At 36.6% G+C, this 124,137-nt stretch overlaps 7 protein-coding genes across 10 annotated transcripts; 5 read left to right on the top strand and 2 right to left on the bottom strand.

Annotated features, from left to right (window-relative positions):
- Nucleotides 1-1,109: 1,109 nt before the first annotated feature.
- LOC127957092 (protein transport protein Sec24C) lies at nucleotides 1,110-12,371 on the bottom strand (the record flags this gene model as incomplete). Of its 3 annotated transcripts, XM_052555469.1 has the most annotated exon segments (20): nucleotides 1,110-1,307; nucleotides 2,146-2,325; nucleotides 2,811-2,932; nucleotides 3,614-3,752; nucleotides 3,909-4,057; nucleotides 4,328-4,424; nucleotides 6,095-6,262; nucleotides 6,360-6,464; nucleotides 6,560-6,650; nucleotides 6,747-6,938; nucleotides 7,032-7,144; nucleotides 8,000-8,103; nucleotides 8,200-8,335; nucleotides 8,549-8,676; nucleotides 9,815-9,926; nucleotides 10,035-10,103; nucleotides 10,929-11,002; nucleotides 11,093-11,348; nucleotides 12,059-12,099; nucleotides 12,173-12,371. In XM_052555469.1, coding segments are annotated over 18 exon segments (2,412 nt in total), but the record flags the coding sequence as incomplete, so codon positions are not given.
- Nucleotides 12,372-24,969: 12,598 nt separating this feature from the next.
- LOC127957161 (heparan sulfate glucosamine 3-O-sulfotransferase 1) lies at nucleotides 24,970-39,923 on the top strand. The gene is made up of 2 exons (XM_052555570.1): nucleotides 24,970-25,328; nucleotides 38,504-39,923. Exon 2 carries the CDS (start codon nucleotides 38,576-38,578, stop codon nucleotides 39,485-39,487), a length of 912 nt encoding a protein of 303 aa, XP_052411530.1. The 5' UTR covers nucleotides 24,970-25,328; nucleotides 38,504-38,575; the 3' UTR covers nucleotides 39,488-39,923.
- A 1,130-nt stretch (nucleotides 39,924-41,053) lies between these two features.
- LOC127957352 (phosphatidate cytidylyltransferase 2) lies at nucleotides 41,054-59,380 on the top strand. The gene is made up of 13 exons (XM_052555843.1): nucleotides 41,054-41,225; nucleotides 45,456-45,595; nucleotides 45,830-45,926; nucleotides 47,872-47,969; nucleotides 50,265-50,404; nucleotides 52,399-52,457; nucleotides 52,674-52,756; nucleotides 52,917-53,004; nucleotides 53,955-54,023; nucleotides 54,215-54,367; nucleotides 54,732-54,851; nucleotides 55,067-55,170; nucleotides 56,437-59,380. The coding sequence occupies exons 1-13, from the start codon at nucleotides 41,160-41,162 to the stop codon at nucleotides 56,567-56,569; spliced, it is 1,350 nt and encodes a 449-aa protein (XP_052411803.1). The 5' UTR covers nucleotides 41,054-41,159; the 3' UTR covers nucleotides 56,570-59,380.
- Nucleotides 59,381-59,685: 305 nt separating this feature from the next.
- LOC127957351 (rho GTPase-activating protein 25) lies at nucleotides 59,686-73,614 on the top strand. The gene is made up of 11 exons (XM_052555842.1): nucleotides 59,686-60,106; nucleotides 63,876-64,075; nucleotides 64,634-64,715; nucleotides 64,863-64,976; nucleotides 65,456-65,660; nucleotides 66,654-66,786; nucleotides 66,865-66,938; nucleotides 67,030-67,151; nucleotides 69,746-69,906; nucleotides 70,677-71,287; nucleotides 71,960-73,614. The coding sequence occupies exons 1-11, from the start codon at nucleotides 60,043-60,045 to the stop codon at nucleotides 72,159-72,161; spliced, it is 1,968 nt and encodes a 655-aa protein (XP_052411802.1). The 5' UTR covers nucleotides 59,686-60,042; the 3' UTR covers nucleotides 72,162-73,614.
- A 956-nt stretch (nucleotides 73,615-74,570) lies between these two features.
- On the top strand, nucleotides 74,571-81,324 carry LOC127957072 (bone morphogenetic protein 10). Its single transcript, XM_052555432.1, has 2 exons — nucleotides 74,571-76,711; nucleotides 77,495-81,324. Exons 1-2 carry the CDS (start codon nucleotides 76,312-76,314, stop codon nucleotides 78,574-78,576), a joined length of 1,482 nt encoding a protein of 493 aa, XP_052411392.1. The 5' UTR covers nucleotides 74,571-76,311; the 3' UTR covers nucleotides 78,577-81,324.
- Nucleotides 81,325-82,721: 1,397 nt separating this feature from the next.
- On the top strand, nucleotides 82,722-98,910 carry si:dkey-13n15.11 (NACHT, LRR and PYD domains-containing protein 12). Its single transcript, XM_052556989.1, has 15 exons — nucleotides 82,722-83,030; nucleotides 83,768-83,914; nucleotides 84,254-84,400; nucleotides 85,734-85,880; nucleotides 86,162-86,347; nucleotides 87,596-87,899; nucleotides 92,253-93,958; nucleotides 94,097-94,270; nucleotides 94,832-95,005; nucleotides 95,476-95,643; nucleotides 95,822-95,995; nucleotides 96,245-96,418; nucleotides 96,553-96,726; nucleotides 98,103-98,149; nucleotides 98,224-98,910. Exons 1-15 carry the CDS (start codon nucleotides 82,807-82,809, stop codon nucleotides 98,814-98,816), a joined length of 4,539 nt encoding a protein of 1,512 aa, XP_052412949.1. The 5' UTR covers nucleotides 82,722-82,806; the 3' UTR covers nucleotides 98,817-98,910.
- Nucleotides 98,911-100,608: 1,698 nt separating this feature from the next.
- LOC127957995 (uncharacterized) lies at nucleotides 100,609-121,242 on the bottom strand. 2 transcript variants are annotated; one of them, XM_052556768.1, is made up of 9 exons: nucleotides 121,098-121,242; nucleotides 112,910-113,018; nucleotides 112,725-112,752; nucleotides 110,681-111,010; nucleotides 109,842-110,119; nucleotides 103,341-103,401; nucleotides 103,050-103,082; nucleotides 102,845-102,912; nucleotides 100,609-102,270 (listed from the first exon to the last, which is right to left on the bottom strand). In XM_052556768.1, the coding sequence occupies exons 3-8, from the start codon at nucleotides 112,741-112,743 to the stop codon at nucleotides 102,881-102,883; spliced, it is 753 nt and encodes a 250-aa protein (XP_052412728.1). In that variant the 5' UTR covers nucleotides 112,744-112,752; nucleotides 112,910-113,018; nucleotides 121,098-121,242; the 3' UTR covers nucleotides 100,609-102,270; nucleotides 102,845-102,880. The 2 variants fall into 2 exon arrangements, with proteins under 2 accessions (XP_052412728.1, XP_052412729.1); XM_052556769.1 differs by having other exon boundaries at nucleotides 100,609-102,169.
- Nucleotides 121,243-124,137: the final 2,895 nt, after the last annotated feature.

Below are 124,137 nucleotides of genomic sequence, written 5' to 3'. Positions count from 1 at the left end.
GCTGTGCAGAACGATCATTGTATGACATTCATAAGAGCTATAGAGAGCAGAGCAAACGGCTCTTTATGCATTAAAATCACTCTCTTGGTACAGCGACGCTTCGAGTTGAATGAACCACCTAACATGTACGTGTATTTGCATTGCTTTGATCGTTCTCTGTAAATCTCGCCTTCTCACACGCCACGATTGGTTGATTATGTACCATACCTGCATGTTATTGGTCAAACTACTTTGGATGTTTTAGGCAATATAGAAATCCTGGCAAGGACGCGTCCTGGTGAAAATGGCTCATATGGTCACCCTAACTAAAGTGAAGTAAAAGCACTAAAATACAATAAGTGCAAAACACAAAATGCAGTAAATGCCTTGAATGGGTAATCTCTCACACACACACATTTCTAATATTACAAAAGATTACTATTTCAAATAAATGCTGTTTGTTTGAACTTTCTATTTACCAAAGGATCCTATATTTTAAAAAAGGTATACATTTCCACAAAAATATTAAGTAGCAACTGTTTTCAACATTGATAATAAAAGGGGATGTTTTTAAGCACTGAATAATCATATCAGAATGATTTCTGAAGGATCATGACACCAGTGGAGTAATGACTGGCATTTCCCTTTATAGAAACAACTTAACAATCAAACACTTATTTCAAACTGTAATATAATTTTACAAAATTACTATATTCTTTACCAAACATAATGCAGCCTTGTTGAGTTAAACTTCTTAAAAAAGAAGTGTAATTAATATAAAATACTAAAATAGTGTCTTGACTATGAAGATGGATGATTAAATAACCCATGACAGATTCATCAGATTCAATCCCAGGAAAAGAGATTGATCTGAAAGGTAAACTTATTCTCTGACTACGTATATCTAATCCCATATATAGTTCATGAACCCACTATTTGTCAGTGACCCATTATCTAGTAGTCTATTATGGTAGAAATTACATTTTTAAGTTTTCATTTAAGACATGCATACACCCCTCAGATTCTCTCTTAGACGAACTGCTTCTATGAAATGTTCTCATTTGTCAGTCACTTCGGATAAAGCGTGCTAAATGCTAATGTAAAAGCCAGCTCAGTGTGACCCGTCTCACCTCTCCAGATGTGAGGTAGGAGAAGGAGTTGGTGTTGAAAAGCTGTAGAAGAGTGTGAGGAGGCACACAGCTGCCCACCCAAAGGAGCAGTGCCAGTGGGCAGAAGATGAGATACAGACCCCCTGGATCCAGACTAGAGACAGTACAGCGCACGGCTTCCCCTAATGATGGCATGTTGGCATTATCAGCAGAGTCAGACTGCAGGGGTGAGAAGGGTAAACAGAGACAGTGGCGTCATCATCCAGTCAAGAGAGAAAGAATAAATATTTTAGGAAGTTTGCATTGGATTAAAATGTGACAATGTGCAGTTTGGTGGACTTCCATGTCTTTAATCTTCCATTCAAGTCACAAAAAGCTACTTTTAAATGTACTGTACTGTAGTACCTTAAAGGTACAGTCGCCTGTTTTTATTGGTTTTGACACTATTGGTTTGTAATTTTGTCTATTTAAGACATTTTTTGGATTTCTTTCTTTTTAAAATATTATATAATATATATATATATATATATATATATATATATATATACATATACATATACATATACATATACATATACATATACATATATATATATATATATATATATATATATATATATATATATATATATATATATTTATTTATTTTTGGTAATTGTTTTTTTTTTTAAATATGGTCTATTACCAAGAAATGGCTAAATAAATCAGGAATGCAACCATTTTAAAATAAAAAAAAATAGATCACATATTAAAAAAAATAAATTTCTAATTTCAGCCAACATTCAGTGTGGTACTAATATACTGTGCATTCCTAATTTGAACTTTCTTTGGTGCCAGAAATCTTGATTTACCAAGTAAAAAAATAAAATGCTATAAATAGAGAGTGAGAGTACAGTAGATGAATTTATTGCTAGAGTACTGAAGAATATGGCGTCTCTAAATTCTGCCATGTGCATAACAATCCAACTGAGAATTATGAACTCTTACAGACAAGGAAACAGTCTCGTTTCAGTGACTAATTTGGATGAACAGAATGTTCTAGATGTCTGTCTCTCACCAGAGGCAGAATAAGTGGGTAGAACTGAGAAGCAGTGCTCCGCGTGTCCATGGAGATGATGAGGCTACGCAGCTGTAGACGCTGATGTACAGAGCTCCGCAGCCCGGGCAGCAGCACATCACTTTTGCGCAGACTGTTAATGTAGACAGGTACAGCTTTCAGAAACTGAGGCAGCACCAGCTGAAACACAGAGAAAGAGACATAGAGGAGAATGACATTCAAGACTCTTTAATCCAAATGAAACAGGAATCTCTTAGAATGGCTTCTTAGGATTGTTATCTGTGCCTGGATCATTAATAGGCTAACGAATCGTAAAATTAATTCAGTGTATTAGACTGTCAGTCATCTCCTAAAAAGACTTCACGGGCCTAAAATATCTGATTAAGCTCTAATTACACAGGTTGCTAATAACTGTCTAGGGCCTTTTGCACAAAAAAAGGCAATGTGACAAAAAGGTGAAAAATTAAGGTAAGAAATATTAATTGGATGGAAAATGGTAGGACCTTACTTTTTAATTGGTATCACCAAATCATAGTTTAATATGTCTAAATTATAACTTCATCTGAAACTGTATGATAAATCTCTATAGTATCCGAATATTTAAAAGCGTGTGCTTGTCCAGTGTCTTATGAAGCTCATGAGAGAGAAATACATGAAGAACGCACCTGTCCTGGGGACACAGAGGTAGTGCAGCTTTGTTTCCTGAAGCAAGCCAACATCTCTGTGACCTCCGTCTGTAACTCCTCACGCAGGGACTGCAGAGGACTCTCCAGTGCTAATGAATACACTGACACACACACACACACACGGCAAAATAAAGTTAGAAATATTATAAAGTCAAAACAACCAAACTGAAGTAAAATAAGGAAGACTATGCTCAGTGCAATGAAAACAACCAATTATGCACTGCTATTTATGATAAGTGATTATATAAGCAAAGTCCTTTAAAAAATATTATTGTACACTGTTATATGTACACTACCATCTAAAAGTTGCGGGTTCACCAAGGCTATATCCATTTGATCAAACATTCAATAAAAACAGTAATAATGTGAAATATAACCACAATTTTCAAAAATGCATATTGCATATTAATATATTTTAAAATGCAGTTTATTACTATGATGTCAAAGCTGAATCTTCAGCATCATTACTCCAGTCTACAGTGGCACACGATCCCTTAGAAATCATTCTATTATGCTGATTTTGTGCTTTTGATAAAAAAAAAAAAAATCAATATCAGTATTGAATATAATTTTCTCTTGATGAATAGAAAGTAACAGCATTTATTCAAACAGAAGTCATTTGAAACAACACCTTTACTGTCACTTTTAAACAAGTCAGTTTATCCTTCCTGAATAAAAGTAATATTTCTCTAAAATATGACCCAGAACGTTTAAACAGTAGTGAATATATAAACAATTTGATTTCATTTTAGTATTTGATTCATATTCATCTTTTTGAATACATTTCTTGCAGTAGAATGTGAGGAGCGTCTCGGCCTGGCTGCTTCTAAAGGTGTCTAGAGGATGACAGGAAGCGGACAGAATAACGGTGTGGATCCGTGTCCTGTTCTCTCCGGAGGAGCTACTGTATGACAGCACAAACTACACAAGCAGATGAGAAGACAATCAAACCAGTGTATTAATTAAATAACTCATTAATTTACTAATCACATCCATTAATCTCAGATAACTGTCATTAATCAAAATCTGAGATTGACTAATAATTTATGATAATTTATATCATCACATCAATACTACCTGTATAGCTACACCCCTCGATTCATCCAAAGGCTTGTTGTGAGCGAACTCAAATGCCAGAGCTGTGCGCCAATCAAGCGCTGCCATGGCAACACAGCAGGAGTCAGGACCGGCGATGAAGGAGCCATAGCAACCAGATATGCGCATCTCTGCAGAAACACAGCGACTGAGCTGTTAATATACCCACAAGCTATTTACAAATAACATCTGGCACTCGTGCATCGCAGTCAAGTTACAAACAAGTGACTATCTATTAATAAATTGATACTTGATATAGACCATAACCTATATTAGCATACTCTGTGTCTAATTTGATTGCATTTAAAAAAATGAATTCAAAGCTAAAATACTGTCTTAACATTTAGATGGTAATAACCTTCTTAGAATCTGGCTTTCTAGATTCTTTAATACGCAATTACCTTTACTGATAAAAACTCTGAGCTGAACTTTGAAGGCCATCTGCATATTGACACATCTGCTCAAATCAGCTCGGAAGCGTTCCTGTTCCAGCTCCGACTGCAAAGAAAAGTACATGGAAAGCTTTAGTATGAAATGACACAGTTTGTTAACACTACATTAAATATGGTTGTCACTCTTCTTTTGACTGCTTAATCCGGTTCTCTCACACAGCAAGAAGCGGACAGAATAAAGTGTGTATCTGTGTCCAAGATTAGTTATTTATAGAAGTGACAGTCACATTCTGAAAACACCACTCTTGAAAAATTTACTCTGATTACAATAAATCCACATAGTGTACAGAACCAAGCTAAAAGACTAGTTGCTAATGCTGTAACGTCACTTTCTTTGTGACATTGATAGTTTGTTACTAGAAAGTCAATGAAAAACGTAAAAATGATGACTGGTTTTTCTTATGAGGAAAAAGAAAAACATAAAGAAAAGATAGAAATAAAAGAATATGTGACAATGGCATTACACAAAACAAGACATCTGACAGGTTGCTAGTAGTATTATATTGACCATGAGAGTATAATGCTTAGGGCCCTATGAAATCAGTTACATTTTTCACAAATTCCGCTTTATTATCTTCCAAATTCCATTTTTTTCTGTTTACATTTTTCTGTATTCCATTTTTTTCTTTTTCTAGACTCTGTTTAAATAATAATAATAAAAAATAATAAAAAAGAATGTATAATTAACTGAAAGCATGAAATACATAATTTAACAGTAATTTATTAAACATTCAAAAAATATATATTTTTAAGGCCCTATGAAATGTGTTTTTCTTTGTCACAAATTCAGTTTTATTTTTACCAAATTCTGAGTTCCATTAATTTTCTGGATTCTATTTTCATTAAATTTTAAAATAATAAACCCTAATTAATTCATTTTATTTTATTTGTTTATTTTCCAGAAATACTTGCTCTTGAATTTAAATACTGGTAATTTTCCTGCTAAATATTCCTTAAAAAATTATGTTTTAATAATCATTTTAATAGTAGTAGTAGCACTATGATTTAATAATATATTTCTGTTACAGTTTCTTCAAGTTAAACTGTACTTTTATTTTGACGGGTTACAGTGAAGACCTATTGTTTCTGTTAGTATATGATATGACTAGTTTTTTTTTCTCCAAATAAATATTAAAATGCTCATAATGTGACACTCAAAGCAGTTATGGTTATGTTTATGTGTTCATGTACTCATATCGAGGCGGTAGAAGCTGGAAAAACCTACTTCAGTATGTAGTACATGAAACCATCTTCGCCATTCTTTCATACAAACACACAGAGCAAGCAGGATTCATATGTAAATAGTCTATTGCAGTTTTATATTCACATACCTTAATCTAAATGTGATTCTACACATTTCCAGTAAATCTGAATCTGTTATCTGGTTGCATGGTTTCATGGTCATGTTATCATTTAACAGACATTTTTCATCCATCACTACAGTGCTCTAATTGCAGAGGACTATGATGATAGAGCAGGAAGGCACCCTTTGTAACATTTCCAGTTAATAGGATGTCTACAAAAGCCTTGTATTAGCAGCAGAGATTTTTAACAAGTACAAACCATTATGACATTCCAGGCTAATTCTCGAGGCTGCCATAGGGTTGTTTTTGTATAAGTAAGTATAAGTAATTGGGCTCTAAGGTTTTCTTCGTCTGATATAATAGGACATGAGGGTGTAACTGACGTCGACTGAGTGCAGAAGGCATTTATTACCTGTAGACTGTTATAGCAGATGACCCCACCCCCTGTGAGAAAAGGGATGTGTCCTGGCCAAGCCCCGCCCACTTCTTGATGGGAGAACACAAAAATGTGCACGCTGCAGCCTTGACTGACACATTCTTTAGCCAATGAGATCGAAGAATCTGGTCCTTGGAAGATGGACTAATATATAACCAAGAGGAAGCAGATAAATAAAACACTTTTAGCTCATTAACATTATGGGCAATATTGTGGAAAAACTGCATGTTCTTTAATTCACCTTCACTTTGCTAGAGCTGAAGAAACCTGGGGAGCTTTTCAGATTTGAGCCTTCAGAAACAGGTGAGGAATGGAATATCAATAATTTTCCTGGAGATGCTGCATCCTTTTAAAATGAGACGCAGGAGATTTATAAATCAACATTTGCAGCACGTACACTGAATTTTTCAGCATGTTTAAGACTCATATTAGGGCTCTTGCCTGGAGAATCTTCAGCCCTGCAGAAACAGAAAGCTCCTGTGAGCTAAATCTATCTGGCTCTGAGTTGAAAAGTAAAATTTCCTGTAGAACTCTGCCCAAGAAGAAAGCAATAGTTAACTATATTGTTGACTATTTTGCTCTTCTTTTAATGATAATTAAATTAGTAGAAGAAATGCCATTTCAAAACCTCTCAAGAATGTGTCTACAGTCTTTCAGGGGCACCAGAAGGCCCTCCACCACAGGAAGCTCCAGCTCCTCACAGTCAGTGATGACCATCATGTGAGGACGGGACAGAGCCGGACTCAGGTTATACAGATGGATCCGGCTGTCATAGGTCATCAAACCCACCCGAAGATCTGATAGCTCAGTTTCTTCAGGCCTAAAACAAAGAAACAACATTCACAAGCTAAGATTTCAAACATTAGGAATGGACATGATTGTGAAAATAATTGTAAACGTTACCATCCCTTACCCATTTAAAGCTTGCAGTTGAGAACAAATCTGCTTACAAATGTGTCCTAGCTGCCCCGTTCTCATCGCACTGGCAGACACATCTATCGCCAGCAGCAACACCGCAGCTTTACCCTGATAAGTAGATCATAGTCAGGGCTTGTCAACAATTTAGATAAAACGAGTATCAATATAAATGCTGACTACTGTATGTACATTACTATTCAAAGGTTTGGAGTCTGTAAGTCTCTTTAAATAAGTCTCCTATGCTCACACAGGCTGCACTTATTTTATTAAGAATTACAGTAAAACAGTAATATTGTAAAACGTTATTACAATTTCAAATAACTGCCTTCTGTTTTAATGTATGTTAAAATGAAATTATTCCTGTGATGCAACGCTGAATTTTTCAGCATCATTACTCGTCAGTCATCAGTGTCACACAATCCTTCAGAAATCGTTCTCATATGCTGATGTGATGCACATTTATAATGTTGAAAAGGGTTGTGCTGCTTAAGATTTTTGTGGAAACCTAGATACTTTCTTTTCTGGATTAACAAATACAAGGTTTCAAAACTACCACGTTTCAATTGAATGTGTCCTTGCCAAATGAATAAGTAAATAAATAAAACCTTACTGACCTCATCATTTTGAATAGTAGTGTATATATATAGTCCCTTATTTCCTGCTTATTAATGGTTTATAAGGTAGTTGTTAAGTTTAGGTTATTGGGTAGGCTTATGGATGTCATGCATTATATGTACTTTATAAGCACTAATAAACAGCCAATATGTTAATAATAGACATGCTAATAAGCAAGTAGTTATTAGTGTGAATTGGACCCTATACTAAAGTGTTACCATTTTTTTATATGCTTTGAACTAGCTGTTTCTATTAACCCTAAATTAAATTTTTATTAAATACTGATGTGTAATCTAATCAAATACAGTTACATATAGTATAAAACAAGAGAAAAATAAAGTTCAAAACCGTCTGTTTTTCCAGGATCTCATATGAGCCGAGACTGAGCTCAGGTTTTTTTTCGCAGTCGACGCGGCGGCCCTGATTAGTGGGCTGATAGGACTGCCATGGCACTATGAGAAAAATACATAGTTGAGTGAAGATGGAAGGACATGTGTGCACAGCTTTAACCGAACATTGAGAATGAGTGCAAGCCAAGCAAGACTTACCTTCATTGAGTTTGTGGCAAAAAGGGCAGTAGAATCTTTGCCCGCAGTCCTGCCAGCTCATAGCAGGACTCATGAAGGCCCCGCAGTGTGCACAGCCCTTAACACAATCTCCCGCCTCACAAACTGGCACATCACGCTGTGGAAAACATTCACATAGCATGTTTACAAGAGCAGGACTCAATAAAACACTGAAGAGTATGTGAAGGTGATTGGGATTTCTCAAGACGACAGAATGACTCACAAATAACATCCTAGCAAATAAGACAAATAAAAGTGATGTTTTTGAAAGGGATATCATAATCATTCTAAACCTCCCCACATACATGTTTACTGTTTTTTCCATACGTACTTCTCCTTTTTCCGGCCTGGCCAGTGGACACACGACTGCACCCAGCGGGAGACGACTCTTCTGAGCTGACTGAGGATCCACAGGAAAGCTGTAGGACGTGCAGCGGATAAAACGAGCTGTGGCATTACCTGGGAAGCACAGGGAACAATGACAAAAAAAAGTGATTATGCATTGTGTCGCACAATATTATATCTTGTTTTCACTTACAACAACCAAAGGTTTTGCTAGATTCTACACTTAATTACAACATCTCGTACAAAAAAGCAACCCGCTTACTTAAAAAGTAACTTTTTACTCTTTTTTGAGGAAAAAACGAAAGTAGTATTAGTATAAAGAAATTCATAAGGTCCAAACTGCACTAGAGGTAATTCACTGCTGACAAGACTGGCATTTAATAAAACTTGGCTGCAGAAATTATGCAGTAGAAATACAAATTTTGTTTTTATGGTAATGTGGTAATTTTATGATTAGAGAAAATAAAAAAAAATAAACTGTGGTGTTACCTATTTCCAAAAAGGTAGGGAAACTTCAACACCCATAATGCACTGGGTTCGATCTGACTATTTATGGTTAGAGAAACAAAAATGCAGTAGTAAGGTCTGTAGTTGTACATTTTGATGATATTTGATTATATTTGTACACATTTTTCTTTTTCAAATACCACTGACATTGGAACAATACAAAGCATTAAAATGTTAACCTTTAAATTATTATATTAAAAAAATAATAATACAAAAGATCAGAATACACAATTCATTTTTAATGCGCATCAGTAGATAGTGTTTTTGGTGCCAGGTCATGTTGTATTTGGCCAAACAGCATTTAAATCATAATTACTGCTTGTAGCAGTAATAATAGTATTTATTATATTATTATTATTAATAATAAAAAAGGATCATATTATTACTTTAAAAACAGCCTAATTAAAGAAAGAACACTGAAGCTGTTTTGGAAATGCAAAGCATACTGTGTGTTTGTCCTAGTGTCAGCAGGACTCTGCTGTATTTATGAGAGTGAAAAACAGCAGCTGTGTTTGAGATTATCATGATGTCTCGTTATAAGAACAACACCTGTTAATATTTCATTACCTTTGTGTGTCTGGCTCCATCACTGTCTGAAAGTCAGTTAAGGTCAAAATCATTTCAACAAAAGTACAACAAAAGCTGTTGTGACAAGAAAACCATGTGCATCACGTTTATTTTTCATGTGAATTTGGGAACGGTGTCAAAAGATAATGAGGGCTAAAGCGGGTCATAGTGACAGTACCTCTGTCCTCCAGGGTGCATTGTGTTGAGGAGAGAGGGGGAACTGAAGATTTGCATTCTGAAACAAACACTTTCCCCTCCCACTGGATCCTGTCCTCTTTAATCACCTGGACCTGAACATTTAAGAGACATTTAGACACCGAGACAAAATAACTCAGCCATACTGATACCTGAGCTGTCTTGATGGAAACATTACAGAATAAGAGTGGCGGTTCATTTACCACACTGGGTAGAAGCTGAGGATCCAGGCCGTACCGAGACTCTGTCTTAGAATTTGACACTGGACTCGTCTGACAAAAGAGAGGAAAAGAAAGTGATCCTTCAGTAAATTCAATACAGATCTTGCTTGTATAATACATGAGCCTGAGTCAATTCAAAAAGACTGCAAATGCAACACTAAATTTCTACCACATCCTAACTTTTCATCAATCACACCCAAGCCATACTGATGACACTTAAAGAGCTCTTACTCATTAAAGTTCACTCTGTCTGGGGAAAAGAATTGTGATTGTTTTGACTTTTTAATTTAGATATTTCTGAATTTCCAGAACTCTAATTGTTTTATTTAATGACCATTTTGTTATATTTATCAAATCACTAAATTAGTGCTAAAAGTTCACCATAATGACAGATGCTTACACTTTCACTAGTAGACTTATTTGTTTTAATTGATTTTATTGTATTTTACTTAAAAAAAAAAAAAATATATATATATATATATATTATCATGTTTCATAACAATGTAGTATTACAGTGAGAATTTTGGTTTCAATGCATATTAATCTGGGACAGCTAAATTATGTATGATTACAGGGTAAAATACAATGAGTTGCTGTGGCTCAGTGGTAGAGCATTGTGTTAGCTGCGCAAAAGGTTGTGGGTTCACTTCCCAGGGAACATACATACTGGTAAAAAATAAATGCATATTCTGAATGCACTGTAAGTCACTTAGGGCAAAAGCGTCTGCTAAATGCATATATGTTATAGAAATAACGAGAATAGGATTTTAATTAGTTTGAAAAAAAAGAGAAAATGTTCCCTGAAATATGACATAAAAAAAGAAAAAGAAAAGGTCCAATAACCCCCCGATCTCCAATACACTGTCATGCACTTACTGGTAATGATACGCTTCTCTGTGGCATTCCTTGATTTTTCATATTTGTAATCTCAGGAACAGGCTTTAACACTCCTGCAGTAAGACAGGATCAAAAGTGTTAGCATTTTCTTCCATGAGACAGCAATAGATTGTGATGTATAACTGAAGATGTATTATACTTACCCTGGTAGCTTTGCTGTGAGGAGTCCCAGTACAGCGACTGAGGCCGATGGCCTGCTGTGGTTTCTGTCATGTGGGTCATGGGGGTCACACTCTGCTGATCTGGGTTCAAGTTTGGATAGTGATATGAAGGAAATGGACAGCTGGGTGGAGGCATGGTTGGGGTCCTGGGACTCTGTCCGGCCCATGGCTGTGCTGGTGGATGTGTACAGCTGTGGTTTACTGCAGGAAACTCCATTCTATGACCAATTCAATTGACCTTTATAATCAAAGACAACATTACAGAGCAAAGTCATTCCTTTTTACTTGTGACTCTGGAGCATAAGTAGCACAGGGATATTTGTGGCAACAGCCAAAAACACACAGAATAGGTCAAAATTATAATTCTAAATTTTAAATAAAATTGGTATAGTAAAGATCATGTTCCATGAAGATATTTTGTACATTTCCTACCGTAAATAGATCAAAACTTAATTTTTGATGAGTATTATGCATTGCTAAGAACTTCATTTTGACAACTTTAAAGGCGATTTTCTCAGTATTATGCACCCTCAGATTACAGATTTTAAAAATGACTAGTTGTATCTCAGACACATATTATCCTATCTTAACAAACAATACACCAATGGAAAGCGTATTTACTCCGCGTTCAGATAATGTATAAATATCAATAAAAAAAAGGTTTTATTACTGGTTTTGTGGTCCGGGGACCAGGGTCATATTTCATAAAACTGAATGATAATCTCTTAAGACCAAAAAAACAGTATGCAAACTGTAACCTTTCTGGCATGCATGATGCAAAAATTTTATTAAAAAGCTTCTTTATTTACATAAGAACTCGGTCTATTTATATGTCAGTCATCCTGTCGAACAGTGATCAGCTGATCGTGCATCACGTCACTCCGGTATAAATGCGCGCATCCTTCTGAATGTATTTGATTCCACGGTACTGAGAAAATGAATTTTTACCATGCGATGCTTCATGCTAGGAGATTTCAGCAAGAGTCGACCTGAAATTGAGAGAGATAGCTGGTATTAGTACGGAAATACGGGTATTGATGCAGAAAGCCGTCGCATGGATACCGTCAGATCACATTTCTAATGTGTCAGTCTTCAGCTCCGTCACTGCTCAGATGGTAGAAACCTCAGTACGCATAGATATTAACATCATAAACATTGCATTTCAATATTTCCAAAAGCCCTCCGTCTTCCGTAATAAAAGCACACCGTTATCAAAGCCTGTACTGTGCGCACAGTGAATACGTCTCACCCAAATTGTAGTTGTAATATCATGATGATGACCTCAAGGTGGCAGAACTGCGTCACCAAACACTTCCGCCAGAGACAAACAAGGACTCATATACGTATGAATAGATGTATTTAATGTTACAAAATATTTTCTAAAATTAATATGACCAACATCAATAGAATCTACAAATGCAAAATGTTATACAAAAGTTTAGTTTTTTATTTATTTATTTCAAGTGCTCAGTTCAGTTACAGACATTCCAAACTAGGAGTCTGTAAATTAAAACTTCCATATTAATATAAATCCTCTAAATGCTACACCACACAATCACTGTGCTTAGATGATACCTTATTTATTTTGGATAAATACAGTTTTTAATACAGCATATTTTATGCACACATACTGCATTAACCCTTTAGTGAATCTTATACCACCCTTTATCTCAGCCACATTTTTTTGTGTTTTTGTTTTTTGGTCCTACCACTTCCATAGTCCATAATTTTTCTGTGATGAAGAAGAAATTCAGAAAATTGTATAAATAACATTGATCATGTCATGTTGTCAGTGTGCATGTAAACCAATGACTGGTGCAAAATAAGTGAACAATGTGCAATTTCCTATGTGCAGCATTCTTCTATGTAACCTTGTTTGTAATGCAAGAAGGGCAACAGTCATTTGTAAATTTAATGTGTCTGGCTTCCGGAGTCCAGTTATTCTAGCTGTACAAAACAGCTTGTTATGCTGCTTGAAATTGCAATTTTTATAATTATTATTGCCATGTTATTTTAATATGTCTTAATTATAAACACACTGGTTTGTAGCTCTAACAGTTTCACAGTTTTCTGTACTTTGATATTCTTCTAATTATTTCCCCTGTAGCAGCTAATGAATCAGAAGTCTCGCACATTTACAGAAAACAGTTTGCTTCTGCACTGAAAAATAAGTTGGATAGCTAAGTAGGCCTATGTGTTGTTGTGTTTTTAAATATACATGCTTTACTGAAGTAATGAATCCTGTTCTATAATTTATTGCAATATCTATGTGATACGTGACAAATAAAATACCAAAACATATTCAGTATTATTATTTTATTTACTTTACAAAGCCTGACATTTTTGCATATGGACAGTTTGTAATTCCAGTTCGGCATATATGAATAATTTGCAAAACAGGCATGCTTTTATTGGTTAATGTGCACATAGAGGCCAGCTATTTACACAGTGGTTCATCATAGTTAGAACAAACACTTGCCTAAAACAGGAATGGAGGTGGAAGTGGTAGTAAATATTTCATCTACTCTTCTGCATGCCCTCAGTCCACTGATGTAATATTCATGAGGTCAAGAGGGCTGATGACTACACCTCAGAATTTACCTGCTTAGAACATTCACATATGCACGCACACACACACATATGAAATCACACCATTAAGCATAAATATACACTTTTTACAGGGGCTGGCTTATACTTTAAACATTTGGCTAATAACAGCCTTGAGTTGTCTTTCTTGAGTTGTCTCCATGCTGAAGCCTGTCGGCACACAACAAGAGGGCCACAAGAAGAGTGACCGCCATGGTCCTTGTAGTTTTATTATAGCACTTAACCTCCCACCTGCTATTAGAGGACGCATGTCTCAGAGTGATGCTACTGACTCCATGCTGTCCTCTTCACACACACACTCTTCAGAGAGAAGAGGAGGACTCAGGCATAAATACCACATGATTTACTGCCGTTATAAAAATAAATGGTGTACAGTAATATCTTGGCCATTACTCCTGAATCTTTCCATAACGGTAAATCTTTGTAGTATACCAGGCCATTTCCTTAAAAGGAACGAGCAACTGACTTGCGTATACTCATAACTCTCTTTCTCTCTTCATCGTCTTACCATTTCTATTTTAACACTAAAATCTATATTAACAAAAAATAATAACAGAGGTGACACATTCACTCTCATGTTCACCTCAACAAAATCCAAAAGCTTTACTATGGTCTGCATAGGCAGCTATCTAAGTTAGCATCCTTATCATGCAAGGATTTCATCAGTGTCTAAAATAAATATTATATTAGATTTAAAAAAAATGTAACCTAAAAAATAAAAAAATGAAAGATGTTGCTTTGGAAATTAAGTGAAATATAATAAGTGCCAAAATTACTACAACTAAAATTGTAATAAAAATAAATGTCAGCTAAATAGCAATATTAAAAATGACAAGAACACGTAAAATAATAATAACAATACTAAAACACAAAAATTTAAATGGAAACCGACAACCTAAAAGTACATGTAGTCTGAAAACACTACTCATTTAGCCCAATGCAACTTTGACCAAAACAAGCTATCTTTACAGGCAGCATTATTACAGTATGTATAAATCCTTCTTTGCTCTATATGGAAAATCATACTGCAAATATGCAAAGCTATTCATACAATTCCTAGTATTCTTACAAAATAAAGAGTGAAAAAATGGATGGAGAACAATGAAAAGCCACTTCACATCAAACCATTATGGTAAATCTCTCAAATGAATAATTCATTAGTGTGCGTTTAGGTACAAAGGGAGTTCTAAACAAAGGCCACCACAGATTTCGTGCAGTAACAGCAGGCGATAATGCTGCTTTTGGGATGACAGTGTTCTCAAAGCACTTTTACAGCATTAGCCATGAACTGAAGTGATTAGGCTTTTATAAAATGATTAAAGTGCGCTAGTCTAGAAGACTAGGCTTCAAGTACACACTATGTGACTAAGAACCCACTTCACAATTAGTGTCAAGGGTGTCTTCGTTTTTTTTTAAAGCTGGAGGGGACAGTTCTGAGGGAGGTCATCAAATGTTAAACTACACTAGTGTTCAAACATTTGCAGTCATTAACTTTTTTATGTATTTATTTATTTAAAGCCTCTTATCCTCACCAAGACTCAGTTTGATCAAAAGTAAAACAGCATTGTGAAAAAAATCAATTTAAAATAACTGTTTTCTATTTAAATATGTTTTAATAAATTCCTGTGATGGCAAAGCTGAATTTCCAGCAGCCATTATTTCAGTCATCTGTGTCACCTGATCCTTCAGAAATCATTCTAATATGCGGATTTGGTGCTCCAGAAACATTTCTTATTATTGTCGATGTTGAAAAATGTCATGCTGCTTTATATATTTGTGGAAACCATGATACATTTTTCAGGAATCTAAAGAAAATTAAATAGAACAGCCCTTATTTGAAATAGAAATCTTTTGTAATATTTTCTCTCCACTCCCATTTTTGAGCTATTTTATGCATCATTGCTAATTAGACGTATTAATTAAAACATAAATCAAGCTTTTGAATTGCAACTGATATTTATATTGTATGTTGTGAAGAGAATTTATGTTTACAAGTCAAAACTGAAATGTAAACAATAATTACAAGATATGATATTATAATATAATACCCTTTCAAAAGCAAAGTGCATTTTTTGTAGCGATGCTACTTCTGTATCATTTACTGTATATATATATATATATATATATATATATATATATATATATATATATATATATATATATATCCTTGCAGCAAGTGGTTTCAGAAGTGGTGGAACAAAATCAGCCATGGGAAAAAGTGAGGACCGCCTGAAATATGATGTCAGATGAAATAATGGTCTTTAACTGTAGAGAGATAGAGTTTGTCACTCTGAAGCTGCACTGTTTGTTTGAAGGTAACAGAGAGCTCTCGTGTTGTGAGAGTTGTCTGGAGAGACATACAGAACGACAGATGCACCAAGCAAACAACAGCTTTTACCACGAGGGACCAGGCCACCATCCAGGACCTGACAATTAGATGAACCTGAAAACAGACACAAAGCACGACGACACACATAGTGATGTGCACTTTCAGTTACATCACATGTAAATGCACAGCAAATACAAGCAGAATATGGAAATGGAAATGTGAAGCACACAGAGGTGCACACAAGCATAATCAAACACAAACATGCAAACACATTGTCAAAAGGCTCATGCTCCACACATGTGCATGTGATGACAGAGACAGACTCCCTGCTGACTGGGGCGCCTGACAACGGCTCCAAGCTCAATCCCAGAAGACTTTAGTTTGTATGTAACCTGCTGCTCTCTGAACTCACTCTTTACTCTAACAGAGCAGGGGAGCCCACTGGTCTAATAGTTCAGCTGAGAGCCTCTTCCCTAAATAAGCCCTAAAAAGAGCTTTAAGAGAGTAACCTGCCCTCTATACTGGCTGCTAGTAGTCAGCAAAACATGTCAAAAACAATTCCAAATCATGGGGAAGTTATTGATTTAATTAATTTAATTAGTAAATGTTCAACAAAGTAGATGACAAATATTGGCAGTTCCTTTCAGGAGCCCCATAAACAATGATTCACTACAGGATAATGGTATAGGAGTGAGTGAGGTAAACCACTTTCATGGCTGAATATTAAAGGACACATATTTTGAATCTTTTTACAAAATGTAATATAAGTGTCATGTGTCCTCAGAATGTGTCTGTCAAATTTCAACTCTAAATACTCCACAGATCATTTATAAAATTGTTTTGACAATGCCTATTTTGAGTGGAAGCAACAAAAAAACAACAACACTGTTTTCATGCATGTATCTTTAAATGCAAATGAGCTGCCTCTCCCTGCCCCTTTTCAAGTATAAAGCTATGTGTCTTTACAGCTCTTACCTCAGATACTCTGTCAAAAAACACATTAGTCTAAATTACTGGTTTGTTCTTTTTCACATTTTCTGAGTTGGTAGATGCACCAGGGACCTGATTATACCACTTAGAAAACATGGAAAATTACAGGTCTTAAAATATATTTAATTCATGCTCAATTTCCAATAAATGACATGACAAAAATGTCTAAAATTGGTTTGTTAAATGAAGAATTTTATTTAAATGCTTACAAATGAATAGAAAATGTCTTAAAATGGTTTCATTAATTTGAATACATTCATACATTCTGAATATTGTTATCTTTAACTGGCTAATTCATGAAAATCCAAATAATAGACTGCAAAGAAACACTTTGGAATGAAATGGAAAAATTGTCTGGATGAGTTTTTTAAATGATTTCCTCATCCAAGTAGATACTGTAGGTATTGCTTCTTGGAGGTGTTGAAAATATGGCCACCGACTGAACTGACTTTCCTTGAAAGGGACAAATAAACACTTTGACTTAGCTTGACTGCCCTAAATCACTAGACTGTGACATGTGAGAGTTTTATATTAAATGGATGTATGGTTTCACCTGTGGGGAGATTTGAGTAATGGCACATCTAGGCCAAGGACAAATCTATTGTTCTAAAAGTGAGCACTTCAGCAGTACATTTGTTCTCTCTCTTTCTCTCCTCCAGAGAACATAGGCACCTGTACTGGTTTACACAATGCAGTTCTTGGTTAGTTCATGCAGGAGTCCATACGAACCACTCAAGGTCAAGAATTGCAGTTTTCAAGCAACACTTAGACTTGAACTCAATCCTGAGTGTTTGCCAGAAGACTAATATATGGTTGCAAACATTCTGAGACATTGTTAACATATAGATATGCATTCATTAGCATAGCTGGTTGCTACTGTAGGTGACTGTGTACCAGAACAAACCCCAACGTCTCTATTGTAAGCTTGTTAGTGTAGCTTAGATTGCTTAAGCTGTATAATTCAAGCTATTATACATGTCCACAGCACAAGCAATGCAATAGAAGTTATATGTCATAGTTTAGTACTTCTGGTTAAAAGCCTGCATTAGTTAGCATCACTAAAATGCAATTGTCTGGTTTAGACCCCATTCACCCCCGAAACACAAAAAGACTTTTGGAACGTTTCAAGCTACAGCGCTTCATTAAGAACATACTGTTAAGTGTCATTGATGAAGGGATTCTTAGGTCAGTCGTAGCGTCTGTCTCATTCTGAATCTGGGACTCTCTCTTTCTTTTATTCCCTGTAAAGTCACATGATGAAAAAACGATTGCATGGTTTACCCCCTACCCTCCCCGAGCTAATCTTCAAGGGAAGGCTGGTGTATGTGACACATGCCTATGTTCTCTTATCAAAAGCAGACTCTCTCTCATTCTCTCTCTCTCTCTCTTCATATGTCAGTCTGTCTTTATTATACACATGCATAACCACACACATCCACACAAGCTGTGGGTTGTTTATGTGTTTGCTAGGGATTTCTGAAAACCTTTGATGGTTGGGAGAGAGAATTTATGATTTGGTGACTTGGGGATTGCATTAGCATTTTGTGCTACCACAGCAGTTGTTTTGAGTAGCTGTGTAGTGTCTTCTCAGAAAAAAAAAGATCCAATACTACATAAAAATAAACATTAAGTGTGCTTGACTGAAACGTCTCATAAATACACATGCACAAATATATACAAACTGAAAACCTGTGTATGTGTATGAAAACCCTTCTAACCGGTTTGTAATATGATGGATCTAATACCGCCCTTTCGATTACACACACACACACACACATTCACACATTTCCCCAGTAGACCTGTTCCAGTGTGGGGCCGTGTCCTTGTAGGGGCTCCAAAATGACGTCCATGAGAGGTCTAGGGGCTTCAGTGTGAAGGAACCAGAGAAACAGAGGAGGACTGAGATGACTGATTTTAACACAAACACTCACAGTCTCCTTATCAAATCTCCTAAATGAAGCAATAAATGAGATGATTGATGAAAACTCATTAGATTTCTGTAAGGGGAATGGTGCCCGTTAGCATTACACACTGATGCTCTTGACAATTCTCTCGCTTTCATTATTCCTCTCGTACGCTTTCTTTTTACACATGCACAACAACTCCCACTTTCTTTCGCTTTCTTTCTTACAAAAGCAGTGTGACATTATAGTTTGTTGTCATCAGTGTTGTTACTGTTAACTAGAACTAAAATGTTTTTCTTTAACTTAAATAAATCTGAAATAAGACAAATATAAGATGACATGTGTATGTATCTGGCAGAAAGGATGTCACTGATAGGACGTTGCATGTATCACCTTTTATTCCACCATCCCAGAAATAGAGCCACAGGAAAGCGTGCCGCTCCAGGCCACTTCTGATTGAGGTGATGCCGTGTGACTTGTGGTAATTGTCCAGTGCCCCTCGCACCGGCCCCAGTGACAGAGCAGCGGAACAGGCGCTTCTCATCGTCCAAATGGCTTTTTTTCTCCTGAGAAAGAAACCACAGACTCTCACACATACAAGGTAATTAGTCACATCTGCACACAGGTGTGCAAGTCTACCCCCTTCCCTCAGCACAACCTGTTCATTTCTTAACATAAAGGTCCGCCGCTTGATAGCAGCATGTGTCTGGTACAGAGGGGAAAAACTAGACTGCAACAAAACTTCGATAACATTTTCACTACTTTTATTACAGTAAATGAAACACTTGTTATCTGATGTCTTCTGGCAGAAACTATTAGCCTAGCACTATAAGCTTCCTATTAGCTTATTGTCCATTGATTGCCCTGGGGCTTGTTCATCTGAGGACCAGCCCTGTGCACTTGCCTCCAACTTTATGCAATAACAAGCTCAGCATGTCGTTCTCCAGAGAAGAGATGATTTTAGGTTTACAAACACCACCACAGTCTTCCTCGTCATATTGCTAATGAAAACTCACTCAACTGGCATGAAACAATTATTCTTGGATGCTAAAACATGTAAACTGGAATGGAATGAAGATTAAAATAATCAACATGGCTATTGACATCGAGATTAAATTTATCAATCCCTCAGGGGAAATTGTGCAAAAATACATTGTGCATGAAAGAACACATTACTGCAGTTGAAAAATCATTGCTGAAGACCATTTGTGGTCAGTTCCCTGTCACGCAGGTCATATACAAGTGCTTGTTTGTTCAGGATGCAGTAGACGATCCTGATCTGTACTGTACAGCATCACTGCACATCTGCAGCTCAGACACCTGAATCAGCTCTTTGATACACCAAACGTCCGCTTGTGTGCCTGGTTATGAAACTCTTCCACCTTTTGAGGAATTACTGCTGCTACGATCAATAGAAAGCATACACAGACACCTCTTTGAAATGAAATTAGGTTTACCTCCTGCTTTCCATAGCCAGTATTAGTGAATGGTTAATTGTGTCAGGTAAATAGTGCAATAGTGCTGACATTTTATATAGAAAAAATACATATTTAAACAAACACAGGTTTTTGCTTCACAAGACATGACGTAACTGACAGACTGCAGTGTAGATTCTCATTCTGATGGCACCCATTCACTGTAGAGGATCCTCTGGTGAGCAAGTGATGTAATGCTAAAATCTGTTCCGATGAAGACTTGGATCTTGGATGCCCTACAGCAGGGATCCTCAAATCTGGACCTCGAGATCCACTTTCCTGCAGAGTTTAGCTCTTACCCTAATCAAACCTGAGCATGCTAATCAGTGTCAATCAATGTCTTTGGGATCATTCGAAAATCGCAGACAGGTGACTTTGATCAGGGTTGGAGCGAACCTCTGCAGTGCATTGGACCTCCATGGCAAGATTTGAGGAAGGGGGCCCTACAGTAAAAAATGTGTGCATTTTTAAATGTAAAATGCTGTAAAAACATTATTGAAAAAAAGCTGTTACAGGTTCACAATAAGTTCTGGTTTTGCGGAAATGGAAAAAAACAGACATTTCATGTAATTTTACAGTAAAAGTCTGTTAATTGTACAGTTCTGAAAAAGAACAAATCTACAACTGTAAACAGATATTCCCATATTTTCAGTGAATTAAAATTTTTGGGTGAACTGTTCCTTTAACAGAACCGAACGTGAACTGCAAAACCTAATTAAACCAGATTTAAAGTGTTGAATCCAGCTTATATCAAAAGAACAGTATTTTATTTTGTATATAATCACAATAAAAAAACTACATGCGTTAATGTTTGCCATTGAAACCCTCTGAATGAGTTAGTCAAATGCTGGGGGACTATTTGAGGTACAACGTAGCATTAGCTAGCTTTTACATTATAGAACATTTTTAGCAAATCCTTTTAGAAAGTTTCATAACACCACATTGTAAGTTAATGTGTGCGTATGCTATGCTACTATTACATTATGGCATGCACTGGTCCCTTGGGAACAATCAGTGCACTAGCATGAGCAGAAATGATCCTTACTGAGTCAGCGATGCAGACATTATTGTCCCATTTCTGATGCTTCCTTTGAAAAAGAAATTTAAGCATAAGTTTATTCAGTCATGTTATTTATGAGGCCCATTGTCTCAAAGGAAAGTAAACCGTACCGCATTTACAATTTTTTTTTTCTTTATTGTTGCCCTGCACATTTGGTCGGCAGTGCAATGCAAGCAGAGATTTTACGACTGTCCTGCTAATGCACATACAGCAGGCTGTAAAAGAGCAGCACATCCTTTTAAAAACAAGCAGATACCAGAAGTCTCTGCTATGTATAATGTATGGTAATCATTACAATGCAAGAGTGAAGAGATACCGTTTTACTGTTCCCTTTTGCAGTTCTCCTGCTTTTATTTTCATATGCCATAAATTGATGTTGACACTGAAAGGAACCATACATCTCAAAGAGTTACTCAACAACACATTAACCATTAATCATACCATCAATCACGTGTAAAATGTGATTTTCTTTTATAACTTTTTCTTGCATGTCACCTTTATATCTAGATAATTCATTTATATCATAAACACTCATAATGCCTTTAAGAAAAAAACAAAAGCACCCATATAACTCTTACATTTTTAGTTATAACGTAAATATGTGCTTTTACATCCGTTCTTAAAAGCTTCAAAGCTACAAGCTGAATGCAAACACATTTCCATTTCACTTCCATTATGTATTTAAAAAATGGTCATTATAAGATGCTCTTATCAAAAAGAAAAGAAAAAATTCAGGATCTAATTATTTGATAGTCCATGTCTTAAAGCATTGAATGGGAACACATGAACTTGTGAAGTTTTATCTGTGTTTGAATGGTGAACTTGTAGTACCTTGGTACCTTGGTATCTTGGTTATGTGGGTGATGAAGAAGACATGTTGTCTAAAGGTTGTATCCCGACTTGCATTATTAATTGTTTATTTTCACAGGCAACCTGATGTTCACATTCCTACACCGTCTGGGACCCTGAAATAACATTCATGCCTATTTAAATATGAAACGTCAAGAGGTATCATACCAGCTCTGACATCATTTCTTTACAAAAAAAACAAAACAGAGATTCTCATGTTTTCATAATGTGCCGCAATAGCCACAAACAACAACTTTAGTCTTGAAATTTACATTTAAACTTGAAATACAGTATAGTGGCATGTGTCATAGGGCTACTGCTTCGACAGCCTTTGGTCACCATTCACTTACACTGACAGAGCAAAATAACATCTACTGTGCTCGATGGAAGAAAGAAAATCATATGGTTTTGGACATAATGATGGTGAATAAATGAATTTAAGAATTTTTATTTTTGGGTGAGCAGTCCATCATTTCACGGCAAGCTTTTATTTGCAAAATAAGAGCCCTTAATTATATTTCTGAGAATTTTCTGCAGGAAAGTGAGCTCAATAGCATCAACAACTTACACTCTGCTATCATTGTATTGACCAAATAAAAGACATTCTGACATTCATATATATATTGTATGAATTAAGAGAACTGAATGAAAAGAATAAAACAGACAAATAGAGTGAAAACCTGACTGACAGCCATGCAATGCTATTTTTAGAACTCAAGCCTGCCTTTTAATCTTTAGCCAGCCAGGCCAAGACGAATGTACAAAAGATTCATAAGAGGAACATTGTGGAACTCCACAAATAAGGCCGAACCTGAAGAACGGCCACCCTCTGTGAGTCTGTGGTCTGACCCCCCTCTGATTCCTCTAAACCCAGCCTACAGAGGAGAAACTTTAATGAAGGAAGAGAAATTCAGAATTCATGGAAGATACGCATCTCACTGAAAGGGAGAAATGGCAAGGATGAAGATCATGATGTCAGAGAGGGAGACAGAATTCAACACAGTGTTCTCTGTATAGCGAGAAAGAGAGATAAAAAAGTAAAAGAAATATGAAGGAAGACTGTGATCACAGCTGACGCAAGGCTCTGTACAGTTGCAAGAAAGTGCAAGAAAAATGTGTGAGACACACAGTGAAAGGGCCATATCAGACACGCTTGCTAACAAGGCTGGGGGTTTGTGGAGCTCTGGATGTCTCAAAAGAGAAAGAGGAAAGCGGGAGACAAACTCAACCCCCTCATGGTGCGACATCACATAGTACTGCCCCCCCCCCAGGTCTGCAAGCAGAGATGCAGGAACCCAAATATGGGGATTGAGGGAGGAGGGGGTGTGCGTTCTGAGATCTTAACCAGCAGGAGGTCTTCATTTAAACTCTCAACCCCTTCCCTTCACACTATATTACTGCTCATATGGGTGAGAGAGATAATAACTAAGACTCCGTAGTAATCCATAATCCGACTGACACCTCAGCGAAAGTGAAGGAAGGTGAAGTCAAACCCGGGCAGAGAGGTACTGCAGTCATTTCATAGGAAGAATTTTAATTTACATTCACATTCATGATCTTTGCAAACTCTTAGCATCACATACTAGGTCAATTATATACAAAAGATTTCATTTAGACCTTTAGTGAAAAGTCTCAAAAAGGTTAGAATATTATGTAATGTGTAAATGAAAATACATTTGAAACTGTAAATTTAATATTACAGCTCCTGCTCCCCCCTGATAAAAAAAAAAAGTTTAAAAAACCCAAACCAAACCAAAAAGTTTCCTGCTAAAGAAGCTAGAAAAGCTATCCATTATTAGACTGAAAAGTGTAATATTCATATTCTCTTCGATTTTTATAAATGTACATTTAAAAAAAACAATAACAATAACAATAACACCTGATACCCATTTGGTATGATTTTATATGTTAGTATTATTATTAGATTGTTATTTGATTTATTACATGATATATATATATATATATATATATATATATATATATATATATACTACAACTCATGATGACCAGTCACAGTCAAGTTTATAGAATCGTCAAAAATCCTTTTATGTTTTATTCACAACACATGCAGAAAAAAAACTCCAAAAGTACTTTCTGCATCACACACAATTATTATTCCAGCATGAGTAATATACCGTCATACAGTGAATGTGTGCTGTACTTTTGGAGACTAACAGACACTCGAGCTATACGTGCTGCCCATCTATTTGCGCCCTGTGTGTCTGTGAGCCAGCACCCTGTAAGTTATTCATGGTTTTGGGGATTTTCTGGGGCAAATACATTCCAAAGCCCTTGAACAGAAAAACAGAGAGCTGAAAAAGAAACAGGCTGTTCTGAACGTGGGATATGAAGAGGAAAAAAATGAGATTTGGAGACAAAGTGAAGAATGAGTTCATGTATTTGGATGTGAAAAGACGATGAAACAAATCAAACAGTATGGAGAAAAGAGAGAGAGAGAGAGAGAGAGAGAGCGGCTGGGGAAGCGGCAGAGCTATAGTATGGATGATAGAAGGGGGGCTAGATACAGAGAAAGGAGAGAGAGAGAGAGAGAGAGAGAGAGAGAGAGAGAGAGATGGAGAAAGCAAGGGAGGGAGGAATTTCCCTCAGGGGCGATGTGTTTGTGCTCTCTCTCTCTCTCTCTCTCTCTCTCTGTTGTTCATTCACTCATACACACACTCCATCCACACATATTTGACAGACACACACAGCATGTAGACACTTTCTAATTCATTCACCTCCCTCGCTCACACACTCACAGTTTCGTTTTACAACCTTGAGTCGTATTTTCACTCCTTTCCTGCCTCGAGAGTCTAGAGAAGCAGCTACGCCACATCAACTTTAAAACCGCCGTCAGGAGAGAGAAGAGACAGCAAGAACAGAAAAAAAAGAGGCTCGAAATTCACTAAAGTGCTCAGAAGGATGGAGTAGAGAAGCATGAAAGTCCAAGAACATCAGGGCGAAACACACTTTATGAGAGGAACTGACTGAAGGAGACAAAGCTCAGGTAAGCTCTTGTACTGTTCTATCTCTGCTTTCATTCTCAGGTTCATTTCCCCTGGTCGACCGGAGCATTTGGTCAGAGAAACTCTTGAATTTTAACCAGAACTTTGAACTGTGCTTTACATGTCTCATGAGTACGGTTGCCTACAGCATGTGAGATTCAAAATCAATCCACTTCTTTAGTCAATCATAGGACTGTACACTCTTTTAAAAGTAAAGGCTCTGAAAAGAGGATTTTGCAGCAATGCCATAAAAGAAAGAACCTTTCAATGAAACCTGAAAACCAGGTATAACTAAGATCTGACATTTATTCTTTTGGATTTGTTATAATTAGCAAATTATATCAGCTGGTAATTTTTCAGTTTTTTCATGATTTTATTCACCTACTAGATGATTTATGAAGGTGTTTTTTATTGTTAATTGTTATATACAGTATAAACCCACAAGCGTGTTTACTCACCATTGTAGAAAGTAAATGCTTGTCAAATTATTTTAACCAATGTCTACAGTTGCAAATCACCTGGTAAAGTGGAATTAGATGTTATACACAATATTGGTCCTCCAAAGAAACTTTCAGTGAAAAGTTCTTAAAAAGACAGATCTTCTCTCCTAGCATCAAGAATATTAAGCAACCTTTTGGAGCAAATGAAAGGTTTCATTGATGTTAACCACAGATTCCAATAAAGAACCTTTATTTTTAAGAGTGAACGGTAACTACTGTAGATATGAATACAAAGCTGTTTCTGCCTTAAAAGTCAGAAGATTCATCAATCTGTTTAATGCAATGTCACTGTTAAATTGAGTAATAAACATCTGGATTATATCTCAAGTTTTGGTCTTTGAAAAAACAAGCCTAATGTTGACATTCTCTGTCATGTGTATGTTTGCGTATGTGAGTCAGTGGTTTCTAGAAGGTTGTGGGACCATGGGAGACACAGAAGGATGAATGGATGAGTGAGCTAACAGGGTTAATATGTTATGTACTTCACACATGATGCAAAATTTATTGTATCAAATCAGAAATGCAGCATGTGACTTGGTGCTCCAGCAAATTCAGATCTGCTGTATAATGAAAATACATTAAAAATAGAATGATAAAACTCACTGTTTTTATAGTATATGCCAGTATGGTAATATTTACTTCTCTAAATCCAATTCCTAACCATAATTCAGATAAATATAATAAATGTTGATACGCATATTGTTCAAGCCGAAAGTCTACCCAAAACCGTAGAATCTGATTGGTTGAAAATAATATTTTGCCCAGACCAAGAATGTTGATCCAAAACATGTCCTACTTGGTGAAATCCCAGTAAGCTGCTTTCCTTTACATAAACATATTTGATCAAGATGTTCAGTGCAAGATGTTGACAATGGAAAGGAGGAAGAAAAAAAAAACAGATGGATCTGGATTAGATGAATCTCTGTCACCTCTGAGCTAGCATGACTTTATGGGGGCATAAAATGTTGGAGCATTAGTGATAGAGGAAGACGTGAATAATACATATCATATTTTATGAACGCAGAACTGCTCTACTAAGTGCAATGAACCATACAGGAAAAAAAGCGGAGAGAGATGAGACGAAAAGAGTCGCCTAAGTCCGTTTAAAAGTTTAGTTAAGAACAAGATCAAACAGGTTCACTCCATAGCATCATATCAGTGCAATTACCTGAAACAAAAGACTCAGACGTGGGTGGTCTGCTTTTATTTTGATATGCACATCTAGAATATGGTACAGAAACGTAACACTGTATTGTTCGACAAAAAGTATATTAAATAAGACTGAATGAGATTAGTGTTAATAACTAGTCAGTATCTAATCAAAATGCTTACAGCATTTCAAATGCATTCAAAATAGAGATTAATATTTTTCAAGCACATTGCACAGGCGACAGAGGACAAAAAAATCTAAACATCTGTTAAATGCAGAAATAAAAAGCAGAATAACCACAAAAGATTTCAATTACCAAATGGACCCAGTCAATGCCATATTTTATTTTAAATGAGCCTGTGAGACATAAAAATACAGGACTAAATGTTCTGTATTGAGTCTATTTTTAATTTAAACAATTCAGCAAACACCTTTTTTATTACTGCAGCCTACAGTTTTGCACTTTAGTCTAGATTTAATACACTTTTATGCATATTTTGTTATAGACTGTTCGCACGCATAAACACGTACACACACACTCTCTCTATATAAAGTATACTATATATACAGGTCTTTGTAATAGTAATAACTTCTCTGTAGAATTTAAAAGATAAAAAAAGATACTGCAGTATGCTGACACATAGTGTTTATCTGACTTTGTTCATGGATAACTAAATGACTGTGGTGGGTCATTTATCTTCTAATGACTCACCTACCCAGACATTAGACTATCGTTACTCACACAGAAACCATGTAGTTCACACACACACACACACACAAAAAACACACACCCACACACTAGGACCAGGACTACAATATATAACTGAAAGGACCAAGTCCAAACTGGACAGCTTGGAAACCCCATTGATTGACAGATGGTCAAATCTGCTGTGGGGATCCCTGTTCAAACAGAAAGATGGACACCATATACATGTTTATATCAGTCAACTCGTACAAAAACGTCAGTTTTTAAATGCACAGAACACAGATTATTTAGCATGGAACAGGACCAGAAAGTGCCATGTCTCTCTAATATCACCTGACTTGACCGTGAGAACCTGTTGCAGGTCTGCCTAGCATTTTTGTCTTCCACATTTTTTACCCAACTTTCAGCATTTGTTTGCAGTTGTGACCTGCTGTATTTAATGTCCCTGCTTTACTCATCTTACGGTAAAGTGAGTGGATGAGTGTGAAGGTTACACTGTAGCGCAGAGGTTATTCTGTACGTCACAGGGAGTGTACTCTAGACAAAACCACTCTGTTCTCAGGAAAAAAAATCCCTATAAAGTCATAAAAACAAACCAGTTGATCCTTATATTATTAGATTGGCGTATCCTTGGGTAATCAGATGTGTGTCTGTCTGTTTATGTGCATGTGTGTCTGTGTGCTTGTGTATTGGGGAGTCTTTTTGGTTTGTTTCTTGGGTCATTAGTGTTGACAGTTTTAGTCCACAAAGATGACAGGCTACTGCTCTTCTGCTGACCGCCCTTCCCACAACGCTCTCCCCTAAAGCCTCACAAAGCCAAACCACTACACAAGAAAAAGAAAAATTATGAAAAAAATGAAGCCACACAACACAGCAAAAGACGTAACCACACAACGCATTACCACAGGCCCAAGAACATCCCTGGGGAAAATGTTATTGCTCAGAAGTTGCTCTTTTATAGCTCCCGAGATGTAGAGTTTTGCTTCATTTGAGCATCAGCTTTGATACTTTGAATTGTGTTGAACTGTAATGCAAATAAATGAGACAATCATTTACTTATAGAGAGAGAACTCAGCAGAAAATGATATTTCCCAGAGGAGCAGTCAGTTTTACAATACAGCAAATCTGTGCTCAGCAGTCTTTATTAAGAAATGTTTTACCTCTGAATTCTGCGAATGACCAATCAAAAACAGCTGTGTATCCTTTGGTTAAAACTTGATTTAATTGTTGAGAATAGTTCACAAGTTGGAAACACTTCAAATTGCAGTTATTACATAAACTGCAAAACTTACAGTACATAGCAAATCAATGTACTGCAAAGCATGCTTGGAACTATAAATCCCCTGTTCGTTTCCGTTAATGTAACAAAATTGATTCATGTAGTCCCTCCACAAGCTGAATAATATGGTATAGCTCATACCGTACAGTCTTGGAAAACTTTGATGATTAGAAATATTTGAGTTCACACTGAAATCTCTTTCATATTAAAATCTTAATTGTTGAGATATCTTTTAAAACTCTAGAGGAGACACACGTGGCGTTATGAGTCTGCGGTAAAATCTAAGCAGCTGAGTAAGTCTTCATTCGCTTTCCATTTAATCTCTTCATCACTGTCTAGAAGAAATAACTAAGACATATCATTCTTACCTATGGGAAAAAAACATTGCACAACATACATGTATCTGGAAAATCACAGCAAATTCAACTGCATCTTCGAGTGCACCTTGGTGTATCCTGATACAGAATTATGCATTAGATCATCCCCACTCACCACAGAATACTCTACGTATGTATGAAAAACCAACACACTGCAAAACAAGAAAAATAACATCTTCTTCTGCATACCAAATGTCCCACAAAATACAGAACTGCCTGGGAGTATAGCAGGGCCTGACGGGACCCCTTTCTTGTCCACACACACACACACACACACACACACACACACGCACACACACACATACCACTGTTCCCTCACAATATAGAAGAACAAAAACACAGGCAGCGCTGCAGAAAAATCCCTCCGTGCACAACACATCCATTCACTGAATGCATATCCATAAGCGAAGGATATAGCTGTGAGCTCAAGGCCCTTTCACCATGTGAGCATTTAAAGAATTACAAAGAAAATGTTTTTCACTGTTCTTTGAATGTGAGGGGATTTGAGGATAAATCAAAAGCAACAACCTGGCGTGGAAATGAGAGCACAAGGCGAGACAAAGACCAGAAGCAAAGATGGTACTTCTGAATCTGAGATTTCAGCGAGGCTGAAAGACGACAAGCTCACACGCAGACGCACAACCACCTGCTCCGAGACTGACACTTCCATTCATCTGGCCTCTAAACAACTTTTTCCTTTCCAGGGATTAATTGCCAATTGCAAAGAAAAATCCAGAAAAACACCTTTTTGGTGCAAGTTCATTCTCACCCTCTCGCTGATTGTTTGTCGAAACACACCCTATCTGTCTGTCCATTATGGGATTCGCCAGACAAGGGGATTAAAACTAACGAGAGTGTGAGAATCACCCCTAACTGTAGACTGTAGTGAGGCCTCACAGCCAACATGATGTTGCTGGATAATACATTTCATATCTACTGTAACACTAAAGAAGTCACTGTTATTTCTGAAATTGTTAGTTCCATCAAACATTCTCTCATTTTACATGGAACCGGAAAAAAAAAATTGTCGCAGGTAATCTGTTCTATTCAAGAAAAGGATGATGAAAAAAGAAAAAGAATCACAATGCATGCTATACATTTCAATGGATAATTCACTCAGAATGATGCATTCTGTCATCATTTACTTACAATCATGTCATTCCAAACCTGTATCACAATATATATATATAAAGCTAAAGAAATTGATAAATGCATTTTTTCCATTAGAAATCAGTGGTTACCAAAAATCTTTGAACTTTGTGTGTTCTTCAGAAGTAAGTCAAAGTTAGTTCACTTTTGGAGTAAATGTTGACAGAATTGTAATTTTTGAGTGAACTAGTCATACTGTAAGTCTTTTTTTACCTTTATAAGAATTAGCATATCACATTATCTGCAGTCAGGAGAAGTTCCACATCTTTCTCTCATTCAGCTCTAGTTCGAACTTTCTAGGTCAAGCCCTATAACTATGAGCATGCTCTAATAAAACTGGAAGTAAAATGCTATAGTTGATGACATTCTCAAACTGAAATGACAAGAAAATTTGGTTCATTGCATATTATTTTAGTAGCATGTGTACACTAGCATTCAGGAGTTTAATGAATTGAATGCATCCTTGCTGATGAGAAATTAATATTTACTCTTCAGCAAGGATGCATTCAAGTCATTAAAAGAGAGAGTGGAAACATTCACATTGTTATAAATTATTTATATTTCAAATAAATGTTTTTAAGATGAACAAAGAAATAAATTAATAAATAAGTACCACAGTTTCCACAAAAGTATTTAGCAGCAAAATAGTTTTCAACATTGATTAAAAAAAAGAAAAAGGTTTCTGTAACATCATGTGACACTGAAGTAATGGCTGTTGAAAATTCACCAATGTATGACGGGATTAAATCAAATGTTTAATTATACTAGAAAAGAAAAGTTATTTAAACTTTAATAATATTTCACAATATTTTACCGTATTTTTGATCAAATAAGAACAGCCTTGGTGAGCATAAGAGACTCCTTTCAAAAACTTTTAAACCCCCAAACTTTTTGATCAGCATTAGTGCATAGCCTACAACAGAGAAGATGGTGTTACGTTGATGATTTCATCTCATTTCCTCTCTCCCTTTTCGTTCATTGATTTTCTTTGACTATACAACATGAAATCATACTAAATGTGTCATTTCAGCCCTCATGCCTGCTGTGCCCCTGCAGTAGCTGTCAGGTCCACATGCTCAATTGGTTAGTTGTATTGAGCAGAACCGTCTAACCTCCATCTGTCCACCCACCCCTACAGAGAGACAGATTACTGCTGATGTGACCACTGACTCTCAGTGTTTACCCCTTCCCTCCAAATCTGCCATATTGATATTGCCCACATACATACAGACAGGAAATACATTGATTCTTTCCGCTGCAGTGAAAGGCAAACACAAGTCACTTGACGTGAACTACTAACCCGATCTCTTGCCCCCTGTGGCACAGTCCAGATTGCTAATCACTGAATGATTGGCTTGTCATACCGAATTGGAAAATTACAGTTTGATAGCTCAAAGGCTGTTGGCTCACAGCAATGATTTTGCTTAATATATCTGAAATGTATAATGATAATGCATAATTCAGTCAACAGCCTTTGAGCTATCAAAATCACATGGCAGAGAGAGAAAAGGAGAAAGAAACCTGCTAACCTAGAAAGCTTATTCGCCTCTGGAATTTTTTCTGAGTGTGGTTTTAGAATAAAAGTTGCTAACAAGTTTCTGCTAAGATCCATCAAGCACAATCGTGATCCTAGTGCTGTTTGTAGTACTTATTTTGCACCTTTTTTTTTTTTTGAAAGATTTAAATGCACACAACAACTTCAAAATGTATATTAACTCTCTCAGTCTCTTCAATAATGTTTACCACAGAAATTACCAGAAAATGGCTTTTCCGGTGATAATATTGTTAGAAATCATTCAGAAGAGGATTTTTGTGTGCTTTTAAGATGCAGATTGCTAACATTAGTTAGGACCAATGATTTGTCACGTACATATACTGCTGTGTGAAAGTTTTGGGCTGGCATGATAATTTTATGTTCATGCAAAACATCTCGTGCTCACCAATTTGATCAGAAATACAGTAAACATGTAATGTTGCTACGATTTTCATAAATTGAAAAATTTTATTTTGTCATTTTGTGATTAGAAATCTGTTCAACATTTTGAGACATGATTCTTCTGAAATCATTCTAATATGCTCAGTTTGGGCCCTATTTTAACGATCTAAACTGTGTTCAATAAGCGTATGCGCGTTGTGGACCCACCTATACTAACACTCTTTACATAACAAAGAAAAAACATTGCGCCAGACTTTAGACCAGGTTTGAGTTGGTCTATGGTGCAGTCTATTTTCAGCTCCTTAAAATAGAAATGCACCTGAACACACCTCTTTCTTAGACCTGCACACCCATCAGCGCAAAAATGAGGGCAAATGCATTTGCTAATTAAACGATGTGGTCCTGGACAGGAAACTGTGAAACTGCGCCGGAAAGTTTCAGTTATACCACAGTGGTTTTTGACTATACAAACTGAACAACATTAGACACAATCTATTTGATTTCCTGACAACAACCAAAGCCAGACATATCAGTCTATATTATTTCTCCATCATCCTCTTTTTAACTTATGCGTTCTTTACTTTCCTCTACATGCTGAATTTTCATATCACATACTGTACGAGAAGAGTGCTAGTCACCAAGTATCTACTAAACCTGACAAGACAAAGACATATTTTCATGCCAATAATGTTGCCATGTTCTCCATGCCAACAACCTCTTTAATTAGAGTGAAGCCACCCTCATACTTCCCCCTCCACTCCGCTGGTACCAGACCCCCCACCCCACCCCAACCCATATTCAACTCAAATACACACACTCCTCATTATTAATGCGAGGAACATGCAGACCAGAGGGGGCTGTAGAGTGTGTGATTCGATTGACCCAGATCTTCAAGTGTAAATGAGAGCGAGAACGAGGGAGAGGAGGGAGGGATGGAAAGAGATGGAAGTGAGGAAGAGTGAGAGACTGGTGGGGTGCGGGGAGGTTCATGAAGAGACTAATTTGAGGCTTAGCGGGGCGTCCGTGTGCTAAAAACTGAGCAGATTTACTGAAGGTCGGTGTCTATTGGACAGACTGAATGATATCATTCATGCAGGGACACTTTCTGCACATTTTTTCTTTGTTTCTTTCAGTCCAGCGACAGAGACAATCAGACAATCCTCTCAGACACTGCTAATCCTCTCCATTTGCATTCACTTAAGAGGAAGAGGAGGAAATCTTGGCCAAATCGTGAAAGTTGTTTGGCTTTTCCCTGTAGGACTGATGAATCTTTGTGCGTGTATGTGTGTGAGAGACAAATGACCTGCTGAATCACCCGAGACACACATTCATATTCTCATGTTTACAATACACAGCCACAGGCTTCGCACACATCTTCTGAAAAGTTTGTGTTTTTACAAAACGCCTAAAAAATAATACAGCTAAAACTGAGATCCGATTAAGGAACTTTTTGTAAACTAATATGAAATAGATGTTTCCCAGGGTTTTTCTCCTGAGAAAAAAAAAGATGCTACTTTGCACACAATGGTACACAAAGAACAACTAATGACAAAAAAAGAAGAATAAAATAACCATCTGTCTTCTGTTTCTGTCAACATAAAGCTAAGGATCTGTAAGTTACTTTACCATACAAAAACTCTGAAAAATGGTAAATAGATTAACATTACACTTTATAAAATTTTACTGTAAAATACTGTTATCTTTATGGTTTTTGCAAGTGAAAATTATTAATTACCATATAATTGCTGGTGAAGAACAGTAAAGTCGTTCCAATTAGTCCCTACATTACCAGTAATGTACATTAGGTGTTTCATATCACATTTTCTATTTTTTAATATTCTATTCTGTTATGTTACCTTGATGGTGTTTTTTCTGTGTGTGTTTTCTCCGTACAACTAGTCTTCTATTGCACCACCTTTATATTCCTTTATTATATTCACCTTTATTATCATTATCAGCAGATTTTTTTTTTAAGTTAAAAAGCTCATTTTTAGGCTAGATTGGCATATTAACACTGTAATGAAATATACAGTTCGAAGTTATAAAATATACAGGGATCGATATGCCATCTCATGATTACTGAAACACTATATCAGTTTTTTTTATATAATGGCAAATTTTTGGCAACTGTATCTGCTGTAAATTTAACAGGATTTTTTTTTTTACAGCATGGAGGTGAAACAAAATGTTTCATTTAATAACTGAACATACACTCTACACTTAATTAGATCATCAAATTGGCAATTAGATCTATTTCTGTTTTATTATTAACTAATATATAGGCCTATAGAGCTATAGGAGTACGGTAAGATACAAATAAAGTCAGAGTCAGAGTTGTTTTCATGCCCTAAATGCTTCAATCCTTCAAAGCTATCACTGTAGAGAGAAAAAAAAGCCTTCGGAGGGCATAGAAATGTTCATATCTGAACACACACCTAAAGTTTTCTTGCTCACAACAGCAACAACAACAAATGTATTATTTTCTAAGGCACACCCAAAAAAAAAAAAAAGGTTACTAAATGCACTGCTTGATGTTACTGAGCTCTGAACAATCCAGTCAGATCGGCAACTGAGATAAAATACTTATACGTGACAGAAAGTCCTTTGATCTCATACTGCTTTTGTCTTTTACTAGAGGCCAACACTCTTGTAGTGCGTGCATGTATTTATATACGCATCTGCGTGAGTGTGTGCGCTTGTCTTGTGCTTGTGTTCATGACTGAGTCTGCTGGGCATGTATGGATTATTGCGTGCTAGAAACAGGAGCGAGACTAAGTTTGCACTAAGATGAGAAGCCTAAATGCACAAATGTGTAAGAAAATCCAAAGAGGTTTGTGTGTGTGTGTGTGTGTGTGTGTGCGTCACTGGGCTTTCTTTTGGTTTGCAATGGCATCCAGGAAAGAGGATTAGACTGCACAGTGTGAGGTGACAGTGGAGTGTGTGTATATTAGAGATGAGTTCAGCTACAGAATTTATGTGTGTGTGAAAGAGACAAAGAAGGAGACTAGCTTTGTTTGCTTGAAAGTAAATGAGCTGAAAATCTGTCTCAATCAGTAGGTCTGTGAGTCTCTGATAAAGATGAAACTCTCACTACAGATCCCTATAAGACGATTTGTGTGTCTATCAGAAGAGGTTTGCCAACATAGTCTCACAACAATTTGCAAATATTTTATGATTTGATGAGTTGGTTGCAAATTCATATGAATTTGTATAATCTCATTTGTCTCATTCTAACTTGTCCCAAGGTTAGGGATGGACCTTCACAATGAAGTTTAACAACAAGATTGTACGAATTGATAACTCATGTACTTACGTATTCTCATGTGATGTAGAATGAAGATAACTCCTTGTTTTCTCCTTTGAGGCAAGCGATCATAACACACAAGAGGAAGCGGTGTCTCCGAGTCACCATGGTTATCATGTTAATCTGATAAAGCCTCTATCATGATCACAAACAGTCCACATATCCTGAATTGGTCAAACTAGTGAAAACAGAACCAACAACTCACCCATCACGTTCACATCATTATTACCTATCAACCTTGTCACATTAAATAAAAATATAAAAAAACATGATGATCTGTATGTGGTGCCATTTAAACCATTTTACAGTTTGGGATGTATTTTTATTTTTATTTAACACTTGTAAACCTAGCAAGTTTCTCTTTCAATTTAATTTAAAGGGTGTACTATCATGGAGTCAGTATTTTTTTATTATTATTATTATTATTTATTTATTTATTTTTTTGCAAGGATGTACTAAATTGATCAAAAGTGACATAATGCTATTTTGTTACATTGCTACAAAAGATTTCTATTTCAAATACTTTAAATGCTGTTCTTTTGAACTTTTCATTCATCAGAAAATCTTGAAAAAACTTTTTTTCAACAACAACAAAAAAATATTAAGCAGTACTGTTTTCAACATTGAGAATAAATACAAAAAATTGTTTTGTCTTGAGCATCAGATTATCATATCAGAATGATTTCTGAAGGATCATGTGACACTGAAGACTGACATTTCACAGTATTACTATTCTTACCGTACTGTTGATCAAAATAAATACAGCCTTGGTGAACATAAGAAGTTTCTTTGAAAAAGAATGTGACCATTTTGCAGACAAGAACTATCACATATTACACAGACTCTGCTCTGTCTGTGAAAAACACCAATACCCCACAGCTCACTGTTCATGCATACATTAGAATCCAGAAAATAGCACTATAAAGACAGCAATACTGAAAATCTCTAGATAAATGTATTCTTTTGTTATGTTATGTGACTACATTTGTCACCACCGACAGAAAACATAGCATGAGAAACAGGAGCAGCACATTCTGAGGATCAAAGCTGTGAGATGAGGGAATAAAGTGGGAGACATTAGACAGACACTCAGGCCCATAACGCTAGAGTTGATGATGCTTAGCAGTGACGACGATCCTGAAGCAGGAGTGACAAAACCACAGGGCTCGACACTTATTCCCAACTGTGTAATTATATAACATACAGAGCAACACTACAGCTCGTTTACAAAGGCTGACTGCTCAAAACGAGATGAGGAGCAAATTAATAACCAGTGACTCCGGCAGCAGCGGGAACAATAACATCACAACAAGGTGACTAAACATATTGTAGCTGAATCATTTCAAAGAAGATAGAGGTCAGAAATGATCAGCCACTTACATCCGTTATCATATCCTTTATTTATTTTCATTTTCTTTCAAGGATGATTGTTCCAAACATGCATGGATTTCTTTTTTTCTTTCTTTTTTTTTCAGTGAACGCAAAAGGGGTTTGACTGAAGTTCATAACTTATATTATATACATAACAAATTCAGCCATATACCTTTCAATTTTAAAACTCACAACCATTTTTTATTAGATCCTAATAGATTTATTAGGATAATTCTCAAAAACATTCACCTCTCTATCTTACAGTTTTCAGAATCAGGATTTTTCACACACTTGTGTTTAAGTAATTAAACTACTATGATAGCCCTAGTTAAAAAAAGTAATACATTTGAAATACATTCATTTCATACTAAATTTAGTTAAAATCTATATTGAGACTTACTAATATAAAAAAATATAATTAAACTGTATTTAGAGTATTACTTGTGCACAGTGCATATTTCTTAATGTTACACCTAAAATGTGTTTTAATGTCACTATTTATGAGGATCGGATGATCTTTGAATAATATTGGTCTTTAAATGCAAGATATTTAAAGTGTACCTGATGTATACTTGGAATAGTTTAACCTTAGCAGAATCAAATATACTTCAGTATATCTTAAGTCGGACTACTTCGACACAGTTAAAGAGCATTAAGTAAAAAATTAGTTGTTCCAGTTAAGTATACCAAAAGTACAATTGCAGGGCATTGTTATTAAGTGCATAAATATGTACATATATTTGTTGTATACTCAGCATGAAATAAATATATTTCGTGGATTTTTCACAAGGGAGTTACTCGATAAACACTTTACAATATGTTTCCATTTGTTAATTTTGACATTTTTGACTAAGTAACAATGATACTTCTAAAACTACAATATACTTATAACACATTTGTTAATTTCAACAATTACTAAAATCAAAAGTTGTATCTGTTAATATAATTTCATGGATTAGAGCTAACAATGATATTTTGTACTTTTATTAACTAACAACTTTGACTAATGGAACCTTATTGGAGTGTTACAAGTAAATCTAATTCTAGATATGAATAACTCTGCTGTGACTCATTATTGAGGATTGCTCCAATAGAGAGCACTAGAGGGATTGGGATGATTACATTTATCCAGGGAGATTTCTGAGGCACTATTGTTCATGAATGTTTAATGTGTTTCTACTCTGTGTTTTAATAATTCTGTTAATTAAATCACAAAGAGGAAGTACACTCCTGCCCTTCTGCTGCTGCTGTTATCGTTTTAACATATGTTTTTAACATATACAGTATCTGAGTTGCCTGCCAATGAACATTTGCTATATTTAAGGATTTTCAATGCATCGAAATACATGCGTAAACAATAAAGTATGCAAAGATAATAAATGTTATTTTTCTTGTTTTATTTTAGAAATTTACTTCCCAAATCAGCCAGATCTCCAACTGTACGTGTTGGTTTGTGTGCCGCCCTTGACCTGACGCCATGTTTTGGACGCTCCTCCTGGCTTTGATCCTTCTGCTGTTGCTCCAGGCACAGCTGCTTGTCTGTCTACATGAACTCCGAGCCTCTCTGACCTCAGTGACTTCAGCGACCCCTTCTGGAACATCCAACGCCTCGGCTTTGCAACGCCTGCCAGGAGCCATAATCATCGGGGTGCGCAAAGGAGGCACCAGGGCCCTGCTGGAGATGCTCAACCTCCATCCAGAGGTGGAAGTAGCCAAGAACGAGATCCACTATTTCAACCTGGATGAAAATTTTCGGAAAGGTCTGGACTGGTATCGCGCCCAGATGCCTGACACTCTCCCTGGGCAGCTGACGGTGGAAAAGACCCCTGGCTACTTCACAGCACCACTGGCCCCAAAGAGGATATGGGCCACGAATCCAGCTGTGAAACTGCTGCTGATCGTTCGTGATCCTGCAGAGAGACTTGTATCAGACTACACACAAGTCCTCCATAATCGAATTCAGCAAAACAAGCCATACCAAGCACTCGAAGAGCTGCTGCTGTCTCAAGGACACATCAACCCCAAATACAAGGCCCTTCAGAGAAGCTTTTACTACCAGCACCTTGCCAGATGGCTGGAGCTTTTTCCCAGAGAGCAGATGCACATTGTGGATGGAGAGGCACTTATTAGAAATCCGTTCCCTGAGCTGCAGAAGGCGGAGACGTTTTTGGAGCTTCCGCCTCGGATAAAGCCAGACAATTTCTACTTTAACGTAACTAAGGGCTTTTATTGTATGCTGTCTGCGGGACACGACAAGTGCCTGGATGAGTCTAAAGGAAGACCCCATGCTCCGCTTAGCAACGAGGCTTTCCAGAAGCTTTGCCGTTACCTGAGAGTTCCCAATACAATCTTTTTCAGAATGGTGGGACAGAGGTTTGACTGGTGCTAAAGACAGAGGGGAAATGATTGACAGCTCTAATAGAGACTGAGAGTGGGATTTAAACTATTACTGGAAACCCATTTTGTAAAAAAAGTTCTGATATTGTCAAAAGAATCTGGCACCAACCAGTTTTCAAGAGGGCTAAGCAAAGAGACTAGAGCCAAAATTGTTCTGAACACTGATACTCCTACAGTTTGTTGGGAAATAGAATAGATCTGCAGGACGTCATGTGCTTTAAAAAACTTGTTTAACTCCGAAAGGCTCAGTTCAAGCGGACTACTGATTTGGAGGAAATGAGACGGAAAAGATGGGAAATGTCCAAGGTCCTGAAAACGGAACGTAAAAAATCTCTAAGAATTGCATATAATAAGAAAACTAAAAACTAAAATGTTACTTCCCGTGGGACTCGAAGCATTTAATAAAAATACTGCTTTGTCAGCTGTAATTATTGTAGTCTAATTTAATTCATGTTTAATATACTAATTTGTACTTGGAATATTTTATTTTCGTTTTTTGAATAGAAATGTCTATTTTTTAAATGAATTGGTTCTTTAAATTAATTAGATATTTCATTATGTCATAAGTTAATGCACTATAAAATTCTGTTTTCTATTCAATAAATATATGTACATAAAACACCTCACATCTATTTATCCAAGACACTGACAATATTTGACATTTCCAACACAATGATCAATAACAAAACTGTCGTATTTGTTCCTATTTCCGTTAATGTCTGTATTACTTTATGCTGTCTTCTTTAAATGTTTCTAATATTTCAGTAGGCCTTTTAACAATAAGTAATTTTTGTTTATCTGCCTCTGGCTGTTGTTGTTAGGCTACTGGTATATCTACAGTCCACATCTTATTTGAGTGTTTATGATGTTAAACATTCAGATTTTAAAATATATTCACTTCTTTAAGGGTAAAACATTTTAATAAGGGGGAAAAAACACTTAAAGGTTAACCTTCGTCTACATTTTCTGTCACTATACGTTATATGTTCAATATAAGATAAACCATAAATGAAAAATATATACAGACAGCTTTCATGTGTTAGAAAAAGACGTTGCTCGTTGCATGCAACTTACCTCATAAAGAGAATTTTACCAGTTGAATCTCTCGTGATGTGAACATACAGGTAAGGATCCTGTAGATGCCGTTTCTACGGATGTCCAATAGATGGCAGTGTTTCATCTGATATTTATAACCGAGGAGTGAAAAGCAGCAGTCAGATGTTTTTAACTTAAAATATAACATCTTGTGATAAAATGCGTCACACAACGTAAATAAAAATTAGAAATAAACTGTAGGTTATGATGAATAATGAACGTTCTGATTAATTACATATTACATTACTTAACAGTTTTTAATAAAAAAAAAAAAAATCGAACTAGAATTTTACCTTAAAATCCTAAATAATATATTACTATTGACAATCACAATTTGCTTTTAAAAGACAGAATCCATAAATGTCCATCTATCGATCTGTCTGCCTTGTGTTCTCAGCTTTGGCCACTAGATGTCGCTCCGCCCCTTAGACTGCTCCGCCCTCTCTCTTTCAGCGCACGCATGCGCACTCGCTCCCTTTCTCGTGCCAATAACAATCATTGAAAACGAACAGCAATCCCCGAAGATTGTTACTTCATCAGGCCTTTATTTCCAACAAATCGAGCCGAACATGGCAGAATTACGCCACCGAGGAGCGACGGATAAAGAACCGCAGCATCAAAACTTGGAGGATAAGGTAACGAATGAAGAAAGAGATGTGGAGAGATGCATGTTGTCACGGCTATCATTTGAGCTAACTACATGCTGTCATGAAGAGAGAGAGAGAAAAAAAATCGATTATAGGTCGTTGTGTTTCTGGTTCTCGCCAGCAAGTGTCCTTTCACACCACTGAAACAGCTTATAATGATTTAGCTTGATAAATGATGGTGTTTTCTCTATAGAACAGATACAGAGAGTCTGAGCATCATCAGGGCTCTGATGTTCTTCCTGTACTTCTTCTTATGTACTGAAGGTTTCTTCAGTGTGTCCCAACAAAACACTATAAGGCCTCATTGTATTTCTAGCAGTTGCCATGTTTCTGAAATAAAGTTAAGTGGCATGAACAATCCCTGTTCTGTTCAGTTTAGGACAGTGAGGTTAAACTCTTAACGACCAGCCGTGCTTTCAGCAGAGTTTGAGGATTTCTGGAGTGCATGGACTTCATGTTGTGATATTAAAAGAGATAAAACATGGAGACTGAGAGAGACTTGGGTGGATGGGTGAGTCAACATTCATGTGGCAGGTGTCTTGACTTGTTGGCATGGGCTTAACCTTACAGTAAGATCACTTGAATGAGTAATACTAAGTTGATAGCAAATATTTGCGGATCACCCTATGACTTCCTTCTGCATGCTCTGTTTATGTTTGTATTATATATATATATATATATATATATATATATATATATATATATATATATATATATATATATATATATATATATATATATAAAAGAAGAAAATAAAAAAAGAAGAAATAAGCAGCACAGCCTCTTCTATCTGTAGTGCGGCCAGCATGCTGGAGTGATGAAAGAATAACCCAAGCGTGTGTAAGTGTAGCTATTACTGCTAGTGTAATGACAGTGTCCACATTATGCCAAATAGTTTCATTTTTCATATGAAACTCAAAGACCTAATACTTGATCATCGTGCAAATGAAACCTTGTGCTGCCTTCAATTGCAAATCAGCCTTCAGGCAAATGAACTGAATATGGTCATGTTACGGCTCGAACAATTTATTATTATAATTTTTTTCAGTCTATTGTCTGTATATTTGGAATTTAAAGTCAGAATGAAAGTTAGCAATTTATTTGGCGTCTACAATCTGACATATTTGACAGTAAAATATAATTTTGTATATAGGTTTTGTCATTTTTGTGCATTGCAAATTGATTGAATGAAGGCATCACATATCAGATTTGTTTTATTTATCTCCTGTTTCTCTGAGAAAAACAAACCAATAAACTATAGTCTCACTTGCCATGTCAGATTTTCTTTCTTTAATGAAATGCAGTCATACCTGATTCATGTAAAAGGGATATTTTCTCAAAAATTAAAACTCGTCATCATTTACTCACCTCCTGTTATTAGACATTACACAGATTTGTATTTGTGTTGCTGCGAGAGTTTAAGAATTTTAAGAATTCATTGGAGAGGCGAGAGAGGCCTGCTGAGTTTATTACATTAGACTTAACTGTGTCATTGTAATGAAATAGAGAAAGACACTGTGTCCCTGTTGAGTTTAGGATAAAGTACTGTGAATGGCCAAAAGTATGTGGACATCTCACCCAAACCTGCTTGTTTTCAAAACTATTGGTGTTAATATTTAATTTGCTGCTATAATAGTTAACCTCTTGTCAGTTGTTGTTTCAGTCCATCTCAAAGGCGTTCAGGACTAGTCAAATTCTTCATTCATTTGCACATACTTCTATCTAAAGTGACCCTCATATCTCCCAATGATGAGACAATCTCTGGCTAAACTTTGCAGGACAGTGGCTCTCTTGTACCGGATAAAGTTAGGTAAATTACAGCTGACCAAGTAACATTACTTGTGGTATTCTACGAGACTGCCATGAACATCTCTGAGCTCCTTACTACAGTCCATCCTACTGTAAATATTTGTCTAGGGAGGTTTTTCTTGTTTGCTCTGTGTGGATATACAGTGTTGGGAAGGTTACTTTGGAAATGCACACGTTAACAATATTTTAAATGTAATGTACCTATTTAAATTACTTTAATAAAGTAGTGATTGCATTTGATTACTTTTTTTTTATTACTTTTCTAACTTTCTAATGAACATTTTCAACAGTAGTACTCAACACTGATTACTGTCAGACTTTCAGACAATCCTTCATCACTTAAATTAAGGTTATAAAAATTAAAATGTGAAGCACAGCCACCACAAAATCAGACTTTAGCACCTCTTTTTTACTTTGAGATTATTCTGAGGGTAAATACAGATTTGAAATCATTACAAGATACTGTTTAAAATCATCCATAAAACCAATGATAATAAAAAAAATGAAATATTACTGAAACATTGATTATCTCATATTTTACAGACGTCTGCATTTTGGGAAAGAAATCAATCAAATGTTTGCAGTTTCATTTAATTATTATTTTTTTGACTGAATCAGATTACAGTTACATTTATTTTGTAATTAAATTACATAATTCCGTTACATGTAACTAGTTACTTGCCAAAACTGTGTATATATTCATGCATTCATCATTCATTCACATGACCATTTTAAAAGCTTGCTGCAACTTCCACTAGAGGCTTAATGTGACAATCGTATCCAAATGTTGGAGATTTGGTACAAAGTTTTCCCTGCCTGAACACCAAATACTGTCAGACGTTACATTTTTAATGAATGTGACAAATTTAACACACGCTGACATCACTCATCTCTTTTGTAGACTGTCATTGATGTTATGTTTGTCGGGGAATTCCATGTTTCCAGATGGCTACCGCTGGCGTCCTCCAGTTTCAGCGTGTTGCTCATACCCTGAGTGTGGGTTCAGATCTGGCAGGAAGACTGAAAATGTCTCTCTTAGGAAGAGTTGGATGTCTTCAGTTCCTCATGAGCTATTTTCGGTCTGCAGAGCATTTGAGAGACAGGGGAGCAGGAGGTGGGAGGTGGGAGGTGGGAGGGAGGGTATTTTTAACTCTGGCATCTTGCATGGAAACCCTGGATCTTTCTATAGCTCTTGCTGTCAAATAAGTGTCGGCTGTAAATGTACGTTAGCTTCAGGGTTTCTTGTCGTAATCAGATCCAGATTATGCATGTCAGATGGATAGAAAGAGGTTTCTGGAGCGATCATAACAGCTCGACGGCACCATCTGATGAAGACAGGCTGTTGCTCTGGGGATGAAGGCAGGTCGTTTGTAATTGTGACGCACAGGCCTGTTAGATACAGATGGTCCAAGGCTGCATTTATTTGCTCCGAAATAAAGCAAAAAAACAGTAGTGTTGTGAAATAAGAGTGCAATTTAAAACATGTCCTTTCTATTTTCATGTTTTAAAGTGTTATTTATTCCCGTGAAGGCAAAGCTGAATTTCCAGCATCATTACTGTAATCTTGTGTGTCACATGATCCTTCAGAATTCATTCTGATATGCTGATGTGGAGCTCAGAAACATTTCACATCACTATCAATGGTGAAAACAGTTGTGCTGCTCAATATTTTCTGTTGAAATCCTGATAAAAAAAATTTCCTGGATTATTTTGATGAAAAGAACCGCATTTTATTTTCTGTCACTTGATTATTTTTTTTGCATTCTTGCTAATAATAAGTATTCATTTATTATTTTAAATAAACTTACTGATTCCTAGGGTTGAAATTCAGTTCATTTGAATTTGACCAGTTCCCATTTTTATTGATTCCCAGTTTCAATTTAAATTTGGTAAAAATAAAATAAAAATGAAGACACGTTTATTTTGTCTATTTTTGGTAAACTATTTTAATTGTTGCTGCTGAATACCATGAACTAAAATCAGCCAGCTACATAAAAACTGGACTTGATAAAGAGCAGTTTTTGTGTAAAATAAACCTGAACAATTCTGAATAAATTGAGTTTTTTTTTGTTTTTTGTTTTTTAAATGGACGTTGTGGTTCTGAAGAAAAAATATTAGACAAATAAACAATCTCATGGAATTTATGAATTTATTAATAATTCAGTGATTCAATCAAGATTTACTAGATGAATCAGTGTTTTAAAAAAAATAAAGCACACGGCAACCTATTTTTATTTTTTACAAGTATCCACTTCCTGACCTTAAGCATTCTAATTGATTTTGGATTCCCAAACCCACTGATCCCAAAATTTTAACAGTAGGGTAAGTAGTGTTCAGAATTCTTTGCAAATGAACTACCACTGTAGATTAATTTCTTTTGTATTTATTTTTCTCTCCAACTGTCTCCAGGGCTCTGAAACCGAGGGAAAGGAGAGAGACGGAGCCTCGGACAATGAGACCAAGTCAGACTCTGGGGTCCCTGAGGTTCCTGTTTCTGCTGATGACACACCAGAGGTTCTCAACAAAGCCCTCTCTGGCCTCTCCTCGCGGTAAGCATCTCTAAATCTACGATTAAAATGACTCTTTAGTAAAGTAGAACACACCTGCATGTGACGTGAGATGAAAAGTGTGTATAAAGCGCCCAGAGCAGATTATCGGCATGTTGCTGTGAACACCAGATGATTCATTCAGTAAAAAGGCCACCGGAGCTTTAAGTCCTCGCTTTAGGAAGATTATATTTCCACTCAATATGCTTTGTGTTAATGTGTCTGTCTTTCCTGCAGATGGAAGAACTGGTGGGTGAGGGGCATCCTCACGCTGGCTATGATCTCCTTCTTCTTCATCATTATTTATCTCGGCCCGATGGTGCTGATGATGATTGTGAGTATTTTCTCTTGCTGTTGTTGTAAACACCAACAGACATTTACACTTAAAGGTCTTTCCACACTGAGCGTGAAAAAGCTAAGCGAATTTGTACGCAATGACACACTGGAATAAAACAATAGATTCCTATGGGTGCTTCCACACAGACCACAAACATTCATATACTGAAAATGTGAATGCTTTTTTGTGTTGTCTGTTGTGTTGAAATCTTTCCAGTTTCGCAAAGTGTAAAAATAGGGCCATCCAATAAGATTTGAGCTAGGATCATGTGACCGGAGCAAATGCTGTTGCACAAAAGGGAGAGAATGGTGGCGCTGTTTCTAAACAAACGCTGAAGACAAGTATAGAGAGTGGATGCTGAGTTCTCGTTATTGTTGGTATTTGAAAAAAAGATTTATTCTCATGTGTTCTTTATACAGAATAACATTTCTAATAATTCTCCACTGAATCATGTGATCTGTAGAGCACCGACCGTTTTATTTTACATGCACGAGTGTTATGAGTCACAGCACGTCCACGCTCTAGTCTAAAAATATAAATCAAGTGAAACATTTTTCTGCACATGAAATATGAAAGCTGACAGACATATGATTATGACTATATATTTTCTTTGTGTTGTGTACAGCTCATGGATGCAATAAAGGATGTTTATGACAAATATTAGAAGTGTTGCATTATTAAACATACAAAGAGTGCATGTGTCTGCTTATTATTGAATCAAAATCCACTATAAATCACAATCAGAAGTTATTACAAGCACTGGATGATGGTTTAAAGTGGGTAAGCAAATTCTTTAATAATTACATTTTCAAGTGTAGCTTGATGCTAATTGTACTTCCAATTATATTTCAGGATGTAGTCTATTCTTGTAAGCATTAGATAGTTTGTTTTTCTGGTGTAGGATCAAACTTAGTGTATCTTAAGTTAGGTTAAACAGGCATGCAGGTGTAAATTAGCAGAATGTGAACAATGCTTAAGACTTAAAATATCTTCTAGATCAGCAATCCTCAAATCTGGCTCATGAGTTTAGCTCTAACCCTAATCAAACAGACCTGAGTTTGCTAATCAATGCCTTCAGTATCATTAGAAAATCACAGGCTGGTTTCTGTCTCTTTGTTGCTTTTTCACATGACTGATGAGTACTGATGTGTTGTTTTTTATTCTGTTGACATTATTAAACATTGTTACTATTGGTAATGTTCAGGCAGGCCTGCAGATATATTCATGAGACCACATTGTAGTGTCTGAATAATCAGTGTCTACTTTGCTCCATAATCTGACTCTTTCAGATATTATAGCCTAGAATTATTTTCATGTTACAACTGCTAACAATATTAAAAATCCATACTATCATGTAAAAAAAAAAAAAATGCATTACTCACTCAATAGTTAAAGTCAAACAGTGTTACGCTGTGATGCTGAATTTGAATCAATAATATAAATATAGAAATGTATAGAAGTCCTACATTTACTCAAACTAAAACTGAAAAAAAAAATATTTTTTAAAGCTAAATAGAAATTTACAAATACATCTAACAAAATTGCTACAAAAAATATTATTTAAAACAATAGTAATTTATAAATAATTCTTAAGTAATACTACCATGCGCTAATTTTACAACTATTTTAGCACTAGTTGGTGTTACGTAATCTAAAATCCCAAAATAGTGGAAGAGTGTCCAAAATTAATTATGAAATTGAACTGACAATATATTTCCATAATGGTGATTAATTCTGAAAATGTTCTGATAACTGATGTGGTCTTGCTATATCATGACATTTAAAGATTGAGAAAGCTTTATTGACTTCCAGTTAGAGCAGTAAAAACACAGGATGCAATCTTGCTTTAAAATACAGCTAGAAATAAATAGCACTTCAGAGTGGAACTAGTTGGCTGCCTGTAAATTTGTTTTTATTTTTGTCCTCTGTGTGTCTTCCACAGGTGCTGTGTGTTCAGATCAAGTGTTTCCATGAGATCATCACAATTGGTTACAGCGTCTATCACTCTTACCACCTGCCCTGGTTCAGAACACTAAGCTGGTGAGACCGCGACACGCACCTGCCACCTTAATTCTCACACTTCATTGTCTCTCCCTCTCTCCCTTTTCTCATTATCTGTCCCCCCAGATCTCTCTCTGTCTCTCTCTCCCACTGTGCACTACCTGTAATAAGAGGGCATCATCATCACTTTCATCTTATTAGTGTTGTCAAAAGACCCGGTATTTCGGTACCAAGTCGGTAAAAAAAAATTGAAAATGTCACGGTACCAGGTTTCTTTAAATACCGGTGGCACAAAGTACCCGGTCAACACGGTTCTTGACGCATACAGCGCTATGATTTCCGCAAAGCAGCTCAATTTCCAGTCATGAAAATTAAACGTACATTTTAATATGGACAGTCACAGAATATGTCAAAGTTAGCATAAATTAATCAAATCAAATCTCCATATGGACCAGTATCTGTAAATGTTAAGACGCAAAAGTTGGTTGAAATCTGAATCCTGCTTGTTCTGTCTCTGTGTGAATGAATGAATGGTTTATGTACTACATAGACTGAATCGTGTGACGCTTGCAGTAATTTCAGCATCTGCTGTCTCAATGAGGACATAATACATAAACTACATCACCAGAACTGTTCTGAGTCACTTCACAAGCATTTTACTGTTTCATTTGAGTAAAACTAGTGTCAGTTTAAAGGTATTCACAGCAACCCATCAAAATAAGTTCATTTTTACATAAAGGCATTGTGCTAGAAATATTACTGTTATTTAGTAGAATGTATGTGATACTGCTACTACTGTCGAAAAAATTAATACAATTTTTTAACGAAATAAATCATACAATATTTCTTCCATGTTTTAATTTTAATAGCAAATCCCCTTTATTTACCAAAAAATAAAATGAGTTTAAATTTCATTAATTAAAAGACAAATTAAATTTGGGTGAAAATAGTTTACTGTTTTTCATAATTATATTACTTAACACAATTGTAATAATTATAAAGAACGGCATTGGTTTTATTTTTAGTGATAATTTTTTTTTCTAATTAGCATATTTTTGTGTTTTGCATTGGTACCGAGATCCGTGGATTTTCACTGGTATCGGTGCCGAATACTGAAATTTTGGTACCGTGACAACACTACATCTTATCATAATATGGCTTGATGTCTTACAATTTTTCCATTTTCTGTGTAGAAAATAGTAAATGCTGTACTTGTTTATTCATCCAGCTATATATTCTATCACCAGCTGTATAGAGGTATGGAAATCCACTCTGGTTTAGACCACAGTCAAACTGTAGTGTAGTTTGTTTCAAATGTGAAAGAAAAGATTCACCAGGTTAAGGCAATGTGAAATCCCACTGAATACTATTTAAAGAAGTCAGTGTTGAGTTAAAGGGATAGTTCACCCACAAAATAATATTCTGTCATCAATTACTGTCATGTTGTTACAAACGCATAAGACCTTCGTTCATCTTCAGAACACATATTAAGTATTTATATTTTGTGCACATATTTGTGCACAAAAAGTAACTTCATAAAATGTAAGTTCAACCACTGAGGTCACATGGACTATTTAAAAATGTCCTTTCCTAACATCTACCTTTCTGAGTCTTGAATGTGGTAGTTGTGTTGCTGACTATGCAGGGTCAGAAAGCACTCGGATTTCATCAAAGTTATCTTAATTTGTGTTCTTACGGGTTTGGAACAACATGGGAAAATGAGCAAAAATCAGGTCTCTTGATGCCAAATTTCAGTATGTTTTTGAAAAACTTTTATGAAGAAATGCCATGTTTTCATGTCCAAATTAAAAAAAGAACTATGAATCAATTTGATGAATAAAATTAGATAATATTTTAGTTGGAGCTTAACTTTGCATGAGGACTAATATCCAGGAACAGGATTGGGCTCCCCTCATATATAGTTATATATATAAATTAAGTCTAAAAAAAAAATCTAAATACAGGCTTTAGTTTCTTAAAGCAAAATATCTTCATTATTTTTCTTTTGTGCAAAGTATGACATTTCTTGATTTGCCATTTTTCAACTGGTGAACCTTTCTTTGAACTTGTTTTTAGGTTTTTGTAAATTAGATATATAGCAAATCAGGTGTAAGTAGAACCATTTCTTTACATTAGTCCTTCTGTGTAGCCTAACATACCGTTCTTTCATCTGGTCATAATCCTAGTCTCACCATTTCCTACATTTCCTATTGCTAACAAATTGAGCCATTATAATTACTTTGACGACCGTTAGAAGCACTTTGATTAATGAATGGATGTGTAAGGACTTTGTCACAATAATGTCTGACTTCCAGTTTAAACGGTTTTTGTCAGGTACTTCCTGTTGTGTGTGAACTACTTCTTCTATGGTGAAACGGTGGCAGATTATTTCTCCACACTGGTGGAGAGGGAGGATTCTCTACGCATCCTCAGCAAATACCACCGCTTCATTTCCTTTGCCCTGTACCTCACAGGTTAGGACCTTGTCTTTCCTACATGCATGCCACTTTATTGGCCATTGATGTTTTTGGTTTTAATGGATTAGTTCACCCAAAAATGATTTTACTCACCCTCAAAGCGTGCTAGGAGTATTTGACTTTCTTCTTTCAGACGAATCCAACCAGAGATGTATTAAAAATTGTTCTGGCTCTTCTAAACTCTATCATTGTAGTGGGCGGGTGTTTCTGTTCAACAGTCCAAAACATGTTAAATAAAGAGTGAGAATCCATAATAAAATGTGCCTCATATGACTCCGGGGGGTGAATGAAGGCCTCCTTCATTTTTGTAAGAAAAATATCCATATTTCAAATGTAACAAACACTTTTCTCTCACTTCTGTTGAGTGTCGTATGCAAAAGCGTTCGATATGCAAGTCTCACAAGTTTAAGGAAGCAACGTTTTCTTACTTTAGCAAAGGAAAACCAGTCTCCTATTGAAATCCTCCAACATTTTTCTTTACAAATCCTCGTTTTGTGCTTCTAAATCATGACCGGCGTTTTGTTTTGTTCTCTCTCCGCGTTCGTCAATAATCTGGCAATGGAGACGTCCTACGTCATTCGCCAGAACTGTTTCTGCATATGACAGTCTGCAGAAGTGAAAGAAAAGTGTTTGTTACATTTGAAATATGGATATTTTTCTGATAAAAATGCATGGATTCGAAGTCCTTCGTTCACCACCCCCCCCCCCCCCCAGGGTTCATGTGAGGCACATTTTATTAGGGATGCATGCACTTTATTTAACATGACTGTTGAATAGAAACACCTGCCCGGTACAACGAAGAGCCAGGATATAAGTCTGATTGGATTTGTTTGAAAGAAGAAAAACATATACACCTAGGATTGTTTGACGGAGAGTAAAAAACAAGCTAATTTTCTTTTTTTGGGTGAACTAACCCTTTAAGGCTTTTGGGAACTAATAGTTCTCACGGTTACTGCTGAGGCCAACAACAACTTTTCCCCACCGAATTGGATGCAGTCTTCAAAATGTAATTTATTTTAACAGTTGAAATGCAGTCGTAATGATTTTAGTTTTTTGGGGTGTTGCTTTTTTCGTAAGTGTGAAGTTAATGTCGTCCAGGATGTGGTTAGGCTTTCTGCCTGTCTGTGCACTCCTCGCTCATTTTCTCTTTCAAAAGATGCGATACAGCAGATTTCTTTAGAGGCTAAATGAGAAGCAACAAGTCAAAATGTTTCTTGTTTCATTTTTTCACAACAATTCAAACAGGCATTTAAATAATGCTCATCAAAACAAGAAAAAAGGAAGTACAAAGAAAAGAAAAATGGTTTATGTTTAATATATATTGACACACCAAACCACAATATGTAACAATAGGCAGTGTGGTCAAAATATGGCACCTGAATACAATAAGAAGAGCACAATCAGTATCAACTAAAATGATTGTTATCAATTCAAATGAAAAAATTTTTTTATAATCATATCTTGTCATTTATGTATGGTTCAGAAGTAAGACATACAGACAAGTTCCTTGCTATATTAGGACTACTTAATTAATTATTTGTATTCGTAACAATTATTCTGATATATCATACATTTTTGTGTAGCACGGCTAGTGTACACATTACATTTATGACAGCTGGAATGGAAACATGCCTATTTAATACATCAGTGATCTCTTTTTATAAAGTGGAACAACAGTGTTTATTGGTGTAAAGTTAGACAAAATCATCAGTCATAAAACAATATCATGTGTTGTCAGTTTGTCTGGCAGACTGTTCAATAATGTATAAACCTTCCATGTCCTGCAGATTATGTCATTTCAGATGGTCTTTTTATTGTGTTTGATTTGTCTTGGTCAGGATTTTTTGGCCACCGGCTGGTTCCTGACAAACAGGATATAATTAGTGCCGGTGTGCCTGGCCTAAAATAGTCCCATAGACATGTGGTGATGGCATTGGTGGAACTGTCTGTTTTACCAGATGTGTGTGTGTGTGTGTGTGTGTGTTTTCCAGGGTTCTGCATGTTTGTTCTGAGCCTGGTGAAAAAACACTATCGCCTGCAGTTCTACATGGTGAGTGTGTTTAGTCTATAGAACAAGTCAAATGTCATTTGTGTTTTTTGTATGTACACACACACACACACACACACACGTTTGACATTCTACATGTTTTCATGGCACTTGGACACAGACCCTACACGTTTCCTGTCTTTTCCGTATCAGGGCACTGTCTTTTGTCTCAGATTTGAACTGAATAGAGTTATTCATCCCGTTTGTCTCTCTCCTCAGTTCGGCTGGACTCATGTGACCTTACTGATTGTGGTGACTCAGTCCCACTTAATCATTCATAACCTGTTTGAGGGGATGATCTGGTAAGATGAAGCCTCCTGCGTACCACTATCAAAACCCTTATGACATTTACACATTTGAACTTTTCAATCCAGTGTCATTCCACAATGTTAGATACAGAACAGTTGGTTTTCTGTTGTAGGTGATCTGTTTGAATAAGATAATCTGTTTCTGTGTGCACAGGTTTATTGTGCCCATCTCCTGTGTTATCTGTAATGACATCATGGCTTACATGTTTGGCTTCTTTTTCGGTCGCACCCCTCTCATCAAGGTTTGTGTTTTTAACACTCCAGTTAAATAGTATTTTAAAAATCACATACTATTTCATGTAAAATATAATGAAATGGCGGTATAGTATTAACACTACTATTTAGAAGTTTGAAGTAGGATGTTTTAATGTTTTTAAAATAAGTATTTTATGCTCACAAAGGCTGCATTTATTTAATCAAAAATACAGTAAAAAAACGTGTTATGATTTAAAATAATTGGTTTCTGTTCTAAGATATTTTATAATGTAATCAATTCCTGACGTCAAAGCTTTATTTTCGGCCATTACTCCAGGCTTCAATGTCACATGAGCTTTCCGAAATTATTCCAATCCAATTTGATGCAAAAATCAGCATTTCTGAATTTTTCTTAAACAATTGTGAAGCTTAATACTGTGTTTTTGTGGAAACTGTGATACTTTTTTTTCACAAGCTTCTTTTATGCTAGTAAAATAAGTGTTTATTTGAAATACATTTTTCATTTTTGATTCATTCAATGCATCGCCTAAATAAACTGAATTTTTTAATTTATTTAAAATTTCTGTTATCCACGTTTGAACAGCAGTGTGGTAAAGTTGCTTACTCATAATTTTAGCAATTGTTTTTAATCAACCGGTGTTTTATTGGATGTTCTGTTATTTCTAAAATTTCTGTTATCACCACTATAAACTATCCACTAATGTTTGACAATCAGAGAGTGTCTACATAGTTAAGTTTAATCTGCATATCTGCTGTTTTATGATGTAAAAATTAACTAATAAATTATCTTCTTTTTGTTAAATATTTAGCTTGAAAAACTGTACTTGTGCTATCTCTCTTTAAATTTAAAAACAGTTGCTTGTTTTGTCTAATGTAATAACGTTCATACTTTTTTGAGTGTCTAACTACTTCATGTGGCTTCTGTGTAATGTTGTGTATTTTTAGTAGTTCTCTTAATGCTGAATTTTCTCTACAGTTGTCTCCTAAGAAGACGTGGGAGGGGTTTATCGGTGGCTTCTTCTCCACTGTTGTTTTTGGAATCCTAGTGAGTATTAATAACCCACTTCCTATTCTCCATCAGGTCTTTTCTGACCATTTTTATGTAGATTTGGGAACCTTGGTGACGTAAGAATAAGAATTGCCTTGATTGACACCTTGGAAGGGGCTGATTAGTTCTTTTCAAAGTTAATTTGATGTAACAGAATGTTAACAAATCACGTTTGGTCCCTTCTCCAGCTGTCCTACGTGATGTCAGGTTACCGCTTCTTTGTGTGTCCTGTGGAGTTTAACAATGACTCCAACAGTTTCACAGTATACTGTGAGCCATCTGAGCTCTTCCAGCTTCAGGACTACGGTCTGCCGCCTGTCCTGCAGTCCATCACGGGCTGGGTAAAACACACACACACACACACACACAGACACACACACACCATCTGTTAGACACTCACTCCTCATGTCTCTCACTCCGTGTGTCCACTCCTTCTCTTTCTCTTTTTGTTCTTCTTCTGATCTTTGTGTCTGTGTTTACCAGTTACTCAGACACAGCCATCTGCTGACTTCCCACTTGCTGTGAATCTGTCACGGCTCTGCTTGACTCTGTGTTTTATTGAGGGCGATTGTTTTTGGACCACAATTTTTAAGCAGAATCCTGAATAAAATATAAGATTACATTTGATGTATTTTGAAGTTGCATACAGATTAACAGTTTTTTTTTTTTTTACACGCTTCCATCTCTTTCTCATTTTCCTCTTAGACCACAGTGAAACTGTATCCATTCCAGATCCACAGCATTGCCTTGTCAGCATTTGCCTCCATCATGGGACCTTTTGGAGGGTTTTTCGCCAGTGGCTTCAAAAGGGCATTCAAAATTAAGGTGGGTGTAATTTAAGCACCCACAGATCATCAGATCTAAAAAGAAAATTGCTTCAGTCTTGGTTTCACTATTACCTACAGCATTCTTCACCACAAGGCAGCTTAATTTGTCTGTCTATGCAGTAACAGTGAAAGACTCATTTAGCTGTGGCAAGAGTTTCCAGTCCTGTGTTTTACTCTCTTCTCACACTGTCTCTCTGATGTCCATCACTGCAGGACTTTGCAAACACCATTCCAGGTCATGGAGGAATCATGGATCGTTTCGACTGTCAGTACCTCATGGCCACATTTGTAAATGTTTACATCGCCAGCTTTATAAGGTAAGACTGTTATTAATCAATTTCTGATACAGTTATGTGTGGGTTGTAATTGAGTTCTGACCAGAGTTGTAACATACATAACTATTCAAAAGTTTGGGGTTGGTTATAGCATTTATTTCAATTAATTATCGTTTGAGAGAAAGAGAAAGAGAGATGACAGTTGTTTGTGCATTACCTGTGTGCTGCATCTGTGTGTCTCTCTACAAACAATGAATTACTTCAAAAACAGCGATTTTACACCTCGTTGAGAACTATTACAGTATGTAGCGATCTAGTATCTAGGCTATTTTATTAATAAAAATTGTAGGGAATTATTGACAACAAATTTATGTGTGTGCGCAGCGCAATCTGTGATCATCTTTCTTGCATAAATTAAAGCATCAATTTGTATGCATGCATATTGCATAAATTAAAGCAGCGCATTAATATAGAACGCTGATTAAACTGACTTTAAACTACCTGTGCAAGTATCTTATCCTTACCAAAGCTGCATTTACTATTTACTACTACCAATATTTACAAAACCAATTTACTATTTTACTATATATTATGTTTGTGGCGACAGCTGAATTTTCAGCATCATCACTCCAGCTTTTAGGGTCACGTCATGATCCTTGAGAAATCATGCTCAAGATATTGTGAAAACAGTTTTGCTGTGCATCATGTGTTTTGTGGAAACGGTGATACTTTTTATCTTTGATGAATAGAAATTTTTAAAAAGTAGTTTTTTTCTGTAACAATGCTTACGGTACGTTTTTATCAGTTGAATGCATCCTTTCTGATGACCCCAAACCTTTGAATGGTAGTGTATACAATACATGAACCATGTCGTGGTGTGGGTTGAATGCATATGAGATTTAATTAGTCACTAATATTATTACTCATTATGCACTAAAATTAAACTGAGTCAAGACATCTGGACTTATCTTGTATACCTTATATAACATTATATAATTTATTAATGTCAAAGGCTTCCTTGCCTATAGTTCTCATTCAATCAGCCTACTATATCAGCATTCCACAAGTGTCTGTTTGTATTTGTGTATTTTGTGCAATGTTTTATTTTTTATTTATTTTGTATAGTTTGATTCACCATTCTGGGTTTATTTTGTGAGAATGAGCAATACATATTATATTGTTTCAATTGTTTCTTTTCTATCAACCTAGTGCGTTCTTAGTTTATTTTTTGCTATTGTCAAAGACTAATGTAAAAGAGTGTGTCTAGAGCATAAAACACTGTGCTTTAATATTTCCTCTCGTTTTTAGAGGGCCAAACCCTTCTAAAGTCATCCAGCAGCTCCTTGCTTTGAGACCAGACCAACAGCTGCACATCTTTAACTCGCTCAAGGCTCATCTGACAGAGAAAGGCCTGCTCCCTGCCCTGGAAGCAGCAGCCTAGCTTTCCGGACCACGGGAGATGAGATGAGATGAGATGAGATGAGGAACACAAGGAGGGAAACAACGGAGAACTGAACCACAACCTTGGGTCATTCCATTTTCTGTGTGTGTACAATTCAGTGTTTTTGCTTATTTTATTTTTGTGAATGTTTCATGTTTATCTCTTACACCACAAAAGAATATTATATATATTAAGATGACGTCGTTGTTACAGTTTCTTCGAGCTGTCCGATTCCACTTGTGTACAAATGTTCTGTGCCTATAGATGGTCTGAATATTTTATAGTGTTCGTTATGTTTTATTTTGTTTTAATGCACTGCTCATCACACTGTCATTTCAACCTCAGGCTAGTCTTTGTTTCCATATTCCATCATAGTCTCAAAAAAGATTGTATTTCCACTGCATAGTGCCGTATTCATATTTGTTTTCATGTTCTTGGGTTTTGAGGTTTATGTCACGTTATATTTAAGAGAATTGTGGTCATTGCTATTAAATGTGTGCTTCAGCCCCGTCGGTGGTGACTGTTACAGTTCAGCTGTGAGACTGTATTCAGATCTCAATATTCAGCGTTTGAGAGGAATTTTATTTCACATCAGACTAGAATTTGAAGTTTATTACAAAGAAACGGTCCCTGTAAGCCAAACAAATAGGAAGTAACTTTAATAAGAATTACATTGTCAGTAGTTAATAATAATTGTTACTCCGTGACCATTTGGAGATGTGACAAAACGCACTGAATGTTTAAGAATTACTGTTTGTGGTCTAAATCATACTTTTATCATTTTTAGTTTTATTTTAATGTTCTGTTGTCACTAAGCAGTTACAAGCTGATCTTAGTCAAGCTTTGTGTGTGTGTGTGTGTGTGTGTGTGTGTGTGTGTTGTTTTGGTGCGTGTTTGTGATCTGTTACATGCTAAAGGGGAAGGATCAGGGTGGACCATAAAATCTCACTGACTGTGTTGGTTTTGAATTCATTCAGTTTTGTACCATTTTCACTGCATGAGACAGTGTCTCTTTTATTTTATATCTGTATTTCATCAGTTTTGTTTTTACCATCACCTGCGGTGTAAACAACCAAAAGAGGGTCAGAACTACAGTGTGTTCTCTTTAGTTAAGGTATTTTGTTCCCCTCTAATATGTGCTGTCATGAACACCTGTGCCATAAACAATATTTTAAGAAAATGAAACCTTAATGGGTGTCATCGAGCAGCTTTAAAAAGAGAAGTGTTAACAGGCTCAAGTTCACAATCTGTACAAACAGTCCACTGCCATACAACAATAAAGATCCATGAGCTATACTTTCAGACCTGTGTGTATTTGACAATGCTGATGAACTGATGGGCAATTCATATTTTTACCCTTTTGTTTTGAAATCTTATTTAGCATGTTTTCTTAGATGCCCACAGGTCTTGAAGGATAAATAGGCAGCTTATAAACACCTTAGTAATTTTTGTCTTGCTTTTATTTATATGATCTTGATGGACAGCTCAAGCCATAATATCTCAAGTGAAGCACAGAGCAGTGACATAACAATAATAAACACAGCGTCACAGCTGAAGAATTATGACCATAAATCCATGTGTTTAAATGTTTAACCCTTTGTGTTTTCACCATCCACCATCAATTAATGTTTTTAAAAAAAAATTTATTCCATAAACAAAACTTAAGTGTTAAGTGGTGCTTAAAGATATTTAATACATTATGAGTTTGTGTTATTGTACCTTTTTAGTTCAGCTCAATGTCCTGATTTTATAGAGAGAATTGCATACATTATATTGGAATATAAAATATATACTGTATATTTATTTGATGAAGAGATGATTCTATTCTTATTCTTTACTATATGTGAATGGTCCTCTAAGCCACCCAGTGCTCTGTGTGTATAGGCCCCTGTGCTGAATTCCAGATGTGAAAAGAGCAATTGCAATGTTTTATAATCAACAGAGAGAGTTATAAACCAGTCATGTTGCTGGCCGACCACTGATGTCAGGAGAGACATGCGTTTGAGTGCGGTGACCATAACATTTTTTAACGACGCACATTTATCAAAGTCTACAATGCGTGTTAAATATTTAGCTCTTGTTTCTGTGTTGGTATGTTAAGAGGTTGAGCAAGTTAGATACATGCCAGATCTCTAGAATCCTGCGCGTGCCATTCATAGCCACCAGAGGGCGCCAAATATCCGTTTTCTCCCCCAGTGTTTTTGGGAATGTGTGTGGCAGGCTACTTTTACGCTGTTGAGTTGCCGTAACCAAAATAGCGTGATATTTATTACCTGCATGCGAATTCCACTAGGGTAATCCAACCAAAAAAGCTGTATTTTACTCCCTGGGACGAGTGCTATTGCATCGGGACTAGCCTATCATTGTTCATTACAATGTTTTAGACGTTTTTCGCTGCCTCACTTCTGTTTTTCGCAAACACAGCCACGACACATTATCCTTCTTAGAAAGTTTACTAATGTTAGCAACTGTCTAATGAGGTGTCAGATAGAAACTGAATGTGGGGTGAAGTTGTGCTGTATGTGTCTGGCGATTTATTCATGACCATTTAAGTAAAAACAGAAATGTTAAACCCACTCAAACGTGTTAAACACTGGGTTTGCCACTGAGAAGAAGAAAACATCTCTATTGAACAAATGAACAACAACAGTGTGATGTTATGTGTATTCAAGTATTATGGTTTGCATTTCTGTTGTATTTTGTTTTGTAATTTTTGATAAAGCAGATAAATGTGCTTTCCCTGGAGCTTTGTGTACAGTGATTTGCTCATTTGTAAACGTTTAATAAAGAGGAAAGCTCATGTATATGTAAGTAGCCTTGCCTCTTCCTCCTTGCTGCTTGAACTTCCTTTTCATGTCAGAAGCAGATTTGTTCCTGTCATTTATGATGACAGGAACAGTTTTGTGTCTATTTTAGATGGACACACACTGGATGGTTTTAGATGTTCAAATACAAAGAAACCATGATGCATATCTCCAAGAAAATGATGACAAATGTCTGAGAAGAAAGTGGCCCCATTGGTTGAGGTACATCCTGCACAACTGTAGTCTACATTCTCGCCTGTGTAGAAATTCATCACCTCTTTTATTTTTTCTGTGGCTGTCTTGAATTTGCCACTCACTTCCTCTGCTCATGATTGCGGGTTCGAGGGGTGACAGTGCTGCTCTGCTGTTCCTCTACAGCCTGACAAAAACATGTTGGACGTACGTAGGAACGTCAAAATAACTATTGGGTTGCTCACACAAACACTGCAGGCGAGCTGAGGGGCAAGACAGAACGTGTAAAAAAGAAGAACATTCAGATCAACAGAGGAAGGAGGAAGTAAAGAGAAGAAGAGGGGCTGACTGAAAAGAATGCACTCTTAGAGTTGACTGTGTGTTTTGTGTTTGTTTTTGTGTGTGTGCGCGTGTGAGTGAGAGAATGTGTGTGAGAGTGTCTGTGTGTGTGTAACCTTTTGCTCCGATTTTGAAGAAATGTCTCTGAGACTACCTCGCAACTGGGACTTCAGCACCTTCAGAGCTGAAACTGCCAAGATAGGTGAGTGTCACTGTGTATGGTCAAAGGTCAAAGTCTTTTACGTGTTTTAGGAGTTTCACTTGACCAGGTGGGTTGATATTTCAGCGATTCTTTGTATTGATTGACACAACAGGCCACCTGTCATTAGGAGAGGTTTGGTCTATACTGATGCATGTAATGTGTGGCTTTTATGTTATGTGAAATGTATTTGACCGGATGGACAGTCATGGTGCATATGTGCTTAGTCTGATTTAGACAAGGGATATTACAGTATCTGTAAAAGACAGACAATAGTGATATAGTGACGGTGGAGGATTCACCCTGAGGCTATATAATTCACTTGTGCACTTCTCATCTGCTCTGTGCTTTTCTTGTTATTCTGTTGACACACCTTTTGATGTGTTGTATAGTCACTGTGACAAGATTATTTGTAGTACTTCCTTTCTAATTTGACTAAATGTTCTCCTTAATCTCCAGGCTGTTTAAAAACTCTTGTTTAGACTTAAAGTATGCTATGACTTCCAGCACATTTATGGCGCTTTCAGGTATAAAGAGAGGCAGGTTTGTGTTGTATGCAGTGACTTGTGTCTCAGTGTTAGTGCAAAGTGTTAGTGATTTCCTCTGTGTGTAATCTTCACATGCTGCAGGCCGGAAAATGCTGCAACACTCTGAGAAACATGAATTCTCTGCTCAAAATGTCTGCATACTGTAAAAGCTAGATAGTTATCTACTATGCGGCCTATAACAAGGCTGTCTCAGCAGTAGCTTAGGTTAAGAGAGCAAGAGTTTCTCGCAGTGTGATAGTTTTCTGATGGATTTAGATTGCTCTAATTATATAAAATGTATTGTAAGCTGATATTTAAATTACACTATTTATTCAGAGCATCATACAAATTTTTTTTAACTCAGCCAAAACAATGTTCATAACTAGGGATGCACACAGTATCGGTACTATATCAGTTGTATGTTTTTTTCCTCTCATACCAATCAATTTTTAATCTATATCAACCAATGTTGGATATTTAATTGTGAATCTTAATTGCCCGTTTTTACACCTTGGTCACTTTTGCCATTATTTAATGCTTGCTTTTAATGCTTTTTTAAATATATTTTTTAAAATATAAATTACTTCTTTGATATTTAGCAGACACTTTTTATTCAAAGCATCTTGTAGTGCAGCGTAATTTTATAAGTTGAAAAAAAAACAGTGTTCATACTAGCTATATGTGCAGAATATATTGGTATTATAGATTATTTTAGCTTATTTCCCCTATTTTTACATTTTAATTTACTTTTTTTTATCTAATACTCACTTAATCATGTAACACTTTTTTTATTATAATAATTTAATAATACAAACAAATTCATTATGAATAGTCTCAAAATCAATATTTAGGCTATATTTTATAATGCATGTTCTAATATGATTCATCATTTTATTTGTAAGTTTTTATTGTTTATTTATTTAAGCTATTTAGATTTTTAACAACTATTTAGAAATTTGATATCAGCCTTTTAACAGTTACCAGCCATAACATTAAAAATCATTAACCTTTCCTATCATACAGAATTTTTATATTATGCATATCTATTTGCATCCCATTTTATTTGTTCTGAGTGAAACAGGGTTTAGAGAAGAAGGAAAAAAAATGAAAATATTTAATTCAAAAGGCAGATAGTTATGATAAAAATAAAAGCGGTTTAATTTTTTTCCTTTGGAATAGCGTGCACTGATGAATCATAATTAAGAAACATGTGGTTTAATTTAACATTGTCTTTAGCTGTTAGACTGTTATGGTCACATAGCATTTAACAAAAATGATGCACGTTTTAGCATCTGCACAGCTGTTCTGCTAAACGTGCATGATCATCAGTTCATTTACCAATGTTTTAAACTTATAAACAGCCTGACGCAGAACAGCTCGGCCTGACGCAAACAGCTTCTTGCATCTCTGCTATGATCTCCTTGGTAATTCATGGGGAGTTGAACCCACTCTCTTCCCTTCCCCTGATCCCAGCGTGTGTCATAGAAATGGGTGAGGCCTGAAGCCGGGCAATGTGTGTGGGCCTGTGGTCCAGGAGAGAGAACAGTGGTCCGTGCTCTCCATCAGGGAAGATCTTCTCAAAATAGACCAAAGAGGCTGACATTAGGTGGGGATCTTTCAAAAACGCTACTTCCTGTGGCTGATGAGCTTGTAACTTCCTGTTTATCTTAGTTCTCTCTCTTCTGCCCTTTCCTCTGATCTCAATGCGTTATAGAGAATTTGACTACAAAAGCTCCAACTGCTTCAATCACTGTGACACCATCTCTTGTCAATTAGATCATTGCTGATTGGTTGCTGTCTATTGTAGATGCTTTCTTATCAAAGAGATGTCATGAAGTCAAGTTTTTTGTGGCTTCGCTAAGTAGCTTTTCACTCTGATGAATGCCAACTGGGGTGCTTATATCATTTTCTTATTTTCTGCCGCTCTGAACATCTCAGTTTTTCTTATCTCTCAATCACAGGGGTCTCTACCCCACCCTCCCTTTACTTTGGGCTATCCTGCCAGAAAGCTTAATCACAAATAGGATCTCTTTAGTATCTTAGTTCTCTCTTTTGAGAAAATTACATTCTCAAATTTACAAACACACTTGCAATTGAAGTCATATATTTCAATAATAACTTCAATATTAATATTATATTCTAATATTATCCTACTGACGTAAAAAAAAAAAAACTGTGCTAAGATTGCGTAACTGGTTTATCTTGGCAGTAATCTGGTCTCTGACCCTGACCAGTGCCCAAAACCACTCTAAAACCAGCCAACAGACCAGTTTGACCAGGCTAGGAGACCTGCTAAAAGCAGATAACAACCTTAGGTTGGTCTAAGCTAAATATCAACATAAATATAAAATGGTAGACTAACTGAGAACTTAATAAAGTCTATCATGGTATAAAAGATAATTAGCATATATTAATATGTATTATTATTATTATTTTATTAATGCATTATTTATTTTCTCTTTTTCTGTCTACATTTTTTATTTCTAATTTCCTGAGTTTTTTTAAATATAGTATTCAGTCAGTCAGTCAGATTACTTGCATTACTTGCTTTGACAGCATGTGACTTGAGCTTTGTATAATAGTTCAAGTAAGTTTGTATGAAACCTAATGATCATGTTATCCAGAATCTTACTTTTTTATTTATTTCCAGGTTTAATTATATCTTGAACTTTTCAAGCTATATCCACATAAATCATAAAGCTCTGCGCACCTATTTTATGTCAAGTTGTTTAATTTTTATTACTATGCATAAACATCTATAACAAGGGTGATTCTTGAATGAAACATAACTGAGAACTACATTAGTTTGTTTTCTTAAGGTATAAAAGGGCAATCTCTGAACAATCAAATGTTCCTCATTGATGTTTCAGTTCTCAAACTCATGTGGGAAAGAGTCAAGATCTAATAACACCCTTCTGACCTAGCGAACAATCCATTGCACAGTAACACCGAAAGCCGTTTTTGCTTAAGTGCGTGGTTTTGTTTCTGGCAGAACTGGCCTGAAGTCACAGTAGGACTTTCTCTTCAGCATCAGGACAATCACAGCAAGCCTGCAAATATTTGTTGAGCAGGAAGCTGCCAGGTTCAGACAGTTAGCCACTGTCATCACCACACATGTGCATGATGGTCTCATGACATAAAAATAGAATTAGTTCAGTGACAGGTGATTTCAGTTTCAGCAAGTCTCAGACTCATCTGCATGTTTGTCTTATTCTCTGCCTGCTTTTTATCGGTTGCCACCTCAGCTCGCTCCAAGAGTGTTATGCCAGGGGAAGGGAGTCCCGCATCCACTCACACTGGTTTTAAGAGAACAATGGAGAAACCTCTGAAAACAGGCTGGCTGAAGAAGCAGAGATCCATCGTAAAGAACTGGCAGCAGCGCTTCTTTGTGCTCAGAGGAAATGTCTTAACATACCATAAAGATGACAAAGAGAGTGCTGTCCAGGTAGGAGACAAGCAAGCATGAATAATACAAACATTACGATTGTTATTATTTTTAATGCATGCATTTTTTATTTTAGTTTTGTGCGTGTGTGTGTGTGTTTTTCTTCTTCTTCTTCTTTCCTTGGATTTTTTTATTTTAAGCAACGCCAGTCCTATCAGTCAAATAACTAAAATTAAACTTGTAATAATTTTATATTTAGAATTTGGTCTTTAGTATTTGGTCATGTGATTATCATGTTATTCAGAATCTTAAATAGTTCCTCTTTATTTTACATCATAATATTTCTCTAAAAAAAATTAAGTCCAGGTTTAATCTATATCTTGAATTTTAGATTTGTTTAGTGTTGACTTTTCTGTCAGAATCTGTCTTTATGGTAAATGTTTCCAAACTGATTACGTAATGCAAGTGAAATTGATTTATTTATTTACTTATTTACTTTATTTATATTTATGCATTTTTTTCCTGATATTTATTATTTTTTATTTACTAATTTAATGTTACTATTCACTAAATTATTTACCACTCTGTAACTATACCCTCGTCTCATTCTGATCTCAGGGAACCATACCTTTGTTTTCATGCCAAGTTAATGAGCTGCCATCAAATGCAGATGATAAATTCCTGTTTGAGATTATCCCAAGTGAGTTTTTTTATAAACACTTCTCTTGCAAGTGTAACTCAGACCTGCTATCTATGAAAGTTGTTAACAGTTTATAAGACGGCATTGGCTACTACTGTATTTGTTGGTGGGCAAAATCATACAGTTGTTGTGTCCCTGATGCTGCAGGTAGCAGTACAGATAGGGAGCGGGAAACCTATGTTCTCATGGCGACCAGTCAGAGCGAGATGGACGAGTGGGTGCGCTCCATTCGCAAAGCCATCGGATCACGCTCTAATGGAGGTATCCGGTATTCATCATAATATACATTTTTATTATAAAAGTTGTTATAGATTGAAGAGGTTCTTAGGATCATTCTCTCTTGTACTGTAAAGGAAAAAGGTACTGGTAATTTTGTGCCAGGACATTGTCTTTTAAGTCCTTTAACCTTAAAACACATCACAATGTAATGCATAATTAAAAACAACTACAGGTTTCTAAAACACCTGTGGAAAATCAGTGCACAAAAAAAAATTTTTTTGTTTTGTTTTCAGACTTTTCAGAGTTTATGATGGTGTAGACTAGTGAGTAACTCGTATGTAACTCTATTACGTTGATAACATTTAGGATGATTCAGAGAGACTGTCATCATTTCTGATAAATTTGAGTAGCCTCTGGTTTATGTGTTGTACGACACTCTAATATACTAAGGGTGTCCTATTTATAAAATCAATAGACTGCCACTGCTATTCAATAAAATTGTTATGTTTCTCTCCTCAAAGTATTTGGAAAGAGCCTTCCCGACATCATGGTGTATGAGAAGAAATTTGGTTCCCGTCTGGTGCCCATCCTGGTGGAGAAGTGTGCTGAATTCATCAGAGAGCACGGTCTGAGTGAGGAGGGCATCTTTCGCCTGCCAGGACAGGACAACCAGGTCAAACAGTTCAGAGAGGCCTTTGATGCCGGAGAGAGACCCTCGTTCCCCAGGTAAAGTTTCACATGTCTAAATCGGAGTGAAATGACTCCTGAATGCTGTAGAGAGCTGAGCTGAATAAAGTGTATTGTTTATTGTTCAGTCTGGTAATGGCATGCAATGGTACTGAACACAAACTACATTCATACTTCCTATGATGGTTGAAGATCAAATTGATGATTATTATCAGTGTTGAAAACAGTTGATATTAACTGTTTAAACAACTTTATATTTTTGTAGATGAACAGATATATATATATATATATATAAGAATAATAATAATTGTACAAAAAATATCTTTACCTTTATTTTTGAAAAATCTAAGGCATGAATAAACGTATTTATTCTTTATAAAAAAATAACAATTTTAAAATACTGACCCCTTACTTTTGAATTAGAGTGAAAAAAGGTAATAAACCGGCTTATTGTTTTTTTTTTTATTTGTTTGTAACAACTCAGAGGAGCATTATGTGAAATTAAACAAATGTCCATAAAGTCAATTTAGTTTTATGATTTTTTTGGACCTGATTTTGCGGCCATTGGTTTCCAGACTTCAATGTCCTATAAAATTTGCATGCGAATGGGGCTTTTATGTGGATAACCATACTCTGTATAACCATTTATGGTGACGCTGAAGTCTTTACTGCTATTTTAAGGAAGTAGAATAGGTAAAGAGTTTGACCCTAGATGCGTGGGTGTGTGTGTGAGAGAGAGAGAGAGAGAGAGAGAGAGAGAGGATGTGCAAGAGCATGAGAGACAGTGAAAGAGAGATACAAAAGCACACTATTTAAGAGGAACCTGGCACACACTGATGATCTGTGGCTGAACCACATCCGGTCCTGACTAACAGAGATCTTGCTATTGAACACACACACACACATCCATTTGAAAAGCAACTGTTTTTGCATTTCATCTTCATCCTTTCTGACTGCAAAGAAGACAATTAGTAGACTGTAATGGCCACATGTCAAATTTATACTTTATTTGTTCATACCTTTTGCCTGCAGTGACACTGATGTCCACACGGTGGGGTCATTACTTAAGTTGTACCTCAGAGAGCTTCCTGAACCTGTTGTTCCCTGGACTCAATATCAGGACTTCCTTGACAGCACTCTGATGCTGGATGCCGCCACTGCAACTGTGAGAACACATCCACAAAGACAGTATCTCAGATAAGCACTGATCCTTTAATTAACTGCAATCTGATCAATCCCAAAGGGCAAGGAAAAGCTGGAGGAACAAATCAGCCTTCTGCCAAAAGTGAACTACAACCTCCTGAGTTACATCTGCAGGTACGAGTCCCTGTAAGAGTTAAAAGGGATCAGACACTAATAGGAGCAAAAACAAGCTGTGGCATTTGTATATGCATATCTGTTATTTCAGATTCCTTTTTGAGGTCCAACAAAACTCAAAGGTGAATAAAATGAGTGTTGAGAATCTGGCCACGGTGATGGGAGTGAACCTTTTCAAGCCGCAAGTGGACGACGCCATCAGTATGATGAAGGGTCAGTAATCATCCTCAAATAGATAATTTTATATTTATCCATTATCCATTTATCCAATTATATATTTAAACATTTCTATTGTTTTTCAAAGAGGCCATGAACTCAAAATACTGGTGTGCCTGTGCATTTTAGGAGTGGGCGATATACCTACTCTATCTCACGACCAATTCGTACGTATTTTACGACCTCACTCGTTCGATTTTGTGTGATTTGTCTAGACCCCAGTGACAGGTAGGTTAAGGAGCCGGGATAAGGTGTAGGTCATTCATACAAATTCATACGAATTGTGCAACTCGTAAAATACGTACAATTTAGCACAATTTGTAATAATTTGTATGAATGAAGTTGTACAAATTCGTATAAATTAGCCACCTCGTAAAATATAGACTAACTGCCGTGAGATCATGCTGGATATACCAGTAGACACATTTAAGTGGTACTTATCGTTTGCAACTGTTTTTAGGCATCAAAAACAAGTGATTTTAAGCCTTTAAAAGGCGATCAGGAGCAAAAGAGAACTTATTTCACTATATGTGTGTGCTGCCTCAAGGGCTTTTTACATGACGTTTTCTGTCCAAAACTTATTTATTAATTAAAAATGTATGCATTTTGCCTGTTTGTTTACGCAACAATTGCATTTTGCGACATAAAAATTCAGATTTTTGAAAAGGGGTTTCAAAGTGCACGTTTTTATAAAAAGCCACTGTTAATGTTTCCGTGTAAACACCCAAAATGGGAATCTTTGAAAACGGTGACGTCATGCGAGTGCGTAAACCATGTTTGGTATGTGGACATGCGCAGTACATGTCGATTTTAAAGGCAAGCAACAAACATACATAACAATGGCAGAGTACATGGTTCTGTTCACTGCTCTGTGTGTGCACTTCGGATGGGTTAAATGCAGAGCACAAATTCTGAGTATGGGCCACCATACTTGGCTGAATGTCACTTCACTAATTGTCACTACCCTACAGATAATGTTTACTAGCAAGGTGACTGGACCAACTACTGGCCTGGCATACGTCATACAACATTTTTGGCCGTTTTCACGGATATTTGTAAATGCAAATCGTTTTGAATAAGTTGACGTTCATATTTGTAAAAAATGCAAGGGAAAAAGTTTTCCGTTTTTGACTACATCATTGTCATGTAAACGTAGTCTTAGAGACTGAGCACTGTTTCTGAGCACTGTCAGAGAGGCGCATGCATGTGACAGCACAGGAGTTATTTTTGCCACTTTATAGGCTTTGAACGGTTAAATACAAACTTTTTGTCAAAAAATGCCAGTCTTTGAAGGCATCCTTGTAAACACAGGAACTCTTAAAGTGATAAATAAATTACTCACCCTCAAGGCACCCTAGGTGTATATGACTTTCTTCTTTCAGATGAATCCAGTTGGAGTTATATTAAAAACTATCTTTGATCTTCCAAGCTGTTTAATGACAGTCAACGGGTGTTGCAATGCATCAGTCCAAAAGAAGTGAAATAAAAAGTGTCCATTCATAAAAAAAAGTGCCTCACATGACTCCGGAGGGTGTAGAAAATTCTCCAGTAGTAAATCAATGCATTTTTGTAGGAAAAATAACCATATTATATCATTACATTTTGTAATGATCACTTTAATGTAGCTTGCGCTCACTGTACACGGAAGCAGCTCTGGGAGGATGATGTATGAGGTCGGCTTTGTGCATGCGGCGCTCATAAGTGACAAATGTGGAAGCACAAGGGAGAGATCATAACATCAGTCATGAGTTAGAAGTACAAAACAAGGATTTGTAATGAAGAATGTCAGAGGATTTCGATATTAGCCAAGAGGAGACTGGTTTTCCTTTGCTAAAGTAAGGAAATTTGCACCTGTTAACAAATGTTGATTTTCAAGAGACTCACCAGTGCATGCTCAATGCTGACCTCATACGTCACAGGTAACAAGACACTGGTAACAAGAATTATGAAATTTCTATGGTATCAAAAATATTGATATTTATATGTCGTGATATATATTATTGCAGTGAAATAAAATTACTCATATATTGATATAAGATTTTCTTTAGTCCATGTCTGTTCAAATATATGAAAAATATTAAAATGTATAGCCTTTCATTTCTGGAAAAATGAACCCAAAATATGAATGACATAATTTCTTGCTCTAACTTTTTGTATTTTAAAAATGCAATAAAATGCCCTGAATGAGAATGAGAATGCCCCTGTTTCTGTGGCATGCTAGCATACAACTTTTTCTGCACAACATTTCATGCTATATGTTATTCCATTTCAGTAGTGTGAAAAGTTGGGTTATATGTTTAAACTAAAGGCTATTGGCTATATATATATATATATATATATATATATATATATATATATATATATATATATATATATATATATATATATATATATATATATAACCTCTTTGACATATCATTCTCACGATTTCCTATTTTAACAGCACACTGACTGTCAATAAGAAAAACAAATCATTGGTTGTTTATGGGATATTTATGCAAAACTCCAATGAGTAAAAATGAGATCTCAAGTATGGTATTTATGGTTAACACCTTGTAGTGATGATGTTAGTTCTCACCTCGTGCACACAGGAACACCCATGATACAGAAGGTAATGACGGTGATGATCAGGCACCATGAGCTGCTTTTCCCACCCTCTAAAGACAAGCCACCATCTCCTCTTCCGAGCAAGAAAAGCGAAAGCAAGAAGAGCAGTAACCCTCGCAGTTTTGTGGGCTGGGAGTCTGCAGAGGTACTCATCCCATTAAATAAGAAACTGATGCAATATTTTAAATATATACCATTCATAAAGACTTTTTCATGTTTTCGTAAGAAGTCTTTCTTCACCAAGGCTGCATTTATTTGTAAAGCTGTGATACTGTAAAATAGTATACTATTAACTGTTTTCTATTTTTATTATAATTAATTGTTAAATTTAACTTAACATTTAAAATTAATTGATGAAAATAAAATTATCTGATGGCGAAACAGATTTTTCAGCAGCCAGTCTGTGTCAGATGATCCTTCGGAAATCACTTTAATATGCTGATTTAGTGTTCAAGAAGTCCCATTTTTGTAGAAATTGTCATACATTTTTTTTTTCCAGGAATCTATTCAAAAAATATTTTTTTTTGAAACATTATAAAAGTCTTTACTGTCACGGTTTGATGAATTTGATGCGTCTTTGCTGAATAAAAGTGATAAAAATCGGTAGTGTATAAAACAAAAATTAAATATAAATGTGTCCTTATTCTTGGCAATATCAGTGAATTTCAAAATTCTGAAATATTTGATCTGTTTTTAAATATTCAGCTAAAAAAATATTTTTTACTTTAAGCATTTAGATGGCATATTATTTGTAATGTAAAAACAAAAACAAAAACAAAGCAAAAAACTATCAAGATAGCTGTAAAGTTTTTTGTTTGTATGCTTCAAATTGAGAATAGTTTGAAGCTGTCACTGTGTTACTTTCACACCTGTATCTCTTAACCGATTGTATCACTCTTTTCTCACGCTTCTAAGTGTGAGGTGTCCTCCCTGTCTGAATCTCCTGAGGAAGAGGAAATGGACACACCTGAGGAAGAGAGGAAGGACCTGTGGTCACCTAAGAAGCGATCAGAAGACGCACCTCTTTCTCCTTCCTCTCCATTTTCATCCGGAACCGAAATGTGGCCCGACAGCCCCAGAAAAAGGACGCAAACTTTACCCAGCTTATGCTGTTCGCCAGCAGGAAAAGGCCGTGAACCTTCTTGGGATCGCTGGAGCAAGTTCCAGGAGAGCTTTAACGAGAGCGAAGAGAAAACATTCTCAGAGGACATCTTTACGTTTTTGGACCTACAGAAAGGGACACTATTTTCTGTGGGGCAGAAAAGTGAAAAGGAAAAAGTTGAAGGACAGAAGGACAAAGAGGACACAGGCTTGCAGGATACAGGTAGCGATGTAGTGGACAAACAGATAGATGCTGAAAAAACACAGGCAAAGAGCACAACACCCGTTCCCAAACCTCGGCAGAGCAACAATGTGACTGCACCGGCTATGAGAAAAGAGCAGACAGTGGAACCTGTAGCACCTGCTCTACAGAAAAGCAGTCAAGCACAACCAGAAAACACAGACTCAACAAACATCATCAACAGGTACGCCCAAATACAAGTGTACCGGTGTTTATCATTTTCCATAGTGGAGTTGTGAAGGCTCAGGGATTTGAACAAACATCCTTCAGACTTAGACTTTGCATGCCAGATGAATAAATGGTTCCTGTGGCTCAGTGGTAGAGCATTGCATTAGCATTGCAAAAGGTTGTGGGTTCAATTCCCAGGGAAATAGTCCAAATGCACTGTATGTCGCGTCTGCTAAATGCATACATTTAAATTTAAAATGGGCTCATACCCAAGGCCATATTTAGGGACCAGAATGTATTATATTAAATAAATATATTAATTTTATATTATAGAAATATATTAAACTTTTTCTATTTTAATAAATTTTAGATGTAATTAATTCCTAATGCAAATCTGAGGTTTCAGCAGCCATTACTCCAGTCTTTACTGTCATATGACCCTTCAGAAATTATTCTAATATGCTAATATGGTACTCAAGTGACATTATTATGATGATCATTGCTGAAAAGTTGTGCTACTCTATATTTTTTCAGGATTCTTTGATGAAAATAAAGTTGAAAATAGCATTCATTTTAAAGAGAATTCTTTAGTTAGATTATAAATGCCTATAAATGTCTTTAGCTTTTTCTTAATCTTACTATTTTATATATAAGTGTTTTGTGTGTGTGTGTGTGTTTGTACCTTCAGTCTCCAGCAGAAGAACCAAGAGCTGAGCGCTACAGTGGCAAAGTTGCAGGCAGCACTAGAGGCAGAACGACGCTGCAAAGCTGCATTAGAGATCTTACTACGCAACGCAGAGCGCAGCAGGGATGAAGCACTTGTGCGCAATGAGCAGCTGAACCGAGAGATTCAGGAGTTCCTCAATAGACCGACTGCTGGACCATCATAGGGACACCATCAAATGAACAAAGTTCAGTCTAAGTCCTGTCTAGCTCCTCAGAGGAGTACACAACAAGCTGGACAACTCCATTGAGTTTTACACCATGAGCTGCTCTGAATAACGTCTCAGAGTAAGACTAATGATAATGTTCATATCTCAGGTTTTGTCCGTTACAGCATATGACACCTTATGTACAGAAATTACAGATTTTATCTCCTTACAAGACAAGATGTGAAATATTGAAGCGATGCAGTATTGGACTAAACAGTTTAGAGATTTATAAAGAGTATTTAATCAACCTTTTGTTTAAATTTTATTTTATTTTCTAATGGATCTCAAAAAACTCCCCAACAAAAACTATAATGCTTATCAGTAAAGAGCATTTTTTCTCAACAAGGAGAAGTCTTGCCCACTTTTAATTATTAATGATAAATTAAAATGAAATCTATTGTGGAAGATGTTTAAAATAGTTCTTGTTTTTTGTGATCACTAAACTGTGTTAGACTCCATCAGGGACACAATTTGGTGAAAAGGGCAAAAAACACAAAATGTGGATTACTGTCAGTAAATAAACTGCTTTTATCTGGCTTTTCTTTCCTGCACCTTCACTTCTGTTGTCTGGTTGCAGTCAAAATGAGATAGTGTGTCAGAAGAGATAAAATGTGACAGAGTGTGAGAGAGAAATGGGAAGAATGCTTTCAGATCAGAATTCACACAAGAGACCAGGGGACGGGGTAAAAACACTGGGAATTACGCAAGAAAAAGAATAGCCAGATAGCATTGTGTCTGTCAGCTGTCATAATGCTGATTAAATGATAGGGAAGGAATTTCCTATTTCCGATCAGGCTGGATTGTACAGACAATGTGCTGCTTAAAATCAACACAAAGCTGATAATGGGAATATATGGTCAGGTGAGTCATTCATTTGGACGATTCCAGTGTGTCCCGTGATGCTCTTCAGTGGACGTTTCTAGACGTTTCTCTTGTACACTTAAATGGAGCTCATGGCAGTACCACAGTTTCAAAGATAAGCAACATGGTCATCAAGTGTTTCTCCTACGTAGGAAAGATTATCTTGAGGAAGAGAGTGAGCACAGAATGTGACACCACTGGTTACTGGGTCAACATTTCACGTGCATGCCCATTTATGAACTTAAATAATAATCACCTGTGGAGTAGGCTACTAAATACATTTTGAAGAATGCTGCTCTTTATAATGTAATAATGGTATAGAGTTTTAAATTGCTGTGATTTTTTTTTCTTTTAAGTTTTGCACCAAAACAAATTTGGAAGCAACTTGTATGCATGTGTTTGGTTAAATATACTATATGCTTCTACACGTGATTTACTAGTTCAATTACTTAGCCATGACAGATTCTGTGCATGAGTGAATCGTAGAAGCCTGAATTACAAACGTTTTTGCTATTCAGTTCCACCATTCCATTAAAAATGTCTGACTCAATTGAATCGTTTGATTTTAAACAAAAAACTATCGACATTGCCGTTAATTGTAAACGCCATTGTTAAACAAATGTTCATCAGTAAAAAGTGAGCGAAGACACAAGTTTCTGGTCAAGTGTCATAACAGAACAGTGTGCTACTTTAAATATATGAAATAAAGACCGACTTTTGAGAACTGCGGTAACACTTTAGAATACTGTTTCTTACTTACTGCATAAATAATAAGGAATTACTGAAGAACTAACAGGTAATTTTTTTATTAACACTTAACTCACTATTGTTAATTATTAAGGAAGATGTGTTAACTAATCAGTATGTAATATCATTTTACAATTTTACATTTTACAAGTAACAGTTAGCTAATCAATAAATAATGTACTGTATTGTATACTGTATCCTCCTATACTATTAATCATCTACTAGTTAAGGTTCAAGTAAAATAACTATGAAATAACTACTACAGTTATATGCAAATAGTCACTGTAATAATCAGGCTGTGGCCCACAAATCAAGTACTTGAGTAAAAGTACAGAAACCCCAGTAAAATATCACCTTTTTTAGGTAAAAATACCCATAAAAGTTAAAAGTTAATTTCTGTTACTCTTGCAAACTGGCCACCACACAGAATAAAAATAATTTCCAAGCTGTCCACGAATCCTAAACCTGCCAAGGTACCAGCACAATAACAAACTCTGCAAAAATCAAAAATCATTTTCTATGAAATTCCAGAAGATAAAGAGATTTAATTTTTCATCATTATTGCACACCCCTAGTGTGTACATGCTTCAAAAACTCTCCTTTTGAATTTCTCTGAAAAATGACGGCAGAGAGATTTGAAGCAATATTTGGATGAGTAAACAATTGTAATTCTAATTATCATTATATATAAATATATAATGATAATTCGAATTACATATATAGAATTACAGGGGTGGTGTTGGCGCAGTGGTTAAGTCACATGCCTTCGGTGTAAGAGACCTGGGTTCGAATCCACTGTGACACACCTATGTATCCCTGAGTAAGACACTTAACCCCTAGTTGCTCCAGAGGCGTGCGACCTCTGACATATATAGCAATTGTAAGTCACTTTGGATAAAAGCGTCAGATAAATGTAAATATATAAATTTTATATCTGTCTAATTTTTTAAATCTTTTTTTATGAACTACTCCCTTAACCCTTTGCCTGGACATCTATAGAACAGTGCGGATGAAACCTTATTTTAAAGGCATGATTTATAGACCTTCAGAAGTCATGTAAATTAACAAAACTATAAAAGGATGTACATTTTTATATAAATATTTTAATGTACATTCAAACATGCCATTGCTATTGAATAGCATTGGAGTCAAACTGTTTGAGAACAACAGCTCTAAATCCTCTGCCAGTTTACAGGGAAGACAGAATTGGATCAGATAGGATAAAGCTGATCTTAGGTGAGTATTGGAAGGAGAAACTCTTCTTGACTCTCGTAATTATTTCTACACAGTTTTGCAAAGTGGGGATGTATTTGAAGTTCAGTGTATGACGTCTTTCTATTGGATACTGACATCTTGAGCCTCTGGAGACATTTTCCATTGCCTGCAGAGCTTTGTCAGCCCCTCAGAGTAGGTGATAAGGGCTTCCCTCCACTTCCGAATGAGCGGTTTGTTTTTGCCTGTAAGCTCAGAAGCTCTTCAGCAGGCACCCTACTGCTCACCCTACAGATGATAAGATGCTCCAGAAGTCAGTGGAAATACAAACAAAATACTCACATGCACGAATTTCAGTAGGTTTTGTTTGTGTTGGGGAAAAAAGTAATCTGTCTTCAATTTGAGAAATGCATTTATTTCCCATAGGGGAATGTTTGACTTTCAAGTATTCGTTTCATTGCAATTGATGCTTACAAACCTCATACAGTTACACAGAGATTCACAGATAATAGCTTTGTAATGGCAAAAAGTGGCTGCTTTCAGTCTACCCTGCAACCTCTCACACCTCATTTCATTTCAATTTCCGTCCCCGCAGATATTTATCCTCTCGCTTTTTCAAGGATACAGAGGCACTCTTCAGACGTTTGTCAAAAAGAAATGGTCAATGAACTTAAAGTCCCAACACATAGGAAATCATAAGAAAAACAAATAAACACTAGGCCCAAAATCTGCCCTGGCTCACCCACCCAAACAAAGGAAGGGGCTTCTGCACGTATCAGAGTGATGTTTACAAAATCCTCATTAAGGAAAAGAAAGCAGATAACGGTGGACACACACACACACACACACACACACACACACGCACACTGGGACACCACAAACACTAAAAACGCAGAGCTTCCTAGTTTGTTGATAAGAGAGAGAGAGAGAAAGTAAGGAGAGCGAGAGAGAGAGAGAGAGAGAGAGAGAGAGAGAGAGAGAGAGGAAAAAACATTTGAAAAGAGATGCCACAGAGGGACATCACTTTCACGTAGTGAAACCACCCTCTAACGTTTCAGACATCAAAAGGTGAGAAGAAGAACAAATGCTCAGAGGTCAGGAATAGAGACACTTTAATGCAGTGACCAGTCTGCGGCTACACATAAGAACCAAAACAGCATAGAACGGCTTTACTTACCTACATTCTGCACTGGAGAGACCACTGACCTTCCATCCAGAAGAAAGGGCTGAGTTCTTCAAATTAAAGGCATTTGTCTCTGGATCCCTAGATCTAGATTTCGCTTACATCATGGGTCTCAGCAGGAATTACTTTTGGATTACATGTTCATCCAGCACATGTGTTTTATTGGCCCTTTCCCTGCTCTTCTGGGGGCCCTTCTGTGCACAGAGTAGCCCTATCGGCTCCCCAGAGAGGCTCCGCACCGCTCCAGGGCTGGATGACGGACATGGAGGGGTTCTGGATCCTTCACTTCTGGAGCAGGACAGTGATGTAGACATGCAGAGCTTGCTGGAGACCCTGAAGGGACAATTTCTGCGCACATTTAACCTGACACGTCCTGGCCCCCCTGTGCATCCAGGGGCCACTCGAATAGAGCCCCCTGAGTACATGCTGGAGCTATACAACCGCTACGCCAATGACCGAACAGCAATGCCTTCTGCAAACATTGTACGCAGCTTTAAAAATGAAGGTAATTGTACATTTACTTCTCCAATAAGTACTGTGTAAATGTGTTTGTATAGTGGGAATATATATATATATAATCTCCTTATGGCAATAAAATAATATATTTTCTACTGTGGATGTAGTACAAAGAAACAATAATGTTAACTAAGTATTTAAAATAATTTAATAATCAAGTACGGATGGAAGAAAATTCTAAGAGTGTTCTAAAGTGTTTTTCTTTTTCTTTTTTGGTTGTGCACTAGGCTATTTGCTTTTTGATTAAAATGTAATACTTGTGCTTGCTAAATTATATGCAATTAATCAAGACAATATAATACATTTACATTAAATGTCCTTTAGCAGACGCTTTTATCCAAAGTGACTTACAAATGAGGACAATAAAAGCTATGAAAGCCAACAAAATAGCACTGATATGTGCTAAGTCTCAAAAATTGTATCACCAATAATAGGCAATAATAGTTGGCTTTTTGTTCATTATACATCATAGCACTTTGATGCAAATATCTCTGCAGAACTATATGAATAATTAAAATAAATTTTAAAATGCATTTTCATTGTGTTGTGAAAGTTAAAAATCTTCACATTGTCTAGAAATGCATTCAAACATTGACAATTTGTCAATTTGAATTATTTTCACCTTGTTACTTTCATTTTATACACACATACATAAACACATATAATATATTTTTTACATTTTATTGTAATATTATTAGACATATCTTTGAGTCATATTTATGGTAGATTTATAATGACAACATGAGAATTTGAATTCCTATTTTTTTTTCAGACGCTTCCCCATACAATGTGGGACCTAGTGGGGTGAGACGACACCCACTTATCTTCAATGTGTCTATCCCAAATCACGAGAGAGTCACCGCAGCTGAGCTCCGACTGTACACTTTGGTCCAGACTGACCGCAACAAATACACTGGTGTTGACAGAAAAGTGACCATATATGAGGTCAAACAGATTGAAACGAACAGCAGTCAGCAAATAGGTGTGGACAATGTTGATGGAGGGAATCAAACCACGCAAGAGGAAGAAACAGAACTAGTGGAGTTGGCATCTCGACAGGTTTACGGTACAGATAGCGGGTGGGAATCCTTTGACATGACCGCTGCGGTGCACCTTTGGAGGAAATCAGACTATGGCACCACCCACAAACTGGAGGTCCACATAGCCAGTTTGAACTCTCAGAGTTTGACAGCAACTGAAGGTAAGGAGGATGGCACCGCCAGAGGAGGGAACATGGACATTGACACCAGCCCCGAGGACAAACACAAACCCTTAATGATCGTCTTCTCTGATGACCAGAGCATAGACCACCGCGGAGACCAACGAGAGCTCAATGAGCTGATCCAGCATGAGACCACTGGGCCTGGTGTTCAAGACAACCTTGACCTAGAACTGACTGGTATCTGGGACAACCTGGGAGTTATGGGACGAAAAGATGGGAATGAGGAAGAGGAGCAGAACGAGGAGGCTCTCCTACAGATGCGCTCCAACCTCATCTATGACACGGCATCTAGAATCCGACGCAATGCCAAAGGCAACCAGTGTAAAAAGACCTCTCTCTATGTGGACTTCAAAGACATCGGCTGGGACAGCTGGATCCTAGCGCCCTCCGGTTATGAAGCCTTCGAGTGTACGGGGACGTGCATGTACCCTTTGACCAAACACGTTACACCTACTAAACATGCCATTGTGCAAACTTTGGTCAGTCTGAAAAGTCCACAAAGAGTATCCAGGGCTTGTTGCGTTCCCACTGAACTGGATCCCATCTCCTTGCTCTACCTAGATGATGCAGGTGTGGTGACATATCAGTATAAATATGAAGGTATGGTGGTAGCGAAGTGTGGATGCAGATAGTATTTAATGGACATGGAGAAGTGGGGTGAATCTGGGCCACAAGCTTAGAGTTTGGATTGGAAAGAGACTAAAAGGCAGTCATTGTCTACGACTAACATTCCAAGTTTCTTCCAAATGGCAGTGGATGAGCTCTTACTCCCAACCTTAACAGCGTTAGCAGGAGTCATGTAATCAGTTGTGGAATCAGCCAATTCTGGAGCCACGTGACGAGGGGCCACAATGCAGCATTTAGTGGGAACGGTGACCATTTCATCCCTGCTGAACAAGGATTGGGTGGAACATAAGACAATAATTGAACCACTGACACGCCTCAAGATCAGCCGGGATATCTTATCAGTAAAGACTGAAGTTTAAGTCAGAGATTGTATCAACTCCAACTCGTTACATACTTGGCCATATCGTTTGCGTCAGCAGAGTCCTCGCTAAGTGGGTGTTTCGTAAAGATGGCAGCGAACTCAAGCACCACAGGGTCAGTCCAGTGACATTACAGAGACAAGAAGCCTGTGAAACGGCCTGTTCCCAGTTTCCACAAAGCTCAGTATCGTATCTGTCGTGACTCTGCCAAGTCAATATGCAGCTTCCTGCCTAACAGAATGCATTTGATATGAACTGTCCAAGTTGAAGTAAAGTGTTTATCAGAAAAGTCTTGTAAACGAGGGGTAAGACAAACCAGAATGGACCAGGCTGGACTTTCGAATGTGCCTGAGAACAACTCTTTCTCTGGATATCCGCAGTCTTACGACAATGGGTTTCATTCATTAACCAGTCATATACAAATTTGTGTGTGAAATCTGCATACAGTTTTTTTAAGGACAAATCATTATTCAGCTTTGCATTTTGTGATTAAATTCTTGGTGATTTAATGAAAACATTGGGAACAACTAAAACAACACACCAGCATTGATACAATTTTAATTTAAAATGTATTTTAATAGGTTCCATCATATAGAGTAAAAAGTAAGAAAAGTACATTAAGTTTCAAGGTTTTTCTTAACAACAACAACAAAAAAACATCTGTACTTATGTACAGCTGACTAATGAGAGGTTTGTAATCTGGGTCTATACAAAGGTGTCTATTATATTTGAACTGGATTTGAGTTTTTAATGGACAGGTTGTGCAGAAAGCTGTTGATGGTTTGGCCATGTTCTGTGTAAATTAGTATAAAAATTAGATGGAGTACAAGAAGAATGTCATGTGCATATGTACGTGTTATGCAACGGCATTCTCCTGTGTGTATAAAAAACAATCCATGCAATTATTAATGAATAAAACCCATTATTTCAGTGCAAAACCTAAGCAATAAACAGATGATCATAAAAGAGAGCCATCAGAAAAGGACAGTATGAACTTCTGAAATGTCTCAAAGCAATTAAGCTGTTTTGATATATAGCATTTTCTTGGGCCAATTATCTTTTCTACAGTAACATTTCTTCCTACTGAAACCTTGTCCGCATTTGACCATGGAATTCATTCACTAATCAGCATGTCACTGCAGAGTTGTGAGAATGGGACAGTTGACAAAGGATGCATGCTGTAGATCTTAGTCTGTATTAGCGACAGACGGCATCAACAAGGGGGATACTGGGGGCTCAACCCCACCCGCTCCACATGCCGTGCGAGCTGCGCTTCCACCCCGAAGCACAGCTTTGATAAGAAGGTGTCAGGACTGAAAAACATGTGTGTGTGGACCAAAGACAATTCCAAGCTGATTCCTGGGAATGAGAAGCCAGTTGGCAGTTGTATATCATATCTACTTTTTGACCCCAGTTTACCCTAAAGCGAAGACACATCATTTACTCCCCATTGCTCTTCTCCTGCAGTCTTCCATCATTCTTCTTCTCCTTTTGGACCCTTATCGCCGTTAGGGCAGGAGGATGAATGGAAACTGTTTTGCAAGGTCATGCCACCCACAGATATCCTTCACAAGACTTTTCAACCTGATAATATCTTCCAGGATTATTCCCATGCCTGATGAATACTTTGCATTACTGACTTTGATGTTAACTTTACTCTTGTTGAAGTACAAAATGTGTTCTGCTGCTTTGAATAATTATAAAGCTTATTTATTGATTAATTTATTTGTTTTTATTATTATTTAGGTGATTTTGTATAGAAATACTGTACATATGACTACATACACTATTCACAGTATATGATACTGTATGATGTTGTTGCGCAAAGAATATGGGTATTCAAGTATATAAATTAATTTAAAAAAAAAATATTAATTGTAATAATTTATCATTTTCTCATTTAGTATGTGTTAAAATACTCAGTGATGTTGTATGTGCTTTAATCAACCGCTTTTCAAGCACTGACGTCTTGTTTGGATTTGTGTATATCTTTAAATAGTTTGTTGATCCTCTTGTCCCTTGCACCCAAACACTGCATAACTTCTTAACCAGATATATTTAGCAACGATCAATCCAGAGCTCGCTGTTTAGACATGGGGTGTGGGAGCGATTCACAAATTTAACTTCCCATTGAAGACCAGCAGCTCAAAGGCCCATAGTTTACAAGTGTCAAGCAGATCCACGTCCATGGGAAGCTGACTGGAAACTAACGACCACACAGGCTCATCTGCTCTGCAGCTTGAAACTGTGCAGATGTATTTGCTTCTTTTTTAGGGTTTGGGGTGGGGGGCATAGGAAGTGTTTAGCTTTATTCTCTATATATTTAAGATGTGAAGTTGGTAATTGTCAGTTGCTGTTGTAAAACAATGTATTTTGCCATGTACAAACGCACAGTTGAAAATAAAATGATATTTTAAAGAAACTCTCTGTGATATATATATATATTTTTTTACTATTCTAGTATTTATTAACACATTTATAATTGACAAGACTCTTCTGTCCACTGTAGTCATGTTAATGTCCAACTGGAAACTTGATGATTATTGTCTCTCATTTATCTTGCCACAAAAGCCATGACAGGAAAGTTAAACCAATGACGGGAAACAATGTCGACCCTCCAGTATGTGTATTGTGCCTGAATGATGACAGTTCAGGACCTCCTGACCAATTACACACAAGCCTTTGAGCTGTGTCCCATTAATGAGTTATTTACAAATTGCAGAAGCATTTGTGTCTGGATATTGTCATCTAATTCTGGGTGTTCATTTATTTGTGTTGACAGAAGTTACAGTATTAGTATGTGCTGATGGTAACAGACATGCTATTGATATAAAAAAACAGCAAATAAGTAATAATAATAGAAAAAGATACATTTATAAATATAAATCTATTAATATATTTGAATAAATTTTAGTTACGTAATATCACGATTCTTATTAGATATAGTCTGTGCATTTATTTGTTATATAGAAGAATGAAAAGATCAAAGGTATAAAAAAATAAATAAAGATTACTAGTGTAAAACGTCAGGTATAGAAAGGTTACAAGAAAACAAGGTTATATAAACTGAGCAGAGTCACCCCAGGTTTAAAACATTTGTGTCATTTACTCACCCTCATGGAACACACAAGATGTTTTGAAGACCATGTAGTTTTGGTTATTATTTTGATATCCATATTATGGACGAAAAAAAAATGTTACATAGCAGAAAGTTTTGGGATGGCTGATGAGCAGGTTAAAGTAAATGATGGCATAATGATCATTTTTGGGTGAAATATTTCTTCAATTGCTGATAATATTATTCTTCACTTTCACTTTCATTGGTCACATCAGCCAGACTGGCAGCAAGCAAGTAACAAAGATTTGGAGCCACCTTGTGGTCACCAACCCACAATCTTAAATTATAAATGAATAAAGAAATTATAAACACTGTTGTAATGTTCTCTCCCTCATTATTCCAAATCTGTGTGACTGTCAAACTCCATTGAATACCATCAAAAAATACCATAAGTGCATTATAAAACTAGTCAATACTTGTGTGGATGCATATCCTTTACAGCCATTTTAGCGTGCTGTCAAACAGAATGTCAAGTTAACGGTAAATATTAAAACAGACATGCTACATAATGTACAAACAGAAAACAAAACCTGTTTCATCTAAACAGATAACTAATCTGTGTATGAAGACTGTATAAAGACATAAATATGTACCTAACACTTTTTGTGAGAATAGTACTGTTTAGTATTATGCGCAGTCACGAGGACTTTTATTTTGAACTGTAGCTATTCAGTGGAGTTTAACCAGAGTTCAACTGTGCTGTACTTATATTTAGTACATACATTGTTTTCACGTAGTTGTAATATTCTTTACTTAGGATGGAGGCAAACGAATCCATTTCGTCAAACCCAAGTCTTTCTTTGGGGAATGAGGAGGGGAGCGCTGCCTTTAAAAAAGGGTTTTATGAGAAGAGAGAAGAAAAGGGTAATATTAATCAGTCGTTTCTGAGAACGCCAGCAACAAGTTGTGTGTCTTTGAAGAGTGACAGGTCCATGGCTGAACCTCCCAAATTCTGTGATAAAGCAGAACACTTTCAACCCAGGTTTGTCCTGCGGAGTACACTCGTATTAGAGAATAACGGTGCATATGATATTATGTATCCACTGTATCCAAATAACATTTTAAATTGTATGTAAATCTGGAACAAGATAAAGTGTGTAATAATTTCTGTTATGATGACTGGAAACATTTTTGGTTTCAATTTTGTTTAATTTTTAGCGGATATAGCTGGCATTCCTTAATCCACAGTGTTGAATAGCACGATCAAAAAGGTATCTTCCATTATATGGGGGTATAATAGGGGTCTGTTGTCTTAAAAATGACCCTTGTCTCAAATGATTATAGACAAAAAATTGTCTAAAATGATAACAATAAAATAATTTTAGAGACAAAAATATCTACAAAGTTTAGACAGTCAGTTTTATTTACACATTTTTGTCAGCACATTAATGAAAACAATTATCATTGAAAAGCTTGTTTTATTTGCTTGTTGTCCATGCCTGATGAAAATACACAACTCTTTTGTGACACTTTTATTCTTGATTTTTCAGGAGTTCCGATGTTGTTTTCAATATATGTGGATTATACAAATTTTATTAGGGGTCTTTAATGTCAAATGCTACTTGTTAACTTTAAAACCATCCAGTGGCTGCTCAGCTGTCCTGCAGTGTGTTATGCTAAAATACATGTAAATCCAAGTTAAAAAAGCATTTTGTAATGCATGTTAAACGTCAAGTGTACATTATGTCTATGTATTTTAATTTATTTCAGTATTTACAGTCTTCCAGAGAAAGTGGAGGACTGTGCTGTTCACCACCAGATCCAGAGACCAGCATCTCCACTAACAAGCTATGTGTCTTTGAAGAGTGACAGATCCATGGCTGAACCTCCTAAATTCAGTGATAAAACAGGGCACTTGCATCCCAGGTGAGTTCATACATGCCTGATAAATATACACATATTATTCTTGATTCTTCATAGTTTCCAACTCCCAATTTTTTTTTTTATTTATTTATTTTTTTTATCATTTGTAGTTTCCGATATTGCTTTGCATCAATTAATGTAAATGATGCAAAATACATTAGGAGTCTTTAATGTCAAATGTTAATATTTTTTAGAGTTATAATATGGCTGCTTAGTTTAAACTGTCCCGCACTGTGACATGCTAAACTGTCTAAAACAACTTTATACAGAATTTGGTAATGTATATGAATCTAAAATCTCAGGTTGAAACCAGTGTATTTGAATTTGTTTTGGTATTTTCAGTCTTTCAGAAAAAGCTGAGTACAGTGCTGTTCACCACCAGTCCCAGAAAACAGCATCAACACAATCAAGCTATGCATCTTTGAAGAGTGACAGATCCATGGCTGAACCTCCTAAATTCAGTGACAAAGCAGAACAATTTAAACACAGGTGTGCTTGCACATTCATTTACATGCTCATGTAATTCTCATATGAAATTATTTGTGTGACAAAAGGTAAACAATAGCAAGTATAGTCAATTATGCACATAACAAAGATTTGGAGCCACCTTGTGGTCACCAACCACCAATCTCAAATTATACATTAATAAAGAAATTATAAACACTGTCAAACTCTAAAAAATACCATAAGTGCATCATAAAACTAGTCAATACTTGTGTGGATGCACTAGATATTTTAAATATATATGTCAGCAGCACTGATTTCAAGTGACAGGTGACACAGTACACTAACATCAGACCCCAGCTTGATCTCAGCATTTTGAGGAATAAGGGGCAATAAGTTGATTCTCATTTGTGAGAGGAAAAAAAGGATAGAAAGACAAAGTCATTACTTTAAAAATATAAAAAATTAGATTGATTATTTTACATTCACACAATTAATTGGCAGAATGTATATTTATTCAAAAATATTCAAATAAATAATCAATTTAAGTGTTAGATTCTGCTTTTAAACACACCTTGAAACATGATCTATTCTAGATGATTTCAGCAGAGGAAATTATAATGTATTTCTAACTTAAAACTTTATCAGGTTAAGTAAAAAAAAATCTAAATTTTTCAATTTGTTTTCATTCTTGCATATTCTTAAGTTTATATTCATTCCTACAGATAACTCAACAGATATGTAATTTCATTCAAACTCTGAACCTAATAACATTGTTAACTGGTGCAAATGAATTGTGCTGACTATTTGAAGATCATTAGACAAACGTGACTCGATTAAGGTTAATTTGTTAATATTGAAAGAAAAAAACTCACAAATGGCATGATTCTATAAATCCTACCTTTCCTATTCATCAAAAATGTATATCTGATTCAGGAGAAATGTGTAAAGAATGCCAACCATAACTTGTAGTTGCTTTAAGGTAAAGTTACTTTTATTGTCACCTGCTCCACTCTTTCACGTCTTGTAAGAGGACGCTTTACAGCCAATATCTACAAAATTTAGACAGCCAGTTTTATTTACAAATTTTTGTCAGGACATTAATGAAAACAATTATCATTGAAAAGCTTGTTTTTATTTGTTTGCTGCCCATGCCTGATGAACATACACAACTCTTTTGTGACACTTTAATTCTTGATTCTTCAGGAGTTCCGATGTTGTTTTCAATATATGTGGATAAAACAAATTTTATTAGGGGTCTTTAATGTCAAATCCTACTTGTTAGCTTTAAAACTATCAAATGGCTGCTCAGCTGTTCTGCAGTGTGTTATGCTAAAATAAATGTAAAACTAAGTTAAAAAGCATTTTGTATTTACAGTCATCCAGAGAAAGTGGAGGACTATGCTGTTCACCACCAGATCCAGAGACCAGCATCTCCACTAACAAGCTATGTGTCTGTGAAGAGTGACAGATCCATGGCTGAACCTCCTAAATTCAGTGATAAAACAGGACACTTGCATCCCAGGTGAGTTCATACATGCCTGATAAATATACACATATTTTTCTTGAGTCTTCATAGTTTCCAACTCCATAGTTTTTTTTTTTAATCGTAATTTCCAATATTGCTTTGCATCAATTAATGTAAATTATGCAAAATACATTAGGAGTCTTTAATGTCAAATGTTAATATATTTTTTTAGTTATAATATGGCTGCTTAGTTGAAACTGTCCCTAGCTGTGACATGCTAAACTGTCTAAAACAACTTTATACAGAATTTGGTAATGTATATGAATCTTAAATCTCAGGTCGAAACCAATGTATTTTCATTTGTTTTGGTATTTTCAGTCTTTCAGAAAAGCTGAGTACAGTGCTGTTTACCACCAGTCCCAGAAAACAGCATCAACACAATCAAGCTATGCATCTTTGAAGAGTGACAGATCCATGGCTGAACCTCCTAAATTCAGTGACAAAGCGGAACAATTTAAACACAGGTGTGCTTGCACATTCATTTACATGGTCATGTAATTCTCTTATGAAATAAATTGTTTGACAAAAGGTAAACAATAGCAAATATAGTAAATTAGGTTAGATGTCATGTTGAATTAAATTTGATAAAAACTGCAGGGTACAGAGTTAGTCTTTACACTGGCACACACTGTATAAAGCTAAAGGTCTTAGATACTGTAACATCATTTTTGCCAACTCAACATTGAAACCTTTTTATTCGTCTTTTGTTTACTTTTTTTTTTTTTTTGATTTTTTTCTGAAAGATGTTTGGTCAACTGAACAGTCTGTTTAACAATTGTACAATCATTGAACTGTACTTCTATTCCTCACTGTTTACATTCCTGTTAAAAATCCTATGCTATTCATTTTTTTAATCACTTTTTTAATCACATTTATAAGCTGAGTTATACTGAAGTCAAATATGTCTCATAGTGTTCAGTATAAATGTAATCTGCACATTCTGCATTCTGTATGTTGCCATGATCAGGTGACTACCAGTGTCAGTTGCGTCGCATCACTGCCATTCATAAATCCTATCCTGTGGTGTCATGGGATAGTAAAGTGTTCATCATATGCACAATTCAGAATCATGACAGAAGTAGTTGTTCATCTTGGTACTTTTTACCTACTCTTATAGAGGGTTTTCACGGCGCGTCATCAGACCGGAAGTCGGCCATGTTGGAGGCACTCCGCATCACAACAAAGCACTGGCACTGAAGTATATCCCGAACTAGTATATGAACTTTTCGGTTGTTTAGACATGGCTACATTCACTTAAAGTATCCAAAGCACACTATACTCCATTGTACTCCGTTCAGTTTTTTACACCGAGTACCTCCACAATGGCCGCGCATCTGGGTTACCGCCCAGAACGTGACGTCGGTGAAAACCCTCTATATGAACACTGTAAATTTGCCACATACTGTTATTGTAGGGAAGTTTCAGATGCTGGCAAAAAGCATTTTTAGCGATGAGTGAATTCTGACTAACTTAGAAATCAACAGATATGTGTGTTATTGGCAACATTGCTCACCTCTGGATTGGTTACATGTTTGTGAAGAAAGGAAACGGGCAGGTTTTTTGAGACTTTGTGTCTCTGGTATTTCCCAATGCCCAACAACAGTGTAAACAGATGAATTTGCTGATGGGCTGTCTTTAAGCATATCAAAACACCAGATTAACTTGTAAACAACATTACAATTTTAATTGATCACAAATCTTGTTTTTTGCAGTGGGAGAAAGAAACAGGTGGTTCAAGATCAGTCTGAGTGCCTGTCTGGAAATTCTGACTCTTTTCAGTGCAGAAAAATATCTGAAATTTGTCCCCTTATACACCCACACACGAGAGGGTCCAGTCCTGCTAAAGAGCAGCTGAACTCTTGCAAACCAGTAGATGCCATCCTACAGAGTATCAAAGAAAGCCACAAAACCAGCATGAAGAAATATGAGAGTTTATGTGAAGGAATCAATATACAAGAGAACAAAAACCTCCTTAACAAGATTTACACACAGCTTTATATAATAGAGGGCAGAGATGTATAAAGTACTAGAGACCCATACTTGAGTAAAAGTACAAGTGCTCTATCAAAAAAGTGACTTGAGTAGAAGTAGAAGTGCTCTTTAAGCACCACACTTAAGTAGAAGTACTAAAGTATTCAACATTTTTTGTACTTAAGTATTGCAAGTAGTCTATTTAAAAATTTACTACTCAAGTACTGAAAGTAAAAGTAGAAGTACTGTGTTATGTAGCTATTAAAGAAAGTAGTCAAAAGTTTGAACATATTGTTTTTACTATTTCAAATGATTAACCTAAAGGACAATCACAATTCAGGGCTCTCAAGTCTCACGCATTGGGCGTGAGACTCACGCATTTCAACCCGTTCACACGCTCACACGCCACACCTTGTATTTCTCACGCAGAGACATTACGAGGACAACGCCCACCAAGTTGCGGCGCTATTTTTTTAAACAGTGAAACAGGTAACTTAGAGGAATCAAGTGAGTTCCCCGAAGGCCCTGACACGCACCTGCTAATCGAATAAAAAAAATATAGCTACCGATCAGCCAATCAGAAAATAGCATTGCTGTATCCGGGTAAGATTTTTACAGGCTCGTGTGCAACACAGATCCAGACGCTCGCTGAAGTAGGTAACGTTACGGTTACAGACTTGTCAAGACAATGACACAGATTTTCACTATATGTTTTTTTTTATCAATATATTAATTTAACATTTTTTAAAAACAGTCTAAGATATGTTTTGGTCTGATGGTTATTATGACCCCGACACGCACGCAATTTTGGCCATTATACGTGGTCGGCCGTAGCTTTTGTGCCTATTATTAGCCCACTATTATTTTTTTATTGCCAAAGTTACACGTTGAAGAGGATGCGGGGCTACTCTGACAGTTTTATATAAGAGACTTCTATAATAGGCCTATCCATAATACTTGTATGGCAGTATCCATAATAGTTTAAAAAAAAAAAAAAATTTATTTCCTTTTATTTTTACTGCACCTCATCCTGGTCCCCATTTTCAAAACGTTTTGCCTAGGCTATTTCATTATATTTTATCCAATGTATAATATTGATTATTGCATTCGTCTATTTCAAAGATGTCAGGGAAGAGGCAAAGGAGCAATCTTTCATGCTTTGTTCTAAAAGATCTGGGCCCGTATTCATAAAGAATCTTAATGCAAAAAGTAGTTCCTAGTGACAAAATTCTAAGAAAATTCTTAGAAATGTGGGCGTTTACTTTTAAAATTAAAGAAAAAAATCCTAGTAAAGAAAAAAGTAATTCAGAAAGCATCTTATCCCTTAAAAGAGGTCTTAAGGTAAAATTTGTTATGAGCACAGACGAGGACTTTTAAGAGGCTTAAGAGTTTCTTTAGCAGAGGAGAAAATGGCAGAAAGATGAAGAGGCAGAAGAAATGTGTTGCAGACAATGGATGACAATGAGTTAATAAGACGGTATAGATTATATAATAATTTAATATAATATAATTTAATATATAAATTAAAGTAATCACTACATTACAATATTTGGCAACTGGGAACATGCAACAATGCAATAGTGATGATTTGGGTCTGTCACAACCTTCTGTAAGCAGAGTGATCACACAAACAATTACAGCACTTTCAGAACATCTTATTGTGTCGCAGTTCATTTCGTTTCCACTGGACATTCCCACCTTGCAAGCTCAAAAAACTGCATTTATGAATATAGCAGGCTTAGGTGCGCACAAGCAGGGGGAATGAACCGTTAATAGTTTGTCCCATGTCTGCTTCTTGTCCCTTGCTGTGTCTGAATTTTCCTTTAAGAATGGCCTTGTGTTCATCCATTAACTGGGCTAACAGTAAACACTGTTCCTCTGTCCAGTTTGGCTTTCTCGCTCTTCTTGGCTTTGATTCCATGTTTGATACATTAAAACCAACACTCAAACCGCCACTTAAATAGGACAGCAATCACTGTAACTGGAAAGAGTGGAACAATTTTTATCATTCTAAGCCAATCAAATACCTTATAGGAAATTAAAAGCATGGTAAATAAAAAAATAGAATTCATATACACACATATAATGTGTGTGTGTGTGTGTGTGTGTGTGTGTGTGTGTGTGTGTGTGTGAGAGAGAGAGAGAGAGAGAGAACGGTCAAATAGGAAAAATTACGCATGTAAATTTAAAGTGAGGATTAGAATAGACCCTATACTTAAAATCACTCTTTTTTTTCCTTCTTGGACAACCAGCCAATCAGAGTCTTCAAAAGATTGTGTCATACATAGCAACCGGTTCAACCCCGCCTCCTCACTAAGATAAACGTTTTTGTCTTTTCCTTACTCAGAGTTGCTCTCAGATCGGTCCCGAATCGCTTTTAAGCTAAGACTCCTACGTAAAAGTTTTTAAGCTAAATTAAGAGTTTTCTGAGAGGATTCTTAGAATCTTTATGAATGCGGGCCCAGCTCCCTAAAAAGGTGGCTAGGTCAGAGGAGGAGGCTGTGGAGAATACAGTAGGGGAGGGAGTTAGGGTGCCAGAAGAGGATGGGTGCATGGAAGAGACTGTGGAGGACCATAGAGGAAACAGTGGAGAACCCACTGGAAACAGGGAAAAAGAGAGGGTTATGTAGAGCAGCCACCTGTAGGTGTTCCTTTAAGAAGGAGTGGTCAACCCGATCACCATTCATCACAATGGGAACCACCAGCTCTTTTTACTGGTGCTTAGTCTGCAGACAAGATAACTCCTGTGTCCATCAAGGTGTGAGGGACATAAGCAGGGAGGCTTTCTAAAATAGCTGCATTAGTGTTAGTGCTTGCTCATTCAAATACCTATGCTGAGAGGGTTTTCTCCATGGTGGGATTAAACAAGACCTAAACCAGGAACAGTTTAGCACTTGATGGAACTGTGAAAAATGGCTGGCCTGGAACCACAGTGATTCAAATGGGAGCCACCAACCCCTGGCCTCAAAACCAGCTACCAACACCTACTATAAACAGCACTGACCATTTTTTCTCTCTCTCTCTCTCACACACACACACAAATAAATGCTGAATTAAATAAATATTATTTTATTTGTAAGATTATGTGTCATTTATGAGATCAGACACCCGTCCCCATCAAACCCCTGCCGCCATCGCGACCGCGGGCAAAATCTCACTCTGAACTCAGTTCAAAACTTGAGAGCCCTGACAATTCCTTTGACTAACTTCTTGTAAACAAAAAACGGTTACTAGGGTTAGTTAGCCCAATTTGCAAAATGATGTCATTAATAACTTACCCTCATGTTGTTTCAAACCCCTAAGACATCAGAGGGTCATTTAGAATTTTTTGAAGCATCGAAAATACATTTTGGTCCAAAAATAGCAAAAACTACGACTTTATTCAGCATTGTCTTCTCTTCCGTGTCTGTTGTAAGACAGTTAAAAACAAAGCAGTTTGTGATATCTGGTTCGCGAACGAATCATTCGATGTAACCGGATCTTTTTGAAACAGTCCACCAAATCGAACTGAATCGTTTTAAACAGTTCGCGTCTCCATTGCGCATTAATCCACAGATGAATTAAGCTGTTAACTTGTTTAATGTGTCTGACACTCTCTCTGAGTTCAAACAAACCAATATCCCGGAGTAATTCATTGACTCAAACAGTACACTGACTGAACTGCTGTTAAGAGAGAACTGAAGATGAACACCGAGCAGAGCCAGATAATGACTCGTTCACGAGTCAAGAACCGTTTCCGTCAGACGCGTCTGATTCGTGAACTGATGAGCTGATGATACTGCGCATGTGTGATTTAGCGTGAAGCAAACCGACACACAGAGCGTCTTGAACCGAACTGATTCTTTTGGTGATTGATTCTGAACTGATTCTGTGTTAATGTTATGAGCCCAGGTGCAGTCAACGCCAATGACGCCATTGCGTCGAGCGCAAAAGAATCGGTGAACTGTTTTCTTCAGCTGGTTTATTGAATCGAACTGTCAGAAAGAACTAACGTTACTGGTCATCCGAGAACCGATGCAACCGGCTCTTGACTCGTGAACGAGTCATTATCTGGCTCGGCTCGGTGTTCATCTCTCTCTTCACAGCAGTTCAGTCAGCACGCGCAGTCTCGCTTGATTCGCTCAATGATGTGCCAGCTTCATCAAACCTGCCATCTACAGTTCTGGCAGTGGTTTGTAATGGAATGATTCGTAACATTATTATAATTGTAACGAGTAACGATGCAGCACATAAAAAAATATCGGAGTAAAAGTATTAAACTCAGCGAAAATATGTACCGAAGTAAAAGTGGAAGTAGGAGAAAAAAATAATACTCTAGTAAAGTACAGATACCGCCTTTTAGTACTTAAGTACAGTAGTGAAGTAGTTCTACTTCGTTACTATACATCTCTGATAGAGGGAGAGAGGGAAGGGGTAAATGAAGAACATGAGGTTGTACAAATAGAGAAAGCTAAGACTGAGTGCTTACAAGGTACTCCAATCAACTGCAACGACATTTTCCAGCCTATATCCGATCCAAGTTATGAGAGAAAAGACAACAAAGAAAAAGTAAAGATTGTTCTTACCAAAGGAATTGCTGGAATTGGAAAAACAGTCTCTGTGCATAAATTCATTCTGGATTGGGCTGAGGGCAAAGCTAATCAGGATGTTGATTTCCTCTTTGTTCTTCCATTTCGGGAACTCAACTTGGTTAAAGATGAAAAGTACAGCCTTCACAAACTTCTGCTTGACTTCGTTCCAGAACTTCTGCGGTTAGATACAAGGGTATATGATTTGTGTAAAGTCTTGTTCATCTTTGACGGTCTGGATGAAAGTAGAATTACATTGACATTTTCAGACTGTGACAAAATTTCTGATGTGTCTACAACATCATCAGTGAGCATGTTGCTGTCAAATCTAATCAAAGGAGAGTTGTTGTCCTCTGCTCTCATTTGGATCACATCCAGACCAGCAGCAGTCGGTCAGATCCCCTCACATTACATCAGCCGGGTAACAGAAGTACAGGGATTCACTGACCCTCAGAAGGAGGAATATTTTAGGAAGAGGATCAGCGATCAACATCAAGCCACCAAAATCATCTCTCAGATAAGAACAGCAAGAAGCCTCCACATAATGTGTCATATACCGGTTTTCTGCTGGATCACAGTCACTGTGCTTCAGAATATCCTAAAACATGATAGCAGTGCAGAAATCCCAAAAACGCTAACTGAAATGTACATACATTTTCTGATTACTCAGGCTTTTATGAAGAGGCAGAAGTATAGTGAGAGAGATGAGAAATTTGGGAATGATCCGATGTTGCTTCTGCATTCAGAAAGAGATGTGATTTTGAAACTTGCTGAACTGGCCTTCAAAGCTTTGATGAATGGCGTTGTCCTGTTCTATGATGAGGACCTGAAAAAATGTGGAATAGATGTCGACAAGGCCTCTGAGTATTCTGGGATTTGCACCGAGATCTTCAAGGAGGAATCCGTGATCTATTCAAGGAAGGTCTACTGCTTTGTTCATCTGAGCTTTCAAGAGTTTTTTGCAGCGCTTTTTGTGTTTTTCAGCTATTTAAACAAGAACATTGATATCCTAAGAATGTTCCAGATAAAGAAAGGAAGAAAAAAGATCAAATCACAGTTTAATGAAGTTTCACTAGATGCGTTTCTGAAGGTTGTGGTTGATGAAGCACTAAAGAGTGACAGCGGACATCTTGATCTTTTCCTTCGATTTCTTCATGGCATCTCACTGGAATCAAATCAGAGACTTCTCCTAGGTCTGCTCACACACGTTGAGGACAACCCTGAAAGCATGAAGAAAGTGATAAAAAACCTCAGACAAAGTCAAAAGCAGAATGTCAGACCAGAAAGGTGGATTAATCTCTCACACTGCTTGATTGAAATGAAGGATACTTCTATTCTAGAAGACATTCATGCTTACCTTAAAGCTGAAGAAAAGTTAAAAAAAGATCTATCTCCTGCCCACTGTTCAGCTTTAGCTAATATGCTTCTGATGGCAGAGGATGTGCTAGAAGAGCTAAACCTCAAGAAATACAACACAACGTCCACGGAGGCTCAAAGAAGACTAGTACCAGCTGCGAGGAACTGTCGAAAAGCAATGTGAGAACCAAAAACCGTGATCTGAAAAACTTAAAACAAAAAGGCTTATGATCATGAATTTTTGATTTCCAAATAACTATACTGCCACATGTTGTAAAATGTAAGTAATACATATTGCATTACCTTCTGTCATTTCAGAATGGAAGGCTGTAATCTCACTCAACAGTCATGTGAAATTGTGGCATCCGCTCTACAGCATGCAAAGTCTCCTGTTAGAGAGCTGGACATGAGTAACAATGACCTGCAGGACTCAGGTGTCAAGCTCATTTCTATTGGACTTAAGAGTTCACACTGTAAACTGGAGATACTGAGGTTAGTTGCAGGTTGTTATCACTCAGATATTCAATGCTATCGTTTGTAAAGATTGTTCATGCAAAATGTGCTTGTACAGATAATGCTGGGAATGGAAACATGAGAAAAAAAATCTAACTACCTTTCTAATCTTTTTGTATTCTATTTTCTTTTCATTATTATACAATTATAAAAAAGACCTTTAACACTAGCTTCTATCTTTTTATTTATTATATTATTTAAAAGCCTTTGCTACCTGTACTGCATTTATGCTAACTGAGACTTGTTATAGCACTTATATATCATTGCTCTTTTGTTGTTTTTGATTGCTTCCATTGTCCTCATTTGGATAAAAGCGTCTGCTAAATGACAAAATGTAAATTTAAATGTAATATAGACTATGCATGAGTAATGACATCAAGTGCTTTTCCCCACCAAATATTTTTTTCACCTTGTGCATTGTAAAATGTTGACATTTCAGTAAAATTAAGCTGTGAGATGTAAAATATATTATGAATTATTAATAATGCTTTGTTATAATAGTCATCACAGTAATATATTTGTAATATTTTTCCTGTGTAGAGTAAAAGGCTGTAAACTCACCATACAGTCCTGTGAAACTTTGGCTTCAGTTCTGCTATCAGAAAATTCATGCCTGAGAGAGCTGGACCTCAGTAACAATGACCTGCAGGATTCAGGAGTGAAGCTGCTCTCTGCTGGCCTGAAAGGCCCAAACTGTAAACTAGAGATATTGAGGTGAACTACATATATATATATTTGTTTACATTAGATATTGAAAAAAATTGTATTATCTATAAACATAACAAATAAAATAGTGTACAACATAGTGGCAGGATTCATTCATCCATCCAGAAAGGAAGTGAATACCAAATAAAAGTACCCAAACAGCAGTTAGTAGTAATGATTAGAAGATACAAATGATCGTTGTTACTGTATTCTGTATTTGAAGCAGTGTAAAAATTATGTTAACAGCACAGACTTGATGAGACCTGGATTAAATCAATTTAATATAAATAATATGAGATAATATATGCATACAAAATAAAATAAAATAAATGGATAACGTATAAGAAAAAAATGTTTTTCCATCTTGGAAACATAAATTAACATTTCACTAAGAAAGGACTAAAGCAAATAATATTTTAAGATTTATTAAAAAACCTTTTAAAAAGACAAAAACAACTCCATCTCCTTTTATTTTGTAGCCTGGCTGGCTGTAAACTCACTGACCAGTCAAGTGAAACACTGGCCTCAGTTTTACTTTCAGTGAACTCCTGCCTGAGAGAGTTGGACCTGAGTAATAATGACCTGAAGGATTCACGTCTGGAATGTCTCTCTGCTGGACTGAATAGCTGTAAACTGGAAAAACTAAGGTTTGTGAAGCAGTGTCTTAATCATTGCAGTGCAACTGGATATGTGACATTATTAGACATGCAGTAAAGCAAGGTTTTGATAAATCAAGATATTTAAATATTTTTTATAATGTTGTTGTTGATATCATCAGGTCATTACATATTATTACATAATGTGAAACATAACTGTTTATTTTAGATTGGCCAGCTGTAACCTGACTGGTCAGTCCTGTGAAATGATGGCTTCAACTCTACAATCAGTTAACTGCCTTCTGAAGGAGCTGGACCTGAGTGACAATGACTTGCAGGATACTGGATTAGAGATTTTCTCAACTGGACTGAAGAGTCCTCACTGTATACTAGAGATACTGAGGTTTGCATTTCAGTTTCATTGATATGTTGTTACTAAACTGTTTTTAAATATGTTTTGTAATGTATATGGACAGAGTTTGTTTGTTCTGTTCTTACAGTACATGCTCAAAATCGTTACTCCAAACATATGGAGTTGCAGTCTATATTATGTTTAGGGAAATTGTTGCAATACTGGTGTGCACACATCAGTCATTTCTGGTGCTATGCATGTTCAGTGGGTGTCTAATAATTGTTTTATTGTTTTAAACAGAATGTCCACTTGTAATCTCACTGATCAGTCCAGTGCGACTGTGGCTTCAGTTTTAAAACTAGCAAAATGCCCTTTGAGAGAGCTGAACTTGAGCAAAAATGACCTGCAGGACTCAGGAGTGAAGATGCTCTCAGATGGCCTGAAGAGTTCACACTGTAAACTGGAGATACTGAGGTGTTTTAAAAGCTTACATTTCAATATATATATTTACACTAAATAGTTTATACTGTATTATTTCATACATACTTTCAGATTTTTAAATCTTAGATAATTTTCATGTAAACAAATTTAAATTTGTGTCTCTGTAGACTGTCTGGCTGTTTTATCACAGAGGAAGGCTGTTCTGTTTTGGCCGCAGCTCTTACTTCAAACCCCTTACACCTCAGAGAACTGGACCTCAGCTGCAATCGTCCTGGAGATTTAGGTGGTCAGCTGCTCACAGCTAGATTGAATGATCCAACTTTCAAATTGGAGACCCTCAAGTATGTTTCACAGGAAGACTTTTCTTTTCATGTTCATTTCTGATACTGAGATGCTTTAAATCAGTGCCATTTTCGACACCCAAGGATAAGTTCACCAAAAAAAAATGTAATTTGCCATTTTAAAATTTACCTACCCTCTGGCCATCCAAGATGTAGAACATTAAAGCAGGTTTTTAGCTGAAACCGTGGTCCTTAGTGATTCATAAAATTCAAGTCAGTGGCTGCAATCACTTGAGAATCAAAAAAACAACAACACGACACAAAACAAAACAAAAAAATACCTCTGGCGCCTGATGATATATTGAGGTCTTATGAAGTGAAATGATCGGTCTGTGCAATAAAATGAACATCATTACCTGTAATTCACTAGTTCACGCTTACATATAATTAGCTGAGGTATGGTATGCGTATTTGGCGTGCTGTCCGGGGAAGGGCTCCGAGCTCGGGAATTGCCCGAACCTAGAGTACCCCCCCCTTCCCCGTATATTGTAAAGTGAACTTGAAGTGAGGAGATGGGGTGGAGGAGGGATGCTGATAAACCGTCAATGGATAGAGGTAAGTCAGCGATATTTATACTGTGGGATTGATTACTTGATTGTGGTCCACCTGTGATGATTAGGCTAAGTATCTGACGCGCTCCTCCCGAATCTTCATTGATAATTACATTTTATAACCTTGGGCAACATGGAAGTCTGATTATTTTTTGCAAACTTTTTCTGTCGGACCGAAAATGAATGAATTAGTTTTAATCAACTCACCTTTTTACATGAACAATAAGAAACCATAAACTTTTATTCCTCCACTTCATTCAAGTGCTCGATTTAAGTATGTGTACATCGCTGGCTCATCTGTCTTGATCCAAGTCAGAATTCTTTCCTAGTTCAGTATACTGTAGAATGAACTAGAACACTGAATGTTTTGGCAACATCCAGCATCAGGGGATCATATACACTGGTATTTGGCTCATTTTGAGTCTAAGTAAATGTCAGGCAGGTCTGAAAGTTACTTTTGTTTGAGTAACTTTTAGGTCTGTGCTGACTCAAGCCTGTTTCAGACTCAAACTGTTTGAGATGGTTCATTCGGATTTGTTCAACTGGTTCACGAATCACTAAACACCACAGTTTCAGCTAAAAATCCACTACTGAAGAAAAAAGTCACCTACAGTATATCTTTAACCGCCTGTAGGTGATTAAATTAACAGCACAAAATATACTCAATGCATATCTATCTACATATATACATACATATTTTGCTGACCTAAAAACATTCACATGTACATTTATAGTAAACAGCGATTTCAGACAAAAAAAAACTGAATTAACTACAATTTGTGTTTTTAAATTAACAGAAACTTACAAAGTGTTTTTTTTTTGTAGTCTGGAACATCAGGGCAAGTTTAGGATCACAGCTGGATTACGAAGATGTAGGTTTTCGCACATACATCTTTTTTAGTTGCATTGTCTGTGATCTTTCTCTAATCTCTGTTTTTGTGCTCAGGTGCAAGTGAGCTCACACTAGACCCCAACACAGCACACACACATCTGTCTCTGTCTGAGGAGAACAAAACTGTGACATATGTAGAAGAGGAGCAGTCGTATCCAGACCATTCTGAGAGATTTGAGTGCTATCCTCAGGTTCTCTGCAGGGAGAGTCTGTCTGGATGCTGTTCCTGGGAGGTTGAGTGGAGTGGGATGAGCGAGGTCTATGTTTCAGCCTCATATAAAGGAATCAGGAGAAAAGGAAAGAGTAATGACTGTGAGTTTGGATCTAATGAGAAGTCCTGGAGGCTTGTCTGCTCTGATAACAGTTTCTCTGCCTGGCACAATAATAAGAGGACAAAAATGCGGCCACCATCATGCTCATCTCGTTCTAAAAGGGTATGGGTGTATTTGGACTGTCCTGCTGGCACTCTGTCGTTCTACAGTGTCTCTGACAAAAACAGATTGATACACTTACACACATTCCACTCCAAATTCCCAGAGCCTCTCTACGCAGGGTTTGGCCTTTGCTCTGGCTCCTCAGTGTCTCTGTGCCAGACTCTGTGCCATTTTGAAGGTAAAAGCCACAATATACTGTCACATTGTGAATGAGTGATTTTGTTTTATCAGGGAATAACTCAAGCTTTTAGATTGATTGGGCGCTTGATGTATTAATACACCACTAAATAAAGCATTCACTTTTGTGTTTTGTGTACAGTCATTTATTACTATAACTTACTGATTGGAAGAGTAAACTTAGTGTTGTTCCACGTCTTCACTTTTGTTATGGTTATACAGACACCAGGAATGAAACAGAAGGAATATCACAAATCATAATAATTAATTGTACACTAATATCTAAATAATGATATAAACTTAATGCATGCTGTAGATCTTAGTCTGTATTAGCGACAGACGGCATCAACAAGGGGGATACTGGGGGCTCAACCCCACCCGCTCCACATGCCGTGCGAGCTGCGCTTCCACCCCGAAGCACAGCTTTGATAAGAAGGTGTCAGGACTGAAAAACGTGTGTGTGGACCAAAGACAATTCCAAGCTGATTCCTGGGAATGAGAAGCCAGTTGGCAGTTGTATATCATATCTACTTTTTGACCCCAGTTTACCCTAAAGCGAAGACACAAGTTGTGTGTCTTGGAAGAGTGACAGAGATTCTGTGATAAAGCAGAACACTTTCAACCCAGGTTTGTCCTGCGGAAAAATATACTCGAATGAGAGAATAACGGTGCACATGATATTATGTATCTACTGTCCCCAAATAACCTTTTAAAATGTATGTAAATCTAGAACAAGTGTGTAATAATTTGTTTTATAATGACTGTCAACTTGTTTAAATTTTGTTGAATTTTATACTGAAATATAGCTGGAATTTCTTAATCCAATGTTGAATAGCACATAATACCCTAATTAAAATATTATTAATATTATAATTTTTTTTCTTTAATTAAATCAATCAAAAAGGTATCTTCCATTATATGCGGGGTGTTATAGAACGCTAAAAAGCTTGTTTTGTTTGCCTGCTGTCCATGCCTGATGAACATACACAACTCTTTTGTGACACTCTTATTCTTGATTCTTCTATACTCTATGTGGGTTATACAAATTGTATTAGGGGTCTTTAATGTCAAATGCTACTTGTTAACTTTAAAACTATAAAAACCTCAAGTGTAGTGTACAGTTTGTCTATGTATTTCAATTTATTTCAGTATTTACAGTCATCCAGAGAAAGTGGAAGACTGTGCTGTTCACCACCAGATCCAGAGACCAGCATCTCCACTATCAAGCTTTGAAGAGTGACATATCCATGGCTGAAGCTCCTAAATTCACTGATAAAACAGGGCACTTGCATCCCAGATACATGCCTGATAAATATACACATATTCTTCTTGATTTTTTTTTTTAATCATTTGTAGTTTCCATTATTGTTTCGCATCAATTCATGTAAATTATGCAAAATACATTAGGGGTCTTTAATGTCAAATGTTATAATTTTTAGATCTATAATATGGCTGCTTAGTTGAAACTGTCCCACTGTGTGACACGCTAAACTGTCTAAAACAACTTTAAACAGCATTTGGTAATGTACAGTATATGAATCTTAAATCTCAGGTCGAAACCAATGTATTTTAATTCATTTTGGTATTTTCAGTCTTTCAGAAAAAGCTGAGTACAGTGCTGTTTACCAACAGTCACAGAGAACAGCATCAACACAATCAAGCTATGCATCTTTGAAGAGTGACAGATCCATGGCTGAACCTCCTAAATTCAGTGACAAAGCAGAACAATTTAAACACAGGTATGCTTGCACATTAATTTACATGCTCATGTAATTCTCTTATGAAATGAATTGTTTGACAAAAATTAAACAATAGCAAATATAGTTAGTTAGGTTAGATGCCATGTTGAATTTTATTTGGAAGAAAACGGCAAGGTACAGAATTACAGTCTTTACATTGGAAAACACTGTATAAAGGTAAAGGTCTTAGATAACATCATTTTTATCAAAATTAAAAAATATTTATTTGTGTTTTGTTTACTGATTTTTGTTTAGTTTTTTCAGTGTTGTTTAGTTGGTCAACTGAACAGTCTGTTAAACAGTTGTACAATCATTAAACTGTACTTATATCCCTCACAGGCTTGTTTACATTCCTGTTAAAAATCCTGTGCTATTCATTTTTTTATCACTTTTTTAAATCACTTTTTAAATCACATTTAAAAGTTATACTGAAGTCAAAGATTTCTCTGCATGTTCATTATAGCCCATATCTCTTAAAGTCTAAGAGTCCTGAGCAGAACTCAGCACTGAAACAAAGGCAGCATTAGAAATCACATAATCTCTTGAGGACGTAATTACTTTGTGACTGCAAAAAGAGTATGTTCTGTATAGTGTGAATCTAAGTAGTATAAATGCCATACATAAATGCCATTACTATCCTGTGGTCTCATGGGATAGTAAAGTGTTCATTAGGGCTGTGCGATATGGGCAGAAGAAAAAAAAATTAGCGATTTAAATTTTAATCACGATTTTGACAAACACAGATATGCTTTACAGTCATGAATGCATTCAGTATGAATTTGTAGGCGATTAAATTCAGAGCACAAAATGCATATCTATCTGCATATATACATACATATTTTGCTGATCTAAAACATTCACATGTACATTTATAGTAAACAGCGATTTCAGACAAAAAAAACTTCACAATTAATTATAATTAGTGTTTTAAAATACCAGAAACTAAGAAAGTGTTTTATTTTCTGTAGTGTGGAACATGAGGGCAAGTTTAGGATTACAGCTGGATTACGAAGATGTAGGTTTTCCCACACACAACTTTTTTTGTTGCATTATCTTTTTTCTTTCTCTAATCTTTGTTCTTGTGCTCAGGTACATGTGAGCTCATGCTAAGACCCCAACACAACAGTCTCTGTCTGGGGATAACAAAACTGTGATGTACCGTATCTTCCGGACTATAAGTCGCATTTTTTTCATAGTTTGGCTGGTCCTGCGACTTATAGTCAGGTGCGACTTATTTATCAAAATTAATTTGACATGAACCAAGAGAAAACATTAGCGTCTACAGCCGCGAGAGGGCGCTCTATGCTGCTCAGTGCTCCTGTAGCCTACACTGAAAACATAGGGCGCCCTCTCGCGGCTGTAGACGCTAATGTTTTCTCTTGGTTCTTGGTTCTAAATAAATGTGACTTATAGTCCAGTGCGACTTGCATATGTTTTTTTTTCCTCGTCATGACGTATTTTTGGACTGATGCGACTTATACTTAGGTGCGACTTATAGTCCGAAAAATACGGTATGTAGTAGAGGAGCAATCGTATCCAGACCATTCTGAGAGATTTGAGTGCTATCCTCAGGTTCTGTGCAGGGAGAGTGTCTGGATGCTGTTCCTGGGAGATTGAGTGGAGGAAGAAGAGCAAGGTCTAGGGTTCAGCCTCACATAAAGGAATCAGGATCAAAGGAGAGAGAAATGACTGTAAGTTTGGATCCAATGAGAAGTACTACTCAGTGTTTCTGTGCCAGATTGAGACATCCCCTGATGGAAAGAATGCAAATAACTATGGGAATGACATAAATAAATATAGTTTTATTATTACAAACACATAGAGCACAACTCTATCACAGACACTTGATACACTAACACACACACATAAAAATTGTGGAAACATAATTCCAATAATAACTGTAACTGCAAGCTATAACTCATAATATTTGTTTTTTTGTAACTTACTGTATGAGGGAATATTTTTTTTAATTTGAACTAGTTATTTTTTTCTGTTTTTCTTTGTACTACTTTATGGAAAGAAATTAATAGAACTTTTCAAAGAGATCTGTCTTTACAAAGATGTTTAAAGATGTTTAAGCAACACAAAAAATTTGATCAAACATGAAAACATCATAATACGTTTTCTCAAGATTATGATTTAGCAGTTTTTTCTTCTTTCAATCTGAACAAAAGCCACAATAAATGTACTATTACATCATGAATGAGTGAGTTTGTTTTATCAGGGAATAACTCAAGCTTTTAGATTTATTGGGCATTTGCATTAATACACACCTAAATAAAGCATTCACTTTTGTGTTTGTGTACAGTCATTACTACAACTTACCGATTGGAAAAATGAACTTAGTGTTGTTCCACATCTTCACTCTTGCTTTTGTGATAGTTTTACAGACACTAGGAATGAAACAGAAAGAATTTCACAAATCAAAATAGTTAAGTGCACACTAATATCTAGATAATGAAATAAACTTGTATTTAATTATATTTAAGATGAATAAATTGTAATTTTCAAATGATGTGAAATGACTCACACTCTGGAGGAATCTCTTTGCTGTTTCTTCTTTCTGGTGCGTTTAGTTTGCAATTTCACCAGAGGACATTAAATGGAGCAACAGAAACATTAAATTAAGAAAAGTCTGATTAAAAAATAACTCTTATTTGAATTGATGTACAGAACCTGAACCCATCACATCTAAAAATTATTTGACGTTGTTTACTGCATTGCTAGATATGTTTAATGCTCATTGTTAGAGGAGATTTTTAACTATAAATTCTGCTCAACTCAAATGCACCATCTCTGTCCTATCTGATGTTAGACTCACGTGCCAAACTATAAGATTTTGTCATTTTCTTTCTCTCTTCTTTACTCCATGTTCTTTGTATCTGTGGAAGTGAAGGAAACAGTGAAAATATATGATATTGTACATGATGGTATGCATGACATGAAAACACAATACATATTTTTTGTTAAAATAAATATAATTGCATCTTGTGAAGGAATATTTTGTGAATTACTTTTTGGTAGACATTTTGACCAGTGAACTTCATTTTTTGTTTTGTTTTCTCTGTATTACTTTACAGAAAGAAACGAATGAAGACATTTGTCTTTATATCGAAGTTGTTTAGAGTTGTGTAAAGTCAAACAGAGACACAGCAACCCATTTTTTCAGGGATAAGCAACACACAAAAGTGGATCCAATAGTGAAAACATCATAATAGGTTTTCTCAAGATCTTGATTTAGCAGTTGTTTTCTCCTTTTCTAATTTGTGAGAAACAAACAGTCAAATTAATTTATTTAATTCAAATTTGTGTGGTTTAGAAGGTATTTATGAAGGGGTTTTGTTTGATGCACAGTAAATTAGATAAATTTTCAGAACAATATTTTGTTTTGTTGTGAGAGTTGTCTATGAGGAAATGTCTTTTTACTTAGCTTTGGACAGACAGAATCTATGATAACATTTGATACACAGTACAGAGTAACTAATCAGGTTAAAATTGTACAATTATAGCAAAAATACAAACGTATTGTCTGCACACTGATGTAACTGCTCCATAAAAAATAATTTATTGCTGCCACTTTTCGACCATCAGGTCTTCGTCAGGCACAAATAACATTAACTGGTACAACTCTTTGACAGGTGATCATTCTAATATGAATCTACCTAATATTAATGCTGTTTTAGAATTTTCTCAACTCTAGAACTGAACACTTGAGGTTTACTATGGAGTGTGATACAGAGAATATCAGTTCCTCTTCAGGAACTCAGCTGCGTCGTGAACGTTTGGGGATAGCCTCCAGTGTAACGTCTCTGAATAACGTGTGTAATCAGTCCAATGGATGGGTGAGACGTCATAGGCGGGTGATGTCAGAGACCAGAAAACATAAAAGCATGAGCAGCGAATCCGGCAGTTAGTCTTCTGTTTTCAGCAAGCGCTCTGTGTGTGTGTCAGTCGCTATCTGTTTGTGAGTCTTATTTAGTGTCGTCTGTCCACTGATAAACTCCATTGTCAAAGCATCAATCAAATGAAGTTCTGAGCGAGAGCAGGCAGCATTCAGTGCGAGAAAAAAAGGGTAGGGACACACGCAGCTTGTGTGTTGTCTGCTTGAGAGTGAAGCATGCAGTGTCAGCTCTTGAGGGAGTTGACGGCTGCGATGCGAGCATTTTGCTTCACTCTCAGAAGGCTCTCTTTGAGGAGGTAGCCTTCACTGGTGTTTCTCGCAGTGCCAACCCCGCTTTCGCCGAGGTGGAGCGGTGGTTGTGCTCGCGGGTTTCACTTTTGGACCACTAGATCTGGCGACCACTCTCGGGGGTTTGGAAGCCTGCGTTTGCGGTACTTTCTCCCCGATGAGAGGGCGCGACACGCTGCCTGTTTTTCTCTGAGGAGATTGATGTGGAAGGTGTCGATGAGCTCACCAGTTGCACTAGCACCAGTTACACAAGCACCAGTTACACAAGCATATTATGCCTAATATTATAATAAGCAGCATTAATGAGGACAGGAGCTCGCGCAGTCGGCTCTCGGGGGGCTTTTTGTGCTTTTCTCGCTGTTAAGCGCTCCACTCTCGCCGGGCACGCTCCGAGGAGTGTGTCAGTGCATGCGATCTTGTTGTTGCAATCGCACTGCTGCTGAGGCACACCGGCGACCGCGATCGTGGGAATCACACATGATATGGCGAACGGGTTGGAGATGGCTCGTCCTATCTCCACCCATGTTCACTAGATCTAGAGCTCGTTCTCGAGGCTTGGAAGCCCACTCTGTGGTTTCTTCGCCCTCTGAGGCAGAGCTCGCTGCTGCTGCATGATCTCAAGCCGGGCACGCTCTGAGGAATGTGTCGAGGTGGTCCTTCTTTGGGATGCAGAGTCCAGGTCCTACAGCCGGTACTTCACTGTTCCGAGGAAGGATGAGGTGTTGTGTCCTTTTTTATATCTGTGCTTTTTGAAGCGCTCAGTCAGGGGACTAAAATTCAGCACGCTTGCACAGGCAAAGTCCGAGGACTGGTGTGTCACGATCTATCAAAAAAATCGGAGATTGCGGGGTCTGATGGCAGCTTCGTTCAACGTGAATACTATTGGCCTGCTTAGGGCTGGGCGATATGGAGCAAAAAATATATCTCGATTTATTTTTCTATATCTCGATATACGATATATATCTCGATATCTTTACAGGAAAAATAACCCCCAAAAAACTACTGCAAAAACAAATATGGCAAATATTACATGTTAAGGGGCCTATGAAACATTTTATTTTTTTCTTCACCATATGTTTTATTGTTACCTAATTCTGTGTTTTAGCATGTGCAATTATTTAAATGCATAAAAACAACTTAATTAGTTAAAAACAATTCTTAAAATAGCCTTATGTGAAATGTTTTTTTTCCCTTCAGAAATTCTGTGTATTTACATTTTTCTGATTATCAAATGAAGGCATAAAACATTCATTTAATTTATCTTTTAATTATTTAAAATTAAGCAAACTTTATTTTTTGGTAAACAAAGGGGATTTACTATTAAAAATAAAACATGGGAGAAATGTTGTGTGATTATTCCTTATAAAATTATGTTCGTTTCATTTTAATAGTAGTAGTAGTGGGCTATCTACATTCTGCTGTACAATAGTAATAGATTTCTGTCAAATACTTTTATTTTGACGGGTTTACCTTTACAGTTCTGTGTATGTGATACCACAGTCTATGATGTGATATGAGCTAGTCTTACTCAAATCAAACGGTCAGATGCTCATGAAGTGACTCTCAGTGCAGTTCTGGAGATGTTCCTCATGTGTTCACGTCTTTATTTAGAGAGAGGAAAGACAATGAAATCAGCGCGAGCGTTATGCGAGCTTCCGTGTTTAATGAATGAAGACGCGCTTCTGCTCCATTCGTTGACACAGACACGCAGAACATGCAGGATTCATATTTAAATAGACTTTTCCGGGTTAATATTTGCAGATATTAGTCAATTTCGTGATTTGATGTAAGTGCATGACCGACTTTTGATTAATTCATTTAAAATTTGACCAATTCCGTGACACTCCGCGTTAAACTGTAAATTCCATTTTTATGACTGGATTCCGCGATTCCGTCCGCGTTTCATTGGGCCCTACAGTAGACATCTGCCTGCCGTTCGCCCTACGCCTTAAAACTGAAGTATCTCCATATAATGGAGCCAGTTGTCTTTTTTTTTTGACTAGTTCTCTACACGCAAGGTGAGAGGGGACAAAAGCAAGGAGGCGGGGGCGAGCACAGCACAGGGAAGGCAAACAAGCAAAGTGGCGGAATCAGAATATAAACAATATATCGATATATACGATATGTCAAAATCCATATCGTGTTTAAAAAATATCTCGATATATTTTAAATATCGAGATATCGCCCACCCCTAGGCCTGCTGTACATGAGACCCCTACAGTGGTGGCTCAAGACCAAGGGGTTCTCCCTGAGGGGAAACCCACTTTGCATGCTAAAGGTCACGCCGCGGTGCCTACATGCCTTAGACATGTGGAGAAAACCTTGGTTCTTGTCTCAGGGCCTAGTGCTGGGAGCTCCTTTTCACCACGTAATGCTAGCGACAGATGCATCCCTCACCAGCTGGGGTGCGGTCATGAGTTGCCACCCTGCCTATGGTCTGTGGAGTGGCCGCCATCCGACATGGCATATCATCTGTCCAAGGATGCTGGCCGTGCTTCGACCACTATTACTTTGTCCCAGACCTAAGAGGTCACCATGCTGTGCACCGAAAACACATTAGTGGTCTCTTACATCAACCATCAAGTTGTTCTGCGCTCACGCTGTTTATACAAACTTGCGTACCAAATCCTTGTGTGGTCCCAGGGCGAACTCCTCTTGCTGAGAGCAGTCCACAATTCCTGGGCATCTTAATATAGGAGCAGACATACTGTTGAGGCAGGGGCCGAGGCCCGGGGAACAGAGTTGGAGATGTTGGCAGACTATGGTGGATCTGTTTGCGAGTTGAGAGACACTGAACTGTCTCCTCTGCCTTCCCCTGACTCATCCAGCTCCACCGGGGCTGGACGCAATGGTACAGACGTGGCCGAGGCTTCATCTGTACATTTTTCCCCTGATTGCTCTGCTCCCGGGAGTTCTGGAGAGAGTGTGCTGGGACGGAGTCCAGCTGCTGTTAGTAGCCCCTTTCTGGCCGGGCCGGGTATGGTCCCTGGGCCTGATTTCTCTTTTTGACGGCACTCCATGGGAGGTTCCCGTCAGGAGAGATCTCCTCTTGCAGGTGGAGGGTGCAACCCTACATGGAACTTAGAGGCTGTCGGTGTGGTCTCTCAGGAGGCACAACTCTTAGCTTCCGGTCTCTCAACCGAGGTTGTTGAGACCGTTCTCCAATCCAGCGCTCCATCAATGAGGAAACTGTATGCCTTGAAGTGGAAGCTTTTTACTTCTTGGTGCGGAGACCGCCAACTCGACCCAGTTAACTGCCCGTTTGGTACAGGGCTGGAGTTCCTGCAGGCTCTCCGCAGGGTTGACTGACTCTGAAGGTCTCTGAAGGTCTACGTGGCGGTCATGGTGGCCTACCGCGCCACTCTCTGTGGCCAGTCAGTGGGCAGAAACCCTTTGGTTACATATTTCCTCCATGGTATGCTGAGGCTGAGGCCTCCGGCCAGGAAAAGCTAAAGCTAAGCGGTGATCAGGATGCTATACTAAGGCTCGAGTCCTCCGATCTCCCCTCCCCTGGGGTCAAGACTAACTCCTTCTGAAGTTTGGCCATTGGACGGGTTGTCCCCGATTACTGTCAGGCTCCTGTCTCCTTCTCTTGCTTTAGCTGTGCTCTTCCACACTAGGCAGAGATTTGAAGTCTGGCGGTGTGGGCATTCTCGTTCCCCAAATGTTCTCCATGCAGCTTGAGTACGTATGTAACCCTGGTTCCTCTACGTAACCTTAGATGTTTTTCTTGATGTAAAGGTACACATTTCTGAGGGTAAACTTCAAACTGAATTGTACCATAAACCAACAGATCATAATACGATTTTAAGAGGGGATAGTTTCCATCCAAAACCTCTTATTAAAAGCCTACCTATTAGCCAGTTTAAGCGTGTGCACAGAGTGTGTAGCATTAAAGAATCTTACTCTCGATGGTCCGATGGTTCGACATCAAGATTTCTACATCGTGGTTACCGTAGGGAATGGATAGAAGAAGCTAAGAGTAAATTTTATGATACATCTCAAACACGGTGTCTATGTGCTGTGAGCAATAAAACACTATAAGGCAATGCCCTATTTGTTCAGTTATAGGTATTCAGCATTAGGTGGAGAATTTCATAAAGTTCTTTACAGGCATTGGCATATTGTTTCTAGTGATCCTTATTTCTCTCATGTTTTCAAGGATGGCCCCTGTTTGGTTTTTAAATGTCAAATTAACATACGTGACATGCTTGTAAGATCGGAGTTCCCATCTAGTGTTGTGAAACCTGTCACTCTTAAAGGCTGATTTATTCACCTCTCCAAATATCTAACACTGCGTCAATTCTACATGGACTGCAAGCGCTGTGATTGATCTGCTAGAACCCCCCCCCCTTATGTGCTAGAGTTTTGTGTGTGTTTATAATGTGCATTTTAATATATTTTAATGTTATACCTTCTTACATAAAATAGAACAAAGCAAAGAACAAGTGTCTTACCATTTATTATACTACATAGCATTATACATCAGTAGTTTACAAAGGGAATGTTTTTGGATTTATACTCTAAATACGTAGTCATCTTTTGGGTTAGATTAAGAATTTTATATTTGTTTATTTGTTTATTTATTTGGGTCCCCATTAGCTTCCACAATGTGGTTGCTAGTCTTCCTGGGGCCCATATTTTTTCATCTGTCTTCAGTATTGTTTGAATATTTTGAGTGATTATTGATCTGTATTGAGATATTTGTTTATTCGATTTTAAGTTTGTATTTGACCTGTATTGATTTTTATATTTATTTGAGTTTTATGTGGTGTTTCCTTTTTTTCTTTTCTTTCTCACTCTTGCTTTCTCTCTCTCTCTCTCACTTTTTTTTATTTATTTTTTTGTGGGCGTGTACCTGCGTAAGTGATTGAATGTGACTAATTAGAATGGTCACCTGTTACTTATTAAGAGTTTATGTCCAGTTTATGTAATTTGTGTCTGACGAAGACCTGATGGTCGAAACGTTGCAGCAATAAATTATTTTTATGGAGCAGTTACATAAGTGTGCCGACAGTACGTTTGTTTTTTCCTATAGTTTTTTTTCTTCTTTCTCCTGTACCTGAGCCCTGTGTGGGTTCGTGGGATGTGTGCAACATTTTTATACTTTGGTATTTGAATTTGTACAATTACCACATAAAGTTTCAAGATTTTTGGATTGAAGATATATGCTCCTGCTGCTGCTCCTACTGCTGCTACCACTGCTCCTGCTCCCGCGACCACTGCTCCTGTTCCTGTTCCTGCTGCTGCTCCTGCTGCTGCTACCATTGCTCCTGCTCCTGCGACTACTGCTCCTGCTCCTGCTCCTGCTGCTGTTACCACTGTTGCTGCTACCATTGCTCCTACTCCCAATGCTGCTCCAAGTAGTGCTCCTTTTCCTGTGTCTCTGTTCCTAAAGCCACCCTGTAACACTTTACAACAAAGTTTAATTTATTAATAATAAACTAAATGGGTTAACATTTGTTAATAAGACATAATGTAAAATGTGTAAAACATTTACTAATTTTAGTTAAATTGTGAATTGTAAATTTCATTGTTTACTAATTGTTTATTACAATTAAAAGTTGTTGATAAAAATGTTGATATTATTTAATGGACCTAAAGCTAATATAAACAGTTGTATTTTTTTATGAACTAATATTAACAAATATTGATAAATATAGTAACAAATGTATAACACATTGTATTATGCATGCATTAACTAATGGTAATTCATGGAATCTTAGTGTTGCCAGTTATTTGTTGACATAGAGCAATAAACATGACCAAATCAGACAGGTTGCGTAATTTTTCTTAAATCATATCACAGTCTGTCTTTTTACATATTTACGTTTTTTTTTATTCACTGTTTGATCTAACAGACCAAAAAACATCTCATGAGTATTAAGTCTTAAATTTAGATGTTTCCACGGAATGTTAAAAATGAGTGTGCTGAGATAATACAGAACAAAATGAAATGATAAAATACTCACATTCTAGTCTAATTGTTATCTCCTCTGTTTTGTCTGTACTGATGACCTGACAAAGATAATCTCCCACATCTGACTGTCCAATGTCTCGCAGTTGTAAGGACACATTTCCTCTGTCCAGCTCCTCAGTGAACAGATTCACTCTGCCCTTGTAGCTCATCCCCTCTGTCACCTGTCTGTTCTTATAGAGACACACACAGTCTGTCTCTTTGAACCACCTGATCTCCATGTCAACAGCACTGATTTCAGGTGACAGTTGACATGTCACAATGAAGTCAGTGCCCCATTCAACTTTATTTTCTTCAACTGTTTGAAGAACAAGTTGAAAATCATCTGTCAGGGAAAAGAGGGACAAGTATACAGTCATAATCTTTAAACTTGTTGCTATGTTTAAAATGCTTCATGTTTGAATGTGTTTGATATGAGATACTGATCACTGCACGGTATACAATTTATATTACTATTTAAAAAAATTAGCAAATCGAGGCAACTAAATAGTAAATTGTGCGCACTATTTTTAAATCGAGTGAACAAAATTGTTAATTGAGGGTACGAATTAGTAAATTGTGCACACGATTTAGCCTACTATTTTTATAATATGTCTAAATCTGTGTTAGTGAGCACTTCTCCTCTGCCGAGATAATCCATCCACCTTACACGTGTGGCATATCAAGATGCTGATTAGACACATGATTATTGCACAGCTATGCCTTAGGCTGACCACAATAAAAGGCCACTCTAAAAAAAGTAGAGTGCAGTTTTATCACACAGCACATTGCCACAGATGTCACAGTTTTGATGGAGCTTGCAATTGGCATGCTGACTGCAGGAATGTCCAGCAGAGCTGTTGCCTGTGAATTGAATGTTCATTGCTCTACTATAAGCCGTCGCCAAAGACGTTTCAGAGAATTGGTCAGTACATCCAACCAGCTTCACAACCATAGAACACATCGAGCCTCTTCATCTCCAAGATTGTCTGAGACCAATCACCCGGAAAGCTGCTGCAACAATCGGTTTGCATAACCAAAGAATTTCTGCACAAACTGTCAAAAACCATTTTAGGGAAGCTCATCTGCATGCTCGTCATCCTCATCGGGGTCTCGACTTGACTGCAGTTCGTCATCGCAACAGACTTGAGTGGGCAAATGCTCACATTTGATGGCGTCTGGCACTTTTGGATGAATCCTTGTTTTCACTATACAGGGCAGATGGCAGACAGCATGTATGGCATTATGTGGGTGAGCAGTTTGCTGATGTCAATGATGTGGATCAACTGGTCCATGGTGGTTGTGGGGTTATGGAATGAGCAGGCGTATGTTATGGACAATGAAAACAGGTGCATTTTATTGATGGTATTTTGAATGCAGCATGATAATGCACTGCCTCATGTTGCAAGGATCTGTACACAATTCCTGGAAGCTGAAAACCTCCCAGTTCTTGCGCGGCCAGCATACTCACCGGACATGTCACCCTTTGAGCATGTTTGGAAAATCCTCTGGATTGGCGTATATATGACAGCGTGTTCCAGTTCCTGCCAATATCTAGCAACTTCGCATAGCCATTGAAGAGGAGTGGACCAACATTCCACAGGCCACAATGAACAACCTGATCAACTCTATGTGTAGGAGATGTGTGCAAATGGTGGTCACACCAAATACTGACTGATTTCCGTCCCCCCTGGACCCACCAATAAAATAAAACTGTGTATTTAAAAGTGGCATTTTATTGTGGCCAGCCTAAGGCACACTTGTGCAATAATCAAGCTGTCTAATCAGCATCTTGATGTTCCACACCTGTGAGGTGGATGGATTATCTTGGCAAAGAAGAAGTGCTTACACAGATTTAGACAATATTTGAGAGAAATAGGCCTTTTGTGTACATAGAAAAAGTCTTAGATCTTTGAGATCAGCTCATGAATAATGGGGGCAAAAACAAGTGTTGCGTTTATAATTTTGTTCAGTGTAGTGAAAGTACCACTGCTGTACATTGTTAGTAAATTAAAAACAAACAAAAAAATTGCCTAGCAAAGAATTATTTTAGAACTTACTTTCGTTTGCTTCAGCCATTTTCCTCTCCTAAAAAGGCAGAAAAATATTAGTTGAGAATCCACAGAATCTCTCACATCACTGCAAACACACTGACCTTATTACTACAAAAGATTCTGTTGACACACAGAGAAACAGTTTATATAGATGAGTTTAGCAGTAGAACAGTGGATATTATGTTTCTCACCTTTATTGTTCTTCAGCGATGTCCAATCAGATTCTCCAGGTTAAAGGTTAAACCGTCTCTCAGTTGTTAAGTAAAATATGTGGATTACTTCACACACTGCAAATTAAATCTAGCAAAATGAAAGAAAATAAAACAGTGCTAAAAATGTTAACACAATCGATAGTACAGAATAAATTCAGATCTGAAGGAAATGTTCCATAATAGTATCTGATGGTCTTGCAGTAGCCTAACAAGCAAATTTCTCGGTCCTATTCTACTCAGTTGTCTTCCATTCATGATTAATGAATATAAAATTAATTCTCATCACAAAATCCAGTAAAGCATACTGTATATGAACTGATCACATGAACATAAGCAGCAGTTGTTAATAGGAACCAACAGGTACAGTGTATAAACATTTAGACATAAGCATATAATTCTCTATGTAATATAAACATCTGAGCATCTATATGTATTTGCATGTTGAAAGACTAAAGTAAATGTTATCTACAGAAAAACAGAGACTAACCAGAAAATGAAACAAGTTTATTTATATTAATATTTTAAAATGTAGTTTATTAATAGTTTGATGATTCATATTAATATGTACGACAACGTTTTAGTGCAACGTTGAAAAAAAAGTAAGATTACGAGATTTAAGTAGAATAAAGTCGAAATTACGAGAATAAGGCAAACATAATGAGAATAAAGTCTTAATAGGCCTACTACGAGAATAAAGTCGAAATGTTTCGAGAATAAAGTCGAAATATTACGAGAATAAAGTAAAAATGTTTCCAGAATAAAGTCGTACTACTACTACGACAATAAAGTCAAAATATTTAGAGAATAAAGTCGAAAGCTGGGCTTAAATACATGAAGAAATACATGGTGCTTTATAAAGTGCTGAATAATTTTTGGTCCCAATTTTATATATAGAGAGAGATATACGTTTTTGGTTTGACTGTGCATAAATTCTTATTAAAACTACAAAGTAATTCAGTCAAGAGCAGTGAGTGATTTTCTGTCTTTCATTTTCTTAATGGATTAACATTACAGCAGTTAGTAGCTAAATAAGGGGCGGTCAAGAGACAATAGCCCTATTCGGACGGGACTAGTTTTACAGGGGGTCGTTAGAGAAATCTGCGTTTCACAGACGTACTTGGTGATTTTAATCCCGTCCGAATCTGCCACGTCTGTGTTTTTCTCAAACAACCTCTGTGATAATTCCAGAGCAAATTACCTACTGTTTTTCAGCAAACTCAGTGATCCTCTGAGAAAACTAATCCCGTCCGAATGCGAATGTCTGTGATTGTCGGTGATATTTTATTTCACAACGCGTTTCCTTTTGTGTTTTGGCCAACGTGAATTACCATAGATGCTCTTACCTCGCGGATGTTTTATATATTTGCTTAGCGGCAAATAAATAATAAAAAAATTATAATAAAATCAAGAGCAAGATCACGTAAACTGCTAATACCGTCTATTGTAATATCAGCATCAGGTAAGATAACTCACGTTCATTTATCCACTCATTTACATAATGTTTTAATTGCATATGTACCTTTATGAAATTAAACATACGGTAGGTTTAGCCTACTACACACACACAAAAACTGAAAACAAGTTAAACTAAAGGAACCACACATTAACATTTAGTATTTATTGTGTTATAATACTAATGGCAATCATTCTGAATGAATGCAATGCACGCATACAGAGCGCGTGATCGCTGTGACTATGGAATTAGAATTGTGTCTTTATAACATGCAAGAAAATAAAAGATCTGAGAGAAAAAAAAAAGTTTGAGAGAAAAAGTTATCACACTGATAGCAAAAAAACATTTCATGAGAGAAAAAAGAATATTTGAGAGAAAAAGTTTTCATGCCAATAGCAAAAAATAATAATATTTGAGACTAAAAAAAGTTTTGAGAGAAAGTATTTTCTCATAGAACATACAAAAATATACATTTGAAATTTTTTTTATTATTTCTGAGAAAAAAAATCTCTCTCAAAATACTTTGAAAAAAACTCTCAAATATATATTTTTTGCTATCAGTGTGAAAATATTTTCTCTAAAAAAAAAAAGTGTTTCTCTCGAAACGCTTTTCTTTGCTCTTGATGCAATTTCTTGCTCTCGTGTCAGGATTTTTCTTTCACTGTGAGAATTGTGTCATGGGCGGGGCCACGTTCCTATTGGCCAGTCGGGTGAGCATCGTCTTGTCTTGGGAGTCGAACTGAATCATTACACCATTGTTATGTTATGCCTAGTTAAGTTGAGCACGGACACTCCAATGTTTGGGTAAGATGATGACACACAGCTGGCTGAGCAAGTTCAGTATCACTGAAGATTAAACATTAAAAAATAGCACTCATATTCATGAATTTATGTGTATTATATTATTTGCTTGCTAATCGCCAGTGCTTTAAGTCGCCCAAAAGAGGTGCCGGTACTCTATTATAGCATATATATATATATATATATGTTTTTTTTATGACTCCCCTCATCCCCATTGTAAAAAGAAAAAAACATAAAAAAACAATGACAGTTGTAACAGTGCATAAATCAGACCTTAACTCTAATGAGCTTAAACTTATTTTTGTTCACAGTGCCCGAACTGTCAATCACTCCTGTACGCGTGCATCACTGACTGTCCTCATCGCAGCTGCAGCATCTTGCGCTCTCTTCATCAAGCTTTAAAACAAAAAGGGGACAAAACGGTCGTATCGTCTTCGTGCATATGGATTAATTAGATAAATAAATAAATAAATTCGTGCCTAGCCGCCTACGGTATTTTTCTTTAGAACTTAGAGAAAAGATGCTGCAGCCAATGAGCAGCCGGCGGGGGCTGGTTGCAGGACGACTCAACCTCCGCAGACAGTTTTTAATGTTTATCAGACAATAACTACTCAAGATTTTGCTTTAGTATAATTTTCGGGACAATTAGGGCCAGATTCGGGATTCTGGACAACAGTTTAGATTTCGGGACTGTCCCGAATTTTTCGGGATGTCTGGTCACCCTTCCTGAAAGAGCTGCTGCATTACTTCATTAGCTTGCGTCTGCCCTGCAAGGATATCACACAGACTTGGTAAAGAGTCAGCAAGCGTGTCATCAGATTCTGACCGTGCTATTCTTATAATAATCGGAGTCTGAAGTTAGGAGAGCATAGGTGTTGTTCACTGACTTTGAATATCACAGACGTGAGCGAGCGCGTATCATACGTTTTCTCCGGCCACGCTGAGTTGTAATTGACAGCGGGAAAAGCGACGCAATCGCATGCGCTTTTCAATAGTGAAACTCATGGGTTCATGGTAGAGGTGTGCGATACCGCTAGATTTGGTATCGATCCGATACCAAGTAAATACAGGGCCAGTATCGCCGATACCAATACCAATACTTTTTAATAATTAAGGTGGATGCGTCTTCAACCTAAATCTAAATGAATTTTCATGACTTTTAATTGTTTTTGTGATTTGCATTTTGGGTTATTAATCAGTACTACAAAAGCTTTTGTTCAGAAACAACTTTTGGTTACTTCTGTTTTATTTAAATAAACAAAGTTACAAAATTATTACTTCACAAATATAAAAAAAAATGTAAAAACAAATTCTCTTTTCAAGTAGCATGTTAATAAAAAAATGTTTCTCCTCTTTAGTGCACTTCTTTTCAGAATTTTTTTCTAAAATAAAGTCACAAAGTTTTACTTCACAATGTAAAACAAATTCTTCTTGTACAAAATTCCTGAAGCCGACATCTTCCACTATGGAAAGAGGCTGCAGGTCCTTCACAATCATTTCTGATAGGCGCCTTGTAATATCCACTGCTCTTGGAGAATCAGCTATTGATAAAATAATAAATAATAAAAATAATTAAGTCTGGTGCACATCTATGTGTAGTTTAAATATAGAAACTAGTATCACTTTCACAGCTAACACAAAAAGGGTAGATCGGCCTGAAAATACAGCCATACAACGCTCCTCTTTCTCTCCGCCTCTGACTGACTGCTGTTAGAAATGCGCGGCTGAGCGGTGCGCGCGCCTGACTGCTGGTGGTAGCCATAGACAGTAAAAGAAAGTAGCGCTAGTGGTGAGTCACGTGACGGTACAACACAGGAGAGGGGGAGGAGAGCAGTGTCGAGCACGAGCAGCACTCTTGAGAGCTTGCTCTGCTCTGTGACAGTAGCAGCATTTTGACAAACACGGCCAGGTCGCAAAACGAGAGAAACTGAAACTTAAGTATCGATATTTTCCCGTTGGTATCGATCAATACCGATACCAACGTTGGTATTGATATTATCGATATTAGTATCGATCTGCCCACCTCTAGTTTATGGGTAATGTAGTCTCCGCTCTCGGTGAGACGAATTATGAAGCTTGCATTGTGAAGGGCGCTCTGAAAAGCGGCAGCGCAGGTAAAAGATTAAAGCCTCTATTGAAACAGATGTCCAAATGAGCGTACCGGTACGCTAAAAGCACGTTCTGGGCGCACGGAGAGGTGGCGGTACGCTCAAGAGCTATATTTGGAAGTGGCAGTACGGAGTACAGGTGTGTACCGGCCCACTTAAAGCACTGCTAATCGCTAGTAAAGCTAACCAGCCATCATGCTAGGTAAACCTGCAAACTCACCTGGCTTATACTATGTTTAAATCAAATGCCAAATTAATGTTTTGATTTAGATAGTTTCACGCCTTATTTAGTGAGTAGTGAGCTAGTTTCTACCTTTGCACTTGCTAGCCTCAAAGCACCTGAAGAGTAACTGCTTGTTCATACAACCTCCCGTACAACTTTCAACTAACGTTAGTATGCATGGAAGGTGGCAACCCTACAACTAGCTAACGTTAGACAGTGATTGATATACCGTTTGAAAGATTTAAAAGAAAAAACAGTACAGGCACAAACATATTTGTGGGTTGCTAATGTAAGAGTTAGTCCTAGACCTGCAATTTACCTTGTCAGCTCTAGACCTCGGCTAGATGGTAAAAAAATATTTAGAATAAGCCCCGTGTAGCTGAGTTTGCGAGCTATACATGCAGTGTAGCTAAACATGTAGTGCAACAACCATACAAAGACTATTTTAAACAAAACTAGGTGGGACACTTTCAAACGGTATATCAATCACTGCTCACTACTCACTAAATAAGGCGTGAAACTATCTAAATCAAAACATTAATTTGGCATTTGATTTAAACATAGTATAAGCCAGGTGAGTTTGCAAGTTTACCTAGCATGATGGCTGGTTAGCTTTACTAGCGATTAGCAGTGCTTTAAGTGGGCCGGTATACACACCGGTACTCCGTACTGCCACTTCCAAATATAGCTCTTGAGCGTACCACCACCTCTCTGTGCACCCAACGTGCTTTTAGCGTACCGGTACGCTCATTTGGACATCTGTTTCAATAGAGGCTTTAATCTTTTGCCTGCGCTGCCGCTTTTCAGAGCGCCCTTCACAATGCAAGCTTCATAATTCGTCTCACCGAGAGCGGAGACTACATTACCCATAAACCCTTGAGTTTCACTATTGAAAAGCGCATGCGATTGCGTCGCTTTTCCCGCTGTCAATTACAACTCAACGTGGCCGGAAAAAACGTGTGATACGCGCTCGCTCAGCTCTGTGATATTCAAAGTCAGTGAACAACACCTATGCTCTCCTAGCTTCAGTCTCTGATTATTATAAGAATAGCACGGTCAGAATCTGATGACACGCTTGCTGACTCTTTACCAAGTCTGTGTGATATCTTTGCAGGGCAGACGCAAGCTAATGAAGTAATGCAGCAGCTCTTTCAGGAAGGGTGACCAGACATCCCGAAAAATTCGGGACAGTCCCGAAATCTAAACTGTTGTCCAGAATCCCGAATCTGGCCCTAATTGTCCCGAAAATTATACTAAAGCAAAATCTTGAGTAGTTATTATCTGATAAACATTAAAAACTGTCTGCGGAGGTTGAGTCGTCCTGCAACCAGCCCCCGCCGGCTGCTCATTGGCTGCAGCATCTTTTCTCTAAGTTCTAAAGAAAAATACCGTAGGCGGCTAGGCACGAATTTATTTATTTATTTATCTAATTAATCCATATGCACGAAGACGATACGACCGTTTTGTCCCCTTTTTGTTTTAAAGCTTGATGAAGAGAGCGCAAGATGCTGCAGCTGCGATGAGGACAGTCAGTGATGCACGCGTACAGGAGTGATTGACAGTTCGGGCACTGTGAACAAAAATAAGTTTAAGCTCATTAGAGTTAAGGTCTGATTTATGCACTGTTACAACTGTCATTGTTTTTTTATGTTTTTTTCTTTTTACAATGGGGATGAGGGGAGTCATAAAAAAAACATATATATATATATATATATATATATATATATATATATATATATATATATATGCTATAATAGAGTACCGGCACCTCTTTTGGGCCACTTAAAGCACTGGCGATTAGCAAGCAAATAATATAATACACATAAATTCATGAATATGAGTGCTATTTTTTAATGTTTAATCTTCAGTGATACTGAACTTGCTCAGGCAGCTGTGTGTCATCATCTTACCCAAACATTGGAGTGTCCGTGCTCAACTTAACTAGGCATAAGGCAGAGGCGGCATCTATGCAGGTGAACCGAACAATGGTGTAATGATTCAGTTCGACTCCCAAGACAAGACGATGCTCACCCGACTGGCCAATAGGAACGTGGCCCCGCCCATGACACAATTCTCACAGTGAAAGCAAAATCCTGACACGAGAGCAAGAAATTGCATCAAGAGCAAAGAAAAGCGTTTCGAGAGAAACACTTTTTTTTTTTTAGAGAAAATATTTTCACACTGATAGCAAAAAATATATTTGAGAGTTTTTTTCAAAGTATTTTGAGAGATTTTTTTTCTCAGAAATAATTAAAAAAATTTCAAATGTATATTTTTTTATGTTCTATGAGAAAATACTTTCTCTCAAAACTTTTTTTAGTCTCAAATATTATTATTTTTTGCTATTGGCATGAAAACTTTTTCTCTCAAATATTCTTTTTTCTCTCATGAAATGTTTTTTTGCTATCAGTGTGATAACTTTTTCTCTAAAACTTTTTTTTTTCTCTCAGATCTTTTATTTTCTCGCATGTAATAAAGACACAATTCTAACTCCATATGTGACGCCCAGATGCACAAATCAGACCCTCCCACCTCTGTAAAAAACACGGAGATGTTAGTCCCGTCCGAATTGGTACATGAAAATCGCAGACGTCAGGTGGTAAGAATCGAAACTCAAACGTAGTTTAGAAAACGAGTCCCGTCCGAATAGGGCTGGGAAACTGTTTAATTTAATGAAATGTTTCACAGAAATACAGCGATCTGATCATTAAAGAGCTTGAAAAACACATTATTGTAAGACCAATAATTTGTGTTTCGCTATAAAACTGATTTTGAAAGCTGAGACATTAAAAGTATGTTTATCAAAAACACGCATCTTATTGCTATTGGGTGGCTGGCGAGCTACAAATAAAGAATACAATGGAAGATATGAAATATTATTAGCAAGAATACTGTTCTCGCGATTATGACACATGGTATGATTTCTGCTAATAATCCCACATATATTTGAAGTGTATTAAAAAAAAAGTTAAATAAGAGAGCTACAGCGCCCCCCAAAGGAATGTCGATTGGGTGTGTGAGCTGATGTTAAGATAAAAATTTGTTCCTGTTCTGTCTATTAGTAAATATAATATTCTTGATATTAAACTGTTTCTGCGAGTCATTAAAACAGACTCTTCCTCATCCCAGTAAGATGATGCGGCCGCTCGGAATCAACAATATTAAAATCAATCCCGGTAGTTTGCAACTTCTCCTGTTGCTCTCAATCCGGGACATTTGCATGAGCAATAAAGGCCACTCTCAAAATAATATAACATTAATTTATACGATTTAAATTATCTAAATATTTCGACTTTATTTTCGTAATATTATGTCTTTATTCCAGAAGTATTTCGACTTGATTTTCGAAATATTACGACTTTAATATCGTAATCCTAGAAAAAAAATTCAAAGTGGCACTAAAACGTAATGTCTTAACATTATTAACCAACGAAACAAAGATATTCTTACAGAAAACGGTTATAATTATAAAGGTTATAATTATAAGGTTTCGCTTGGAATTTAGTTCGACGAATAGTGAGGTGGCATGCCAAATTGCCGTGTCCTCGGTTATTAGTACGAAGAATTAGCCTTTATTCTTACCTTAACTTGTCGTCACACAAATATGAGCCTTTTCAGAATATATGTATGGCCAGTTTTATCCTGATATGCACAAATTTCGCATATTGTTGTCCAGTATACCCAAACAGTAAAGGTCAAGGCATAGTTTGGTTTCACTTTCACGTACACTTGCTTACACAATGATGATGATGACGCAGGCTTAACTTTCTTTCTTTCTTTCTTTCTTTCTTTCTTTCTTTCTTTCTTTCTTTCTTTCTTTCTTTCTTTCTTTCTTTCGTTCTTTCTCTTTCTTTCTTTCTTTCTTTCTTTACTTAGCCTACTAAAAATGCATGTATAGTTCCGAATTATATTTTAACTATTTCACAGAACACAACTTTCTGATGTTGTCTAAATCTTCTTACTATACCCTATGTAGTATTCATAAAGCAGTCCATCAAATGAGTAGTCTATACTGTTTTAATAGTCAGTATTTATTTTATAGTTAGCAAACAATACACAAATTACATACTGTTTCTTCTAAGATACTACATTATGCAATCTACAATTTAGAAATTTCACTATTCCATAAGGTCACAGCAGCTAAAAGGCTGTCATCAGGCCTGAATTAAACATACAGTATATCAGTTCTGCTCTTGTCTAGTGGCCTCACATCCAGGGAGATACTGTGTGGGGCTGTAAGCCTGCACCTTCGTCAATGGTTAAAAAGTAGGTTCTTCATCAAATTAGTATCACATAATGACAGCTCATGTATAAAGTAAACATACATTTTTGAGAACCAGTTTTACCTACTTGGAAATCCTTTTTCATTTTTATAAAGAGATAAAGAGATAAAGACTGAAATGTTTTCATGTTTTCACCCATAGCTCACTACGAAGAGAGACTGATTTTTTTTTTTATTATTCCTTCCTTTGTCCTGTTTATAGAGTAGTGGAGAAAGGTACAGTGAGATAAACTCCAAATATAAATGTGTTGACTTGCAAAAGACTGATTTTCAATGTATTTAAGCGAGCGGTTTGTTTGAGACACAATTCATTCTTTTGTCTCACTGAACGTGTTTTGTTCCTGTTTTTGAGAAGAGGCATGGCAGCAAGAAGTGGCAGTATGTTCTCTTCAAATACCATTTTCATTATTTGTTTTAGCTGTCAATTGGTTAAATAACTTTAAATATTTTATATTGCAGTTACAGTAGGTTTTCCTGCAGTTCATTAATATTTTGGTGTCTGAATATTGGTATATTTCTATATTTTATATTATTAGGATTTTTAGCTTTTATGTAAGCTGTGTGTTGCCTAATTACATGAATTTGGCATTTTGAAATGTTTGCTATACTCAACAACAAAACTCAACAAATAATTAAAAGTACTTAAAAGACTGAATTGTAGGAATAAGCCTTTTAAACACAATCACAGTACAGGTAATATTTGAATCTTGTCCATGTGTCTTTTCCCTCACAGATGACTTTCAGCTTGTTATTCCTGAAAGCGGTAAAATAGTTCAGATTAATTTGGGATCTTCTCTCACTGTGTCATGTCACTTGTCTCCTGCACTCAGTGCCGTTGACATGGAGATTACTTGATTTAGTGAGAGGTCTTGTATTTGCACCTATAAGAACAGAGAGATGACAGCGGGTGTTGACTATGAGGGCAGAGCGAGTCTGTTCATTAATGACCTGAAGAAAGGGAATGTGTCCTTAAGAGTGGCAGACTTCAGAGAGTCAGAACTGGGAGTTTACATGTGCCGAGTCTCCAGTAGAAATGAAACACAGCAGATAACAGTAAATGTCACAGAAGAAGGTGAGTAATTAATTACTGAACTCAGGATGGGCCGATTGCACCAGCATGATGTACACTCAGTTGTAAGTCTAGGTTGAATGTAAACAAGCCTTAAGTCCATTTAACATTTTTCTTTGTTGACATATGCATATGTCTTACAGTGGTAAGACAGCACTTGTCATTCTTTTTGAGAATAACATACAAAATACTGTCAAGTCACTTTTATTGTTACATCACCACAGCACGTGCCTTTGTGAGTGAAATTCTTTTGAGCTTGCTCCAGAAATTGCAGAAACAATTCAAATATAACCATACAGACTTCAACAGGTGAAAATATGCAATATGCACATACATATAGTCAGTACACATAGTGTACTTTTAGACATACTTACAGTTTAAACTACACATTATACACAATATGTACATACATACAGTTAGCACTACACATTATTCACTATTCGCAGAATTTACACGTTCTACATTATGTAAACATATATAAGCATAAAAATATGCTAAGGTGCAACAGAGTGTACGTGAACTGGATACAGAAATGTCACGTATATGTATTGGATAGTATCCACCGGTAACAGGTAGGGTATTGTATTAATGCAGTGTGTATGTATAGTCCAGTGTTGAACTGTTGGAGTTAAAGTGCAGAGTGTGGCATACCATAGGGGAGTATGATGTAGTGTGCTGTAGTGTGTATTACTTCTGACTACAGACTAAGTATAATACAATATACAAGTCAATATAGAGGCATGTACATACAAAATTTAGTTAAATAATAAAGAACGGAAAGCTAGATTCATGAAACTCAATCAAATAACACGTACGAAACCTACGAAAGGAGGCATATACCTGTGTACATTAATCATTACCCAAGACAAAGACGATACAGCACAGTTGCAAGTAGCCACAAAAGGATATAGCAACATTAATTCAAAATAAGAAAAATGTGCAAATATAAAACAAGGTTTTTATTGAAACGTGGGTATGAAAAGCCTACTAAGACGATGTGGTTGAAGACACAGAGGAAGTAAGATTAAACTGGCAAAACTGATCCTAATAATTACAATTATTTATGTATGTACTGTTGGATTGTGGTGTCTGTGTTTTTTAGAAATCACGAATGAAAACTATTTACAAACCTAATTATTTAATATGACACAACAAAAAAGTCATGCATATGAAATAACCTAGATATTTGGAAAACTATCAGAAAACTATCAGAAAGTGTTGATTTACCCCATAAACATGGAAATTTTTATTTTCTTTATAAAATGAGGCTT

The sequence above is a fragment of the Carassius gibelio genome, chromosome B5 (genome assembly GCF_023724105.1).
Source record: "Carassius gibelio isolate Cgi1373 ecotype wild population from Czech Republic chromosome B5, carGib1.2-hapl.c, whole genome shotgun sequence".
NCBI lineage: Eukaryota > Metazoa > Chordata > Actinopteri > Cypriniformes > Cyprinidae > Carassius > Carassius gibelio.
Note: the sequence above shows the minus strand (reverse complement) of the source record. Positions and strands in the feature narration are given on the sequence as shown.

Coding starts and splice junctions, on each gene's coding strand:
- LOC127957161 (XM_052555570.1), top strand. CDS start 38,576: ATGTTTTGGACGCTCCTCCTGGCTTTGATCCTTCTGCTGTTGCTCCAG.
- LOC127957352 (XM_052555843.1), top strand. CDS start 41,160: ATGGCAGAATTACGCCACCGAGGAGCGACGGATAAAGAACCGCAGCAT. Junction 52,458..52,673: donor ATCGCCTGCAGTTCTACATG/GTGAGTGTGTTT, acceptor CTCTCTCCTCAG/TTCGGCTGGACTCATGTGAC. Junction 54,368..54,731: donor TGCAGTCCATCACGGGCTGG/GTAAAACACACA, acceptor TTTTCCTCTTAG/ACCACAGTGAAACTGTATCC.
- LOC127957351 (XM_052555842.1), top strand. CDS start 60,043: ATGTCTCTGAGACTACCTCGCAACTGGGACTTCAGCACCTTCAGAGCT. Junction 64,977..65,455: donor CGGATCACGCTCTAATGGAG/GTATCCGGTATT, acceptor CTCTCCTCAAAG/TATTTGGAAAGAGCCTTCCC. Junction 65,661..66,653: donor GAGAGACCCTCGTTCCCCAG/GTAAAGTTTCAC, acceptor TTTTGCCTGCAG/TGACACTGATGTCCACACGG.
- LOC127957072 (XM_052555432.1), top strand. CDS start 76,312: ATGGGTCTCAGCAGGAATTACTTTTGGATTACATGTTCATCCAGCACA. Junction 76,712..77,494: donor ACGCAGCTTTAAAAATGAAG/GTAATTGTACAT, acceptor TTTTTTTTTCAG/ACGCTTCCCCATACAATGTG.
- si:dkey-13n15.11 (XM_052556989.1), top strand. CDS start 82,807: ATGGAGGCAAACGAATCCATTTCGTCAAACCCAAGTCTTTCTTTGGGG. Junction 83,031..83,767: donor GCAGAACACTTTCAACCCAG/GTTTGTCCTGCG, acceptor CAGTATTTACAG/TCTTCCAGAGAAAGTGGAGG. Junction 87,900..92,252: donor ATATAATAGAGGGCAGAGAT/GTATAAAGTACT, acceptor TCTCTGATAGAG/GGAGAGAGGGAAGGGGTAAA.
- LOC127957995 (XM_052556768.1), bottom strand. Junction 110,120..110,680: donor GATAACAATTAGACTAGAAT/GTGAGTATTTTA, acceptor TTTGTTGTAAAG/TGTTACAGGGTGGCTTTAGG. Junction 102,913..103,049: donor CAAAGAGATTCCTCCAGAGT/GTGAGTCATTTC, acceptor TTTCATTCCTAG/TGTCTGTAAAACTATCACAA.